The 144,179-nt window shown below is 36.2% G+C and overlaps 2 protein-coding genes across 3 annotated transcripts; one reads left to right on the top strand and one right to left on the bottom strand.

Moving 5' to 3' along the window:
- Positions 1-56,583: 56,583 nt before the first annotated feature.
- Positions 56,584-102,690, bottom strand: MOSPD2 (motile sperm domain containing 2). Of its 2 annotated transcripts, none has more exons than XM_020284933.2 (15): positions 102,579-102,690; positions 102,356-102,425; positions 84,960-85,115; positions 82,582-82,668; positions 80,681-80,835; positions 77,110-77,170; positions 74,925-74,963; positions 69,867-69,991; positions 67,093-67,269; positions 66,379-66,491; positions 64,167-64,263; positions 63,181-63,277; positions 62,683-62,812; positions 59,741-59,843; positions 56,584-57,520 (listed from the first exon to the last, which is right to left on the bottom strand). In XM_020284933.2, exons 1-15 carry the CDS (start codon positions 102,585-102,587, stop codon positions 57,479-57,481), a joined length of 1,461 nt encoding a protein of 486 aa, XP_020140522.1. In that variant the 5' UTR covers positions 102,588-102,690; the 3' UTR covers positions 56,584-57,478. The 2 variants fall into 2 exon arrangements, with proteins under 2 accessions (XP_020140522.1, XP_012640237.1); XM_012784783.3 differs by lacking the exon at positions 56,584-57,520 and adding an exon at positions 57,708-59,154 and having other exon boundaries at positions 102,579-102,680.
- A 286-nt stretch (positions 102,691-102,976) lies between these two features.
- Positions 102,977-133,662, top strand: FANCB (FA complementation group B). Its single transcript, XM_012784785.3, has 9 exons — positions 102,977-103,131; positions 110,803-111,823; positions 116,096-116,248; positions 116,998-117,090; positions 122,139-122,267; positions 125,965-126,131; positions 130,153-130,583; positions 130,711-130,948; positions 131,455-133,662. The coding sequence occupies exons 2-9, from the start codon at positions 110,873-110,875 to the stop codon at positions 131,864-131,866; spliced, it is 2,574 nt and encodes an 857-aa protein (XP_012640239.1). The 5' UTR covers positions 102,977-103,131; positions 110,803-110,872; the 3' UTR covers positions 131,867-133,662.
- The last annotated feature ends 10,517 nt before the right edge of the window (positions 133,663-144,179 follow it).

The raw sequence follows: 144,179 nt of genomic DNA, 5'->3' as shown, positions 1-144,179 counted from the left end.
GTCAAAGAGAACCATTTCCCTTACCAGCCAATCATGGTTTTTCTCAGCTTTGCAGTTCAAGGGAGTATCACAGCCTCACTCCAGAGTTCTGGAATATTCATGGTGGTAATCTTGCTTCTGGATAGTTCCTAGTTGGGATTCTGTGGGTGGGAGGACTGAAGTCAGGTAACTCCTACTCTGCCATTTTGCTGACTTGACTCTTTGGAAATCATTTTTAAAGCAATATTTCATTATCTTCTAGCTTATAGTAATGCTGTTAAGAAGTCTGAAATTATTTCAATTTCTGATTTTTTGTATGTGACTTGCTCATTCTCTATCTTTCTGTCTCTCTCTCTCTCTCTCTCTCTCTCTCTCTCTGTCTCTCATTTTGTATATAGAATATTTTTTATACCCAGGTTCCTGAATTTCTTAGTGAAGAGTACTAGCTTGAGTTTAGTTTTATCTATTTTCCTAATTTTTTGTTTTTTTGAGACAGAGTCTCACTCTGTTGCTTGGGCTAGAGTGCTGTGTTGTTAGCCTAGCTCACAGCAACCTCAAACTCCTGGGCTCAAGTGATCCTCCTGCAGAGTACCTGGGACTACTGGCATGCGCCACCATGCCCAGCTAATTTTTTCTATATATTTTTAGTTGTCCAGCTAATTTCTTTTTATTTTTTTAGTAGAGATGGCGTCTTGCTTTTGCTCAGCCTGGTCTTGAACTCCTGAGTTTAAATGATCCACCCACCTCAGCCTCCCAGAGTGCCAGGATTATGGGTGTGAGCCACCACGCTCGGCCTGTCCTATTTTCTATTTTCTTTATGAGCTTTTTTCCAATGTGGAAACATATATCTTTTAATTACAAATATTTTATCAAATTATTTCTTTAATGATGTTGCCTTTCTGTTCTTTTCTCTCTTTTTGAAGTTCCTATTATTTGTATTTTGTATCTACTGTACTGGTCCTTTAATTTTCTTTACTCTCTTATTTTTCTACCTCTCTTTAAAATTACTTCTTGGACATGTCCTTTAAATCTCTCTCTCAATGCAACTTTTGAGGTTTTCATTTATGCTATTTTTTTAATTTTTAAAAGATATACTTATCTTCTGAATGTTCCCTTTTTATAATATCATATTCTTCTTTTATACTTGTAATATCTCCTCTGATTATATTAATGATAGATGTTTGAGGTTTGTAAAAATTGTCTTATCCCTGCATAGTCACTGTAACTTTTCACGTGCTTTTTTTCTGGTAGGTTGTTTTTGGTATCAGTATTGTATATTAGATGCTTTCCTCAGATGCCTGGTAATTATTTTTTTAATGACAATCTAGATATCTAGATAATGCCTAGCAATTCTCAATGTCTGCTCATATTTAAGAATGTGGGATTAAATATGTAATTAGAAGCTCTGGCAAATCAGAGTCCCTCATCCCTCTGGATGAATTACTAATTCAGGGATAAGCATATTGTCCCAGGCCAGGTTAGTCAGAATCCTCCTTAGATGATTGGGAAAACTACTGCTTATTTTTGGGATTATGAATCTGGCAGACCATAGGTCTTGACTTTCTGGTGTCATATTAGCCTACATATATTGATAGTTTTCAAGTGATTGAAAGACAAACAATGTAGATGACATCACTTAATTTCTCCCATAACTTCAGCTACTGTATCTACTGTTTTTTTTTTTTTTTTCTGGTTAAATTATTTTGAGCTGGGTACTTATGACTTTCAACTGAAAGTTTTTTTGACAGATAAAACATTTTCATGATGTTTCTCTGCCTGCCTGAAAATAATGTAATTTATGCCTCCTACAAATGCAAAAGGTCATCAACTATTCATCACTTCACTTCAGCTTTCCCATAATGTCTCATATACCCTGTGAGTGCCAGTGTGTCATCCAGTGTCCAATATAGCAACAGTGAGAATGTATGGTATGGGAACAGACACAAAAATATCATCTGTAAGTAACAGTGATGATAAATTCACATTTTCTCTGAGGGCCATCTCCTCTCCCTCAAAGATCTCATTCAGTTCTGGGCTATTTCAATGGTGAGAAATTGTGCCAAATATTGTTCTCCAATTTCTTATTCTTTACTCTTACTGATTTCTTCTTGATAATGTATGTATTGATGCCCCTTTCTTAGAGTTTTTCCATACTTGGTTTGTTTGTGATAACAGTGTGAATGAACATCCTTTATTCATAATGTCCGTATCTCCCAGATGCAACTATTCTTGATCTTGAGCATTTTTACATAACAACTTTAAAACTCATATTTCTTACATGATTTCCAGTTACTCTTTTAGCAGGTGGGAAATAACTTCTCAATTTAAAAGGCATGTCTATTATTTAGCAAATTCTGGTTTAGATTCCTCTAAGAGAAATGAGAATTTAGAATATCATAATGATGTTCATTTTTTTCCTTGAGCCATGTCTGAATGTAAAATACTCTTTAGCTGTTCAGTGCTTCTAAAGATAGCTCTCTTTCATAAACTTCACATTCCTACAAAAGCAGGTTGCTTTGGAAAGCAGTTGAGAGTCTGTGTCTCACACTGCTGTATCCCACAGAGCCTGATGTATTTTCTATGTCCATAAAAAGGGGCTGCAGAATAATGACTAATTTTACTTGGAAACAGTTTGCCCATCAAAAATACTTGTAGGGATTTGTGTAATCCATATGCCTGATGTTGAAAACATTGTCAAAATAGTGTTTATCATATTTATTAGTCAGCTTCATCACACATGAGCCTTTGGGCATGCTTACAAAATCCTAAGGCTAGAGAAAAAAGAGGCCGTCATTCACTGAGGTGCACACTCTAAATGTTGTAAAAGCAAGAAATATGTTCTTATCTCAGGGCCAAGAGTTGCTTATAGGGCCAGAATTTTAAAAGAAGGAACGGAGCATCGCCAAAAAGAGGGAAAACATCTGGAGGCCCCAAAGAGAAGAACCAGGCATCCTTCAAATATCACCTCCTGATGGCTAAGACCCCAAGAGGACTTTTTAAAATCCTTGACTACCTTCTCTCCCATCCCCCTCTTTTTTTTTTCCTATGGGATCTCTCATCCCATCCCTTTTCTTTTTACCTTTTACCACATTTTCCATTTTGAAAATTTCTATTATTTACACACTCTTTCAAAACGCAGCTCTATGGCTGAACAAGTTCTGATTTTTTTTCTATGGCTGAACAGGTTCTGATTTTTTTTTCCTTGAGCCTGGTCTGATTTTAAAGTATCTGTTAGCTTTTAGTCATTTAATCTGGAGGCAAGCACAGTATGCATCCTAATTTAAGGACAACTTGCTAGTATCACTGTAGGGAAACAGATAAGAGTGATACATGGGCACATACACAGATTTGGTAATTGAGACAGATCCCAGTTTAAGTGTTTCCATTACCTCTTCTGTAAAGATTCTGGGAAGTACCTCCCTCTACCCCCAACATATCCAGAAAGTATAACAACAATAAGGCATTTTTTTAAAAACCCACACTTTCCTCTTTCTTTAGGTAGTGGAAAGATTGTTGTAGAGTAAAATCTATAAAGCAATGTGAAATTTATTATCTTTAGGAAATGAAATGTCCATGTAGTCTGGTTATGCAAAAAAAACCAGATTAATCGATATCAATGTCATTGTCCTTATTTTTCCTAATGGCCCAAAGGCAGAGGGGTTTCTGGTTACATGATCATAAGGCTGCAACTCTAAGAATATGTTTTCTCTGAAGTGACAGTGTGGTAAGTAATAAAAAGTGATAGCCTTAGCATCAAGAGTCAGTGCTTTTAGATTTGTAAAATATAGAGGGTTAGATTAGATCATTCTAAGGTCTTTTCCAGCTGTAACATTTTATGTTGTATATCATCATGGCTATATCCTCTTAGAAGCACTTCACGTTCTCTCCTATTGTTCTTTTTCTTTCTGAAAGAAAAGATCCTTATTTTGTGAAAGATCTTTGTGAAACCCTCACGTTATAAAATGTGATAGGTTCATCCCCTTCAATCTCTGTATTATACCTCTCTCCTAAGGAAAGTAGGAAGGTTAAATCAACTATAGCCTGTAATTCTAAGCTGCCTTGGCTTAATATTCTTACACGGGGTTAAGAACCAAGAAAAGCTATACAGATACTCTCTCATCTTGTTTTTCCAAGAGGATTTTATTCTTGACCTTCAAGAGTTGAAATAACAATAAAATGCTAAGAATTTTGTGGAAACTGTTTTGCTACACCACAAACAGTTTTCCTCAGCATAGAGCTTTCATCAGAGCAACTTCCAATGTAATGGTGAGAATCTTCAGAGAAAAGCACTTTGACTTTCACTCTGGGACAGGGTATGAGGAGACATGAGCTGGATTTATGCTTCAATATTATTAGATAAGCCTCTACCAGACATTTCTTTCTTGAGATTAAAACTATCCCAACACAGACACTTGAGTTTTATTCATCTCTGAAATCACTTCTATAACCAGTTTATTGAGAAGAAGGGTATAAATATAACTAAATTTATTTTTTCTCCAATCACTATTTTCAATCATGTGCTGTCATATCTCCCTTCCCTGGTGAACACTGAATCACTTAATGGATATCTTGAAAGATGCCATTACATTCTGGTGGCTTTCAGTTACTGCATGACAAGCCAGGTTAAAGCTTTATCTCAGACTTGATTTGTAGTTCATCTCTTCACTGCCCCCAAAACAAGCTTAAGCTGGGACAACTTAAGATAGGGGGGAGAAGCTTAGTCAGCTCTGAGACATGTTTCTTTTTTCATTCCACTAAAGAACTAACTACAGAGAGAGTCAGTGAAGAGGGTTTAGGGAAAGAGACTAGTGCCTCCTTACTTAAAGTGGCTACTCTTGTCCTCTTTGGCTATCATAGTGTCACTGGCTAACACTGATTGATGATACTCCTATGGCAGACATTCAAAGAAGCCAAATCCTGGCTTTCTGGTGGAGTGGATGTTTGAGGGTATGAGATCTTGGGGACGGAAGACCTCAGGCAATCTTTCTGCTGCCAATGACCCCAAAGAGGCTGAAAATTTCAGCTTTGGCCCCTTCTAACCTCCCCTCAGCTCCTACAGCTTCTTGTTCTTGGAGTTACCTAGACAGATGGGCAGCCATCTTGGGTATCATGTCAACGGGATGGATCAAATCCATTTGCTCTCTTAGTATGGTTCCCCAGAATCAGACTCTTAGATAAGAAATGCCAGAAAAGGAGTAGGGAAGTGAGACAGGGAAGGGAAGACAGCCAGTAAAGAGTACATTAGCAAGCAAGTTACCCTTAGGGAAGCTGGACTTCAATTCACTGGGAAACTGTGGGAGCCAGTATAGAATGTGAGCCTCAGAGTCATCCTGCCCAAGGGGTAAGGGAACTGAGTATTATAGCAATCTCTGTCAGTCGTTGATTGAGGATTACTCTCAGGGATATAAATTTCCCAGCATTTCTGACCTGCATCAGCATGAGCAGGGGGTCTCAAATGGCCATAAAAAGCTCATTTTCAAAGAAACACAGGTGATGGAATTTGGAAGTCCTTTTCGTGGAGTCATCTTCAATCTGACACTCATAGGCCTACAATTTCCAGGGTCACTCTGTTTCAGGCTGTAGATCTGCAGGGTGGCTGGAGCATCTCTGTAACACATGCCTTACGCCCCAGCTCAGGGGCAGTGGCTATGTGGCCACATTCTACTTATGACAAGTATTAGAGACTCCCAGAGGGGTGGGAGGAAGCACTCTAGATTTCTTAGGGCCTAGCCTTTGAACTCACTCCCTGTCACTCTTGTGTACTCTTCCATGGCCAGGTTCAACATAAATAGTGAGATGAGAAGAATACTATTTCTCCTATAGAAAATAGAGGAAGGGGTGGGGAGGTGAATATTTGCTGACAATAATCTAATCTACCACACATGGTCTCTGAGCATGGAAAATATTTAAGAGTCCCAAAATGAGTAGTAACTAATATCCATACAGAACAAAAAATGGCTATTGCATCTGGTGATTAAAGATGTCATTGATTTTCTTTAAGAATACATTTTTACCAGAACAAAGTAGACCAAAATAAGATTTTAGGTAATTAGAAAATTTTAAATAATATTAATTTATTAATAATGAACAAATAATTCTTATATAATATTTCATATAATATAATAAGTCATATATTAGTTGTAATAAAATATTTGAAAGTAACAACTGCCAGGCACAGTGGTGCATGCCTGTAATCCTAGCACTCTGGGAGGCTGAGGTAGGAGGATTGCTTGAGCCCAGAAGTTTGAGGCTTCATTGAGCTATGATGATGCCACTCTGCTCTACCCAAGGTGACAAAGTGAGACACTGTCTCAATAAATTAATAAATAAATAAAATTTTAAAAATTAATTTAATTTAAAAATAGCAACTGAAACAGCTGGTGTATGCAACTCTAAGAATTTAGCAGAGAGAAAAATGAAAAGATTGGATAAGAGCCAGAAGAGAAAGTCAGGGAATATCACAGGAAAGTCATGTTAACCTTTCATAGAAGAAAATGAAAAACATTATAAAGACAAAAAGAGAATGATTAACTGTAAAAGCAAATTTCCCAAGAAGATGAGAATTTATTCTGGCAAAGAGACTTCTGAAGCCAAAAATAAGAGAATGCCAAATGTGACAATCAAAGTCAATGAAATACATTTCTGAGGCCTCTTTGACAAAGTTCCAAACTAATTATTCATTAAGATAGTGACATTTAGTAAGTGCTCCTTGTGTGCCAGGCACTGTGCTAAGTGCCATGAGATGCCCTATCTCTTTAGCCGCCTATTATAATGGGGGAACTTGTCCCCAGCTACACCGCTGCTGTGCGTAGGGAGTCAAGACTCAAACCTACACCTTAGACCCCATGATGTTCCCAGCATGTTAAGAATCAGGAGTCTACCATTCTCCATTAAAAAGCATGAGGGATTCATGGAGAAAAGACTTATTGCAGGGCTCTAGAGCAGGAAAGACAGGATGAGACAAGATGAGACTTGAACATCCTGTAGTGGCAAAAAGCAAGGAAGTACTCAAAAAACAAAAACAAAAGATAAGGGTATGTCAAAGGGACACAGGAGCCAACCTGAATATGCTCACAATGGACAAAACTGGAAAATTTTGAACAAAAAATAAAGTAGCACTGGATTATAACCCAAAGTATAAAGTAACTTCTCACCCCAGTGTGGGCTAGGTTTAATGACTCATTCTAATGAATAGAGCACAGAGAGGGGAAAGTAGTAACTTCACAGTGGAGAAAACCTGGCAGACAGCACCTTATCCAAGTTATCAAGATTAATATTACCAGTGATAAGTCATGTGGATATTATGTATCCACTGATGTGATATGACGAGAATGGTACTTCACCTCTGTGGTTTTCTTCCTCCAAAATCCTTATCTCCAGTCCAAATCATGAGAAAATATCAGACAAACCCAAACTGAGGAATGTTCTACACAATACCTGACCAGTAGTCTTTAAAACTGTCAAGAGCAAAAAAAGTCTGAGAAAATGTCATCGACCAGAAAGCCTATGAGAGATGATGACTGAATGCAATATGATATACTGGATGGCATCGTGCAACACAAAAAGGGCATTAGTGGAAAAACTGGTGAAATCCAAAGAAAGTTTAGTCAATAGCAAAAGCAGTGAAGAGTGTGGACAACCTGAGGAAAAATGAACTATGGGTGGATAATAGTGTGTTATTGTTTATTATTCTTCATGACAACAGTAACAACACTTTGATGGAGTATTTTATCCTTCTCCAAACCCTTTCCCATATGTCACAGTGCCCCAAGAGGTAAATAGCACACATTTTATTATCCTCATTTTACCATATCATTGAACATTTACAGTCTGCTGAGCACAGTCCTAAATAGATTAGATATACTATCATATAACTCAAATTATCTTTACAACAACTTTGTGGGGTAGTTACTATTTTTATCTTGATTCTCCAGAGGAGGATACTGAGGCATAGAGAGGCTATTTAACTTACCAAGTCAACATAGATAGTACGTGGAGGAGCCTGACTATGAGCAGAGGTGGTTGGCTTCAAGTCTTGCCCATGGCCTTTAAGCTACACTGCCTCAGGTCTTTGGGTTCAGAGAGGCTGAGTGGCTCAAAGTCACAAAGTTTGGTTGGTTCTGGATGGTTCAGAACTGAGACTAGATCTGAGGTCTCCTGGTTCTCAGTCCAGTGCTTTCCCCTGTTTCCAGGTACTACCACATGCACTTTTTTTCCCCACTTCTCCAAAGCACAGTGAAATTCAAATTTTCAGAAGCCAATCTGATTTTTAAAAGTAGTACTGAATTATATCCCAAAATATAAAATAATAAGCATGCATCCATGCTGATATAAAAAGATTGAATAAATAAATAAATGAGAAAGAAATACTTCGAATTTCACTCTACCTAAACAACTCAAAAACAGCTAAGATGACTCAATGACGTATGTTTGTGATCCCAGCCTGAAAGCTGAATAGAGAAAAGAACTTTGTCACTGGTTCAGTTTTCCAACAGGATTCTGATCTTAATGAATTGTGTCAGAGGCTGATGACAATTCAAAATTTCTTCTGCTTTATGGATATTGTCTTGGAAGTTCTTGACTTTTTTAAATTCTTGAGGTTTAACTTTGTTTATGCTTACTTTATATTTCATATCTTTTGGCACCCTTTGGAGTTTTACTTTAGTATATGTTCGCTGTAAAACATCAATTGGGTATTGGGTGGGGGGGAGGGGGAGGGGGAGGGGGCGGGTATATACATACATAATGAGTGAGATGTTCACTGTCTGGGGGATGGTCATGCTTGAAGCTCAGACTTGTGGGGGGAGGGGGGACAAAGGCATTATTTGAAACTTTAAAATTTGTACCCCCATAATATGCTGAAATAAAAAAATTAAATATACATATTTATAGTCATTAAAAAAACAATAGTTGAGGAAAAGGTTACAGTTGTTATTTACATGGAATTTGGAAACTATGGACCCTTCATTTAACCAAGTTTTCTTGATCCCAACTAGCATAAATAATTAAGACTTGACAGCAGGTTGGATACATGGTCCATTCCCCCAGGAACTTATGATCTAAAAATAAACATATCCGAAGATAGTTAAAAAAAGAGAGAGAGAGAGAGAGAAGAATGACTTTCACGACTTTTAGGCTTTGGGGATGCTTTTATAATTTTTTCAAACCTTAAAACTCTCTTTCCTAGCATAGTGTTCAGCTTGAATCTGAAGAAAAGAGAATAATAACTGTGGTAATATTTTTTTAAAAAACATGTCACTATCTTAGGGTTTTTGGAATTTTCATGGAAAGTGGATTGAAAACTCTCAATTAACAGAATCACCACTTGAATTCATGATTCAATTGTGCTGTGGTTCAAAAACAATACAACTGAGAAAATGTATTTCCAAATTTAGCAGCAATTGTAGCAACACACAACATTTGTAAAGGGCATTTTCATTTCCAAAGACCTCTTATTCATGTTTTCTTCCCAGACTCTTATGAAAACCAGTGAGATTGCTATTATTGTTAATGTTTTATAAGTAAGGAAACTGAAGTTAGACTGAAGTTTGCTTAGCTAGTTGTGGGATGAGCTGGGATACCATCATTCTGTGTTACAAAAGGAGAGGATTATAGAGTGATGTCACCAAAATGGCGGAGTAGAAGCAAGCTGGCTTCGCTTCCCCCAGCACAAAGCCGAAAACAAATACACAGCATCAGGATTATCCCAGAACTCAAATATGAGGGTGAGACAGTTCCTGGGGTTACAGAGAAATTTTAAAAACATTCTGTGCAGACAGTAAGAGACTCAGACTCTTACATCTGTGACACACTCCCTCCAATCTGCCAGGCACCAAGTGTACAGAAAATTCCCTCCCCACATATACACATACACACACACTCATGGTACACAACCAGTTTCTGCACTGTCTTGAGTTCCATGGTAGAAGACCTGTCCCCGCCTCAACCCACAGGAGAGAGAGGATTACAGTGAGACAAAATCCTGCTAATATATCAATAATCACTGCTTTGATTTATAATATAATACATATTAATTGATTCTTCTTAGATATGCCACCTCTGTCAAAATGACAACAAAACACATTCAATAGTTTAGTATGACAATAGAAGATGAAACAAGATGAAGACCAATAGTGGCCATTTCTTATTTCTACTCACGTTTCAGAAGCAGGAAGAAAAAAAAAATCATTATAAGGCACAAGTCTACTATAATGTAATGAGATAATAGATTAAATCTCTCAAGGATACTTTTTTTTAAAAGAAAGATTCCAGTGCCCTAAAAAGTACCTCACATAAAAATTGGCATTCAGTCATTTTATTTTTAAAAAACAGAGAAGTAAGTGATATAATGTGTGTGGAGGAAGTGAATTTGGACTCAGATTCCAGCCTTTGGGACTTAGTAGTTGAGATGTTTAATTGGGATGATAAAATTTTTACAAAGCTGGCCAGGTACAGTGGTTCACGCTTATAATCTAGGAAGATCATTTGATCTTTGATACCAGCTTGGGCAACATAGTGAGACCCCATCTTTATGAAAATAAAATAAAATAAATTTTACAAAGCTGTTGAATTAAAAATGAGAAAATTTATGTGCCTTGTATAATATACTATCTGGTACTCAATAATCATTATATTGTTGTTTATATTATTATTACCTGAATGTCCAGTTCCCTGGTTTAGAGAATCTACAGATTCTCTAAACCTTCTTTTCCCTGGAGTAGAAAATGTCAACCTTGAGGTTTGTTCTTTCTTCATACTTGCTGTCATCCAATGCTTTCAGAATTAATGTACCAAAGAATTACTTGTTTAATGATCATAAAACCAATTTGTAGGCTATTTACTTGGAAATGAATTCCATGGAGGGGAAAACATCAGGCAATAGGGAAGGAGGAGAATTTCCTCTACAAATGTTATTAAGGAAGTGTTACAAGTATTGAACCAGCAGGTACTTCAGATGAAGAAGTACATGTCTTTCAAATAACGACGAGAGCCATGTGAAGCAGAACGGTGGAGACAAGTCCAATTTGTTAAACAGTCTTAAGATGTATAGGTATGAGTAAGACTTCAAACATATTCAGCCTCTGCCTTCACACATGAAAGGAGTTTTATTCCAGTAACCATAGTTACTTTATGTATCACAAAGATACTCATATAGTGAAAGAGATGAGTGAAAAGTAAAGTTAAAACCTATTGATATATAATGCAGAGACTGATAACATAATGAAATTTCCTTTTACTTTGAAGATTTAGATCTGCATGGACACTAATCCAATGATTTCTGTATATATATTTTACCTGTATCAGGACTATACTTTGACCAGGTAGATAGTAATGTCTTATAATCTAAAATTACAAAGCTTCTCATAATGAAAGTATACTGACTAATGGTAGGATAATGGGAATAATTGGGGGAGTAGGGATGTGATAATAAGAGAGAAAAATTAATTAAGCATAGCATATAAATATTAAGAAACAATACAAATCCCAATGTTTATGAGGAGGACATACAATTATAATGAAAAATAAAACACAAAATACAGGAGGTCCTCCCCAGCATAAAGAAATAAGTGAGTACAAAAAGATGAATTGTGTTACTGCATGATTAATGAATCATTCAGTGCAAGCCTGTGCAGCTAGCTGGCTAGGGGTTTCAGAGGTCTGTCTATGGGATGGATCTAAACCCATTCGTGTCCTTGTTATGGTTTAATATCACCTGGTTATACCAGAGCAGTTGTCTGCTTTGGTTTAAATATTGATGGGAATGATTCTGGGCTCCGTAAATGATTCTGAGAATCTTTCTGTTAGATGGTGCCCTGTTTTTCAATCCAATTTAGGAAAATTGACCTAAGAAAACACTCAGATCAGAAGGACATATCTTCTACCTCTGCTTTCCAAGGTAGGGTTCCCTCCCATTTTTGTAGAAGATAAGAATTTTAGAAAGGCCTTTAAAATTAGCTAAAACTCTCACTAATATTTCTTAGTCAGTTAACTCTCCTACTCTCCACAATGTCTATTTTTCTTAGTCAGTTAACTCTCCTACTCTCCACAATGTCTATTTTTTAAGAATTATTGAACTAAAGCATTTACATAGTAAGAAGGCAAAGAGTATAGGAAAGTTTACAAAGATAAAGAATGATCTCTTACTTCACACCATACTACCATCTAGTGCTTCCTGATGGGGCTCTTTAATTGTTTCTGTTTTTAGCTCTTCTAGAAAGGATCTTTACAATTCTAAATAATATTCTTGACTTCTCAAATTTAGATGATTTTTATGTACATCTTCTATGAAATATGTGAATTAGCTTATTATCAGTATATTATACTATCCCCCCCTATTTCCCATATTCTACATCCAATGTTGGATAGTTACATTATTAATCTAAGTTTTTTCTCTTGGTTACTTTTGTAACTTCAAATAATGTATTTATATTTCTCGTCTTATTCTATTAGGAATAAGAGACTCTTTAGTTTAAATTTCAACCTTTATTTAAGATAACAATATTATATTCCTGAAAAGAGGAAGACCAACAACAGAAAACAAGTATAAGCCAGCATAAAACAAATAGAAATATGATAGATTTAATCCCAAACATTAAAATAATCACATTAAATGTAAATGGTCTAAACATTGCAATTAAAAAACAGAAATTGTCAGATCAAATAAAAAAATCAAGACCCAGCTATATAGTGCCTACAAGAAAGTCACTTTAATTTTAAAAACTATTTTCTCAGGTTTATTAAGGTATAACTGACAAATAAGAATTGTATATATGTGAGGTATACACTGTGATGATTTGACGGTGAAATAATTACCACAAATTAATTAACCCATAGATCACCTCACATAGTTACCAGTGTGCATGTGTGTATGGGTGTGGGAAGGGGGGTAATGAGGACACTTAAGTTCTACTCTCTTAGTAAATTTCAAGTATACACTACAACATTATTATCTATAGTCACTATGCTATACGTTAGATGCCCAGAACTTATTCATCTTATAACTAAGTTTGTACCTTTTGACCAACATCTTCTCATTTCTGCCCCTCTCCTGCCCCTGGCAACTACTGATCTACTCTCTTTTTCTATGAGTTAAACTTTTTTAGACCTCATACCTATCAGGATGACTATTATCAAAAAGATAAGAGCTAACAAGTGTTGGTCAGAATGTGGAAAAAAAGGAACTCTTTGTACACTGTTGGTGAGAATGGAAATTGGTGCAGCCATTATGAAAAACAGTATGGAGATTCCTCAAAATTTTAAAAATAGAATTATCATATCATCCAGAAACTCACTTTAAATATAAAAAAATGAAAAGATTAAAAGTACCTGTAGAAGGATGAAAAAAGATATATCATAACAATACTAATCAAAAGAAATCTGGAGTGGCTATATTAATATCAGACAAAGTAGATTTCAAAGAAATCTGAAATATATTACTAGGGATATAGAGGCCAGTTTTGTAATGATGAGGTAATAAATTAATCAAGAGGATATCACAGCTCTACATGACTATAGATCTAAAACAGAGCTTCAGATACATGAAGCAAAAATTGATAGAACTCCAAGAAGAAATAAACATCCATAATTATAGTCAGAGACTTCAATATATCTTTCTCCATAATAGATAGAACAAGAAGACAAAAAACCCACAAGGATATAGAAGATATAACCTAATCAACCAACTAGACCTCATTGACATTTAAAGAACAAACCACTGAACAATAGCAACAAGTGCACATAGAACATTTACCAAAATAGATCATATTCTGGGTCATAAAACATGCATTAATAAATTTAAAAGGATTACAATTGTACAAAGTATGTTATCTGACCACAATGGAATTAAATGAGAAATAAGTAAAGAAAGATATCCAGAAAAATCCCCAAATACTTGGAAACTAAATGTATTAAATTGGTAGAGCTGCTGTAACAAAGTACCGTAGAATGGGTGGCTTAAACAACAGATATTTATTGCTTCATAGTTCTGGAGGCTAGAAGTCCAAAATCAAGGTGTCAACTGGCTTGGTTCCTTCTGAGGGCTGTGAGGGAGAATCTGTCTTCTGAGTCTCTCCTAGCTTTTGGTGGTTTGCCAGTAATCTTTTGCATTCCTTGGTTTATGGAAGCATAACTTCAAGCTTTACATGGAATTCTCCTTGTGTGTATGAGTCTCTGTGTCTGAATTTGCCCTTTTTATAAGGACACCAGTCATAGTGAAATACTGCCCATTCTAATGACCTCATCTTACTGTGATCATCTGCAAAGACCCTATTTCCACATAAGGTCACATTCACAGGTTCTGGGGATTAGAATTTCAACATATTTTGGGAGCTATATAAATTAACCCATAATACTCAATAACACACTTCTAAATAAACCGTAAGTCAAAGAAGAAATCATAAAGAAAGTATTTGGAAATGAATGAAAATGAAAACACAAAATACCCAAATTTGTGGGATGTGCTAAAGCAATACATGCAAATTTTTAGCACCAAGCATTTATATTGGAAAAGAAGAAAGGTCTCAGCTTCTACCTTAAGAAACTAGAAAAAGGGCTGGGCAAGGTGGCTCACGCCTCTAATTCTAGCACTCTGGGAGGCCGACGTGGGAGGGTCACTTGAGCTCAGGAGTTTGAGACCAACCTGAGGAATAGTGAGACCCCATCTCTACTAAAAGTACAAAAATTAGCCAGATGTCTTGGCATGCACCTGTATTGTCCCAGCTACTCAGGAGGCTGAAGCAGGAGGATCTCTTGAGCCCAGGAGTTGGAGGTTGCAGAGAGCTATTATGATACTACTACACTCTAGACTGGGCTAACAGAATGAGATTTTGTCTCCAAGAAAAAAAAAGGAAGCTGAAACCCTGAAACCCCCTCATCACCCCCCCTGTCTAAAACATAAAAAAAAAGAAAACAGAATAAATGAGATAATAAAAATGAGAACACAATGAAATATACAATAGAAAACAGAAAAGCCAAAAGCTTGTTACTTGAGAAGATCAATAACACTGATTAACCTCTAGCCAGACTAATCAGGAAAAAAAAAGAGAAGACATAAATTACCGATATCAGGAATGAAAAGTGACATCACATAGTCTACAGAGATTAAAAGGATAATAAGGGAATATTATGAACAACTTTATACTGATAAATTCTTCTATAACTTAAATGAAATGGACAAACCCCTTGAAAAATGCAAACTTACAAAGCCCACTGAAGAAGAGTTAGGTATCCTCAATAGCCATATAGCTGCACTATATCTATTACAGAAATTAATTTTTTTAAATCTTAAACCTGCCAAATTTTTATTCCTTTATAGTTATCCCATTGTGGTTGTTTTATTTTTCCTCTCTCTTTCTAGAGAGTCTTCCAGAGTCCCTTCTTTATTCTTTGTCATGGACAATTTTGTTTTTCCTTCTAACCATCTATTTCTCATTCTTTACCTTTTGAACAATCTCCTATTTCCATTGGAGATACATTGGTTTAAGAAATATTTACTTTCCTCCAAGACCCATGGATCAGACATGAATTAGGACAAGCCAGTCAGAACCTTCCATCTTTCTGGCCATGGTTCATGGGTGGGTGCCTCACCTATGCCTGTCCAATCTCAGTGAAAGTCAGGACTTTCTGGAAACTCTGAAACACAAACCCTTTTTCCCATAGACTCTGTAGTATGCAAATGTGAAACCAGGAACTTCTGATACGATTTTGCCACTGTGGGGAGAGCCTGTCTGGGAAGAATGCTGACTCCCGAAGAAAGCATAACGTTTAGTCAGGTAAGCTCTCTATCTCTACCACAAACTCAGCAGATAGTTTTCCTTTAATTTCAAAGAAGAAATAGAAATTATTCAATGGGAACTTAATTGACTGCCCATCACAAAATTTACAAACCAAATTTACAATGGCAAAATGTCTCTTCCTCTCTAAGCCCCAGGTCTCTCCTGTGCTCAAAATTCCAGACCTCTCTTCATTAGCATTCAAACTTACTTAAACTCTGCCCAGTTAAAAATGCCTCGCTCTGTCTGATTTTTGCATCCAACTGTTGCTCGATTTTCTCCTCTCCCTTCTCATCCAAATTTCTCAAAAGAATGCTCAATACTTACCATTTCTATCTCTTCACTTTTCTCTCACATTTCACATTCTGACTCAAACATCTTCCGTATGATTAAAGTTGCTTTTACCGCCCAGATCATTGGTGACCTCCATGTTGCTAAATCCAAGGGACTTCTCAGACGTCTGACAACATTTCACCACCTACATTTGACGCTATTGTCCTCTCTCTTGAAATACTCTCTTTGTTTTATGTACACTATACCTCTTTGGTCACTCTTTAAGCCCCTCTCCTTTTAATCAACTTTTAAATGTTAGAACTCTTCAGAGACTGGCCCTGAGACCTCTTCTTAGTCCTTACTCTTTCTAGATGACCTCACCAACTGTCATGTTTTTTTTGTTGTTTTTTTTTTATCTGTGTGTCAATAGCTTCAAACTGGTCCTCTCTCCTGAACTCTAGATAAATGTATTGTTTCACAGGTATATTAAACTAATTGTATCTAAACTTGAACTCATCATTTTCTCTTCCTAAATCTGCTTCTCTTTTAGTGTTTCCTGTGTTAGCAGATGTCCTCTATAATCTTTCCTAGTGCTAAAGGCGGAAAACCCAAGAGTCATAATTTGATAACTCCCTTGCCCCTCATCAAGTCCTGTCATAGGAGTGAGAGAATGAAAGAATCATACCATAGGACGTTGTGAAATGAGAGAGGGACTTCAGAATCCAAAATTTTAAAAGTTACGTTTTAAAAAGTGACAAGGAAAACAGAAGGCTTAAAGTAGATAGGGAAGTGAAGGTCACTGGGTTGAGATGGTTAAGACAACTATGAGATTAACATGTAGGAAGTTTCTACATCTTTTTAGGAAAGAAATAAACCCTTAACCATCTGCATATATTTAATCAAATAATAGACATGAGTTTTTCTTAACATTTCCTTGGTGCTGAATGTGTTGCCAGGGGTTAGTGGACATATATTTCTTTTCTTTCTTTCTTTCTTTCTTTCTTTCTTTCTTTCTTTCTTTCTTTCTTTCTTTCTTTCTTTCTTTCTTTCTTTCTTTCTTTCTTTCTTTCTATTTTAGCGTATTATGGGGGTACAAGTGTTAAGGTTACATATATTGCCCATGCCCCCCTCCCCCCTCGAGTAAGAGCTTCAAGCATGTCCATCCCCCAAACGTTGCACATCTTACTCGTTGTGGTTGTATATACCCATCCCCTCCTCCCCCCTCCCACCCTGGACATATATTTCTAAATGATTTCCAGCAACACACAGAGAAATCCTGAGATAAATAGTGACATTCTTTACTGTTTAGTATTAAACTGCATACCTTCTTTTTCCAATTAGGAGAAAGTGATTTTTTTCTCCTAACCTTGCCCTTTGAAGGTAAAACTAATTTAAAGCTCTGGTCTCTTAGCAACCATAGCTGATTCACACACTTAGTGTGGATAGTAGATGTGCTTTTCTGAAAAGATTTGAAGTTACTATCTAAGCTTCCCAGAGCATGCTTTTAAAATGTACTTAAGCAGCATATAATAAGCTATTTTAACAGAGATAAGAGTACTCTCATCTCAGTCGTCATACCCTATTCATAGTCTTTATGATAATTAAATCTGTTCCAAGTTTCTTGACCACCCACTCTTACCTAGCTGCAGCAGTAAAACACATATTTACTTGCTTTAATTCAGATATTGGTATTCTAATTTACTCTTCTATGCCATTCACAATAAAGTTTTAGTAAATTGTGTTTCATTATAGCACTGTGTTCTTCTAGCCACTATACTAGTTCACGCACAATTACATTCTAACTACGGGCTTACTCCCTTGTTCAGGACTCAACTTCTAAACTTCTTAACTCAAGAGTCACCACCTTCACTAAAAATGTCTTGTCATACTCAAGTTTATAAATTACAGTAGTAAAGGAAGCTGTCAAAAGTGGCACAGTAAGCTGTTTTCAGGAAATTTAGTTTTGGCCAAGTGTTTTTTGTTGTTGTGGCTTTTCTCCCTTTTTACAGGCCAGAAATACAAATTCATGTAATTGCTTTCAACATACATCAGTGAGAGGAAGGTCAAAAGTTCTCAAGTTTCATTTTTGTGTTTACCCCGTAGGCTCTAACACTTAGGGACTTTCAAAATGATTGAATTTGATTTCTTTTATTTTCCTCCAAATAACAAATATTATAAGTGCTTGGTCAGTAGTTTAAGGAAATTATTAATAATAGAAATATCTTACAGTGATGTGGAAAAAGCACAAAGTACTGGAGAGAAAAGTCAAGCAATTTTTCAAACAAGCTTGAGGATAGAACTCAAAACTGAGAAGGAAATTCATTAGCAAATAAAGTTCTTCCCAAATGTTAGAGGCTTCTAGGACCATTTGTACCTATTGGCTTTATTCAGTCACCTACTTTTCTGTTACTTTCATATTTAACTAGAGCATTTTCTAATTATACTCCTTGTTGATAACTCTAAATAAAAGGCATGAAACTCCCTTAGTCTACTTTTGTTCAATTTGGCTCACCTGATTTAAATTATGAGCTATCTCTTTCACAGGCCCAGGTACACCATAGGCACTTTCTATGGTTTGGATGTTTGACCCTCCAAACTTCATGTTGAAATTTGATCCCCAATGTTGGAGATGGGGCCTAATGGGAGGTTTGGGGGTCCTGGGGGTGCATCCCTCATAAATAGATTAATGCCCTCCCTCAGGGGTCAGTGAATTTTTACTCTTTAGTTCCCAAGAGAGCTGGTTGTTGAAAAAGAGCCTGACATCTCCCTACCCCCTCTTGCTTCCTTTCTAGCCATGTGATCTCTGCACACTCCAGCTTCCCTTCACCTTCTTCCATGAGTGGAAGCAGCGTGAGGCCCTCACCAGATACTAATGCCCAATCTTGAACTTTCCAACCATGAAAACCATGAGCTATATACACCTTTTTCTTTATAAATTACCCAGCCTCAGGTATTCCTGTATAGCAACGCAAAATGGACTACTAAGACAGTACTCATTAAATATTTATGGCATAAATGAACTCATCTTTCTGAAATACCAGTGAGATAAGTTTCTGTAATGTATCATCTTGTGAGACAACATACAAAATGGTCATAAAACATAAATACATAGTTAACAAATCATTGAAAAACACTCACATGTCTTCCCTCCATGTCAAAACCTAGAATGACATCTGACCCCTAGAAGTCCTCCACCTGTCTCTTCCTGATTATAATCCCAAATTACCCCTGGTCTTCCATATTGCCAATAATTGTTTAATGTGGCCTGTTTTTGAACAGGCCACATTTGAACAGTCCTATGTTTCAATAGGACCATACAGTATTAACCTAGCCTCTTTAGCTCAGTATTTTGTGTTTAAGACTTACCCATGTTGTTGTATGGAGATGTCATCCATTCATTTCTACCTCAATAGTATATTATGGTATGGACCTACCTCCATTTGTTTATCAGTTCTACTTTTGGGTTGCTCCTATTTGGAGCTTCTACTAACAATGCTATTGTGAACATTGTAGAACATGGTTCCTGATGCATGTAAACATGCATTTCTGTGTGTTATAGAGACCAGAAAAAGGAATTGCTAGGTCATAGATTATACACATTTTTAGCTTACTGTCAGACATTATTGTAAAGTGATTTTACAGTGTGTACTCTCATCAACAATGCATGAGAGTTCTCATTGCTCCACATCCTTGTTAATAATTGGCAATGCCATATATTTTTAAAATTTACCATTTTATACATGTATATTATCAGATATTTTATTTTTTGCCACTCTGATGGGCATGTGGTAACATCCCATTATAGTTTTAATTTGCATTTTCCTAGTTACCAATGAGATTGAACATATTTCTACATATTATTTCCTCTGTTGAGATGTACCTGCTTGGGTAGTTTTCCCATTTTTCCCTTGCATTTTCTATCTTTTTCTTATTAATTTGCAAGACATCTTTATATAGTCAATAGGAAGGTTGATTTTAATTACCTAATTCACCCTCACCAGAAGCTGGAAGCACTAATGTACAAATATTTATCTGTATATACTTTATGGTCTCAATTTCCTTGGTGGTTCATAGTAACCTGTAAAATTGAAAAAGATTAAAGTAATTCACCAAAACCTATTTAATCTTGAACACACCTGTTATTTTAATTTCTATGCAGTTCTATTGTCAACATTTTCTCTCTCATTTTCATTACTTGTGATAAGTTTACCTAGCAACCATTTTAGCACTTGGAAATCTCTATCAATCAATTCATCTCATCTTTCCCAAGTACAGGGACAAGTTAAATTATATTTTTCTACAAAGCCAAGTTTACAATATGTGTAGTATTAAGTTAAAAGAGAGACTGTACTCTAAAGTGATTAGCACATAAGAACTCAATAATATTAGTCATTAGACTCTATTTTAAAAAGAACATTAATATTACTTTCCTGAATCCTGATTCCTTAAATGTAATCTATGTGCCTTGTTAGAGTTCTAGGAACCAGAACTTTGATTAACCAGAATATTTTATTTCATCTAAAATATTGCATAACTATATTCTCCTTAAAAGCCTATAAAAGAAAAATCCTTAGTCTTTTATATTTGACTCATAAAAATCCATTTTCATATATCTTCAACTATCCTTTATCTTTGCAAACATTCTTTCTATTTTTCCTCTTTTGGACCCCTATCAAAAGAGGAAGCATTATCTGAAAACAATATCAGTCCCCTTGAGCTGCAGTCCCCACCCCCTGGGCGGCAGGCCAGTACCAGTCCACCGCCTGTTAGGAACCAGCCACACATTACCACCACCTGAGCTCTGCCCCATCCCCCCCCATCCCTGGAAAAATTGTCTTCCATGAAACTGGTCCCTGGTGCCAGAAATGTTGGGGGCTGCTGGTAGAGGACTTGGTTTAATATGGAACCTGCCTCTGGTGGACGTAACAAATTGCAAAAGGATAGTCACACAAATGAAAACATAACTCAAATCTCAATAAGTTATAAATCTATTATTTTGCAACTTATTGATCTGAAACTTATAAGACAAAAAAAAAAAACGTTTTCAGTAGTTAGCTGTAGAAGGCAATTTCTGGCAACTATCCTTAAAGATAAAGAATTCTAATAAAAAAGAGTATTTCTTCTGATCCTCTTGGAGGGTTTCTGTTTGCTTTAGAATACATTTGGAATATACTGGGACCAAGGGCTCCTATCATTGATGCCTCAGTGGCATCATTTGAAACTGTCCTGGAGAATGCTTATAGACTCCAGAAACTCCTTCTTTAGCAGTTAGGTCCTAGGTTGCCCTCTTAAAAAGTTTACAAAATATAAATGCTCAGTGCTTCAATAGACACCATTGGTCTTACAGCAGTATAGGATCCTTTCATCACAAATGGTCTTTAAAATCAAACGTTCACCATTCTCAATGTGAAGACCGGGAAGGCTAACATTTGAAGTGCTTTAGTAACTTTTTTTAACTTACTATTTTAGCTCTAAGGCATCAGAATTTTTATTTCTTTTTCCTTTCAGAGAACACATTTTATAATGGATTTAAATATTATGTGCTCATACAAATTCAGCATAAAATGTATTCAGAAAATGTGCAGAGACTCTTTGAAAAGTATAGAGTTTGATGGGATTCATTCATCAACCATATGGAACTGAATGCTAGCAGTATATTATATATATTTCCAGCTGCAACTGGAATATATGTACTATGACTGTATTGGGCCAAACTCTAATAGGACAAAGGCAATCTATTTAATAATTTACTGAACTAAAAGTGAGAAAATATCTATGCTGAATTTACATTACTATTCTAAGTTTAGATATGGTAAGTTTTTTTATCATGAAAAGAAAATGTAATGACCCAAAAACATTCTACTGATAGCATTTATGAAATACCAAATGAACTTCGTAATGGAATATTGCAATTATTAATTTAAGTGAGAGAGTTTCAAAACAACAAAACACAACAAAAATTAAATGTTTCATGGTAAATTAACTCACCTAAAACACAATTAAAGGCAGATATCAAAGTCTTCTTTTTTTGTTTTTTTATAAGTTTTTTTTTTTTTTTTTTTTTTTTTTTTCAGACAGAGTTTCACTTTGTTGCCTGGACTGGAGTACCGTGGAATCAGCCTAGCTCACAGCAACCTCAAACTCCTGGGCTCAAGTGATCCTCCTGCCTCAGCCTCCCGAGTAGCTGGTACTACAGGCATGTGCCACCATGCCCCGCTAATTTTTTCTATATATTTTTAGTTGGCCAATTAATTTCTTTCTATATTTTAGTAGAGACAGGGTCTCGCTCTTGCTCAGGCTGGTTTTGAACTCCTGACCTTGAGCGATCCTCCCACCTCAGCCTCCCAGAGTGCTAGGATTACAGGCGTGAGCCACTGTGCTGGGCTTCAAAGTCTCTTTTACTAAATAGCAGAGAAAAACTGCCTATAAACCCTGCCTGGAAGTGTCCATATCTTCAAAAAATACAAGAGAAATTTTTCACGAGACACAAATATAACGACTAAGCACTGTTAAGAGACAAACCGAGGCATAATAAAATTTTGAAGAGTTTATTTGAGCAAACAGTGATTTATGAAATTCACTTTCTGGTGAATCTGGAGGCAGCTCCAAACCAGAAGTGCTTTGGGGGCTCTGCTGCAGGAATGCAAGGAGAGGGTTTTATACGATGAACAAGAAAGTAAAGCAAAGACAATATTTGATTGGCTATAGTTATAGAGTTGCCTTATTTTTCTCTACCGCTGAAAAGTCCCTTGTTAGATAAGTTAGGTGGTGACTTCTGATTGGTTAGCCTTAAGTTTCATTTTTCTTTAATATAGACATTTATAAAAAATAGTCCAAGTTAAGTTTTACTTATGCTTGCAAATCAAGCAAGATTAAGGTCACTTAAGATGTCTAGCTGGCTTCGTCTGCTCAGGGATTCCTCAGGTCTGGTCACCATTTTAATTTACTTTAATAGAGTGTACACTTTCAGAGTTAAATTGCTCGGTTCTGATTTCAGTTTCTCTGTTTGATAGGATAGATCTTCAGGCAAATTATGGGCTTCTGGTCTTTATTTATTTCAAAAAATATATTTGAAATATAGCAGAGGTACATAAAATAATATTAAAACACCATATACTTGTTTCTCAAAATAAACATGTTAAAGTTTGTACGTATTTTAAAAGATAAAACCATGGAGATATGAAAGTTGAAATAAAATTATGCTATACAAATATGCTTTTGGAAGGCTATACTTAAAACAACTCAAGGCCGGGCACAGTGGCTCACACCTGTAATCCTAACACTCTGGGAGGCTGAGGTGGGAGGATCGCTCAAGGTCAGGAGTTCATAACCAGCCTGAGCAAGAGCGAGACCCTGTCTCTACTAAAAAAAAAATAGTAAGAAATTAATTGGCCAACTGAAAATATATAGAAAAAATTAGCCAGGCATGGTGGCACATGCCTGTAGTCCCAGCTACTCAGGAGGCTGAGGCAGAAGGATTGCTTGAGCCCAGGAGTTTGAGTTTGCTGTGAGCTAGGCTGACACCATGGCACTCTAGCCCGGGCAACAAAGTAAGACTCTGTCTCAAAAAAAAAAAAAAAAAGCAACTCAAGAATTTGAGTTTGGCACTGGTTGGCTTTTGGGCTAACAGGTCCCAGCTTGCTATGAAGAAATAAGCAACATAAGGGCCAATATACAGGAGCCATATTTGGCTCATTTGTATAACAGTGAGTCAAAATAAAACTGTACCTTTTTCCTTCTTTGTTCATAGCCTCAAACACTTTCCCAAAGTGGTTATTTTCCACATGAAGCCCTTTGATGGCTAAGAACAGGGACTTTTGATTCAATCTGCCTGAGTCCACTTCCAGGCTGTATTCCAGCATTTTCTAGCTGTGGGAACTTGGGCAGAGTATATAAACAGCTTACATATCAATTTTCTTATTGGAAAAATGCAAATAATAATAGTGACCTTATGGTTTTGATGTAAGAAATAAGTAAAAGTGGCCAGGCATGGTGGCTCACACCTATAATCCGAGCACTCTGGGAGGCCAAGACGGGATGATTGCTTGAGGCCAGGAGTTTGAGACCAACCTGAGCAAAGAGCAAAACTGCTGTCTATATAATAAATACATACATAAATAAAATTTAAAAAAAAACAAATAAATAAAAGAATGAATGCAATATATTGGCACAGTGTCAAAAATATAGTAAGCACTCAATAAAATCTAACCATTATTATTATTTCTGCAAATATTTAAGTTCAGCCATATAAAGCTGCCATTTTTACTTGTCAATAATGATCAAATATCAGGACTTATAGTTCAACCCACTGCACACCATGAAAACGCCTCTGATCTTGGGACCTGGTGGTTTATCCACCAAAGCTTTGAGTAAATGAACTGGAAGCCAGTGCTTGCTTTCCTAACCTTAGCTACATTTAGAATTCTTTGAACCTAAAAGCATTTATCATCTTGCACTACGTCTTCTATGACTGCAAGGAAGGCTCTTCTCTGCCAAATTGTCCCTGTGAGAATCTGGGCTTTTGCTGCTGTCACCAAAGGGTGTGCAAACTACAGATATCGGCCAAATTGGCTGTCACCTGTTTTTGCAAATAAAGCTATACTGGAACACAGCTATGCTTCTGGGAAAACACTGTTTCTCTACACTCACACAATACTTCTGACACCAAATATGTGGGGTTTTTTCCACACTAAATAAAATTCTACAACTCTCTGGATACCAGCTAGATGTCCTACAATTGAACTCAATTCTGACACTATCTAACTGGAGTTAGTGTCAAACAACTTAAGGGCTCAGTCCAACAAGACTGCCCCCAAACTTCTGACCGACCAGTGATAAATCAGGGGTTTCCACAACCTAATCCTCGGGTTTGATAATTTGCGAAGATGGCTCACAGAACTCAGGAAAACACTTTTCTTAATGTTTACCAGTTTAGTATAAAGGACACAACTCAGGAACAGTCAAATGGAAGAGATGCAGAAGGCAAGGTGCGAGGCAGGTAGGATGTGGAGCTTTTGCGTTCTGTTTGGGTGCCCCAATGTCCCAGCTCTTTGATGTGTTCACCAACCCTGACATTTACCAAATCTTATTGTTCAAAGTTTTTATAGAGCTTAATCACTAGCCCTTCCCCACCTTCCTGGAGGTCAGTAGTTGGAGGTAAAAGTTCCTATTCTCTAATCACTTGGTCTTTCTGGTGACCAGCCCCATCCTGAGACTACCTAGGGGGCCCAGGCTTGTCACCTCATTAGCATAAACTCTAGTGTGATCAAAAGGGGATCTTTAGGAATAACAAAAGACACTCCTATTACTCAAGAAATTCCAAAGGTTTTATGAGCTCTGTGACAGGAACTGGGAACAAAGACCAAATCTATTTTTGATTATACCACAACGCTCATTAATTCATGTGTTATCTGTAGCTGCTTCTTGACTACAGCAGCAGAGTCAAGTAGCTGCAACAGAAACAGTGTGGTTCATAAAGCCCAAAATATTTATTGCCTGGCCCTCTACAGCCAAAGCTTGCTGACCCCTGTTCTAGACTCTAGGTCTGCAAAATAGAGTACACACCTCTCAAGATGTTCCATTGTAGTAGGGGAAAAAATCCAAACTTTTATTTGGGGTGATTTTTCTCTCTACAAAAAGGAAAAAATAGGATTTTCTAGCATGTCCTATATGGGCTCACACTGGCCCCCTCATTGCCTCCACCTGTCCTGTCCATGAAACATCTGGAGAGAGCACTGGGATCCCAGAATGAGGAGGAATGGACAGTGGCACCTCCACTTTCATTTTCTTGCTGTCAGTGTATGGTGACAGAATGGCCTTTATAAATGCCTGTTCAGTTATGTCTGTGGGTTGTATTATCTAGTAGTAACCGATGTAAACCTCCCAAATGGATGAGTGACTTTGAAAGATACCAATAAACAATAATATTAATAAGCTAATACGAATAATGCAAACACCAGAGAGAAAATAGGATCTGTATTAGTTACATGAGGAATGAAAACCAATCAAATCTGATGAAAAATCAGCTAAGTGAAATTCAGAATTACCAAGAAGATTATTTGAAATAAGGGTTTTCATGCGGTGTGATTAAGAGTGGAACTCATTAAGTATCTTTCATATTTAAGATATTAGGAAATGAAATTATGAAGCATCCTAATTAACAAGGCATTTAAAATCTATTTTACTTCATTTGTTTCCTATTAATTTGCAAATTTACCTTCATTTATAATATATGTACTATATTAAACTGTAGTATATGCATATAATTTAAAAATAAATATATAACCAACCATATAACAGCAGGTAGATACTCAAATTTTCTTTTATATTCCACTCAACCAGTACACAATAAATCAAAATTGGGCACCATTAGTCTAGGCTTCTGTATGCTGAAGCTTCTTTTGCAATGCCTGTATTTCACAGGGAAAGGATGGAAGCACAAGTTTCTGTGGGATTTAATGGCATGAAGTTCCTAATGGTATTATCGAGAGTTGTTTTGGTAAAAGTGGTGTTGGAAAGCAAGTAAATGATGAAAAATATTGCAGTCAAAAGTTCAGTTTAAAGGGAGAGGGAAGGGGGGCAGTTTATGTGGGTGGGAGTGAGATAGAAATGGAGTCAAAGGGGTTTTTTTTTTTTTCCCTTTTTCCAGATGAGAGAGACTTGATCATGATTAAAGACCAATAAAAAGGTCCCTTACATAAAAATGAGCTGTGTTCTAATGTCAACACCATCTTATTCACATGTTGCAACACTGGCCCTCTTTTTTTTTTTTTTTTTGAGACAGAGTCTCGCTTTGTTGCCCAGGCTAGAGTGAGTGCCGTGGCGTCAGCCTAGCTCACAGCAACCTCAAACTCCTGGGCTCAAGCAATCCTTCTGCCTCAGCCTCCCGAGTAGCTGGGACTACAGGCATGCGCCACCATGCCCGGCTAATTTTTTCTATATTTATTAGATGGCCAATTAATTTCTTTGTATTTATAGTAGAGACGGGGTCTCGCTCTTACTCAGGCTGGTTTCAAACTCCTGACCTCGGGCAATCCGCCTGCCTCAGCCTCCCAGAGTGCTAGGATTACAGGCGTGAGCTACCGCGCCCAGCCTACACTGACCCTCTTAAAATGGTGAGATTAACTTCATCTGGTCCCTATGTATGACAGAATAAATGAGTTGAAATAGTTAATAGCACATGCTCTCTAATAAATGCATACATATTTACACATATTTTACTTGCAATTTCTCTCTCTTCATAGCTTGAATCCATTCACTGTCCAACAAATATTTATTGAGTATGTATTATGTGCCAGACTCAGATGCTGGGGATACAAAGGTCAACAAGATCGACAAGACCCCAGTGTACATTCTTGTGGAGAAAACAGATTGTAACCAGGTTAAAATAAATAATATAATTTTAGATAGGACAATAAGCAGGGTAAAAATATAGACAGGTTGCGACAACAGAGGTGGGAGCCTTTGACAAGGGGTGGTCTAGGAAGGCCTTTCTGTGAGTCTATGGAATCGGAGAACGGAATTATAAGAACGAAGAAGGCAGCCATGGAAAGGTCTGGGAGGAGAGCATTCCAGGGTGAAGGACCATAAAGCACAAGTCTGATGCAGGAAAAATCTTGGCAGAGATTTTAGGATTGGCCCCAAAAAAGTGAATGAAGGAATAAGGGAAAGACCTGAAGTTGGGGAAGTGGATGGTGGCCCAATATGTGATTTGCCATGTGGGCCCTGATAAGAGATTTAATATACATGATATGGGAAGTCATTGGAAGGTTTCAGGCAAGAAGAATGACATAATTTTACCTGGATTTTGTTATGAACCTTGCTCAACTTTTGCCAGTAACATCTTTCCCACTTCAACTTGAATAAAGGACCAACTTTGTTCCAAGGGTCCAGATGTCTATCATAACAGATTTTCCATGGGATTGGCGTCCTGCTTTGGTTACCCTTGGTGACCAATGTGTGCCACCTTGGAAAGAGGAATTAGGATGTGTGATTCTATCATGACGTCTGCCTGTTGCCAACATCCACTGAAAGCAGATAATTGAAGCAGATAATTGAAGGGTGACATGAGCCACAGGGAACTGCTTTAGTGGCACTTTGCATCTGATTAAGTCAGGAGAAGCACCCCTGGCAGTACCAAGATATCCATCACCTGCTCCCTTGTTGATGCATGAGGGAGAGAGAAGGACCTCTAAGAAGGGAGTTAAGCATGACATTTAATTCAACTTGATATTGTATCTGACGCCCCACGAGGTTGAATCAGCTACAAAAGAGATGTCTGAGAATCCCGGCCACATAGTAAGCATTTCTTAACAAGCTGACATCTCACCGAAAGACACATAAACCGGTGGAGTAGATTTGGAACTATGGGCTTCTGGCTTGGAATATGTCAGAACATTTGTAATTATCCCTTCCTCTCCAACCTAGTTCTGTTTTATTCATTTTGCATAAAAGTTTGCCCCTCACTTTGGATTTAAATCTGTGCATGAAAAGGATGCCTCAGAGCTGGCTTCTGACATTATTGTGTGGCTTTTACAAGGCAAAAGCTCATACTCCTTGTAATTAAATTTCTATAGAAAAATTACTGGACCCAGAAATTATGGAATGGCTCTTGGAATATCAACAGAATGCAGTGAGGATATGTGACCTGTATCAAAAGTTCAGCCTAAGAATGCAGATGGTGCTTCTAATCTCAATGTTTCTGATTCTCTACACCAGGGGTCCGCAAACTTTTTAAACAGGGGTCCAGTTCACTGTCCCTCAGACCATTGGAGAGTGCGCACTGTGGGCCCGGGACCAGTCAGCTGCTTAGCAGGACAGGCAGCGGCGGCAAAAACACCCGGCGGGCCAGATGAATGTCCTCGGCGGGTGGCATGTGGCCCGCGGGCCATAGTTTGAGGACGCCTGCTACATAATGCAAAAGGGGATTCTTCTGAAACTAGTCTCAGACATAGATATGTGTTTAATAGTGGAATTATTCAGTTTAGTAGCTGCTGCAGTCGGAATGTGCCCCTCCAAAATGCATATGTTGAAATTTAATCACCAATGTAATAGTATTAAAGAGGTGGTGTCTTCAGAAGGTGATTAAGTCATTAAGACAGAGCCCTCATGAATGGTATTAGGACCTTGTAAAACAGGTGCAGGGGAGCTGTTCTACCATTCTACCATGGTAAGATGCAGCAAGAAGGCAGTGTCTATCAGAAATAGGTCCTCACCAGATACAAAGTCTGCTGGCACCTTGATCTTGGACTTTCCAGCCTTAGAACTTCGAGCAATAAATTTCTATTTATAAATTACCCAGTCTAAGGTATTTTGTTATAACAACAGTACAGATTAAGATAGTGAGTAACAGGGAATGCAGTGGGCAAGGGAAATGCTGGAGGGACAATCCTCTGCAGACTGCTCAATATCTCTTACTCTGTGTGTTGTGAAAGATGATGGTTGGCAGTTCACAAATACCGTTTTTTGAGACAGTTCTGTGTTCAACCACAAGATTTCTTAAGGTTTACCAGCCTGTTCAGTTTATTTTCAAGAATTGTTTCTCTTCTTTCCTGAAAGAGAACATTTCTTCAGTTCTAATCATCCTGACAATAGTCCTGGAAAAATGAGTTGTTAATATACACTGCTGGGCTGCCAAGAAAGAAAGTAATCTACAAAGGTCAAGGGGAAGGGGAAGTGGGAATGTCAGCAATTCAGGAGGGTTCATCTGGTGTTCACCATAAAGGTATCTGATGACTCTCAAGTTCTGTTTCAGAGGCTGCATGGGGTCAGAGGAATAGAAAATAATGCTTAGGGAACACAGAGGTGAAAACCTTAATAGGAGAACCTTCCATAAAGCCAGGACCCTGAAGAGCTACACCCTTATGGTTAGGGTGAACAAAAAATAACCTCATAATGCAGAGACGACAGCTCAGAAACTTGCCTGCTTCTGCCTTTTCCCTGGATAGAAGGAGAGAAGGGAACCAGGCATATTGGTACTATGGAATACTATACAGCAGAGAAAATAGATACACTACAGCTACAAGCACCAACCTGTAGATTTTGTAAAATCTCACAAATCTAACACTCATGAAAAAATAACAAGTTATAGAAGAACACATGTAGTATGATTCCATTCATGTAGAGTTATACAACACCAGTCACATTGGGTTAAGGGCCCGCTCTAGTATGACTTCATATTAACTAATTATGTCTATGATGACCATATTCACAAATGGGTCACATTCTGGAGTACTGGGAGTTAGGACTTCAACGTATCTTTTTGGGAGACACAATTCAACCCATAATAGCATAGGACAGTCCACCACAGCAAAGAATTAGCCCATCTAAAATGTCAATAGTGCTACTATTGAGAAACCCTGGAGTAAAGCAATAAAGAAATCAATGGAATTATTAACACATAATTCTGAATACTTTCAGGGGGTGGAGGTATAGAGAAAAATGACACTGGGAAAAGGCACAGAGTACTTGAAAAATCCTAGAATGTTCTCTATCTTTAGCTTAGTGGTATGGATATGCACTTTATTATCCTGAAATATTTTGCCTGTATTGTTAAATATTTTTAAGATAATAAAATTCAAAAATTATGAGGATACAATGAAGTTATAAGAGTAGAGAAATAGGCATGGAAGAAATTGAGCCTTTTTAATGAATTCATCTATTCATTCATTTATTTTAGGTTCACATGAGGTTATGTTTGAATGTGTTATTTGGGTTTCAGCCAGGAGTAATGGTAAAAAAAAAAAGTCCATATAGTAATATGCAGGTGTAAGCTACATGAGGGCTGCTTCTTATAATCGTGCCACAGGTTTTCAGGATTCCCCAGCTGTTGGGAATCCCTGATCCTGCCAGATCACTGCTCTATTCACCTGTAGTTTAATTCCTGAGAAAAGAGGTGACAAACTACAGACACATGCATACCTTTCACTAGTGGGCTCCTCTCCCAGACCCTGAAGTAGCACAGTACAATGGATAAGAGCATGAGATCTGGAGGTAGAGTGCTGGGTTTGTGTCTTGTCTCTGTCACTTGCAGAGTGGTCAAGTTGATCTGTCTAGGCCTGTTTTTGCCATTGTAAAATGAGGATATTAATAGTACTTACTAGAATTGTTCTGAAGAATAAATGAGATACTGTAAAATTTTGTGAAAGTAGTGGCATATGTTGAACACTTAATAGTGTTAGTTATCCTTCCCCTCCTCCTCCTCATCTTCATCATAATCATTATCATTATTATGCCTTCTTTGTCTCCTCCTTTGATGAGGTTACTTGGGCAATGTATGAACCTGTCTTTTCATCCTTCTTATTCTTAAAACCAAGACGAGAAGCATACCCTAGCGACCAGTTCCTCTTTGCTCCTTAATTGGCTCCCAGAATCTCTTCTCTTAGTAGAAGAATTCTCCCAAGCCCCATGGCAATGTTCAAGCAGCATAGAGATATATATAGAGAGAAAGCTGATGAAGAAGAGAATGTCTTTATCTTCTCCAACAAACACCTTGCTCTCCAGGATGGGATGCTGCACACCGTGTGTCCTTAATGATTCATGGTTCTCTTCACATACCCCAAAGGTCTGCTTCTCCATGGAGGGTGGAGTTGTAATGATTGGGAGGTATATTAGTTAAAATCTGGCTAGCTGCTGTAACAAATAAAAAAATGTGAAATGGCTCAAACACAAAAGAAGTGTATTTCTCCATCAAGTAAAGTCAAAGATGGGTGCTCCTAATTGGCAGGAAGCTTCCCTTCCAACTTGTGGCTCTGTCATCTTCAACACATGAACTCCAAGTTGCTGAGCTCATTGCATCAAGTTGGCACAGAGGAAAGTGTTTGGAAGATCATACAAGAGATTTTTATGGACCAAGTCTGCATGTGACACATGTCTTTTCTACTCACATTCCATTGGCTAAAATATAGTCACACGACCACACCTAACAGCAAAGGAGGCTGGGATAGGTAGACTAGGTAGAAAGACGATGATGGGATTTGGTGAACAGCTAGCTTGGGACGGAACAGGGGGGATGTTATTGAATAACATATGCCCAATGCAAATCACACATTTTACAGAATTGCAGTGGTAGAGTGCTATGTTTTTTTTTTTTTTTGAGACAGAGTCTCGCTCTGTTGCCCAGGCTAGAGTGAGTGCCGTGGCGTCAGCCTAGCTCACAGCAACCTCAAACTCCTGGGCTGGAGTGATCCTTCTGCCTCAGCCTCCCGGGTAGCTGGGACTACAGGCATGCGCCACCATGCCCGGCTAATTTTTTATATATATATCAGTTGGCCCATTAATTTCTTTGTATTTATAGTAGAGACGGGGTCTCGCTCTTGCTCAGGCTGGTTTTGAACTCCTGACCTTGAGCAATCCGCCCGCCTCAGCCTCCCAAGAGCTAGGATTACAGGCGTGAGCCACAGCGCCCGGCCGAGTGCTATGTTTTGAATGTGTACCCCAAATTTCATGTGTTGGAAACATAATTCTCAAATTCATATGTTGATAGTATTTGGAGGTGGGGAATTTGGGAAGTAATTAGGATTAGATAAAGTCATCACAGTGGGGCCCCCATGATGGGACAGGTGGCTTTATAAGAAGAGGAAGAAAGACCTGAGCTGACATGTTCTTGCCTTATTGCTATGTGTTGCCCTCTGCCATATTATGACGCAGCCAGAAGACCATCACAAGATGCCAGCTATAGTTTAAATGCATCTGCTCCAAAATTCAGGTGTTGCCAATGTGATAGTATTAAGAGGTGGAGTCTTTAAGAGGTGATTAGGCCATGAGGGCTCCTCCTTCGTGAATGGGATTAAGGCCCTGATAAATGAGGCTTCATGGAGCATTTATGTCTTGCCCTTCCACCTTCCACCATGTGAAGATGTAGCAAGAAGGCCCTCACGAGACAACAAATGCTGGTGCCTGGATCTTGGACTTCCTACCCTCCAAAACTGTGAGAAATAAATTTATTTTCTTTATAAATTACCCACTCTGTGGGATTCTCATATAGCAACAGAAAATAGATTAGACATGGAAGGAGGGGGAATGCCTGCTTACTTGGAAAATCACTTGGAAGGCTTAGCCTAATGCACACTGTGTGGAAGGATGTCCTGTCTCCTGAAAACTGATTTCACTGCACTAAGGGTAAACATAGGATTTCTGAGGGGTTCATCAAACTTAACAGTCTATCCAGAGGGGTACAATATGCTATTCTAAGAAACTCTGAATCATTTCATGGAGTGAGGCTACCTAAGATAAATTAAGATTTCAGCTGTTTCTGGAGCTTCATTAACTCCTCACCAGGGACAAGATATTAACACTATCGATGGGGACCGAATAACAGACATTCTCCTGACATTTTCTGGTGCTCGTTAAGACTATAGTCAAGCAAAAGTGGGCGAGGTCTCAGCAGTGGGAGGGCTTTGCATCCACTGTGGCACGACTTCGCCAGTTATGTTAGCTGCTTTTCTTACACTTGAGACACTTTGCAGCATCAGCACCATCTGGGAGCTCGTTAGACATACGAAATCTGAGGCCCTACCCTAGACCTACTGAATCAGAATCTGTATTTTAGCATGATCTTCAGGGAAATCCTATGCAATTTAAACCTTCAGAATTGCTTCTGTGGAACGCTGGTTCTTAAACTTGGCTGCACATTGGAATCACCTGGAAAGTTTCAAAAATGCCAGTGTTTGGGTCGTCCTCAGGAGATTCTGTTGTAATTGGTCTGGGCTATGGCCTGGGCACTGGAATTTATAAAGCTCCCCAGCTGGTGCTATTTTGCAATTAAGTTTGAGAACCAGTGCTGTAAAAGGTTTACTCTTTCTCATCGAAGTTTCTTGGTCATTGCAGGCACTTGTTTAAAGGACTCTTACAGTGTGTGTTTGATATCTAATCCAACAGTCCAGTTCCATTCACCTTAAACTAAGAAAGACTAGTGGTATTTGTGGATGATGTCACAGCTGCGAGCTATGTTCTTGCAAAAGGACAGGGCTGGTGAATAATGCCTGTATGTTTCCCCTAAAGACCACTACAGGTACACCACCCTCTCCCTCTGGCACAGGCTTGGATAGGAAAAGGGAGTTTCAAATGAATTTTTTTTTCCCTCTCCTGTGCATAGTTTTCTCAGAACACATAATCGATATTATGGTCCAATTTGGAAACAATTGCACATTTCAGTTTTGAATTCTGCATAGAAATAGATTACTGACATTTTTTCATCTCATAAAATATTCTAATAATGCTAAACGAATACTCCTTTTTAAAATTTTCATACTCTTCCCCAATCCCATCATATGTTTAATAAACAATGAAAACATCAACCTGGTTGCTCATGGCTGCCCAAGTAAAAATGAAAAATGTACAGGAAGATAGCCATTGGTGTTGAAAACTTTGCCTGAATTTATTCTTATGTTGTGTTGCTCTGTGTTGTTTTTATTCACTGTAAACTAGCTGAGTCTAGAGCAGTGGTTTATCTGTGGACCCTGAGCCAGCATCATTATCCTGAGAACTTTCTAGAATTGCAAATTTTGTCCCACCCCAGGTGTTTTAATAAGTTCTCCAGGTGATTCTGATATACATTCAAGTTTGAGAAATGCTGGCCTAGGTGTTAACGGCTCAGGGGAGAAAATCACACCAAATTCTGTCCCCTTCTGTCTGTGTGACTTTGGGCAAGTTTGTTAACCTTTGTGAGCCTCAGTTTCCTCATCTGTAAAGTAACAATAATAGTAGCCTTTACTCTGTGGAGTTGCTGTGATATTTACATGCGATATTGAAAGGAAAGTAATTTGTGGACATACAATGTCCAATGAATGTTAGCCATCATTATTTGCTATTATTCATTTGTGTATTCCTTTATTTCATAGTTTTCTATTAAGCAGATTCCACATGTCAGTAGAATTGTCTTAGGTACCACAGATCCAAAGTGGGACAAGGCCTCCTACTCACCCCCAAGGAGTTCATGATCTAGTGGAAGTGTCAGACAGGAAAAGCAGAGAGTTCCTAAATTGGGTAAATAAGTACTTGGATGGCTTTCTCTTTGGGGAGCCAAGCATGAGTGAGGAAGGGCAGGGGGAGAAATAAAGGGTCTGTCTACATGGTGTGCATGGTGGTAAAGAACACAACTTAGAGTCTGAGTCTGGAAGCAGGAAGTCCAATACCAGCTCAGCCCTACCTGGCTGTGAGTCTCAAGGGCATTTCATCTATCTCTGGGCATTGGGTTCTTAACTACAAAATGAGAGCATGGTCTAAGATAATTTCTGATATTCCTCCTGCCACGGACACCTGTAGGGGAGGGAAAGATCACTTCCCTCTACCCTTCTATGTTCCTTGGCTTGGCTACACATTGAATTGACATAAAACAGATGAACAGGAGAAAAGCTATATTTAATTATGTATGTATGTTTTGTGGGAGAACCACAAAAATGAGACTCAATGAAAGCCAGATGACTGAAGCTTATATAGCATCCTGAGCTACAGAAAGAGAGGCTTGATACTTCATGGGGTTGGTGGGGACAATTTATGGGAGGGTGAGAAGAGGAAATATATAATAAATAAATATTGTCTTGTTATACACCTAAGAGTATCAGGTGATAAAAGTTGTCTCTGAAGCAGCTTTCTTCCTGAGACATATTTTTTACTAATGAAAATTTATAGATGTAAATTTCTTTTACAAAAGGGGAAACTTTTCAGAGCTACCCTTGTGGCTGCAGTTTCTCAAAATAACCAGCCAGTAATCAATAGGCCAAAGAGAAATATTTTGGGGTGGTGTGTCCTGAGCTTTAATGTACCTCCTAAGAGTTAAAAGATACAAAATGTGGGAGGGAGGAGGGGATGGGTGTATACTTACATAATGAGTGTGATGCACACCACTGGGAGGATGGACGCTCTAGCTCTAGAAGCTCTGATTTGGTGGGGGAGGGGAGGTTGGCAAGGGCAATATATGTAACCTTGACAATATTTGTACCCCCATAATATGATGAAATAAATAAAAGATGCGAAACAAAGGAACCAAGCAGATGTTATAACCAGTTAAAAGAAAAACTTAAAAAAAATCAGACATGTATATAGATCAAAAAATCAAACTGAATGTACAAATGGAGGCCATTGTATAATAAAGAATTTGACTAACCTTTGCCTCCACCAGTTCTTTGGAAGCAGCTTCTAAACCCTTGAAGTTTCCCAAATAAGTGTCTCCATAACTTATGGTGGGCCCTTGGATTTGTGCTAGAGAGGCCTGGGTTTGTGATAGAGAGAGATCTCAGGATTGGGGCTGATCATGGTGGAAAGAACAATGGAAAGAACAATTAGAAGGTTGAGGCTTTCAGCCAGACGATATAAGCCTGACCTCCAGGGAGGGAAGAGTGGATGGTTGCTGAATTCAGTCATGTACTCAAGGGTTCAGTCAATTATTCCTATGTAATGAAACCCCAGCAAAAGCTCTGGACACCAGCATCCAGTGGGCTTCCTGGTGAACACAACAATGTGCTTGGAGAGTGCACCCTGATTCCAAGGAGAGAGGACATGGAAGGATCCTCCTAGCCCTCACACTACGCATGTCTCCATTTGGCTGGTCTTGATTTGTGTCCTTTATGATAAAATTGCAATCATAAGTCTAGTGCTTTCCTGAGATCTGTGAGTCATTCTGGACAATTATTGAACCTAAGAGTGTAATGGGAATCCCTGAATTTGTAGCCAGTTGATCAGAAGTGCAGGTGGCTGAGGACTATCAAATTTGTAGCGGTATCTGTAGTGAGGGCAGTCTTGTTGGGAGCTATGCCCTTAACCTGTGGAGTGTGCACTAACTCCAGGTGGTTAGCGTCAGAATTGTATTACAATATTGTAGATACAAAACTAGCTTTTTCCGCAGCGGGGAAGGAAATTGATTGAACCTCCAAGGGCCAAATTCGAATATCTACAGACAACAAATATTTCACTACTGGTTATCTACAGCTTATAAAATTATAAAATAGCTTTTAAAGAATCAGAAGGAGATATTGGGGCAGGGTGAGTCATAGACAATGCATAGTTTCCCATTGAAGCACCAATTTTTCTTTAGATAATTTTTTACATACTTTCTTTACATAAAGAAGTAGAATTTGACAGATCATTAAATCCATCTTGCTGCATCTAGGAGAGTCTATCTAAAAGCAGTCTTGGCTGACCAATAAATAATGGTCAAGTCCCAAATTTAAATCTTCAGAGAAGATGAACTCCTCCACTGGCATCGTATTTCAACATCACAAACTTTCCAACTAGGAAATTCTTTCAGATGTGTAACTCAGCACAACCCCGTGTACCCTGGAGACATTAATAATCATGAAATTAGTAAATAACTAAAACCCTCCTTATTCCCTCAAGGCTGGTCTGTCTTCCATATAAAAGATGAGCATCTCATCCACAAAGTAACATTCCTTCATCTTCCCAGTTTCTACCCACTCACTGTGCTTTCTGCATTTTGGGTTTGATATTTCCCTTTATGCCCCCAAGTACATTTATACATTGTTGTTCTCGTTTTGCAGTCAGCTGCTGCTTTGTATGTGAAACCAGAAGTTCCTGTCAGTCATGTCATGGGCATCCAAAGCCAGCCTCTTCCATGTGACTCCAAATCCCGTGTTAACTTGACTTGCTGAGGATCCAAATGTCTACCAAATAAAACCAAAAAAACTTGGGTACTCCAGAGTCATGTGTAAATCATCCTTTAAAAAAAACAAAAACTTATAAGTGATCCTCGGAGTAGTGTTTGTCAGAGTGTGGTCCCTGTACCATCAGCATCTCTTGGGAACTTGTTGGAGAGGCAAATTCTCAGGCTCCACCCCAGACCTGTAGTACCAGAAACACTGGAGGGGTGTGTTTTAACAGGCCATCCAGGTGATTCTGATGCATGCTTTAGTGTGAGAATTATTTAAATTTGTAATTTTACTGGAATTTGAAACAAATGATAGGGAAAAGCAGCGTGCATGATGCAATGCAATGCCTTCTTGTCTCTGTTTCTGGTCATGACCTGGATACACAGTAGGTAGAATATACTCAGCTTTTAAGCTGAACCTAACAGTCATTCTGCTCCCTGATATAGTAACCTCTCTACCCTGGGACAGAATGCCTCTTATGTAGGAAAAGAGCAATATAGAGCCAATAGGAATCTTAGAAATGCCAATGTTCATCCAAACCCTCATTTATATTTTGACTCCACATCCTCATCTGCATGTGGAAAGAGCTTCCAGTGAACTCAGCTGGCAAAACTACCACAGTGTCTCCCAGACATTTAAATGTTTGCTTCTAGAATGCTCAGCCCAAGAAAATCAGAGGCAAAATGCTTTCGATCCACTTGTTTGCCTGCTTTTAGCCACAGTTGGGAGGGCCCCTGCTACATACTGTTCCTTGCTATTTAGCGACCCACTCCTCTTGCCTTTGTGACTCATCTTCTGGCACCCTTCCCTTTCAGCGAGGTTGGACGTTTAGTCACAGTGTAAAGCATATGATTCTCTTACAACATTTATTTAAACTTCTTTTCTCTTCCAAATCTCCCTAAAGATTGCTGCTGGGGGTGTGACTCCTCTCAGATGCTCATCTTGAAACTGAAAGTGCCCTCTGAATGGGGATGGGGAGAATATTTTAATTGGGAAAATATCTTCCACTCTCATGGAATCAGGAAATGAATGCAGGTAGATATGTTCAAAATGAGGCTGTGTAATTATGCACATCTGATGAAAATGACAGCCTGCAGGTGGCATACCGCTTTGGAGGTGTGATCACAAATACCGGCTCCCTCAGGAGATGAGGTAGAAGCAGTTAGTACTTAAATTAGTTTATCTTTAATTTGCATTTGATGTTGGCCCACCAGGAGGTAGAGTTGATGAGTTGAGAGTTACTGTTTTGCAGAAGAGCTATTATACTTACCATTCAGCACATGTGTAGACTTAGTATGTTCATGAACTCTGCATAGTTCACACAGGAAATTCTGAGGCACTGTAGGGGTCTTAGCTGTGGGAGGAGGGTGATTTAGGATACGGTGTTCCCAGTAATGACACATCTACAAATGTTCTCTGTTGTACTTGCAAACACTTCACCGTGTTGTAGCGAATCCTTAGCTTAAACATAAGACATTCTATGAGCCTACTTCTTACCTTGTTGACTGTTTTTGTTGGGATCTTTTAGCACAAAAGCCAATTTCATATCACTAAAATATCACTTTGGCCAGTGGTTTTCAAACTTAGCTGAACATTAGACTCACTAGAGACTTAAAATATTCAATGCCCAGGTTGTATTCTAGACCAATTACATCAGACTGTCTGGGAGTGGGGCCCAGGCACTGGCATTTTAAAAAGATCTCCCAGAGATTCTAATGTGTAGCAAAATTTGGGAACAATTGACTTGGGTATAAGGGCAGAGGGTACTTTCACTCCATCCTCTAATTTGAGTCTATGCAAATGAATTAACAGGAGAAAAGGCATTTGAATTTATCATGTACACAAGGTCATCTCAGGAAAATGATAACCCAATGAGCTTCAGAAGCTTATATATCTTTATGGGGGAGAGGAAAGTGGAAGATGTAGGCAATTTTAGAAGAGGAGTAAATATTTTTAGGGGAGATGAATGGGCACACATGATAGCCTGGGACAAAAGTTCCTCTGGGCTTTGGGTGTGATGTGAACTCTGGTCTTCCTTCTGGAAGTTAATCTTCCCTATTTGAGATTATAGGGAAGGGGGCTCAAGAGAATTGCATTCCTTCTGGAGGAACTCAGAAAAGGGAATTTCTGAGAAAGTCTCTCCTTGTGCTTTGGGAGAAACAGAAGGGAAAGAGACCTTGGTTCTAAGACCACTTCTTTAGTTCAAAGTGCTCAGCATGTCAAAGTACCGTACTTTGGAATATCATTTTCTGAGCCTCAACATGGGCAGTTACATGCCGGTTAGATAGGTGGTTGGGGAAGGTCTTGTGGGGTCAAGGTAGACAAATGCATTTGTAAGGGAAAGGGGATTTATGCTGTGCACTAGTAACAAGGCTAAGTGAAAATGATTTCCCAGCCTTACAAATTAATGAAGTAGTCATAGAAATTGGAGAGACCAAACAGGACCCTCCCAAACCTAAATTCTCCTACCTATTAAAGCATTCGATCTTAAAGCCTGCTAAATATTGAAGTGCAAGAACACAGCTGATATCTCTGTTGAAGATAATGGAGGATGAAAGCTAAACCTAGTGTTTTCGATCTTGACTGTACATTAGAAGTATTGGGGGAGCTTTAAAAATCCCTATGACCTGGCCACACTCCAGAACAATTAAATCAGAATCATTAGATGTCAGATATCAGGATATTGAACATCTCCCCAGGATAATTCCAACTTGAAGGCAGGGTTGGAAGCCAGTGACCTAAAACTACTGTCCCCTAAATCTTGCATATTTAGAATGCTCTAGGAAGATTTTTTAAAAATCCTGATGCCCAGGCCACACTACACACCAATGAAATAATCTCTAGGTATCAATGTTTTATGAACTTTCCAGGTGAGTTCAATGTGTAGACAAATTTGAAAACGAGTAGTCTGGAAGGTTAAAGGGGAAGTTAATAGGGAAGAAAAGAGGACACAGAGAGGCAGCACTAATAATTTCATCTACCTGGTCAATTTGCCCAAGTCATCGTCTTTCCAGTGAATAGGCATAGCTGGATCTCTGGCTAGACGTCATGTGGGAACATAAAACATCCTGAGAATAAGCTGCATTTATTCTCTTATTTGGGAATTGAGTGAAAAGATAACCCTCAATCAGAAAACCCCAAGTCAGCATTTTATGTCACCTGGCTTCAGCCTCTATTTTATAAATTCCTATTAAGCTTATACTGTTCATCCCAGGAGAATTATTCTTAACCTTGGCTGCTGCACATTAAAATCACACGGGGAGATTTTTAAGCTCTCACTACCCAGGCCACATTCCAAACCATTTAAATCAGTCTGGCAGTATGGAAGGGGTTGGATGGGGTAGTGTTAATACTTTTTAAGATTGAAATTTGTATTGAGATAATTATAGATTTGCATGTAGTGGTTTTAATTTGCATTTTTTAATGGCTAATGATGTTGAACATCTTGTGCTTATTTGCCATCTGTACATTCTCTTCAGTTAAATATACGTTCATGTCTTTTGCCCATATTCTAAGTAGATTATTCCTATTTGTACTGTTGTATTTGAGAGTTGTCTAGATCTTCTCAATACTTTGTCAGATATGGGGTTTGCAAATATGTTCTCCCAGGCTGTAGCCTGTATTTTCACCCTTTTCATATGGACCTTCCTGGAGCAAAAGGTTTTAATTTTGATGAAGTCCAATTTACCAATTTTTCCTTTTATGGAGCGAGATTTTAGTAGACAGTCTTAGAACTTGTCTGTCTAGCCCTAGATCCTGAGGCTCTTCCTCTGTGTTTTCCTATGAAAGTTTTATAGTTTTATCTTTTACATTTAGATCTACCCATTTTGAGTTAATTTTTATATAAGATGTAGGGTTTAGGTCTAGGAGGTCTCTCTCTCTTTGCCTGTGGATGTTCAATTGCCAGTAATTTTTAAAAGCTCTCTAGGGTGATTTCAATGTGTAGGAAAGGCTGAGAACCAGTGGCTGGTGACTGAAACTAGAAATTTGAACTCTAAGGTCTTTTAATGAGCATCACAATAAGATTAAAAGAAAACAACAGAAATATGTGCTTTTAGAGAAACACTGTCTAGTATAAATATAAAGCAAGTCACATATATAATTTTAAATTTTCTAATGGCCTCATTAAAAAATAAAAAGGTGAATTTTAATATATTTAACCCAGTATATCCAAAATCATTTTAACTTATGATCAATATACAAATTATTATGGGACATTTTATATCCTTTTTTCTGGACCATGTCTTCAAAGTCCAGTGTGTATTTTACATTTACAGGACATCTCAATTCAGACTCACTATATTTCAAGTGCTTAATAGCCATATGTGGTTAGTGTCTACTCAATTGGACGGTACAGTTTTAGACAAAGACTATTTTGTTCCCCATCACCTTTCTTTGCATGTTTGCTGGCTTTATATTAAATTCTTACACTGTTTCTACTTGGCACAAATGTAGGACTACTCACTCCAAATAATATAGGCTGTATTTAGAAAACCTTGCTTCTGCTTACAGCAGGATGAAACAATTCTCCTCTAGACAAATACATTCATGGTGGAATGTGGTGCCATAAATATTTATGTTGGGCTGACAGTGATGGGCCCACAGCCTTGGAGCCATGATGTTTTCCCCCATGCTTTGATTCTTATCTCATTTTCCCCTCAACTAAAGTTATTAAATTCACATGAGTTTGCACAGTGTTCTAAATTCATGAGAACCCTGTTTATAGATGAAACTGTGCAGCAGTGAGGGTGGGACAAGGTAAATCTTACATGTCATCATTTAAACTGTCTAAGGACCAAAGAGCTGAACAGAATTGATTTCCATTTCACAAATGAAAGCATGGCAGTTTAAATAAATGTACCCATAGCCATATAGCATCGACTAGAGCAGAGTTTCTCAACCTTAGCACTATTGACATTTGGGATTTTTTATTTTAATTTTATTCTTTGTTGTGGGAGGCTGTCCTGTGCCCTGTAGAATGTTTAGTATCATCTGTGGTCTCCAATAACCACATTCCCACCCCAGGGATGACACCAAAAATGTCTTCAGACGTTGCCAAATGTCCCCTGTGGGTAAAAAATTATCCCCAGTTGAGAACCACTGGACCATAACAAAATAAATTTCTGATGCATGTAAGGAGGTTTTGTTCCTTTGTTTTTTGTTTACTACTTTTTTTTTGTGGCCAAATTTTAAATTTTACATGACTAACTATTTATTTAATATTATGGAATGTTATACTCTCCAACTTGTTTTCCTCATTAGGGGGAAATTATGTTTTCTAAAAGTGCCTGTGAGATTCTTAAGTCATTGATAAAATGGCACCCTTAGTTTCAGGCCACGGTGCTATGAATGACTTGAGATACAGAAATAGGACAGATTCTTATCTTTCATATCAGATTTTTCTTCTGAAACAGTCCTCTGTTCTCTGCTTAATAAATTCCTGTTCATCCTGTAAGGCCAGCTCAAATGTTTCCCCATTTATGAAGACATTGCTAATTTCTCAAGGCAGAAAAATGGCACCTTTGTCAGAATTCTTCTTGATTTTTGTGGAAGCTCCTTTAAGAGCATCTATTCATTATTATAGTCATCCTTGCATAATGAATGAATGCATACATTACAGGAAGAGGGATTTGAGGCATAGTGAACTTTGATTAAACCAGGAAGCATGTTTTATATACACAGAGACAATGGACACAGAAAAACTAACCAGTAAGTGGAGGCATGCTTGGAACATGGCCAAGAAGCTCTCCAAATAAGTGAAAAAATTAAGAGGATTGACAGCATCCCTAATGGGAACCAAAGACCAAAGTAATTACAAAAAATGGTCATCAATGCTGCTCATAACTTTAAGTAAACTGGAATCGATGTGGTAAACTCATCTGCTTCTGTGATCAGTGACTTTCAAAATGTATGAGCCAACACTCACGCTGAATATCCTTTACAGTCAAGAATCTATGAATGAAAAGTTATGTTGATGCTGAAATACTCATTTACACAAAACATGACACTACTGTCACTGGATTAAAATTTCATAGTTTTACTTTATCTCACTGTATATCAGGAAGATGTCTAAACTTTAAGTGGGTCTGTGTGACTAAGCCAGAATCTTTGGAAGAAGCAAAAATTGATTTGCTTCTACCTGTGATAAAGAACAGGATCCCAAACAACCCAAATTTTGCTCTCTTAGCACCAAGGTCAAATTCAATCTAAGAAGAAATATTCAGCTCAGTTCTCCAATTTTAAAAAACTTAAGAATTTTAGATACTAACAAGCTTCCTGATCTCCAGGAAGATTCTGAGTCAGGAGGCCTGGGGTCGGGGAGCAGAATCTTCCTGGAAATCAGGAAGCTTGTTAAAAAAGCCCTGATATAGTTCTGACATGAGTAGGCCAATGACCTACCCATGTCTTGGAGACATAATGAGCTCCAATCCAATTGGTTCTCAACCGGAGTGGAGAGGGGCTGGGAAATGTGGGTATTTTGGCACAAATATCCAGGGATATTTGGCAATGTCTGGAGAGTTTTGGTTGTGACAACCAGGGAAGGGGGTACTACTGGCTTCTAGTGGCCAGAGGCCAGCGGTGCTGCTAAACATCTTGCAATGCTCAGAACATTGGTTTAGGAACTCTGGGCTAGCCCACTGGTTCTGAACTTTGGTTATACATGGGAGTTACCTGGGGAGCTTTAAAAAATTCTTCTCACCCTCAAAGAATCAAATTAGTCTATCGTGGAACATAGGCTTCTGGGCTTTTAAAACTCCCAAAATGATTTTTAATGTGCAACCAGGTTTGGAAATCACAAATATAGGCCAGTGGTTCTCAAACCTGACCATGTGTCAGAATCACCAGGATACTTTTTAAAAGCACAGATTGCAGAGCCCCATCCTTAGAACATAGGTAGGTCTCAGATAGGATCTGAGAATCTGAATTTCTATAAGTTTCCAGGTGACACCGATAGTGCTGGTTTAGAGAACACAATTTGAGGCTGTCTTGTGAGGCATTGGAAAGTAACTCCCTTTATTTGGTCTTGTCTGATCTGCCATTTTGATTTGGGGACTCCTAAACTAGAAATAGCATTGATGACATCAGGAAGAAGACTCTGCCAAAATGAAGAAAAAGGATCAGGTCATTGAATGAAAACCAACTGAAATTAAATGAATTCTAGTAGCAATGTGAATGCAAATAAGCATAAACAACAATAGATAAATCACTTCATATTTTTGTTTAGCAAAACTGATTAGAGCCTGTTTACATGTGTTTGAAAAGTCATTTTCCAAGAAGCTTGAACAGCAACTTCAAGTTCAGCAGGAAAAGAGTTTTAATTTAGTTCTGTTAGAGATGGTTGCCAGAAGGGTCAACAGAAAAGTTTTTGTAATGGGAACATCTCAGCATTGCTTTCAATTCCATGCTAACACATGTTCTAAATACAAGTCTAAGAAACCAAAAAACTAGCTGTCAGAAAAACTGATGATAGAGGAAGAGAGTCATGAGACTCTCCTGAAGCAAAATAATCATACTGTGCTTCTCTTTTTGTTCTGCCATGAGAAAACCAAGGGTGTCAGGAGGAAGAAAAACTTTTAACCAAAGAAGAGGAGCAGCAGAAGGCTTTTATCAGACCTGAGTGTGTGACTTTTCTGTTTGTGGTTCTGATGGGAAGAAGCAGTTTATTAGCTAAGAAGAGCCAAAAATAATAAATGAAGAAAGAAAAAAAGAAAAAGAGCAATCTTAGGCCCTAAACTGGCTTAAGATTCTGAGTTTAGATAAATCTTTAGATCACGGTTTCTCAACCTCAGCACTGTTGACATTTGAGGCTGGAACATTCTTTGTGGTGGGGCTGTGCTGTGCATTGTAGGATGTTTAGCAGCATCCCTGGCCTCTACTTGGTAGGCAGCACTCCCCTTCTTATCTATGATAATCAAAAATGTCTCCAGACATTTCCAAATGTCTTCTAGGGGACAAAATCCTCCTTGACTGAGAATCATTGCTTTAGATGGTCTGATCTAGATGGGATGATTTAGAGCAGTGCTTCCCAAATTATCAGTAGGAAAAACCAGTTTTTAAAAAAATTTTCCAATCCATTGTGCACCTATATATCTTTAAAACACAACAAAAATTACTTAATAAAGTAACAAAAGGACATAAAATGCAAACCAATCTTTTATCATTAGATTCAAATGAAATTACTCTGTAAAATTGACAAAAATGCATCCAAACACTCTAAATTTCTGTACTTAACTCATGTGGACAAGCAATGAACAGTGGAATGGCTCAGTCTTCGGTAGCACTTAGTGGTTTTGTTGGCAACCTCTCTTTAATTTTTAAAAGGAGTAAATGACTTTGGAAAATCATGTTAATTTATAGCTGTTATGCTTAGGAAAGTTGGCTATGAAGACTCCAGCTGAGATACCGCATTTGGCTTGCAGATAGTGCATCCAGTTCTTTGAGTCACTAATTAATTCATTCAACACGTATCTGTTCAACAACTCACTGAGTAGCAGACATTGGGCTGGGCCCTGGGGATCTAAGGATCAGTTAGACAGAAATTCCACCTACCAGGGAGGGTAGTGCCATCCAGAAAACCTTCCTGGAAGAAGTGATACCCCAGCTGAGACCCAAGGAATGAGTAACAATCCAGGGGGCAAAGCAGAGAGCAGACAGTGGGTGTTATGTGGAGGATGGTCAGCAGATTAGTCATCACCTCTCCAGGGAACTGAAAGTAAAACATGGCTAAATCTGAGAGTGGGAGTAGAAGAGGTGTGAGATGAGACTGTAGAAAATAATGTAGGGGCCAAATCGTGTCTTATCAGCCCTTGCTATGCCAGGTATGGTGCCAAGGACCAGAAACATTAGCATCACTTGGGAGTTTTTTGGAAATGCAGAATCTCAGGTCCTGCCACAGACCAACTGAATCAGAAACTGCATTTTAACAAGAGCCCTAGGGGATCTATAGGCTCAGGGAGCAGCAAGGCAGTATTGTTGTACCACGTAAAACAACTCTTCTTTCCCTGTCTGCCTTTCAGTGACATTTTTTTGGACCTAATAATCTAGAAGTCCTGCCCTTGTCTCCCATCCTGGGGATACTTAGTAGCTAGCCCTAGCTTAGGGAATCCTTTTTTCATAGAAAGAAAATAAAAGGAGACAAGTTAGTAGTATTATGGTTTACCTAAAGGAGCGAAACAAGAAATCGAGTGATTTCACAGTTCCAGCAAAATAAAATACATTTAATTAGCACCAAAATTAAACATACTCAATAAGTAAAGGCGATTGCCAGGAAAGAGCTTGGGTAGTATTTTCTGTTTCCAAGGACTAGCCTATACAGTAGGATGTAAATGTATCTGTTCAGGTGTAACAAATATTGTAAGTGGTACCTGTTCAGGTGTCTCTGCTCTGGAGAGTCTCAAAATATTAAATAATTGGTCCCTAAAATAAGCTGTGTTTTGCTCATGTATTTTGAACATTGAACAAATCTGCTTATTTTCAGTGGAGCATTAAACATCTGAATTCATTTTGCAAAGCTGTCAAAGTGGTTTTTGAAATGAGAATAAACCTAGAGCCATTTATTACTAGTGATCACACTCATAGTTTTAACAACTGGACCCCACCAATTAGAGGTCAGAGCACAACCTACAGTTTTTACTGCACTAGATTAATCCTGCACAGTGATGTGCTGCTGCCAGTGTGAATGTGGGTTAATCATTAATGTCTTAAGATGGTGCAGGAATGTGTTATGAATCAATTAGTGTTCCAAGCTATTTGCCCTAAGGCAGATTTGCATTTTCATTTATTCAATAAGCATTTATTGAGTGCCTAACCTCTTTCAGATGCTATTTACAGTATATGTTTTGTTAGACTGAAGTGAGCTATTTTCCACACGAACCTCTTAGAAATTTGTTTCTTCTGTTCTTTCCATTCTGATGAGCCCATCCTCTGAATGGTACACTTCATCAGCTAGCTCCCAGCATGACACATCTATGCTAGTGGGAAGGAAAGGGTTAACAGCTGGGCTGCAATCCAGTCTTTCCTTCCCTGGGAGAAATCACCTGGTCAAATCTTCTTGTGAATTTGCTAACTGAACTTTCTGATGGTATTTGCTAATGGGGAGTCCTTATCTATGGAATGTTTTTGTTGGGATATACCAGGTATGTCTACTTATGATAAACATACCTAAAATCTATGAATTTCTGGGGCATGGCCAGCTGGAAAATGTCATCCTTTAATTATCAGGGTATACAATTAAGATGTTTCATGGAAAAAAAAATAGCTGCTTTTATGAAAATTATTCCTGCCCCCTGCCTCTGCCCCCTTGCAACACTTAGAGATCTCATATGTTAAATCTGGGCCAGGATCATTTCACCCTACAGCTGTGATTCCCTAAGGACAGAGGGCACGCCTTGTTCTTCTTTGTAACACTGTCCACCATAATACACAACACCTAGAAATCACTCGATAAATGTTTAATTTGTTTTAAAGAATATCCACACATAATATGGCCTACTTATAAATGGCCATAAACTATTTGGCTAGCAAAATCCACAAAAGATCATAACAAACAACTTCTAACCACAACTGTTTCAGCCAAGGGAATGTTTAATAGTTGAATAAAAATGAGAAGGCCCTTAGGAAAAAACTTTTGAGTAAGAGGTGAGAGTCCTTTTGATGAGTGTTTTTCAAACTTTAGCATGTGTGCTACCTGGAGATTTTGTGAACATGTAGATTCTGATTCAGGAGATCTGGGGTCAGCCCTGAGATTCATCTTTTCTAACATTTCTAAAGGCTTGTTACATGGTCTAGGCACTATGGGATAGCATGACCTACTTGTTTGTTAGAAATGTAGAATCTTCAGCCTCATTTCCAGACCTTCTTAATCAGATTCTGGCTCCTTTTTCAATGATTCCTTTGAACACACTCCTTGAAAATGTCCAAGGACTCCTTATTGATCTCTCTCTAAGGTTACGTGGCCCTGCTTAAGAAGTGATCTTTTCTTTGATGCCTATATATCTCCAGTATAATTGATTGGCTTTTCCAAGCTTATTGCTAAGGGGCAACAAGGCAAATTTCTATTCCTCTTACTTTTCTGAAACCATAAAACTTTAAACTTTTGGTCCATTTGACTCAAGCCATGTTTGTTTAGGGACTGCCTGGCAAACAGTCTAATACTATTATGCATGCTGTTTACTGGAGGGCAGAAAAATACAATATTGAATAATGAGTCCCGTGGTCAAAAAAAGCAATGTGGAAATTTCACCTATAATCAAGTCAAAGAACATTACATTCAACAGGTAGCAGACGGATGTGCCCAGGGTAAATAAAATGTGTTTATGTGTAGGAAGTTCTTGAACCTTTAATAAAAATGTACGTTGATTTTTAAGTCATGAAATGGAAAGGTTAATGAGTACAATTAGCCAAAAATCAGTGCCCCCAAACCATTGAAATTCAAAGATGTAAGTAAAGAATAAAATAGTACTGGAGTGAAGGTGAAAAACTCAGCAGTTTGTCTTCAAAGGAACATCAAGACAGAAAAGAGTTAAAAAGGAAATGCCATTAACGTACAGAGAGGGGCAGGCTGAGATGAAAGGATTATGTGCAGTTAAATCTAAGTCTCCCAATGCTCAGAAAATACTATTAACAAGTATTATCTACATACTTACATTTAGGATCTATAATGAAGTCTCCTACATTAGAATTCTCATAATGCCCCTGGGTTCTACTTGGATTTGCCCTTAGTGAATGAAAGCCAAACAAAGGCAGTGTGTTTCCTGCAGGGAATAACTGCTGAACTGCCAGGAGCTAGCGCCCCAAGCTGTGTGTGGGTTGGCTCAAGTGCTGCAGAGCAGAGCAGCCAGTAACCATGGCTGGCTTTTGCCAGGAGCTCCCATCTCAGTAAGTTTCAAACATATTTCACATATTTAACCAATCCTCAGAAAGATAACAATTGGTCCAGATAGGGATAAGAGAGAAGAGAGTCAGACAGGGGCAATCTGGCCATGACAGAACCATAAACTGCTGTAGGGGGTGAGATAGAACACTAAAATGCAAATCCACAGAAAGGTCTTCAAGATTACATGCAGCTTTCAGTTAAAATACACGTGCTGTCACATCCAATTAATTTTACAAATAGAATTAAGAAAATGAGAATATAAAGATCTGTCCTGGGCCTTAGCAGTAAATCTCCCCTCCTTTATTTACAAGCATGGTGCAATTTTAACTTTGACCATCACCTTCAGCTCTGATTTACATTTCTGTTATAGGCTGGGTTTCCAGGCACATAGGACCCCTTCAACTCTGTGTTAAAATCGTCAACATCTCTAAAGTATGTTCTCAGGATACTTAGTCCCAAAATATACTGCTTGAAAAGAGGATTCCATGGTTTTATAAATTTGGGAAATATAATATTGGAAATTTGTCATGCACATTAGTACACTAAAGATTCTGAGAAATTCTATGGGAGGGAAACTTTAATTTTGTTTAATGCAGTGTTTCTCAAAACTATGACAATGGAAACCTTTTGGCCCAGTGTAAACTGTGGAATTATTGTTCTAAGTGGCCTACTTGAGGAAATGCTAGGCCTACAGAGATAGAAAACAGCACCTGAAAAACTGCTCTAGCATGATATTAGTGGGACCATAGTTGTCCCTGCTGTGATGTGAGTAGGGTAAGAAGAGCTAGGGAAAGCTCCCTCCTCATTAAACATTTGGGTGAACCCAAACAGTGTCCTCCTCTAGTGAGTTCATGACAGAAGAAATGGTTTTGCCAGTCTTGGAAAGACAATGGCCCTAGTGATCTATAATTCCCATTAGAGCTGCAGACCAGCTATTTCAGGTTCTTTGAGAACAGCAACTGTCTCTTATACTTGCTTTTTCCCCTGCAGCACCAAGTTATATGCTTTGTGTAAAGCTGTGCTTGATGAATGTCAATTGATTGATGTACATGGGGAAAAAAGCTAGGAACAAGGGGGAAGAAGGCTAGTCTAGAACTTAAGAATAGTCTATTTTTTAAATTTTAGGAATTTTTTCTTTCATTAGCTAGGCTCTACCCATGTGGCAAGTACTGTATTTTGCTGCTGCTGGGGACTCAATGGTGAATACGATCCTACCCTCATGGAATTTATAGTCTAATGGGGAAGTGAGCCATTAATAAAAATTGTACAAATATTTAAATACAAGCTGTAATAAGTGTTATGAAGAAACATGGTGGTGTCATGGGTGTATCTAATAAGGGAATCTGACAACATACACCCTTGCGGGTAAAGGATGCCTTCTCGGAGCAAATGTTGAGCTGAGAGCCACTGCGAGGGGGTGAGTGTGGAAGGTCAGGATGGAGAATTCCAGGCACAGAATGGGACTGAACAATAAAGGTGGTGGGGGAATGAGGCCAGGAATGCAGGCAAAGGCCTGATCATTGGGAGCCTTGTAGGGCAAGTTAGGAAATTTAATCATGGGATAAAAGCCATGAAATCCACTTAAGGCTTTTTAATCATGGGAGTGATATGATCAGATGTGCATTTTCAATGGGTCCTGAATACTACTGAGTCAATATGGCCAAAGGGTTGCAGAAGATGCCCAGAGGTTGCTTGAGATTGCTGTAGGACTCCAGGTGAGAGAAGCTGCAGATTGAAGTGGCGAGAGGCGTGGCAGTGAAGAGAGAGCGTGTGGAGGAAGAGAATCAGACCGGATGTGCTCTGCAGGATGGATGGTGGGTTTCTAGCTGGTATCCATGGATGAAGAGTGGATGGGGCCACCTATTGAGATGGGGACTGGAAGACAAGGTCATGGGTAGGTTTTGACATTTTGTGATAGACACCTGGAAATGCTGAGTTTATGATGGACACATGTGTCTAGACTTAAAACAGGAGGTCTGGGTTAGAAATATACAAGGGTTAATGGCTTACTGATGGTAATTACAGCCATGGGTATAGAGGAGTTAGCCTGAGGAAAGAGAGTCCAGTTCTAAGTTTAAGATCTTAAAGAACTGGAAGAGAAAAATGAGCCAGTAAAGGAAACTAAAGGGTGTTGCTGGGAGAAGAAAAGCAGGAGTTTGTTGTCTCAGAAACCTAGTGATTGATATAGCCAAAGGCTGCTGTAAGAACTCACTTCAAATTCAGGCTGAAGCAGGCCCATTAGATGAAGCAACAAGGAGGTCATGGCTGGACCTTACAAGTACACTGTACTGTTTTGCTAGAGTGATGGACACAGACACTAGAATGGAGCAAAACGACGAGGAGAGGGATGAAAGCAAAGATGTGTTGTGAAGACACTTTCTAGAGGTTTGTCTAAGAGGAAGATCAGATTTCAATTCGGATTTTGGCCCCTAACTATGTGAGCAACTTCTCTTATATCTGGCCCTCAACTCTTAGAATGAAGAGAGTCTATTCTACTCCATGTATGTAGAATGATAAATATGAATGTTTTTCTTTCCTTCATTCTTAATTCTCCAGTGCCTCTTAAAGCAAGAGAATCTTGCTGGTGGTGATTCTAGTTTTAAAGACATATACTACATATATTTATTGGACTACATAATCCTCTCCTCCTGCCAAAATAATAAAAAGTAAACCAAATACTTTATGTGGTGTTAAAAATAAAGGTTTGGATTCAACAAGATATGGATTACTATGCCCATCTCTATTGTGGCACCTTCCTAAGGAATTTTCAAGGAAAAAAATCGAACTATACTCAATTCCACCCTAAGCACTGACTTGAGAATATAACTTCTCTGTAGGATGCACCTCCACCTTTAATGACTAAGATCTTAAGCGGTTTAAGAAATCCCAGAGCAGTAAATACTGGATTTGCAAGGAAGCTTTGCTTTTTACATCAATTTCCTTTTACCTTTCCTTTTTAGCAACTTACCAGTTCAGCCACATTTAAAAAATTAAATTTTGCTAGACTGCGTCATACTATTGTTATTGCCCCTAATAATAGCTTCCTTCCTCTCCACCCCCACTGAAAGGAAGTAGCTGGAGTCACAGAGTTAGAATATTGGAAAAGTACCAAAAACACATTTTGACTTTTAGTTTACAACTGAGAACAGTTATTTGGTATTTGACTCCAGTGGCTCAACCACATTTGCATGTTAGCAGGCGAAAGCAGTTTAGGACAAATATAACTGCAAATAGCTAAATTCTATTGAATGAATCTATATGATAGCATTACAGTGAGGGCTTGGTGCAGAAAAAGATGAGTATTGGCTTGAGAAAGACAAATGATTCACTTCTTGGTTTACCGTCTCAGATTGAGCAAGGAAGGGACAGGCATAATATTGGGAGTTTCTTGCAGTTGGAAACTTATTAAGAATACATAAATACATACATGACTTCCAAAAATGAATCAGGAAATCAGCGAGATTTTTCAATACATATGCATATATACATAGCCCCAGAACTACCTGCAAATGTGCAGGGACAGTCTAGAATAATAGAATTAAAGGCACCAGAATTTAATTCAAAGTAAATTAGACAATATAAAAACTAGAAATCATGATACAGGTTTCTGCAAGAAAAGGACTTTTTCCTTTTTTAAACAAGTTTAACCTTTATATTTAGTTTCACAGAGCATATTTATGTCTAAGAAAACCAACTTTAAAGTGAATGAATTATTCTGAAAGAAAAGGGAAGGTTAAAAAAAGCTAATTGTTTTCATTAGAATTTCATTTATAAAAGACACAATTACTGGAAGTATCCTTTGTCCTAGCAAATTAATTCATTGTGACAATCTTTCTTGAGTGCTTTTTATGATTGCATAAATGTTTAAAATAGTGGTAACATACTTTCCCTTAACAATTTATTTATAATAGTTTGAATACTTATGTGACCTGAAGCTACAAGACTAGAGAAAGCCAAGTAGGATAGAGATATCCTACTGTACCCACAACTGTCATTTTGTGCTTAACACATAAGTTCTAGTCTGTCTTTTCAGGTATGGAACATCTGTGAATTCAAAGCTGTCAATCAAACTAGGTAAGGTCAAGTTCAGTTTTCTGACCCTCCATTTCCTGGGGGACTGAATTGCATGAGTTTGCAGCTCCACCCAGCACACATCCAGTGTAATTGCTCTCCTTGAGTGTGAGGGTGGGGCTTGGGGTTGTGACTATGATGGGATATCACTCCCACAATTAGGTTATGCTATATAAGGCAGAAGGAATTTTGCAGATGTAATTAAGGTTCCAAATCAACCACCTTTGAATTAATCCCAAGGGATATTGTCCTGGGTGAGCCTGACCTAACCTGGTGAGCCCTTAAAAGGAACTGGGCCCTTCCTAAAAGATGAGATTTTAAGGGGAAGTCATGCTGTGAACTGCCTATGGAAGGGGTTGTGGAGCAGAGACCTGGGAGGGACCTTGAGGAGCTGAGAGCAGTCCCCCTTGCCAGGAAGAAATTGACAACCTCAATCCTGCAGCCACAAGGAAATGAATTCTGCAAACCACTCAGATACACCTGAAAGTGGATCTTTATCCAGTTGAGCCTTCAGGGAGGATGCAGTCACCTTTTACCTCGATTTTAGACTCCTGAGCCCCAGAGCAGAGAACTCAGCCACACTGTGCCAGACTCAACCCACAGATACTGTGAGATAATGAATTTATTTGTTTTAAGCTGGTAAGCTTACAGAAATTTGTTATATAGCAATGGAAAACTAATATATGTGCTCTGATTAAAGACAAGAATTGTTTGGGCCACTGGACTATAGTTCCTTGGACAACTAGTGGCAACATACTTTTTTTTTTTTTTTGAGACGGAGTCTTGCTCTGTTGCCTGGGTTAGAGTGCCGTGGTGCCAGCCTAGTTCACAGCAACTACAAACTCCTGGGCTCGAGCAATTCTCCTGCCTCAGCCTCCCGAGTAGCTGAGATTACAGTGCGTGATACCAAACCTGGCTATTTTTCTATCTTTAGTGGAGATGGGGTCTTGCTCAGGCTGGTCTTGAACTCCTGACCTCGGGTGATCTTCCCAGAGTGCTACGATTATAGGTGTGAGCCACTGTGCCTAGCCAACACAACCTGCTTGATGCTCTTCTACAGAGAGATGAATAAACCTCTTTGAAGGTTTATGCTGTACTTCAAAGGGCTCCATCAAAGTAAACATTACATTGACCACTACATTTAAAACCTTTCTCAAAGTCAAGTCTGTCTATAGCTTAGAACACCAAGAAACAACTTTTCCAGCCAAGGGTCTTGAGTGGCTATTCTGTCACCTGTATTTCTCAAGTACTTGATCTTCATTCTTTTCTCATATTGTTCAGGAAAGGGAAGCTCTCAGACCTACCCATCAACATTTTAAGATGTTATCCAGACATGGCAGCTCTGAGTGGTTATAACAGACAGCATTGGATTTAGGAGTTCAACTCTTGGCTCTGAAACTGACTAATCATGTTACCTTAGGAAAGAGAATTACTTCCTGGACTCCTGGTTTCCTTATCTATAAAAAATAAGATCTTATGATGTATTATTCCCAGACTACTCAAGAAAAAGGAGCATGAAAAAACTGCTGGAGTTTCAAGGAACACTCAAATTCTCCCTCTAGAAAGACTCAAAAATGTGCATAAATCTTTTACCTACAGATCAGGGGGATATTCCTTTATCTTCTTGCCAGTTAAACAGGTTATCTTCAAATATTTTAAGATGTGCAAGGGAATCTTACCCTTCATGACAGGTGACACTGTAGTGGAGAGGGAAGGTATGAGACTCTTTGAACATTACAAGGAGGTAATTTTATTCAATATAAGGACAGATTAAGATGCAGATGGTAAAAGATCTGATGTGATGATTTTATTGAGGTGCCAAGAAGGCAAGGGTAGGAATACAAAATAGGGAAAAGTTCACAGAACTTTTGGCTTTGAATAAGGTGGGGCATTCGGGAAGATGAACTCAAGTGTGGGAAGTTCTAGGGAGCTGAGATGTGAGGTGGTAGAGGTGCCATATTAGCAAAGCAAGGCTGGCTTCTATGGATGCTTTAAATGCACTATTTCTTCTCATTCTCACACCTATCCTGTGGAGTGGCACTATGATTATCACTTGGAGAGGAAACAGTCTGAAACAGGTTGACTTTCCCAAGTCTACCCAAGCAGTCTTACCTCAGAGCCCTCATTCCTAACCACCAGTGTCTCAAGTTGGAACAAATGGGAAGATTTCCAGTCTGTCCCTTTGCACCAAGAGAGGGGAACCTCTTCTTTCTTAGCTGGAGATTTTCCTGACAGGAGCTCTTTTCTCCTAGAAAATTGTGTCCCTTAGGAAAGGAGTCCATTCCCTCACAGTCCCTAGTTGGTATGGTATTTCTTGGGCAGGTTAATATTCTGTCCTTGTGGCTTTATTTTGATTTTACGAGAGGGTTTGGGCTCTTTACCCACCTGACTTTGAATCTCTACATTGTTTTCAGTGTAGAAGAGGGACCACCTATTCAATCTATTTTTATGGAGGCGTAGCTGCTATTTGGGAGCTGTGTCTTTCAGTGGAGAGAGGGGATCAGACATCAACAACCCTCAGGGCCTCTTCCATCACCATTCCGGCTGCCCTGTCGCCCCTCCCCAATGTGTGCACGTGCCTGATTTTGGGAATGGTCAGCGCCCTGCTGCTGTCTTCCTTGTGCCCGGCCAGGCAGGGCTTCCCAATAGCCTGCTTCCTGCTTGTTCCCATCAGGCTGGACAGTGTGTGGATACTAGGATTGGGGGAACCATGGGGCAATTCTGATTTCCTCCAGCAAGGGGCTCAATAATGAGCCCAAGCCTCGACAGTGGGTTCAATGCTATGTCTGGGGAAAACGGCACTGAAAAGCAGCCAAACCCAAGATGGGATGAGGAAAAACAGGACACAGTAAAGACAGGCTCACTTGACATCAGAATACATCTTTGGAAGCCTGAAGCGCTGTCCTTATAAAAATGCAAAACAGACCCAAAAGGAATTACTATGATCTTTAAAAGGTCAGAGTGAGTCTGAACATTGATTTTCTTTTAAGATGCTTTATCAATTAGAGACCAGAGGTTTTTTTCCTGATGATATTTATTTCATAAATGTAATTATTTTTCTAAAACATTAAAATAGAAAACATGTTCTTTTGATCAATTTATACAAAGAAAATACCAATATAGTAATAAAAATACTGAAAATATATGAAAAGCACCAGAACATTAGAGAAATTACACTGGCAACAATTCTAGGAATATATTTTTTTTTGTAATCGTACAATAAAGTGCTATTAAGTTCAGTCAAAATTAGTGGCAAGATATAAAAACAGTTATGGTATTATGAAATTTGAGGCTAAGTTCACCAGCAATTGCATTTTTGGGCTATTTGCAGGTCAAGCTAATGATATTTCATTAATGCTTTCATGGAAAATCTAATTTCCATTCCCAAGTGAAAACAAAAATCTAAATCTAAATTGTTGGTCCTTGGTAATTTGGTCAAGAACAGGTAATGACATGACTAAAAATAAAATTGATTAGAGTACCAAAAATCATGCAATTGTGATTAAATAAAACCAAAGGAAGACAGAATAAAATCAAGTATAAATATATATGATTAATCAAGACAAGTACAAAAGTTTAGATGCCTTTGATTTTATAGTTTTCAGTAATTCTGCTTAGTCACATTTAATAGACACACGAACATTAACAGATATGTTATTAACTTCAACTCACCAGGCATCGAGCAAGGATATTTTAGTGGGTCAACATAATTTTCATATGAAACATTAAAGGGACACCGTTAGGACAAAACATTTCCAATCTTGGCTAATTATTTCCTCATTTATTTGCTGAGGAACAAAAAACATACACAAATACTTTGGGATCAGATTATATTAAGGCCAAAAATCTACCAGGTAAGGGGAAGGAAGCCACTGTGCACACACACAGGGAGATATTGTGCACAGTACTTAGAGTGGACTGCAGTCCGTTTCACATCTGGAGGTGGCAAACTGAAACAGAAAAGTCCAAATTAAGACAAAGTAGCACACCAGTGTCCTTTTAAGGTTTTATTTCCTAGGCCAATTTTGAAGGAACTCTATTATATCATCCTTCATAACTCAATTTTGGAATCAACTTCTTCAAGATGAAAGCCAACAACTCTACACCTCAGAATAATAATAAATCTCCAAACATGGCTCAATTGAAACTCAAAATTTATTTTACAGGCAGACTTTTTCTTTCATATAAAGTAGACATACACGTGAACCAACATGGACTGAAACTGGTCACATTGATGAGAAAGGAAACTAATTTCATTAGCCTCTGCTACTGCAAGGTATATCTTTTTACGAATTTAGGAACCATACTGCATATTATTGTATCCAAGGCAGAATGTCAAGTAAGTCAATTAGTCCTGGGCTGAAGGTTTTGCAGTTCATCGTGAGTTATATTTTTCATTCTTTAAAATGGAGAGCTGACACTTGAGCTTGTATGTTTTTGTTTTATTTATTTATTTTTTACTTTTATAGATACTCCAGTCCTTTGTAAGTTTCCTTCTCACGGCTGATTTTAACAAGGAACAAATATTTGAAACCTAAATTATCCTGCTTAGCATCTTGAAAAAATAACTTCAAAAAATTTGATCTGACAGACACCTTTCACTTAGAAATGAGGGGAAGACGGAAAAACGAAGGATCAAGCCTTTATAATAAATTAGGCAAAAGGTTCAGTGTCCAGGCAGGGACAGTGGACAACAGGAAGGTACATAAAAATGACTGGAAAGGGGGACTGCTTGAAAAGACTCTCCTTCTGGGCATTACTAACCGAATTCGAAGAAAATCCAACCACACTTAGTTTTCCAAATTCTACTGAAATGAGAGTGTTCATAAAAAAGCCCGAGATTAATAAAAGGCAGGCTGTTGAGGAACACTGAGAAACAAAGGCTAAGGTGGTTTGGCATTAAATAGGTTTACATTCCAAAAGAATATTGACTATCATCTGGAAGTAATTCTCAAAATTACAAAGTTATGATTACATAAATTCCTCTACGTTTAATATACATGGTCTTCTATATACATAGTATAGAAAAGCTAGTAAGTTGGCTCAGCTATGATAATTTTGTCATAAAAAAGCAGATTACATATTTGGCTGCAAGAAAGCATGTTACTTACACTTTTCAGTTCAGCTAATGTATTTACATGATAAAACTTAAGCCTTAAAAGTATTCAAATCAAAAGGAAAAAATAAATTATATTTAAACTATTAATTTACACAATGGCTATGCCTTTACTAAATAGCTATAGTCTCCAATAATCAATTTCTCCAGCATTTCTTTATTCTAACAGTTTATTTTCAAGACATATGTGTTCCCCTCTAGGTGCTGCACATTTCCTTTTAGGAAGCCCAGATGTGCAATACTTTTAGTAGCTTGGTGGAGAAGTTTTGGGTCATTACTTTTTCCAACTAATAGATGAAGGAGCTGTGTTTTCTACCAGGTACCACTTATTTAACTCTATAGCAAGTAGAAGAAAGAGATGACAAAAGCAAGCAAGAGCACTGTTAAGGAAAGAAGCAGCTGCTGGAACCAGATACAATGCTGCACTTGGTCTTCAAGCTTCCTATTGCTTTCTAGTAAACGATTGAGCTGAAGAGGGAAAAAGGGATGAAAGATTTGTCAGTAAAAACACTCATTAATCATGGGCATGGCAAACAAGAATATTAGAAATCCAAACACTGAAGGGATTGGACCCATCTGCTCTGAAAAGCTGGGAGCTGGAAATGTAACGAGGCATTAGATTTGTTTGGTTGGTAGATGTGTCTCTGCTTACTCTCATTTTGAAAGGTCTAAATTTTTAGTTGGGAGAGGAGCAGAGCAGTCACTTCCTGGATGGGTGAAATCCTTGAGCTACTGTCAGTTACTTAGCCCTCTGTCTCTTTCAAATTTAAAAGCATTATGTGCTACTTTTACATCAAGATAAATTCTTTGATACCACCCCCACACCCAAAACACCTTATGTTTTGCTAAAAATGATTGGAGCTTTCAAAAGTTAATAAATCTCTAAAAGTAACTCGTTGCTTACCATTTTTGGTTTGGCATCTCTTCACAAAGAGAGCATTTCTTTCATGTCTATGCCAAAGGGTTTTCCTTATATCAGTGGGAAAAAATGGATTTCTAATGTTGATTAGCATTAACAACTTTGTTTTAGTTAGGAAAAAGAAAGTACACTTACTTGTAGATATATATCTTCACTGGTTTTATCTGACATGTTAAAAGCATTGTCTTTTAACGTAAGAGTGTTTGGCTTACTGTTCTCAACAGTATGGCATCTTAACCTATGAAAGTCCAAAGGAAACAACTTGTTTAAAGTGTTAATGAATTTTCTTATAAAAGTAAAATATTAAAATGAAAGAAGTTAAATACACAAAGGTCTGTGTAACAGGTGAAAGTCCTCATTCCTCTTCCCAGGTTCACCTAGGGTGGCAGCTCAGGATATATCTTCCAGCTGCTTAATGCATGTATAAAGAACACAAGAGATCACAGACACTGCTCAGTAACCCATGAGATTTCAACAAAGTTTTTTATTCAGTAGAATTCATCCAAATATCTGACAATTTGAAAGAAACCACCCTTTATAGAAAAGTTCTTGGGCCTTCAGTACACACCCACCAAGCACCCTTCCCACTTTCTGTGAGAACACAGTGATCTCCTCTCACAGGTATAGAAAAGCAAGCCATTAGGAATTGATAAAACAAAAACCAAAGAAACAAAGCAACTCATAGATAACAAAACCAAAAGAAACACCCCTCATTTTGAAGGACTGTTTCAAAGGAACTTCAAATAAATCTTCAACACCTTTTATTCTAGTTTTGTAACCTTTCAAAGTATGCTGATAACTGTGCCTTTGACCAAAAAACCCCACAGAAACTCGATAAAAGCAAAAAGTAGGCCCTCCTGTACTATAATTTGAAAAATTTAAATATTCCACATACACACCAGGCAGCCACTGACCTCCACCTGCATCCTTCCTCCGCTGAACTAAGGCTAATCTCCCACTTTAGGTCCCCGTCTTTTAGCCTCCTCAGGAATTTCACTGTCCATGATCTATCTTGTATTGTCCAGCCTCTCCCCCTCCAATGGTCCTTGCCACAGGCTTTTAAACAATGCTCAAATCTCTCCCATGAAAAACCCTTCATCAATACCACATTCCTCCTTGCAAATACTGCTGCAGATCCCTCCCAACCAGCAAAACTTCCAGTACAGTGTGACCACCTCCACTTCTTTAGCATCTGGCCTGTCTTACGTGACGCTTGAAGCCTGAAAGTGCTCTCTATAAGGTCACCAATGATTTCTGTGATGTCACCATCAACGGGCCCTGCTACCACATCCTCCTTGACCAGCATGGCAGCATCTGGTACTGGTAGTCACTTCTCCTTTGTAAAATATTCTCTTTGTTGGGCTTTGATGACAGTCCCAACAGAGCCTGCCTACTGGTTTTCCTCCTAAATCCCTCCTGGGTCTTCTTCCATTTGTTTCCCCTGGCCCACTCTTGTTCTCTTCCACTGTTACCAGCACTGCAAACAGGATGATCTTGTCAAAGGCATGTCAGATCAGGTTGCCACTGTATTGTAGGTTTTGTGATGGTGACTGAGCTCTTGCTCCGGCCCCAGCCTGCCCCTCCAACTGTGTTACCACAGATCCTCTCATTCTCTGTGTTCCAGCCACACCTGTGTTCTTTCAATCCCTGTTTTGAAGATTCCATTCAACCATGAGCAATGCCAGGTTTCCCAGCTTCTCATCTATAAAGTGGGGAAAAATACCTCCCTCTCATAGGGCTGTCTTTATGACTGAATGATTCAATAAGTGTAAAGCATCTAGAACAGTGCTGGCACACAGAAAATTCTACTTCAGTGTGAATTTGGTGTAACAGTTCCATCTGAACCTGCCCACCATCTAGTTTCTACAGAGCCTCCAGAAGAATCCTTTTAAAAAAATAAGCCAGATCACCTCATGGCTTTGCTTAGCACCAACTAATGGTTTCTCCTCTCAGATTCATAATTCATCCCTATAGCAATGATCTGGTTTCTTATATCTTTGTCCTCATCTCCCACCAAGCTTACTGGAGTTGTGACATTGACCTCCCTGCTGTTCCTCACATAGGCCTAGTACACTCTCCTTTCATTTGTTGTTCCTTCCGCCTGGAAAGACCTCTGTCCAGTTATCTATGTGGCTTACTCATTTCCTTCAGGTTCTATTCAAATGTCATCAGAGTGGCCATATTTAACTACCCTATAAAAGAAAGTTTCTCAACCTTGGCACTGTGGACATTTAGGGCTAGATCATTTTTTGGGGGGGTGGGGGCTGTCCTGTGCACTGCAGGAGGTTTAGTGGCATCCCTAGGCTCCCCCGACTAGATGCTAATAGCACCCCATGCCCCAACTAACTGTAACAACTAAAAATGTCTATAGACATTGAAAAACATCCCCTGGGGAGCAAAACTGGGAACACGCCAATAAACCATAATTCCAATTTAAAACATTAAAAATAGCCAAACAAAAGTACAGCCTTCTCTATTTTCCTTTTCTATGTATCTTTTCAAGACATTTGTCACAACCTGATATACACACATACATACATGTATATACCTACACACTCATGAGTTTTCGCCTCTTAAATAGGATGTCATAAAAATTTTTCTGTGACTAGGTTTTTTTTCTAATATATCACAGATGTCTTCCCATGTCAGAGCAGACTTATACTTTTTTGAACGGCTACAGTATTTTTTACATGGATATACTTAAATGTATCTCACTATTGCTTTAACTAGTGACTACTTAGGTTCTTTATCTCCAATTTTTCACTATTTAAACAATGCTGCAACAAACATTCTAGTACACAAGGCAAGCATTCCTACAAGGAAAAACACTGCAACGAAGAGGTCTGTTTTTGTGCTCTGGACAGATCCAGACTCTTGCACTGGCTTGTAAACAAGTTTCTGCTATCAGCAATCTCCTTGAGCAAATCTGGGTTTCATTCATCTGGTCAACCCTATAGGCTAACTGGGTACCTGGTCATGCTGGATGCTTCAACGCCTACCAGATGAGAGAAGGAAAGGCCCCTTTCTCTTTCTGATTCTTCCCACTACATTCTCGAGAGTGTGACTAAAAACCTTACCTATGCTCCATCACTTTGTTTCTGGGAACTTCTTTCCAAAACTGAGTCAATTCTGCTGGACCTGTGCCAGATGACTGTTCCATTTCTGCAGCCATTATCAGAAAACGGTCTTGGGCAGAGACTGTTAAACCTGCATTGCAAAAGGATAATTTAGTATATAAACAGGAACCTTTACAAGGGGTTGGATACATATGTGGTTTGAGGCATCATTCTGGAACACATTAAGGAGAAAAAAGAACTCCCTTAAAAAGGAAAAAGTTCTAAAAATGAATATCATTTTTGAAATTTAATTTTAATTGGTGTCAGTTTAAACAACTTTACTCATTAAAAACATTTTAATGCTGGAATAGGGCTTTAGAGACCCCTTTGAGGCTTTGACCATCTCATTTCACATATGAGAAAAGAGATGTCTAGAGTGAGGTGAGGTGCTGATACTTTGCTCAGCCCCAGGTCCCCTGCCCCCACCACACTTGCTGTGGCTACTAAGTGACAACTTACCCCCATGAGGAGACACAACTATATCAACTGATGCACCTGGGTCACAGCTGCTGTTGCTTGGCTTGACTCTGTATTTTTCTGGAGCAGTTGTTCTCACCTGTTTATAAATAGTAGTCATATAACAACCTTTATGGCTATTTGGGGGAAATGGCTTAAGAATGACTTTTTTAAAAATCAGCACTTAGTCAATGAACAAAGAGTTTACAAAGCGACATTGGTGGTTAGGTACAGAATATATTTGTCCCCACTAACAGGAGAAAACCACCTCAATCTATCTAAAAAGATACTTGTATATAAGTCTAATTGTCACTTAGCCGTCCTCAAATAAAAAAATTAATCCATCTGTTAAATATCCCGTTGGCTAATAGCCTGAATTTAATGATGCAAATTCACAAAAACAGAATGCACATTAGATTTCATGTTGCAATAGTGTGTTCAGAAATTAAAAAACAGACAAATAAGGCACATCAGGAACATCCTAGTGGTTATATCTAAATTCAACAGAAGATTTGAGAAGAATATGTACAATATGGGGGGGTGGTGGAATCAATCTTGTTAAACTTAATTAATGCGCAGTATCAGGTTAGTATCCAATATAAACCACAATCCAGAATATATCACACTTGGGGGGAAATGTACTATCAATTTTATAGTTTTACCTTTCATTGTTATTATAAATTAAATTATTCATATAATGAAGAGTGATTTTTCCTGAGTTTTTATTTACAACAAACATTAAACCCTGGGATTAATTTAGACATTAGCCTATTACTGCACATTAAAGATTTAGATACAGACCTCAGGGAAAATTTTAGATAAGCTATGCTGTTTAGTTAGAACCAGAAGGTAGTACAACATCCCTGAAAATATTGTAATAAAAACACGGTACAAGTTCAAAATCACCAATCTTTCAAGTAAAGTATGTCTAAAATCACTTCCCATGTCAAAGTCTTTCAGATAATTTATTAAATCTTTAAGATATTTACCTTAAATGCCACTATATTTTTAGTTACATTTGTCAACACTATTAAAGTTTTCTTCTCTCCAGATTCTGTACTTCCAAAATACAGTTCTTCTGCTGGGCTAGGTAGTGACAAAAACATAAGGCATTTGTAATACTCAGAATAAATGACAGTCTAATTATTAGCTTGAAGAAAAATACTTAGTTAATATCTTAAGCTCATTTATATAAAGAGATTTCACCAAAAATGACTACAGAACAATTACCTAATATAATTCTGTATTTTAATCTTGCTGATTCAACACATGCTATTTAAAAGAAATCCTATGGTTTTGCCTAAGATCAAAAACAAAACAAGGAAGAACAGAAGAGAGAATTAGAAAGATTCTGAATTAATCTTATAATCAGCACTATCTTCAGGTATATTTAAACTATTTGGAAGGTTATAGATAATAATCAAAGCAAAGAAGGTACTGCTGTTTCAACTTTACCTAATTACAAATAGATTAGAATGGGGCATATTTTTATATACACACAGAGAAGAGCATAAATTATAAAGAAAGGTTGCTAGGGGTGTATTTAAGTAACAATAATTTCTTACTATATAACGGTTTCTCTAAGTAATAGGGAAGGAGAAAAATAAGCAAATTTGGGGTGGGAACTGCACAAAGAACTTATCAAACAGCAAAACTGGCGAGGATCAAAATTTAAGTTTTACTATTATTGGCCACTGTAATGCCCATGACCTAAAATAAAAATTGAAAGACTCAAGCAAAGTTTGTGTAGTTTAATTATATTAGCCAAATTGTATCAGGTGCCTCAAAACAATGGGGAAAACAGTATTTTTTGTTTTGCATAAAAAGGTAAAGAACTTCAGATGAGTCTTTAGATAGTCCTTAATTTTGAGACACATCTTTAAATATATTCATTTTATATCAGGAATGTCTGTATATCACGGATACTTATCAACTTAGAGAACATGTATTTTTAAGGAAGAGCTCTCCCAGAATAGCTTTGCCTAGCTTTGGACAAGATGGTGAATCAGCATGATTGCTGGCTTCCTTTTAGAACCCAATCTTAAGTAAGTTACAGAAAAGACAGTAAGCTTATGGATCTCAGAATTGCTCTCAGTAGCAAGCACATAAATTGTGAGCAGCTCTAGGGAAACAGATGTTGCTTGGGTCCTTGTGCATGTGTAGGAGCAGCTCTGGGACTTTACTGGGGTGGAGGCAGGGTGGGGCAGAGCCCGAAGTGCAGCTGAGAAGCTGTGCTGCTCCAGTCTGGCTTTCTCTGTAAAGAGAGAGCTCTTCTTGTCGTACCTCTACACTTATAGGCTAGGACACAAGATTTGACAGGCCTCCAGTGAAAACATAGAACGTGTAACTTCTAAACAAGTAGAGGGAAAAATGAGAACAAGCAAACAACCACCACAAAAAACTCTAAAGGGAGGAAAATGGCAAAGGAAAACATGTAAAACAGAAAAGGTATGTGCAACATGCAGATTTCTTTCACATACACAGATGGTGAAGATAAATCCAAATATAACAGGAAACAAACCAATCTTGTCAATTAGAGAATCTCAGATTTTTAAAAAGTCTGGATGTATTGTTCATAAGAGACATATCTAAAACATAGTTACCCAGCAAGGTTTCGATGCTACATTAGATCATAAAGTTGGTGTGGCAATATAAACAGACAAAATAGATTTACCAACCAAAAGCATCATGAGTGAGAAAAGAGGTCTTTAGACAATGATGAAAGAAACAACCTTGAATCTTTTGAATCAAATAACCTAGCAACAAAAATAGAGATGTGTTGAAATTTGGTTTTAATCATAAACCTGTTTTTCTGGTTCACCTTTTGCTGTTGGAAGGTCAAATCAACAAAAGCCTACTTCAGTGTAACTTCTGGTATCCCTAAACTTGTGAAAGTCTAATAATGGTAACAGTAACATGAGAGAAATCCATGAAATTCAGATATTTATTGATAATTTATTAATATATTGTTTATTTCATTATCTGATATGAGACAGCCCTTTAAACACACTTGACAGAATAAGAAAAAAGTAGCTAAAAATATCCATTATGCCTGAATCAAGGCAAGTCTTTAGATAACCCTTAATTTTGTATTTCTGTAGTTTCAGAAAGAGTACAGAAGTTTTTCTTAATTTTGCAGCTCCCTCAAGATGATCAAGATTATGTTATAAAAGTATAGTTAATAAAATCTTCAACTATTACCTGATGTGTAGTAAGGGTCCTTTAAACACACTCAATGGTTTCTTGAAAGCTTTTATTTTTGAATCAACTTTTTCATTTTCTTCTGCTTTTGAAGTAGACTCAGTTGGGTTAGTCTAAAAACCAAAAAGAAAAAAAATGAAAGAAAAGATAAACTTAAGTTTCATACTGACAGTCGGGCAGATCATTAGGTCAAAGTAAACATTATTTTAATTCAATCCAAATTATACTCTTAACCATAGGTTTATTGTATTTAGCACATATTAACATGACCATTAACATATCTGAATTCCTACTACAAATAGGTTACTGTGGAAAATATAACATGGTCCTTTAAGAGTCTTTAAATTTGTTCTAAATTATATTTATCCCTCTATCAAGTCCCTGATTACTTGTAAAAAGGGAGACAACTAAGTGCTGTTTAACAAATAGAGAAAGTAACTAGATCAAGGTAAAGTTTTAAATTACTTTTATTTTAGACAAAAATTCCTTCCAGATGCCTTTTGCTGATTTTTATACAAAAGCATGGAATCAGCTTTTTATACACTAAAGTGGTGCTACTAGTCAGCTAGTCCCATCCTTCCTCTTACTTTTTATACACAAAGATATAGAAGGGCAGCAAGTTAAGTGAATTACCCAAAATTACATGGCCAGCTGGTGGTAGAATTAAGGCCAGACTACAGCTTTTGACTCAATTCAATTTAATTATAAAATTACCTTTTTTAGAAGAGTTGTTTGTTCTTCATTAGAAATTGTTTCCAAGGTTTCTTTACCATCACTTTCTATATCTTCTTTACTTGATGTTTCATCCTCACTGGTAATAGGCCCATTCTCACACAATGGTGTCTGGAAGTCATCATCCACTAGTGGTGGATAGCTATACTTGAAAGGATCCTAAAAGAAAAGTATTTCACATCAGCCTGCCAAGAGGTGGGTAGAGAAATAATTCTTTTAGTAGATTTAAAATTCATTACTTTGGCCAAGAAAGCAGACTTAATTAGATAGTGAAATTTAAAATGAAGCATTTCAAATCAGAAAGGAAAGGAGCAATAAGTGGTGTGAGACAGTTGGCTTGCCATCTATAGAGCATCAAGTTAGATTGTTAGCTCATTCTTTATGCCAAAAAGAATTTCAGATGGATAAAAACTTTAAATGTTTGTATTTTTTTTTTTTATAAAACATATACGCTCCAGGACAATATAGAAGAGGATTAAAAACAAAAAAAAACCTAAGTAGGTAAGACCTTTGTATACATAGCACAAAACCTAGAAGCCACAAAAATATTGATAAGAATTGAACACACTCGAATGAAACATTTCTGAGTAGCAACAAAACAAAACCTAACCAATCAACCAAGAACAACAAAAGATCCTTAAAAACTAAAAACAGAAAGGATTTTTTTTTTGTTTTAAAAAGGCCACAACTGGGAAAATATGTACCACATGCATAAAAAAAAGATAGCTTTTATTAATATATACAAATCAATAAGAAAAAGACTTAACAACTCACCAGAACAAGGGTCAAGGAATGATACAGAATTCATTGAAAAAGAACAAAGATTGCCTTTTGAATCACATATAAGTGCATATAACGTCACTTATAATAAAAGAAATGCAAGTTAAAAACCACAAAATATTTTTCACCTGAGACTGGCAAAGATCACAAAAATGAGAATATGTAGTGTTGGCAAGAAGGTGGTTCTAGTCCCACAGACTACTGGTAAATGGGCACAATCTCTTTAGAGGGAATTTGGCAACAGCTATCAAAATTAAAAACTATACCCATTGACTCACTGATTTTAATTATAAGAGTTTATCCTATATGTATATTTGCTGCACCTGTGTACCAAGAATTATTTGCAAGGATATTAATGATGGCAGAAGATTAGACAACGGTCCTTCAAAAGAAGACTGATTAAATAAATTGTTATATTCATCTACACAGTGGAATATTGTGCAATGGTTAAAAAATAAGGCAGACCTCTATGAATCAATATAGTATAACCTACACAATAAAGAATGTGAAAAAAGCACAATCAAACAGTATGTGTGGTATATGACCATTTGTGTAAAAAATTGTAATGGACAGATAACTCCAGAAGGATAGAAAATAGTGATTGCCTCTAAGGAGTGGCAGTGGGCACTGACCTGGGGAAAGAGAGGCACTTTGCACAGTCCTGTTTTACTTTTCAATCTCTGGTATTGTTTACTTTTTAAAAAAATCCTCTGTGTTACTTTTGAAGAAAACCTTAAAAATTTATGTTAAAACATAGTAGTCCTACTACCGTTTTGACTGAAATCGTGAAGAAACATACCACTAACAACAGAGAGGGAAAATAAAATAACCTTTCTATATGTAAAAACAAAAATCATTTTTATTAAATGCTATTACTTTTAAGATACAACAATTTTATGGGCAAATTATTAAAAATGACAAATCAAATAAAATCACTATGTTTAAGCACAGCATCTGAAATGAATGGTACTTGTTTTTTCTAGGTTAAAAGTTGAAATATAAAGCCTTAGAATAAAAAAGCAGCAGACTCTAAATTAAAAACATTGATTCAAGTCTTTTTAATCAAAAACACAAGGACATACCAGAATTTTTCATCTTGTTAGTCTGGTTGAATAAAATTTTGCCAGGCAGGCAGTATACAAAGTAGATTGTAAAAAGTCAAATAACTGAAATATTATCAAGTTACCCTAAAGTATACCAAGCCCAAAGGTTTTAAAGTTCATTTAAAAAAATCATTATCACAATAAGTTTCATTGTTATGTAATATTAAACATTTAACATGTACCCACATACTCCTGATTTCTTATTTGTAAGTAGTAAAAAGTTCAAAAATCTTGATAGTATTATACTTAATATATTTTTTAAATTAAAAAGACTGTTGAACAGCAAACAATTGGAAGCAAACTAAAGACACATCAAAAGGAGATTCAGTAACGTATGGTCCACCTCTAGATACTGGAATACTATGCAGCCATAAACAAGAGTACGTGAGCTTGCCACATAGAGATTTAGAATGATCTCTAAGATAATTTTTGGTGAAGAAGAAAGCATGATGCACAACAGCATATAAATATACTACCTGTTTAAAAGAGATGGGAGGGAGCAAGAATTTATACTATATTTATTTGCTTACATAGGCACTACATATCCCTGCAAATTAATATAAGAAATGTAAGCGGAGGGGAACAGGGTGGTTGGGGACAGAAGGAGGGGACACTTTCCTAAAGACTTGTTTCTGAATACTCTTCCGGATTTTCATTAGTTTAGAACCACATAAATATGTTACTTATATAAAAAATAAAAATGTAACAACTTTAAAACTTAAGTATAAAATGTCTGTAACACTACTTGCTATTTTGCAGGTATCTGTGATCTTTGTTATGAGATTGCTTTTCCTTTTTCCTTGAGGGAAGAATATAGCCTAATATGCCATTAGCCAATTACTTTATAAATGAGTTTTCAGGTATTATACTTACAGTTCCACCCATATGTGGAGGCAGGTATTCTACACTGACATAGTCCTGGACTTCATTTTTGCTTGTAAACTTCAACAAACTTACTGCTTCTGGACCAAGCCAGCTTTTCACAATTTTGAAAGCAGCTGGAAAAAAAAGTCACTTTATTAAAATTCTTTTCACTCTTTTTCTCAATTAATTTACTGTAAGTGTTAACCTGGGCCTTCTGAAATCAGTTTGGACTATAATCTGTTAATATTTATCTTTATGTGACATGATACTTAATTAACATCCTCTAATTCCTATAGGCATTTACATTGTGACTCTCCCTAATGGGTTTCAAAAGTTCAATGAAGATTCAGGAAGATTAAATTACCCTTATATATGTTAATAAACTTATCAGAGTTTTGGCCTCTGAATAAATCCATCAAAGATCTCAACTATTTAGATTTCCAGACACTGAATCAAATTACAATGTGATTCAGGAAATAATTGCACAATAGTATGGAAAGAGTCATTTACCTTACGGTTCTGATAAACTCTCAATCTGAAAAATCTTTTAAAATGGGAAGTCATAAGAGAAAGAAATAGCCCTCCTCATTATAAATGCGAGCCAGACCCAGACTTCCTTCCTAACCCTAAACTTTGCCTCTCAAGCCCTGCAGTTTATATAATTGTGAGGAACTTACAGAATCTACAAGAATAAACTGTTACCAAACACAGCTGTTTGGTAATTACAATCTTGTTCTGTCATGCCATTTCTTATTTATACTTAATTTTTAAATCTCATTTCCATTGTGAAATTCTAAGTACATTTTTTAAAGAAATTAAAAGAGGAATACTGCATTAAATTTGCAAAAGTGTCATTTAAAAAAAACGAGCAGTATGATAAACATTAAATAGTTTGGAAAAATTACATTTTTACTTTCGCTATGATTTTTTTATATAACATTTTAATTTTCATTAATCTCAATTCTAAAAGTTTGTGAGATGACACATTTGAAGCTTTGCTACTTTAATTAGATAAAGAGCTAAGTCTGGTTTTTTCATAATAGACTTTATTCAGATATAATTTACATACCATAAAATTCACCCTTTATATAATTCCATTTATGCCACCATCACCCCATCTAATCTTAGAACATTTTTATCACACCAAAAAAAACCCCCTCATCTCGTCATCTTTCCTTATTCCTCCCTTCTAGTCCTTAGCAAATATTAATACTAATCTATTTTGTCTTCATGGATTTGCTTATTTTAGACATTTTATACAAACATAATCATACATGTGGCTTTTTCTGCTGACATTCACTTAACATGTTTTCAAGGTTCACCTGTGATGTGGCATGTATCAGCACTTAATTCCTTTTCATGGCTGAATAATTTTCCATTTTATGGATACACAATATTTGTTTATCTATTTATCTGATGACCATTTGGGTTGTTTCCACTTTTTGCTATTAAGAATAAAGCTGCTATGAACGTTTATGCACAAGTTTTTGTATGGACGTAAGTTTTTACTTCTCTTGGTATATACTAAAGAGTGGAATTCTGGGTCATATGTTTAACTGCAAACTGTTTTTCAACGTTGCTGGACCATTTTACATCCTCACCAGTAAGAGGGTTCCGATTTCCTTGCCAATAACTGTTACTGATCTTTTTTTATTATGGCCACCTTAGTGGGTATGAAGTAGTATCTCACTTGGTTTAGACTTGCATTTCTCTAATGATTACTAATATTGAACATCTTTTTATGTATTTATTGTCCATTTATTTATCTTTGGAAAAAACATCTATTCAAATCTTTCACTGATTTTTAATTGGGTTACCTGTCTTTATATTGTTACATTGTAAGAATTCTTTATTTTTCTAGATGTAAGTCCCTTATCAGATATATGACTTGTAAATAATTTATTTTGTTCTGAGGTTTGTCTTTTCACCTTCTTAGTAGTGTCCTTGAAAGCACAAAAGATTTTAACTTTAATGAAATCCAATGTATCTATTTTTTTCTTTAGTTACTGTGATTTAAGTCATATCTAAGAAACCATTGCCTAGTCCAAACACAGGGATTTACTCCTATGATTTCTTCTAAGAGTTTTAGTGCTTACATTTAGGACTCCAATCCATTTTTAGTTAATTTTTATTTATGCTTTGTGGTAGGGGTCCAACTTCATTCCTTTGACTGTGGATACCCAGTTGTCCCAGCACCATTTATTAAAAAGCTTTCTTTACTGACTTGTCTTGGCACTGTTTTATGGTCAAAAAAAATCGATTGACCATAAATGTTAGGGTTTATATCTGGACTCTCAAATCTATTTCATTGCTCTATATGTCTATCTTTTTTTTTTTTTTTTTTGAGACAGAATCTCACTCTGTTGCCCTGGATAGAGTACAGTGCCACCACTGTAGCTCACTGGGGCCTAAAACTCCTGGGCTCAAGCAATCCTCCTGCCTCAGCCTCCCCGAGTAGCTGGGACTACAGGTGCGTGCCACGACGCCCGGCTAATTTTTAGTAGAAATGGGGTCTCACTCTTGCTCAGGCTGGTCTTGAACTCCTGAGCTCCAGCAATCCTCTCGCCTCGGCCTCCCAGAGTGCTAGGATTATGCGCATGAGCCACTGTGCCTGGCCTATATGTCTATCCTTATGCCATAGCTTTGTAGTAAATTTTTGACATCAGGAAGTAAACAACTTTATTGTTCTCTTTCAAGATTTTTTTTTTTTTTACTACTCTGGATTTCTTGCATTTTCTTGTGAAGTTTAGGACAAGCCTGCCCATTTCTGCACAGAAGACAGCTGGACTTTTGATAGGGACTGGATTAAATGAGTAGATCAATTTGGGAAGTATTGCTATCTTAATAACAGTTGGCCCTCCATATCCTTGGGTTCCACATCTGTGGATTCAACCCACCATGGACCAAAAACGTTAAAAAATAAGTAAAAAATAACAATGAATAAAAAATAATACAGTATAGCAATATTTACATAATCCTTCATCTCTGTAACGAAGAATTAGCTTTATCCAAAGAGTGGCCTGGCCTTTGCTCTTACCTTCTGGGAGGTAATCTTCATGCCTGATACGACTGTCTTTGTTTGTCTGGGGGCTTTGGCTCACACTGGAACAATATAATTTAGGGTAGGTCATCGTAGAAAGACCAACAATGATTTAGGGTGGGGGCTTTAGGTCCCATGGTATCAGAAGACTTCTGGGGAGACTGGAGACTAAGATCTATGTGGGCAATCAATCACATCTCTGTAATGGAGCACCAATAAAAACTCTGAACACTGAGGCTTGGGTGAGCTTCTGTGGCGATACTCCATGCACATTTGCCACACGTTCATGGTGGCAAAGTAATGTGCTCTACTTTGGTACTTCCCTGGACTATACATTTTACTCCCCTTGGCCAATTTTAATCTGAATTCTTTCTCCATAATGAACCAACCATAACTGTGAGTATAATAGCTTTCAGGGAGATTTTGGAGTCCTTCACTAGAATTATTGAACCTGAGGGAGGGTGATTTTGGGCACCTCCTGAAGTTACAGGTCATGTCAGAAGTGAGGGTGGTCTTGTGTGGACTACTGTGCTCCTTCTAACTGTGTAGTTGTTCCAAGTCTTTGCACCTTATTTGTTTGTTGAATACTTTTTATCATGAGAGGGTACTGGGTTTTGTCAAATGCTTTTTCTGTGTCTACTGAAATGATCATGTCTTTTTTTCTCCATTATATTAAGATGGTGGATTACATTGATTGATTTTCATATACTGAACTCACTGTGCATTCCTGAGAAAATCCCACTTGGTCATGGTGTATAATTCTTTTTATATGCTGCTGGTCTGCTAGTTCTTTGTAAAGGACTGTTTGTGTCTATACTCATAAGGAACACGAGTCTGTAGTTTTCTTTTCCTGTGATGTTTGGTATTAGGGTTATACCTGCCTCATAAAATTAGTTGGGAAGTATTCCCCCCTCTTCTATGTTTTGGAAGAGTTTGTGAAGGATTGGTGTTGATTCTTTTTTAAATGTTTCACAGAATTTACCAGTGAAGTCATCTGGGGTTGGGCTTTTCTTAGTGGGAAGTTTTCTGATTAATTCAATTTCCTTTGTTATATTTCTACTCTGATTCTTCTTGAACTAGTTTCAGCAATTTGTATCTTTCTAAAAATGTGTCCATTTCATCTACAGTATCTAACTTCTTGTCATACAATTGTTCATAGTATTCCCTTATAATCCTTATTTCTGCAAGGTCAATAGTGATGTCCCTTCTTTTGTTACAGATTTTAACAATTTGAGTCTGTCTTTTCTTCTTCATCATTTTAGCTAAACATCTGTCAATTGTATTGAACTTTACAAGTTTTGGTTTTGTTGATTTTTTCTATTGCTTTCTATATAACTGCCTTTTGCAAACACAAATGAGAATCCACATTCTGAAAATATTAAGTTTATAATCACTTTAAAGTTCGACAAGAATGTTTTCCAATGGCTTTTTCAAAACATTTTTAGCAAAAAATATATGACGACTGTCTTTTTGGGTCCTGTGACTACAGTTATTTGAGGTGAGTTTCAGATTGATCCCAACTTCTTCCTCAATACCTAAAGCCCATGAGAAAACCTAGACAAGTCTTATGTTCTGTGATACATCTTATCTGTGGGTGACAAACTGAGGCTTCTGGCTATAACTTTACCTGAATGGTTGAATACCTTGAGACTGTTTTTAATTTTTTTTTTTTTAAGAGACAGGTCTCACTATGTTGCCCAGGCTGACCTTGAACTCCTGGGCTCAAGTGATCCTCCTGCCTCAGCTTCCCAAGTTCCTGAGTAGCTGGGACTACAGGCCCATGCCACTGAACCTAGCAAGGCTGTTTTTAAAGACTAGCGGATGCCCCCAGATCCTGGGGATAGAATATTGGCCCCGTTTGCTTAGGAATAGCCTTTGAATATTCTAGCTTCAGTCTCTTAAGACCACATGCCAAGGACAATATAAACATTCTTATAAACTACTGTAGAAGTATGGCTAACTTGACAAAGTGAAGAAAAAAGAAAATCAGACATTTTGTTTTAAGAAAGCATAAATAATATACTCACCGTTCATTAACCAAGGCATATCAAAGATCACTATTTTTGCTGAAAGATGAAAAAAAATTCATTGAATGTGACTTAGTACCTCTATAGTAATATCACTTATACCTGGCTTAGAAAAAATTGGTCACCTGAATATAAGTACAAACTGAGTTTGTACTTATTACAAACTGAGTTTGTACTTAGTTCTAATTCAGAGAATTGTTATTAGTGCTAGAACCGAACAACTAACATCTCACATCGGTGAGGGGCCTGCCCAGGACAGCTTGGGGGAAATCAGTACTGCAATCACTGTTCTCTGGCAAACAGCTTATTCTTTTGTTCATTCCCTGCTTTTGTTGTTTGCAGAAAGGTACAAAAGAAAATAGTTAAGTGAATAAGTGGAGTCTTTGGATGTAGTATGTTATATTAGCGCTGGAAGCCACTGAACTTAAAAACATTTCCACGTCTAATTTATGTTTCAATTATAATTTTCTAGAGATTATTATATTGTTAAACCAGTCTCATAGTTGTCCCCTCCCCTTTTAATAAATCATTATGTATTAAGAAACAAAAATAATTTTTACATTTCTTAATATCATGAGCTCCAAGAAACCAATAATTCCAAAGTATGCAGAAGTATTATTTACACACTGAGTTGAAGATATTAAACAGCCATATTAACAAAGAACCAGAAACCATAAATATTTTTGAGATCCAATTCATTGTTCTATTTCAGATGAATTGTAATTTCATTCTTCTCTGAGCAGAGACCTTCCTAGAAGGGTTATACTACTGTATAAGTAAAGTACATATGAGGAACAAGGTATCTGTAAATAGGTACCCTGGTACCTAATACTCCAGTGTTCATTTGGGATATATTTAAAAAGATCTAGACTCAAATTTTAAGATACAATTATATTTCATGACAGATTCTGAATAATCAATTTAAGATTCCACAAAATTCACTGTCTGCCAAACTACATCATATAGGTAGAATATATATATTCTCTCTAGTTAACTTAAATGAATAGTATTCTAATTTATCTTTACATAGATCCATGAACTTAATAGTTCTCAAAGGATTCTTGAAAATATTGTTAAAGTAATAATATGTATACTATTTATAAGTGGCCCTTTATATACTCCATTGAATATTTCAACAAACAAGAGAATATATTATTTTCATTTTGTCCCTAAAAGAAGCAAGCTAATAATATGAAGTAGTGATTCTCTATTGACCACTGACTGGCACTGCTCAGCAAGCTTTAATGAATCAGGGTACATGCCACATACGGGAATAATTAATAAGGAACAGGAGATACTACAGGTTCTCTAAACTGGACACAATTGGTGTCCTCTTTACCTGCAAATGTTCATGAATATTCTTTTTGAAGAGATGAGGGTACAGGGCTGGGGGTGGCATTGATTTTGATATCTACCAAGCTTTTTGTCTGTTCCTTACTTCACGTTAGCAATAATAATATGAAAGCATGCCAAAGTAAGATGATTTAGGGATTTCATGCTTTACTGTCACCTGCGTCGTGAGTCTCAAAAGACCCAATTTGCTCTATTTGCCAGGAGTCTGCCCAGGTAGACCTGTGAATTCCCATTTTCTGATGTCTCTGTTGCCTCTCTTCTATCTTTTCACTTTTAACCCACTAGGGTTAAATATATTTGACTGTTGATGTGAATTGGCATGTTGATTTCCCCAAGAGGAAACCCTCATACAAATTCAACAAATAAAAAATGAGTATAAGGTTTTTTTCTTTTTTTCCAAGTATTAATGACAATTTTTAAACAGCAATTAGTAAACACTGTACTTTATGTATCAATATGGCTTATCACACAGTATACTTTGCTGATCAATACTGTTTTTCTGTTCTTGTGGAAGAAGTTCCATGTAATAAAAATTATTTTAAATAAATTCCTAAATTAAAATAGTAAAAATGGATAATTTTGGAAATAAATGTATGTTTTTATGTACATATGTGTGTGGGGGGGTGGGTTATAGGATGCTACATATACAGTTTAAATTTTCCTCTGTACCTATCAAGATACATACTTATACATCTATGAACACACTTAAAATTCTTCATCAGAAAAAAAAGTTTCAGGTATGAAATTCTATAATAATGTAAGGCTCCACAATTCTCAGACATTGTCTACAGTTTCAATATATTATATTTTTATAAAGGAGTAAGTTACTTACAGAGGTATTTAGGGTAATAAACCTTAAAGCAGTTGATGATAAAGCGTACAAAGTCCATGTCCTAAAATAAAGATTAAATCTTTAAGACTGTCCACATTAGAGAACTTTAAATTGTACATTTCTAAAGGTGATAAATTACTAAATACAAATGAGAAAAATTAAATTCTTAAAAAATAAGCTCATACATAAATATCTAGATTCCCAAGGACTAAAGTTTTAGGTCATTAAGCTATTTATAATTACCAGCCCTAAAACTAAGTTGAACAAATTAGGTGCTTAGCGATGTTTTAAAATTATTCATTTTACCTCAAACTAGTTACATACTTCAGGCTGCTAAGGCAATAGGGCATAAAACATCTAAAAGCAATGCTCCCAGAGAAATTCTAAAAATCTGAGTAACTACAAAATTACTGAAAACAAGTATACAGTTTATAACCTGACCATTTGGAATGATAATATGTATGCATAGAAATTCTGGTATATTTGCTTTTTTAGAAAAACCCAATTTTTACACCTCATATTAGCTTCAATATATTTTATTAATTTCTTTTACACAACAGTTAATCCAAACACATTGGCTTGCTGTATCTACTTCACTTCTGGCTTTTTAAATTTTATTTAGGCACCTAGAATTAGGTTTTTAGCTTACATTCAAGTGCTATTCATTGACTCCAATTTCTGGGAGACTACAAACATAGCTGTCTGGCTGCTTCTTCTGCTTTGAGCACAGCAACAGGAAATTAGGTCATCAGAGTTACTATTCATATGGGTCATTTCATTCCATGTTATTCTATGGCCACAGGCTGATTCACTAATCCTGACTGGCCATCTTATAAAGACTGCAGGATGAAAGATATAACCAGGCAAACTTAAATCCATCACAATTACTGAAATCTGGTTTATCCTAGAGATGAGAGTCTATAAAGTCATTGGTAGCCTGTGAGCTCCAGTAGCTTTAATTGCAGTAAACTGAAAGTAAGCGTCCTTATCTATTTTAAGTATTTATTATAAGATAATCTCTAGTATGTAATAATACCTTTATACCTAATCATTACACCCACTGTGCATGGAATTTCATAATTTGTAGTTCAGAGTCAAAGAAAATAGCTAAAAAGAACTAGTTAACATAAAAATTTGGTTACCTAGTTTATAATTTGTGGGCCCCCAGAAACTTTGCCTAAGTAGTCTAATATTCTTTTTTTTTTTTTTTTGAGACAGAGTCTCACTTTGTTGTCCAGGCTGGAGTGAGTGCTGTGGCATCAGCCTAGCTCACAGCAACCTCAATCCCCTGGGCTCAAGCGATCCTACTGCCTCAGCCTCCCAAGTAGCTGGGACTACAGGCATGTGCCACCATGCCCGGCTAATTTTTTTTGTATATATATTTTTAGTTGGTCAATTAATTTCTTTCTATTTTTAGTAGAGATGGGGTATCGCTCAGGCTGGTTTCGAACTCCTGACCTCAAGCCATCCGCCCACCTCGGCCTCCCAGAATGCTAGGATTAGTCTAATATTCTTGTTTCCATCATTTAATTAATTGAATATCCTTGTTCATAAAGTCTTGAGTTACTGCTAATTCAGTGGATTTGATAAGATGCCACTGGTGTATGTCCATTAGTGGGCACTATGTAAAATAGCTCCATAAAACCTGTTGCTCAGCATTCTATAAGGATGCTCTCAAGGATGTTTATTCATTATCTTGTAAAACGTCTTCCTTTTGAGGACTCATGAAAGAATTTTCTTGTCTAGTTCAAGTGTCAGGAATGGATATACTTCTCCTAAGACACTGGTTTTAAAGTAGGGCCACTGAATAATTTTAAATGATTGCATTTCTTTCAGGCAGGCAGCTGAAGCTTAGAGTCAAACTGGTAGACCAACTCTAACAGATAATTTTCTTATCTTTTTGCCTTGCAATTTTGTATACATCTTTATAAAGCTGACTTAAATCCTTTATGAATCACAAAAGGGTCATATATAAAAGTAAATTATTCAATAAGATATAAGCATTTTAAAACACTAATAATGACTTAAATTTTTACAAATTAAAGATGGTGAGATATCATATAAGCAGCTTTAAAAAATTCAGACAGCTCAAGTCAATTCCCTGCCCCTATGTTTGGCAACAGAAAACATTAACATTTTATTTTTCATGATTCTGGGTTAATAATTAGGAAACTACCATACCCAAAGGATAACAGAATCATGATTTATTTTTATAGAATATTTATCTAGGCAAGTTGATTTTTATTTGCTATATAAAATAATTTACTCTGTGATTTAAAACCTATTGACATGGAAACTAGGTTGGAAAAATCCAGGGCACTGGATTCTTAAAAAATAAAAGGAAGAAATAGAAATATTAAAAAACAATCTGTGGTCTGGCCATCCAAAACGAACTCTTGTTAACAGCTGTCTCTATCCTGTTTTTGTTTGTTTATTATAATGTCTACCTATAGTTTCCTTTTTTGGGGGGAAATATATAACCATGTCATAGTATATACACATATTACGGTATATATGAACATACACCTTTTCTCATTTCAGTAAAAGGGTACTCCCACATATTACTACAAATTCTTTTTAAACATCATGTTACATAGGTAAGCATACTCCATCAGATGTACCATAATTTACCATTTCACCACATTGCACATTTACACTTTTTCTAATTTTTCCCTATTTTAAATGACACTCAAAAAACATTTGGGCTCACGATGCTTTTTCGGTACTCAGGATTATTTCCTTAGAACAGATTTCCAGAAATTAGTTACCAGGCAAAGAGTATGAATTCTTAACATACTTTGCCAAACAGAATTCCAAGAAGATTTCAACACTGCTCTGAGTACTTCTACAAATGCCATGTGCACTGCTACTACAATCAACCACGGTTTAAATATAAGAGACAACATTTAGAATAAATGTGCCAATTGATATTAATTGCTGCTGAATGGTTTGTAGGTACCACAAAGGTCACAAGGGCTTAAAGACTGGTAGGTTTTACTCATTTTTTAAGTTTGGCAAAATCACCTGAAGAGAATGGGTTTTCAAAGTTAACCAAATCAAACAAACAGAAAACAAATCCAAACAAACAAAAATACCCAACAAAATCACAAAGTGCCACATGTGCAAACCTCATGTGAACATCTTGCAACTGCAAAACACAGTATGAACATAAAAAATTAGAGATCATACATTACCTTACTCGATATTTACTGAATGTATTACTGTGTGCCAGGCACACGGGTGGGTGCTGTAGGATATTAGCTTTGATATCAAAGTTCACTGTTATCACATCAACTGATACCCTGCCAGCCTCGACGTTCTACCTCTGCATCCTGCATATCAGACAAGGAACATTTCTAGGAAATTGACAGTTTCAATGCCAAATACTGAAACAAATTTAATTCTCTGCAAACCCTATTTCATGTTTGACTTCATTCACATTGTAAGAGTAAAAAAATAAATCCCAAATCTTAGCTCAATTTTACAGCAATGTTAGGTTGGCAGGGAGGACAGTAGAGAGGGAGGAAGCCATGATAAACAATGATTTAGAATGAATGAAAAAAATGCTTACGATGCTATTTATTCCAGTTTCTGACAGGTCAAACATCACTGTTACAGGTTTCCCATTTTCTCTCTTAGCATAACGTTCTAACCAGAATGCTATGAGCTTTTTTTTGTCCGGTATGGTTTTCTGGTCTTTTGTATGATACTTCACCCTGATCCAGACTTTAAACAGAATGAAAGATAAAAATAAGATTTATGGCATTATAATATTATTTTTTAATATATGTGTGTGTGTGTATGTATAGCCTTTCCCTTAACATTTTTTCATTTATAATTCATTTTGTTTCTCAGATTAAAAAACATTTTTTCCTTCTTTTCTTTCTTAAATTTTTTCTTCAACCCCAGCCCCCTTCCTTCTTTTAAATGAGAAATAGTTACACTTGGGAGAACCGTAAATTAAAGAGTAACAGAGAGGTAAACTATTTTTCTTTCCCTTAGGAAATAAACAAACTTAACTTGTAAGTAAAGGGGAAAAGAAAATACAGGTGAACAAACACTAAAAGTACTCTTTATTGTGCTTAACAAAAAGAGAGCCAGTAGTTCTGTAAACACTAGAAAAAATGTTCCATCCAGAGGAAGGCCACTGACAGAGGTGCTATGGAGGCACCAGTGGGTGCCTGCATGTGGGTAGAACGTGGCAAACCGTTCCAGTGGTGGCAGCTGAGATGAAACGTGATGAGTGGTGAGAGGAGAAGCTAAACAGAGCTAGGGGCTGGGCCTGAAGGACTCTGAATGAAACACTGGGGTGCTTTGATTTTCCTGTTTCAGAACACCTCTCAGCAGTAGCATAGAGGGCAGAGTGAAGGAGGCTATGATGTGGGAAGGGCCTGGGGACAAGCAGGTAGTAGTTAGGGACTGGAATGAGGAAGAGGCCAGTGAAGATGGAAAAGGGGCCCGAAGGAAGCTGTATCAGAGGAAGAGCCAATGAGTGGGCCTGAGGTGGGCAATACCGAAAGTGAGCAAGTTGGCAGAATGTGGATGTTCAGTTGTGTGTTATGCTGAAGGCAGCTGAGCCAGGTGGCATTCAGGTGCCAGTCAGGTGGGTAGCTGGGTATGTGCATGTGGCCTGGGGATTGTATAGGATCACCACTGTGTGTGGGGAGGTAGCTGAAGCTGCCAAGGTGCTTGAGATCACCCAAGGAGACTATCAGCTGGAAAAGTAAAAAAGGCAAAGAAAGGAACGAAGCCTGGGAGACATACTAAAGGGACCGGGTATAAGGGAAATAAGAAAAAAAGGTTGAAAAGGATGTGGCTGTGATAAGAGGAAAATGCAAAGAGTATTGTTGAAACGGGGCCAGATTACATGCTATAGAGAGGGCAAGCAAGATAAGTGCAGGCCTTCTGTCCAGTATGGTGCTCAAGCACACATGCCAAGTCCCATCCTTAATACAAAACCAAGCTGGATCTGGGGCAAGAGGGAGAAAGGCACAACAAGGGAGTCATCTGAACAACAGAAATGACTTACTGTTCCTCCCGTTATCACACACATTTCAGAAAAAGTCAAGGGAAGAAGATTATGAAAAAGACTCTAAAGGAAAAAAGCCCATGTAGCAAACTTTAGTGACTATCAAAAAGATTATAAAAATACTGAGTTGAATTTTAATATCACAGTCTAGTTAGAAGGAAGATAATGATGCTGAATTAAATTATTTTGGCTGTGTTATAGTATGCAACATTTGCCTTTGTTGCCTACTTTATTATAATACAAACAGTAAACACAACTACTAAGTGTCTGACACTCTGTAAAGATGGCCCTGCTGATCCTTAGATGGTCCTACTGATCCTTAATTGTAGGAGACTTCATGTGTGCTACATACGAGGAAAGTTCTGCTGCTGATTAGTTCAGTTGAAATAGATACCTACATCTCAAAATCTTGAAAAGCCAGTACAGAAATTAAAAATACTTACACAATTTGTTACCTTCTTTGTCATAACCATGGAGATAAATAAGACCCATTTCCAATAACCATCTGGGAATGGAGGATTCGTTAAGGTCTAAAAAGTGATAAACTTTGATCAGTAACTGTAATTTAGGGACCTAAAATAAAACTCACAATGTAAAGATAATGTGGTATAGTAGTTCTGGTATTTAAAAAAAGATACAAACATGTGGAAAGAATTTCTGGCAATAAAAAAATGATGTTTCCTACTAAGGAAACAAACTACATAAAGACACAGGGAAAGAAATGGATAAACTCCATTCCCCTTGACATGTCATTATTTATGTGGCTACATTTCCACATTGTGGTTGAGTTTCTTTCACACAATGACTTGTAAACAAATATTGTCACTATCACACCATTTCAAGAGAACATGCCAGTAAATATCTACATGTAGCCTCAGAATTAGTGAAAAAAAATCACTTTGGTTTCTCCAGTAAAATGGTATTTTTCTACAATGTTTGATACCCAGTAGACTCTAATATATTTTAGAACCTTGGGGAACCTTTAGCAAGAGGAACAAACAAAGGGCTTGTCCAGTTTCTGGTGAGACTGAGGACCAACAGAGCAAGGCAGCAAACACCAAGGCTTTTGTTTCATTCACCAGCAGTTCCCCAAGAACTGTCAAAAGATTTCTTTTCCCACCCCCTTATCAACTCTCTGCTATTTGCCACCAGAAACTAGCAATTCTATGTAAGAAAACAAGTATTGTTGAGTTTAAAAGTTTATTTTGTACTTAAATCATTTAGATATATTAGATTTATATTTCTTTGCTTAATTTACATAACAAATGCTTCACTATTTGTTGAAATTACTACAGCGTTAACATTTCCAATCACATTATTTCTTCTTCTCATGGATTCCTTCTGCAAATATGAAGAGTGGGAAAGTGTATACTCTAGATTTATTTGTTGACTATTTTTTATTAAGTCTTCAGACTCAAGTCACCTAGAGTTTATAATCCTCACGGACAGAAAATCCTTCTTTATACCCAATTGAAATCAGAAGTTATGCCAATTTCTTCTTGTTAAATTTTTAGGAGAGAGATAACAGGTAACCCTTCCTGTGAAAAGTTCTTCATATACCTGAAGACTATTATCAAACTCCCAGGCTGGTGTAGTAGCTCATGGCTGTAATCCTAGTGGTGGGAGGATTGCTTGAGGCCAGGAAGTTTAACCACTTCAGTACCAGTGTCGACTACAGTTGATAGCCACAGATGAAGGTGCACAGACGAGCGTCGATTTTAGCCGACAGCCGTGATATGACTTTTCTAATTTTTTCATTTATCAAAATAAAATTGTGAACATTTAAAAATAACGTAATAAAAACATATATGTATATGTTACCTATTCTGATTTACATTACAAGTAAAGCTGCCTGTAAAGTAAAACAAGCTTTCAGTGCTTTAAAGCTTTCCTCATCACACAAGAGCAAAATGGATTCCTCGTCAATGCACAGCTATTGTGCATTACATAAACTATTGTGCAGACTGTGAGTGCCGGCAGTGGGCAAGGTTTTGCAGCTGGTGAGCGCCGTACCAAAGTGGTTAAGACCAATCTGTGCAACATAGCAAGGCCCCGTCTCTACAAAAAATAGAAAAATTAGCTGAGCATGGTAGCGTGTGCCTGTAGTCCCAGCTACTCAGGAGGCTGAGGCAGGAGGATCTCTTGAGTCCAGGAGTTTGAGGTTGCAGTGAGCTATCATGATGCCACTGCTCTCTATCCTGGACAACAGAGTAAGACCCTGTCTCAAAACAAAACAAAACAAAACAAAACAAAACACTAAAAAACAAAAACTCCCCTTAAGATGTACAACTCCCATTTTTGAGAAAAATCTCAATCTAGTGGTATACCTAGAAATTAAGACGTTAAGAGAAAACTGCCACAGCTTCCTTGGGGATAACAAGAGACTTTTTTGAGATTTCCGTTTATTTAGCAATTCTATATGGAGTACCTATTAGCACAAAGAACTCTGGGAATACAGAAAGACATAGACTTGTTATTGAGAAAAACAGTATCTCCTTATCTAGAGGCCTGGTAGTGAAGTTGCTGTCTTGCTATTGTTTAATGGTACTGAACTAAAAACAGATCAGGAGTCTCTGCTGTGAGTAAAGAACACGAGTGTGATTGCTGCTCCCTAGAGATCTGATTTCCTTATGAATGATCCTAGTTATAAGACTTATTCATGAGGTGTTCCTTTGAAAGTATTATTGGGTTGCTTAAATAATTATATTCTGGTGTTTATGACTGAGTGCCAAGAATATGTGCCAATGCATGATTAAATAAATGTAAAACAGTAACATTTGTGCAGGAGATATTACAGTCAAGGTTAAATTGAACAGCTTACCATTGACAGAAATTTCTTTTCTCCACTGAAAACTTTCATCAAGCATCTTCAGTGTTTCATCTACACTATCATGTCTCCAATGTAAGTAACTTTCAACCCAGTTATCATCTTGTTGTAGCCTTTCAACATCACGTGGATCATATTTATCTGACTTATCTAAGGAAAAAACAGTAATAAATATCCAAGTCAGATTAATTCTGCAGTGAAAAATAATCACTAATGCCAAAGGAGAAGAAAGACCTGAAAGCCAAAGTTCAGCTATCTGAGGATAGACACAGGGATGTAGTTCAGATGAAAATGCAATTTAAAGGATTGATGGAATTTCTAAGTGTGAGAATACGGTTACTTAAAGAAAGCAGGTTTATTTTAAGCCACTGTAGAGGTTAAAATAAGACCATAGTCAAATATTTGGCACAATCCTCTCTAAAACTATAAACCAACACCTGGAAAGAGCAATTATGCTATCTGAACTTGAAATTCTTAACCTAATCAACGAAGAATGAAGAAATTTTATATGTAAAGAAATAACTAAGTTATACTTAAGAAGACATTTGTTAGACAAGTATCATTTAAAAAGATGAACTAAATATAAAATATAAAACTGAACATGTATGCAGCATTAGGATATTTACTATTTTTGGACTCTGTAGCCAATATTTCCAATAATTTATTGGAATAATTATTTCCAATAACGATTTCTCATCTGCCTACATACATGCTATATTCATACTAACCCCTATGCCAGATATTCCTCCTTCCTTGCCATGCTCTCACCATTTTTTTTTTGTTTGCTCTCACCATTTTTATGTAACTGGACTCACCTTGTCTCTGTACATCCAAATACTACCATTCTTCAAGACTCCTTTCAAATGCTCCCTCTTCTATAATATTTTCCCTGAGCCCAAAAGTAATTCTTTCCCTCTTGTAAAATGGTATGGGACTTGAACTAAGCTTTTCTTATGGCACTTACCACTTTTTACCTTGAATTAGAATTACTGGCATGCACATCATATCTATTCCCAAATAGATAGTAAAGGCACAGAGTCTATACATCCTAAGCATCTTCCAAAGCAGATGACAGTACTACCAATGAAAAGGCCTTCATATATTTGTTGACGGAATCTATTCCTTCTCATTTTGTTTTTCCTCAGTTAACTGATCTTCCCAGGGGCCCAAGCAAAAAATTTCAGAAAATTCCCTGGCTCCTTCATTTCCTTTTCTTTTGCATCTAGTTAGTTGCCAAGTTTTATAGATTCTATCTCCTCTCCATTTGCACTGCCTTATTGTAGGCCCTTAGAGATAATAGCTAAAAGTCTAGGAAAATATAAAGTGCATTCAGAGAATTATCTTCTTTGATTCTCAATTTCCTTGTCTTTCAGCTGTTTTATATACTCACAGTGCTGTGTGAGAATCAGATGAAAAAGTATATGTGAAAGTACTTGGAAATTTAAAGTACTATAAAATATGAGGCCATAAATCATGCATTTGTAGAGTGTTACCTTGGATATGGCTTTTAATATCTAGGCTCTATTTTTCTAATCTATAAAATGAGTGGTTCTGTGGTAGGTAAACCTTGGAAATTATTGTTTAGTTCTGCTATTTGAAAATTCAGCAGTATTCAATGCATGATTTTTCTTTCAAATAAAAATAGTGGTTTATGAAAAAGGTGACTAATTCAGCTGGCAACTCAAACATACTTAGCATGCAGAAGTGTTTTATGCATACTTCCTAATTTTGTCACAGAGAACATTAAAAGGACATGCACTCAAGGGTCACTATTTAATAAAATTTACTGCTTTATCAGGGACTTTTGGAAATAAAATTGGCTTTTAAAAAAAAACAAACAAAACTGAGTATGCTGACAATGAAGACTATAATGCCTATTAGTCTTGATTCAAGCTGAGGAGCCAAGCAGTTTTACCCACCATTGCTTCTATGTAATCAGTGTAAATGTCAACACAGTGCAAAAGGCAAATGGTATCTTAGAATTATTATGAAAATAGTTTTGATCTCACAGGTTTCTGAAAGAGTCTTGGGGATCTTCTAGGGTCCCCGGGCTACACTCTGAAAACCAATTACTTAGACCAATATTTGGCAAGTGGTAAAAACTCAGTAAATATTAGCCATGTTAAGAAGAATAAAACATTGTTGTTGTTATCATTATCATTACCACTGTTAGATCCACCACTAGGGACACCATAAACAAAAGAGTACCCATTACTAGGAAATTTAAAGCCCACTGCTCTTTGATAGCTTTCACAGATGCAGATCTTTGAAATTAGAAATCTCCATTTATATTAAGTTGATTAATTATTGTTATTAATTGACATGTACTTACATATAAAATGCTGGTTGCTGGTCATTTACTCCTAGACAAATAGAAATGAAACCAGAGAGGGGAAAAGAAAAGAGAAGATTGGAGAGGGGGACCCATGTGGGGGTTGGTAGACAGAGGTAAGAGAAAAGCAGAGGAAGAAGAGGACAGAGGAAAAGGGTATAGAGGAGAGGAGGAAGGGAGGAGAGAGAGAGTGAATGAGACAAGGAGAGAAGAGAAAGACGAGGGAGGCAAAGACAGAATGGCAGAGAGAAACAGAATAAACTGAGCATTCAGGGTAAGGAAAACATGGCCTGGGACCACAAGACCAATGACAATAATTAACTCTTCTTATGACAACACAATTTGCTGCTTTCAAACCCAGCCCTCAGACAACTGAGTCCTCAAGTGATTGGGAGTTTTCAGAAAACCAGTCCTTTGGCAAGTCCAGAAATGCTATGGTTTGAATGTGTCCCCTTCGAAATTCAGGTGTTGCCAATGTGATAGTATTAAGAGGTGGGGTCTTGAAGAGGTGATTATGCCATGAGGGCTCCTCCCTAGTTAATATGACTGCTTTCTGCCATGTGAGGACACAGCAGAAAGCCCTTCCCAGCCTCCAGATGTGAAAGAAAATGAATGTCTGTTATTTATAAGTTACCCAGTCTCAGGAATTTTGAGACAAGATGTTAACTTAGGAAGAAGTTAAAAATGTACATTCAAAAAGTATCTGAAGATACAAAAACGCATGTGTGTGCACATACATACACCTAGGACAACATTTTGAAAGACTTTACCTATCAATGACTAAAGTGTACAGATGAGGATGAGAAGGGTTTAGTTTTATCAAAGATACGTATATATATATATATATATATATATATATATATGTATACCTTCTCATAATACCTTGTCCTGATTACTTTCATCCTTTCATCTTGCAGACCACTGAAAACGATCACAAACCAATATTAATCCCACGTGGTGGACTTTTAAGCCTCACCTCTGCATTTCTTCAAAATAGCTCATTTTAGCCACTCCTTTGTTAAGAAACCTTAATGAACTATTAGCACACCTATGGTTCACTGGCCCTTTCTACTATTTATTTGTTGTTATATGAATTTTGCTCTATAAATTGGTCTCATATTTATACAAGTGTATCATCACGAAATACATTGTAAAGTCCATAATTTGGCAGAGAAAGAACAAAAGATACATGACAATGGTGATTCACCTCTAGGAACAGACAGTATTAAATGTTCCAGGGTAACTATGATTTCTCTGTCTCGGCTTTTCATCTCTCTCCATATACATGCTCACTTGCTTGTTCTCTCTCTCTCACACATGCATGCACATACACACTTAAAAAAACTGTGTGTTGCAAGATAAAGAGACTATATAGTTCTTACTTGTAAAACAGGAAATTCCATTATTAACTTTTCTTTTTCTTTCTTGTACTTCTTGGCTAGTGACATTATCAACAGGTCAGAAACTTGTTTTAAGGCTAACAAATGTGAAAAAATTTCTGGCCATATTCAAGATACAGGGTAGAGTAATAGAATCAGAAGATCCATGCTGCTATGTTCAACGGGAATGAGCAAGTCACCCTGGGTCTTATTTTCTTCTCCGTAAAATGGAGGTAAGGTCTGCTTACCCATAGTCTTAGGAAGACCAAGAACACTAAAAATTTCATAGTACACAAAATGCATTTCTATTAACATAAAGTAGAATGTTAACCATGAAAAGAATACTAAATTCTAATGTACCAAATAGTTAACCAGTTGAGAGAATCTTGAAAATACATTGTAGTTATTATAAAATGTGCCTAGATTTCAAATAAAGGTTGAAAAAAGACAAAAGTATTCTAATAATGAAAACTGGACAACAGTTATTAACTGGACATCAAAAGCAGCAAACATACAACTCTAGATTATTATAGTAGTCTAAAACATTTTAGGATCTCTTATTTCTCCGTAACTCTGAGCATGAGTCCACTAAAAATCCTGATAGGCCCTTGGGAGAGCATTGTTATCGGATGGACTGTTTCTATTGACTGCACTGTGTAAATGCCAACATTGGGCCAAAATAACAGTATCCTCTCAAGTGCATCCTCTGCTAGTTGGCTACAACCTACTCTGGATTGCTACTTACTTGTGAAACTATCTGGTAAGAATGAGAGACAGATGATTTTTTTATGATGGGTTTAAGCCACTGGCCTATAGTGGTGATTTTCAAACTTCAGCATGTATCAGAATCACCAGAAGGGCTTATTAAAACAAGGCTTACTGGGCCTCACTCCAAGAGTGTCTAATTCAGATTGGGATCCGAGAATCAGCATTTGTAACCAGTTCCTATACGATGCTGATGCTGCTGAGTCCAAGGACCACACTTTGAGAACAAACTGGTCTACTGCAGGGGTTGGCAAACTTTTTCTGTATAGGTAAATATATAAATATCTTAAGACTTGGAGGGCTACAAACATCCTCTGCTGATGATTCTTTTTTTTTGTGTGTATGTGTTTAACGACCCTTTAAAAATACAAAAAATATCCTCAGCTTGAGGGCCATACAAAAACAAGACTTTGCTGATCTCTGGTCTACTGGAGAGAGGGGAGGTGCTTTTTGTTTCAGGTACTAACCTTCAAGAGCTCCATTACTCCTAAAAAAACAAAGCTAAACTTTCAATGGTGTTTTTCAGGCCCTCATTAGTTACCAGCCAGTTATCCAGGCTTAGATGTAATGGACCATGGTCTATTCCTGCGTATTATGGACTCTGCCTCAAGGCCTCATCATGGGGGCACTATCTGGAATCTTTCACTTGGTTTCTCTTCGTCAAATGGGAGAATGAGAGGCCAGTTTCACTAAAACCAATAGTGTTCTTGAGCAATAATCAGTCATTTTGAGGGAAGAGCTCCTCAAATCACACCTTTAACAGCAAGACCCTTGTGAGGCATGGGTAAGGCCTGAGGGCAGTGGGACTGAAGCTGTTTCCTCAGCTAAGCTCCATGAGGTCAGGGACTTTGGACCTCTCCCCTAATGCTTGACACACAGTAGGTGTACACTAAATCTTTACTACTGAATAATTAGCCATGTACAGGTCTATTCCCCAGTATACGTTGCATTCTTTGAGGACCCAGAACTTCAGTAATAGATTGTCTTTTTCTTTCTCCTTTAAAAAGCTAAAAATTTATAGAACAGAAAAATAATGTTGACAACTACTTATGATGTAGCTGTGACCCAGAATTAACACATATTAATTTAATGGCTTTAGATTTTTTTTAAAATAAAGAACTAGAACGTCACTGATCAAGTTAAAGTTTCCCTTGATCTTCTCATAAAAGCCTTACATTTCTTTTGCTAGATAATTAGACAGTTTAGAGATCTTTGTGTTGCTATCATAAGGCTATGACAAGATTGACAAACCTTATACCTTGTATTTTCCTTGTCATATTGATAACTAAGTTATATAATATAGAATTATAGAAATAATAGTAGCAATCACTGCCTTTTTCCTAACTTAATGGTAATTATTCTTAAGTTTCACAATTAAACATGATATTTGTAGAAGATACATTTAGCTTTAAGTATTTTGGAATTTCATTGTGATATCTTCTTTAACCCATGAGTTATTTACCAGAAGTAAGAATTATACATATTATTGAGAAGTTCTTAATCCATGGGTTATTTAGAGGTGTGTTATTTAGTTTCCTAACATTTGATGTTTTAAAGTATTTGTTATTGTGACTTCTAATAAAGTTGCTTAATGGTGTGAGAACATGGTCTGTATGATCTAGCTTCTCTGGAATTTTCTGAGACTTCCTTTTTGACTTATTATGTGATGAATGTTTGCAAAAGTTCCAAAAGTACAAATATATATTCAAAAAGTATATATTCTGTATTAGTTGTGTATGAGAGTCTGTACACTCATACATACACAAACATATATCTATGTATCAAATTTGCTCATTGTGGTGTTAAAATCTTCTAAAATCTTTAAGGATTTCTAGTCTGCTTGTTCTGCATATTTCTGAAAGCTTTGTTAAAATCATTCAACATGTCTGTGGACTTCTTGAAGTTTCCCTTGTAATTCTAGGTGCTTTTGCTATAAGTATTTTAAAGTTACACTGTTAGGTAGTTTTTTGTGGTAAGTTCCTAATTGTTATACCTTTTTAGGGTTTCTTTTATCACTAATAGTATCCTTTTTATATGTGTGAATGTTTTTCACCTTAAATAATATTTTGTCTGATGAAAGTACTGCCTAATGAGGTAAAATTGGGGGAAAAAAGACAGAAAACAAAAAAGAAAAAAATTTTTTAAAAAAGGAAAGTACTAGGAAAAAAGGACAAATAGCAAATTTTGATGATTTAAATTTATCTCTGCTATTGCTTCATTATCTACACCTTTTTATTATTTTAGAATGCTGTTGTAATGTTTACAGTATACATTTTCAGCTAAACACAGTATAATTACAAAAATATTATACCATATCCCTTAGTGGATAAGAACTTTAAAGCAGTATACTTTCATTTTCCCTCTCCCATTCTTTGTGATATTTTCGTCATATATTTTACACCCTTGTATCTTTTAAATATCACAATACATTGTTATTTTTGTAGTTTGCAATAAAATTATCTTTTAAGGCAATTAAAGTGATATTGTTCCATAAAAAAAAAAAAAAAAAAAAAAAAAAAAAGGAAAGTACTGCCAACACAGGATTACTTTTGGTTAATACTGGTTTTGTATACCTTTTTCCATTTATTTTTCAACCCTTCTACATTAATTTATTTTAGATTAGTCTCCTGTAGGCCATACATAATTAAGATTTTTAAAATCTAATCTGACACTTAATATGTATAAATCTATTTATATTTGTAGTGACTACTAATAAAGTTCAGATTATTTCTGCGGTCATCCTGTGTTTTCTAGTTACCATGCTTTTTTCCTCCTTTCCTGCTTCTTGCTGGAGAGATGACTTTTTTTTCACTCCTCTTTTCATTCCTCCACTGGTTTTGAAATTAAGCATTTTATTTCTATCTCTCAATGGTTACCCTTATTTTAAATACACTGAAAACAACAAAATCCAAAGTTAACACCTCTATCCCCATTTTGAACAAGTCCTTGTATTGTTTTACTTCCAATTTCCCCTACTCCTTTTATTGTTTTAAACTTTCTCCCTTACTATCAACATTTAGATTTTTTCTTTACTAATTTGCTTATTCATTTCTTTGCTTTTCATTGCTGCTTGTATCCCTCTGCTTCCTCTGTGTTCTATTTACTTATTAGTGAAGTAGTCTGGTAGTTAGTTTTTTTTTTTTTAATCAGCAATGATCAATCTTTGCTTGCCTAAAACCTTTTTTTGAAAAAAAACCCTTCATTTCAAAAAAATGGTAAGTTATGTCAAACAGCCCCTTCAGAAAATTATTTTACTGCTTCCTGGCATTACTGTTACTGATAAAAAATCAAGTATCAGTCTGATTTTTTCCTTTATGGACAATCTGTCATTTCTCTCGGGCAGTCAGATTTTCTCTTTGCTGTTGGTGTTTTTGGATTTACTATGATACACCTTGAGATTAATTTCTTTATGATGCTCAGATTCCATTATACTTCTTTAATCTGAGGATTTGATATATTTTATTAACTCTGAATAGCTATCAACTATTATCTCTTCTAATAGCACTGTCTTTTTTCCCTTCTGGAAGTTCTATTGGATGTATATGGGGTTTCTCATGACTCTTCTTTTTCTTATACATTTTTATGTATTTTTTTTCCTTCAATGATTGGGTATAGAGTAAATACCTGTATAAAAACTTTAAAATTGTTTATGAATGTCTGTGTCAGTTGTGAATATATAGCAGTATGATGGGTAAAGAAAAGCTTCTGTTAAATCATGGCTCAACTAGTAAGAACAAAGTAATATCAAAAATGTTCTACATATATATAGGCCAAATCTCTATAGCCAAAAGAAAATCGGTTTAAAATAGTTTTGATTGAAATGTAGTATTTTGTTCTCTCATTTCATGTGAAATGCTGCAGAAGGAAGAAATCCTTTAGGAATTTCTGTGAACTCTACTCAATCTCCTTGAGATCTTATGAGATTAAGTTTTCAGTAATGAAACACTCTTCTATCAAAAGCCACAGATTTGGTAAACAGATCACTCTTCTGTGCAAGCTTTTCAAATGATGACTAAAAACAAATTGACATTTTAGAAATGCTAGTATTCTAGTGACACTCTTTAAAGTTGCACATCTCACTAAAAATTCAGAATGAGGGTATATAAAGAAGCGGTATCAACAACTTAAAGAGATGAGTCAGAAAAAAAATAATATCTGCCAGGCACCACTAATAAGGATTCAAAAATAATCAGGTCTACCAATTCTCTATACCAACAGAAATTTACCACTCAAGTCACCACAAGAAGTTACAATCTAATATTCTCCACACTGGAGTCTTGAAAGTTTTAGATATGTAATAAGGACAAAAACTGATGAACTCTTTTTAAAAAGTCAAATAAAAATTGTATATGTTTATGGTGTGCAACATGATGTTTTGACGTATGTATCCACTGTGGAAAGGCTAAATTAAGCTAAATAACATATGCATTATCTCACATGCTTATCATTTTTTTGTGGTGATTAACAGTTAAAATCTACTCTCGTAGCAATTTTCAAGTACACAATACATTGTTATTAACTATAGTCACCATGTTGTATGATAGATCTCTTAACTTATCCCTTTATGTGGCTGAAATTTTTTGTCCTTTGAGCAATATCTCCTTAATCTCCCCTATCCCCTGGTAACTATCATTCTACTCTCTACTTCTGTAAGTTCAACTTTTTTAGATTCTACATTAAAGTGAGATCATACAGTATTTGTCTTTCTGTTTCTGGCTTATTTCACTTAACATAATGTCCTCCAGGTTCATCCAAATTGTCACAAACGATAGGATTTCCTTCTTTCTAAAGGCTGAATAGTATTCCATTGTGTATACATACTAGATTTCCTTTATCCATTCATGTGATAAACTCAAGATCTTTTCTTCTTCATTCTGATCATGGCAACTTTAAAAAGGTTGACCTTGAGAATGTTAAAGATGGAGCAGAATTTAAGAAAATATAAGTGTCTATCTTTCTATCTTTTAAAGGCTTTCTCGCTTGGGGATAATAATAACTCACTATTTATGAAGGATAATCTGTGATCACCTACCATATGCTAGCCCAAAAGAGATCTAAGTATTACAGATGCAAAGATAAGTGAAGCCTGAGCTGTTACCTTGGGTGGTTCCTAATCTAGACACATTTGCAAACTATCCAATGGTATAGTTACATTTTAAATGTTATTTTCCTCCCACCCTTCCTTTCTAGAGAGGGTAACCAATAAGGACCATCCCTGTTATATGTTCCTTTTACCTTACAGTGGTTCCTTCCATTCACTACTGATCCTCTTATCCTTGAAATTCTCCTTTTTTTGTTGTCTGTGATACTAAAATTTCCTAATTCTCCTACTTCTCTAACTACTTTGTCTTCTTTGGCCTAATAAAATGAAGGCATTCTTCAAAGTTAATTGCTTAATTTAAAAAAAAAGGACAAAATAAAGACATTTTCGAAACTAAGAAAGTTTAGCACCAACACCCCCCACTAGGGGAAATCTAAAGGTTATACTTTAGATGAAACTATGATTCCAGATACAGGCTCTGAAACTCTAGAAAAAATGGTCAATCACAATATTAGTAAAGATGCGGTAAGTAATCAAACACTGATATATAAAACAATAATGATAAATTGGCAGGGGGTGTGATTTTTTGGAATCAGGTTAGAGCTAAACAATGAACATATCTTCCAGGGAATAGAAAAGAGGAACTATTCCTAAACTTATGAAGCCTACATAATCCTGATGTCAATCCTGTACAAGAAAAATACAAGAAAGGGAAATTACAGGCCAATTCAACAATACAGAAGCAAAATTCTTAAACTATTAAACGGAATTTAGCATTTAAAAAACCTTATCAACATAATCTACCATATTAATACATTAAAGGGAAAAAAACCAATGACAATTTCAACAGATACAATAAATGTGTGCAACAGATTAAGAAACTGAATTTAGTGAAATTAAACTATCAATCGTGATGAGAACAACACAAAACAAACAAAACATTTCAAACTAGCAAACCAGGAAAAGAAGAAAACTTCATTTTGATAAAGGATATCTACAAAGATCATACTTAGAGGTGACATGTTTGGAGCTATCTTTCTATGATCAGGGATAAGGCAAGTAGTCTTTTATCACTGCTGCTATTCAACAGTGTTCTAAAAGTTTTAGCTAATGTAGTAAAGGGAAAGCATTGAAAGATTTAAGAATTGGCAAGTGAAAAAGAAAAGTCAGTATTTCAAGGTGATGTTATTATCTACATAGAAATCCCTGATAAATTATCAGAATTAATAATAAGGCTTCTGAATTCACTATCAGTATTAAAAAACAAATGTATTTTCCATAAACCAGCAACCATCATTTAGAAAATAGATTTTAAGACATACCATTTAAATAACTATAAGAGTAAAACATGTATAGTACCTGGGAAGAAATATAACAAAAGATGGGTTAACTGTTAGAGAAAAAATTATAAATCTTCCAATAAGGAAGACTTTAGCACATAGATATATACACCAGGTTCTTGGATAAGAAGACTCAATCACAATGATGTCAACTGTCTTGACCTTCTGATTTAACATAAACTCACTCAAAATCCCAACAAAAGTTTTTTGTTTTTTTGCAGAAATACAATAAGCTGATTCTAAAATTGATATGGAAGAATTAAGGGCCAAGAAGAGCCTAAAGAAGTGATTTTCAGGGTGTGTGGTGGCTCACGCCTGTAATCCTAGCACTATGGGAGGCCGAGACAGTGGATCGCTCAAGGTCAGGAGTTTGACATCAGCCTGAGCAAGAATGAGACCCCAGCTGTACTAAAAATAGAAAGAAATTAATTGGCCAACTAAAAATATATAGAAAAAATTAGCTGAGCATGGTGGTGCATGCCTGTAGTCCTACTTACTCAGGAGGCTGAGGAAGAAGGATTGCTTGAGCCCAGGAGTTTGAAGCTGCTGTGAGCTAGGCTGACGTCATGGCACTCTAGCTGGGGCAACAGAGTGAGACTTTGTCTCAAAAAAAAAAAAAGTGATTTTTCACAGAAGCAGAAGCCAAATGGCCCATAAAGACATGAAAAAAATGCTCAATCTCACTGGTATTCAAAGAAATTAAAACCACCACAATGAGATGTCCCAACACCCTCATCAGATAGACAAAAATTTAAAAGAAATTACAGTGCCAAATTTTAGAATGTGGAAAAACAAGGGCACTCAAATACTGCTGGTTAAAATGAAAACTGATATAATCACTCTGAGAAACTGCTTGGTTTGGGTATAGTTTGTATCCACCAAGTCTCATACTGAAATTTGATCCCCAAAGTTGGAGGTGGGGGTGGATCCCTCAGGAAAGAAAGGCTCTGTGCAGTTCTTGTGGGAGTGAGGGAGTTCTCACTCTTAGTTCCCATGAGACCTAGTTGTTGAAAAGAGCCTGGCACCACCTCCTCTCTCCTTTCCTTCCTCTCACTGTGTAAATGCCTGCTCTCCTTCACCTTCTGCCAGCAGTGGAAGCTTCCTGAGGCCTCATTGGAAGCAGATACTGGCACCATGCTTCTTGTATAGCCTGTAGAACCATGAGCCAAATAAACCTCTTTTCTTTATAAATTACCCATCCTAAGATATTCTTTTATAACAACACAAAGACAGAAACAGTTCGGCAATACCTACTAAAGCTGAACAATGTGCTTATTGCACAATTTGCCCATTTCACTGTTGGGCGCAAACATTAGAGCAGCAGTTTTCAAACTTTTTGGTCTCAGGACCCCTTTTACACTCTTAAAAATAATTGAGGACCACCCAAAAGTTTTTTTGTTTGTTTGTTTATATGGGTTATATTTGTTGGCAGTTACTGTGTTAGGTATAAAAATTAAGAAAAAATTTAAACATGAGAACACACAAGCACATATTCTAAAAGCCATCAGAGCAATGACATCACATATCATGTAGCAACTGGAAAATGTTGCTGTATGCTTGTGAGAGAATGATGGTAAAAAAGAAACATGATATTTTAGTGTTTTATAAAAATTGTTTTGCCTTCCCAAACTCCTTGATATGGATGGTCTCAAGGACCCTATTTCCTGGACCAACTCTGAGAACTACTGCCCTAGAGAAATTCTTGCATGTGTGTGCCAGACATGTAAAATGTTCATAGCAGTATAGTACATGATACATAAACCTAAAAACCCCAAATTCATCAATTTGTTTATTCATTCTATGAACTACTATATAGTTATATTTGATGATATGAACAAATCTTGAGCAACAGAATTAAATCATGAAAAAATATATTCAGCTTTTATATAAAGTTCAAAAAGAGACAAAATCTAATAAAGTATTGGCGAGGAATACAGCACAGGTGGTAAAACTAATTAAAAGTAAGTGAATGAGTAAGACAAAATGCAGGAAAAGTAACTGTCTCCTGAATGACAGGGCTGAGGGTACTCAGGAAGGCTTCTAAGGTACTGGGTGGTTCTAGTTCTTCTGCTGAGTCGTGAGTCCATGGGTGTTTATTTTGTTCATGTTTTATATATTCTATACATAAACAAAATTTCAAAATTAATAACAAAACAAAACAAAAATTAAAAGACTAAAAAAAGTCACTGAGAGAAAATTAATTTAATAATAGAAGAAACCACAAAGGAATATGTAATTTTGAATATATTCAAACACTGAAAAAAAAAGTTAAAATGACATAAACAAGAAAAGCCCATACCAATGGAAAAAATATATAAACTACAAATGGAAGTAAACATATGAAAAGCAGTTTATCATTATTAGCAATCAAATGCAAACTAAAACAAAGAACCATCAATGAAGAAATAATGACACTAAATATGGGTAAAGGTGCGGTGAGACTAACACTCTCCTTTAGGCTAGCAGGAATGAGTATTGGTGCAACTGCTAGGGAAGAAGTTTAGCACATATTGTCTCGAATGTCTGAAAAATATTCTTGAAAACAATAATTTCATTTCTAAACATGAATCTTAAGGAAATTACCTGAACTACCGCACGAAAAATTGTATTAACAGACAACTGGAAAGAATTTAAGTGTCCAAAAAGGGACTATCTAAGATAAAAGAAGAAAACTACTTTTTATTTATAGAACTGAACATTAAATGGTAATATACAATGTTGCTTACCTCATAAATATGGGAAAATTAGATGATGTCAATAAAATTGTAATACACAAAATTATAGACAGAGTGGTCTTTTAAATTTGCTTTCCTATATGTATAAGAAAAAAAACAGGAAAAATGTGTCCACTATTAGTAGACGTATCTCTGGATGGTGAGCTTACGGGGATTTCTTCAGACGTTTTTGGTATGAACAAAATTCATTTAAATGAATTCATATAATTATAAAGCCAGACAACAAACCTAAAATAACATACCCCACAAACCTCTCAAGGGCTTTGGTGTTCAAGGCTCTCTACTTTATATTCCCAGTTTTTACCCACATGTGCCTACCCCACTCAGGGTTTAAGATAGTGGACTTCCTAATGCCTCCCCAACACGTCCCAAACCTTCTCACCTCAGTGCCTTAGCTCAGACTATTTGATCTATCTTGACCATCTTTCTCTATCTGACCGAGTTCTACCATCTTCTAAAGTTCACAAGAAACACCACCATTCCTATGAAGTTTTTTACCATTACCCCAACTAGATGTTCTTTCTCTTTGTCTTTGACTCTTACAGACAATATTTTAGCATTATTACTTTTAATAAAATTTGCCTTAATTTTAATAGTTATCTCGGTTTAATGCCTCCATTACATTGTAGTACTTTGGGAAGGGGCTCTATCCTTTAGCTCTTTCTTGAATACCGACACACTACTCCCAGAATTAAGCAGATAATGAGTACTAGAAGAACTGAATAAAGTACTGTCACAAGAGATTAGTCTCTTCTCTTGGGTGTAAGAAAGAGGAAGAAAGAATGGGAAATGTTTCTCATTTGAGGCTCAGCGTGGAATTTCTCACAGAAACAATGAGAAAAAAAAGTACCATAATTATGGACTTTTATTCTTTTTGCTAGCTAAAAAATCTATCCATAATTGGTAACTTAATTTCTACAGACACAATAATGTGCTTGGAATTGCCAAGAACTCACCCCCAAAAGCATTTTTGAAGTACAGTTAGTGCTTGAAATGATATACTTGAAGATAATAAATATTTTCCTTTAGGAAAAACATCAGGTTTGCTTAAGTCTGCCTTAAGCCTCTTCTGAAATGGAATATTGCTAATGAAAATAGAAAGGGTAAAAGACAAAGAAAGGAAACTGGATGTTCTAAACAACTGAGTTAATATCTAAAAGCAAACTCAAAAGGGAGAACACAGGCAAATTATAAAAGCCTTCTTACCACTTTCCAAATCTACCTTTATCTGATGCTATATTTCAGGAAACAACTGAAACTTTAAGGTGAGAAAGTCTTTAACGGTTTCTATTTTCCTTTCCCATGCAAGTTCTTAAATGAATATTTACAACTGCTGTGCAGATAACCCACACACATACCCAAGTGTGTATAACTAAAAACAAAACCCTTCCTATACTTAGCACCATATAGTGCATTTCTTTGAAATAATGCCTGTCGTTATGAGACATATTCTGAGGGCTGCTCTTTGCCAGATTTTGGTGGGGGCGGGTAGTCAGTTAGGACAGTTCTTAATACAGAATTGGACTAATCTTCCTATGTATATATTTAAGTATTGCTATATTCATTCAATTAGTGTGTACTGAGAACTGGGCTAGGTATACAGAGGTAAGACACACAAGACCTCTATGGTCAATGTCTACAGGTTGCTACAGATCCCATGTCCATACTACTGGAGGAAATGAACAATAAACAGACAAGATGATTACAGATTACAAGAAGAGCTGTAAAGGAGAGAAAAGAAACAAGACAGGGAGGCTATTTAATAAGCAGTGGGGGCCTCTCAGATACACTTAAACCTTGAACAGAAAAAAAAAAAATGGACCAAGCCATGCATATTACCTAGGAAAAAGCTTTCCAGGCAGAAAGTAGAATGGTCCAAGATGGAAAGACTCATTCTGTTTGAGGAATGCAAGCAAGGTAGTGTGGCTAGTCATGTTTTACAAACTGTGAATCATGTTTTAATTATGTCAATTTTGTGGGTTACTGTATTTTTAAAAAGAAAATAGAAAAAACATAAGTCACATGTTTTCAGAACAAGTATTCTTTAAAGAACTTTTGCTTCAGCTATGTGAGTGTGCATATGTGTACTGGGATGGAACGTATAATATGTTTTTTTTACTTTGGGCAGCGGTCAAATCTATACTAAGGAAGGAGAGTTGTAATAGATGAGGATGGAGGGGTAGGCAAGAGCCAGATCACATATGGCCTTGCATTATAGGCCCCCCCCAAAATTGGGATTTTATTCTAAGTGCAGTGGGAAGGCACTGAAGGGTTTTAAGCTGGGGAGTGACCTGATCTAATTAGACATCACGGTGTTCCTAAAAGATTACTATAGTGAAATTTGGAAGATATGAGCACCAGCCCTGGCCTAGCCACTAATACCAGGGATTTTGAGCAAATCACTTAATCTCTCTAGATCTCACTTTACTCATTTTAAAAATGAGAAGGCTGAACCAAGATCTTGTCTATTGCTAAATTTCTGCCTATATTCTGCTTCCTCCCTGGGGTATAAATAAATGACGATTGGGGAGTTACTAGCTCACTAGGTCTAATTCTGAGCTACTTCTTAAAATATTATAAACCATGTAATGATAACAGTTACATTTCTACAGAAAGCAATTTTAGAATTATCTCTTTACTGGAACCAGCTGCGATACATTATTAGAAATGAGATCTCTGGAATTGTCAAAGTGAATCAAGTGCTTTTGCAACTCTCTGGTGCAAAGTTAAGGGTGTGAAGAAAATTGGCAAGGAGTAATGAAAAGATTTACTGATCAGGTTATTTGGAACAGATTTCCTTATTCTAGGTCATCAACTGGATGTATAATCTGGGACAGTTTAAAGTTGCAAGGAACCTCTGCGGAGCACTAAAATCAAGATGTGGAAGCTTAACTCCTTTCACATCAACCAAAATGACAATGGAGGCAAAATATTCGTTGAGAGCCTACTATGTTAAGCCCATGCTAGACAGTTTGACATATACTTTCTCATTTAATCTTCCCAATCTTATTATTTGCATTCACAGATATGGCAACAGGGGCTCAGAATAGACAAGTAAGCTATTTAATGGCAATGCCAAGATTAGAATGAGTCTTAAGGTAGGCAACGTATAGATCTTTATTTAATCCCATATTTATAATATATTATCCTATATGTTTTAAAAAAATACTGTATAAGTATTAAATCATTAGTTGAGAACCTAATAACTCATGTACCTGTGATATCTGGGACACTGAATATTTGACCAATAAACCAATTCTGTACTTATTAGGTACTTTGCAAGATAGTGTGAAATGAAAAGATAATTTGTTCCAGCACTGGAGGGCCTACTCTGTAGGGAGCATGCTGGGTTGTATGAGTTTGAACCAAGCAAAAACATCCAAAGAATTTGAACACCCAGTCAAGTTCTTATCAATAGTATTATGGCAGTTTCCAGGTTCATTTTCTCAAGTGTTGCTGGTGAAAGGCCATCAGAGGAATCGTGGACTGGACACTGTCACCTATGTCGTGGGCCTAATAAGTGTCCTGCAAGTTCCATAAATGAGAGGAGATGCTAGAAACTCAATGACTTCCAACTTACATTAACCCTTTAAAGGAAGCACGGATGTACTATCTGCCCAGTTGGAACAGCGTACACTGCTTGTTATGGAATCGAAAACCTTTGAAACGTTCAGAACATCATTTTCGTGAGAGCCGAAAGGGTTCCTAACACCTCCTACAGAAACACTCATAAACACCCCAACAAAGTTGAGGATGCTTACTGCATACCTTCCTTAACCCCGAGAACGCGGTACCCACCTGTTATACACTCAGCTTCGAACCTCCGACGGGTCTCAGAGATGAGCTTGGCTTTATTCTGGGCGTGATTCTAGATGGGAGACACGATGGGACCTTAAATACTACTCTCACCACCCGGCATACCCCTCAGCCCAGCCCACTTGCACCTGGGCGCGCGGCCCCCGGGCCTCATAGGCTGTTTCCGGGTCCTGAGGGGCTCGCGGCGGTGCAGTCGGCTCCTCACCTCGGCCATGGTCACGGTCGTGGATGTGATTGCAGCTGCCGTTGCCGTCGCCCCTTCCACAGTCGCCGCCCGAGTATCTCATCACCCGCTGGTCCCGCCCAGAGGTAGAAAGGGCGGGAGGAGGAGTCGGTCGCGTGACACCGGAAGGCGGACGGAAGTTCCACCGTACTGTCCAATCGGGTGCGGCCGCCTGGTTCTGGAGGCGGGATCAGGCCACCAGCCGGGATCCCATTCGTTTCTCGTTCTGGCATCACTGCCCGACATCCCCCGCACTGCGGTCCCGCCCCCGCCAGCCCAAGATCTCTGGCGCTTCCCCCGACGAGCTCCGCCCTAGAGATCTAGCTGGCTATTCGCTTTCACAACACACCTCGCGGCCCCGCCTCCTCAGCCTCCCCCGGCAAGCTTCTCCTTGCAGGCTCCGTATGCTCCGCCTCCTATGCGCTGGACGCACCTCCAGCCCGGACTTCCCAGGATGCAGCGCGCTGGCGGGAGGTTTGGAGCAGCTAGACTCTCTAGCCGCGTGCGGGGTTCGGGACGTGGCGGCTGTGCTGAGGTAAGCTTGGGCCGGTGAGTCTTCCCTTTCCGGGCCTTCGCGGAGAGGGCGGCGGGGCTGGATCTGCTCCCCTTGTCCCGGTATTGCGAGAGAGCGAGAAGGAAGTGGGCGTCCCGGGACCTGGTTCTGTCATTCTGTGGAATGATAATTGGATTTTAAGTGGTATATTGGTGGATTATTTCGCCTGAAACTTTCTTCATCCCTTCGCACTTGGAGTATGAGATGCTTAACAAGGAAAATATCTTTGAAATTTTTAAACTCAAATAGTTACATAAAATTAAACGACGAAAAGCTTCTTTCATTTTTTTTTAACTTTTATTTATTTATTTTTATTTTAGCGTATTATGGGGATACAAGTGTTAAGGTTACGTATATTGCCCATGCCCCCCTCCCCCCTCGAGTAAGAACTTAAAGCGTGTCCATGCCCCAAACTTTGCACATCGTAACTTCTTTCATTTTATTAACGAAGGTAGTTGTTTTCCAGACGGGGCGGCTTGCCACTCAGGGGACCTTTGGCAACGTCTTGACATTTTTGGTTCTCACAACTTGGGGAAGGGGATGCTTCTGGTTTTTAGTGGGTACAGACCAGGGACGCTGCCAAACATTCTGCAATGCACAAGACACCCTGTAATGGTTATCCAGCGCAAAATGCCACGAGTGCCAAAGTTGAGAAAGGTTTAGATTTATAAGGTACTGTTTGTGAGTTAAAACATTAACTGAAAGAAAATCGTTGTGCATACAATATTGCCTTTTTTAAAAGTTGAAAGATACTGAAAACTACAAAAAAGTTGTAAGAACAGTTCCCCTATTTCCATCATCCATACTCAGCCATGGATAACATGGCATTATAACATCTTTCCCCCTAGCCCGAGAATTTTTTTGTACGTTTTTTTTTGGGGGGGGAGGGGAGAGTAAAGTTATTTTATTAAATCATGCACATCACGTGTGTTAGTGCAAATAGTTTAATTTGTACTCCAGAAATTCTATTGTACTTTATATCTTTACAAAATAGATTTAAAACAATTATTTACTTTAAAATATCTAATTCTGAAGTTAAGCATTTCAGAACAATATTTGCAATAACCTATATACAAGAGGTACTAAGTACCACTGGCATATTTATGGGAAAAAATTGAACATATTTTTAAAAAATTGTTTGAATGCATCCTTAAAAAATATTTCGGATATCACTAAAGTCCCCCTCTGGCTCCACTCCTGTACCCTGATACCAACCCTCATGTCCAGAATCCAATCCTTTGGAATTTGGCGTGAAATCTTTACAGTTTTGCTTATTTTGGACCAGACTGCCTGAGTTTGAATCCTGGCATTGTCACTTCTTATCTAAGCCTTTGAGAAGATACTGAAACTCCCTGCCTCAGTTTCCCCATCTGTAAAATGGGATAATAATAGTGCCTATGGCATAAGGATGTCGTGAGGAATAAATGAGTTAATCCAAAGTGCTTAGAATAGTACCTGGCACTATTCCTTGAGGAAAAAAAACAGCACCTGGCACTGTTCCCTGAGAAAGTACTCAAGGAATGTAGCCATTGTAGGTAAACAGAAAATATATTAAGGCTGTTTTATGTGTTCTAATTTATATAAATAATAAAATGCAGTATATATTTGTCCGCAACTTTTTTATTCCTTTTATTTTTGAAATATAGCCATGATATACATAGATCTAATTAATTCCTTTTAATTATTGTGTGATATTCCATCTATATTTATTTCTTCCTCTATTGTCATTGGAGTTTTTACCTTTTTTAATATTGCAAATAACAGCATAGTGAACATTCTAGAGCAATGTCCTTGTGCAGGGGTATTTCTCTGAGTTTGTATCTAGAAATAAAATTGCTGGATGTATGCAATACAGTTTACTATCAAATTACCTTCCAAGTCTTCTCTTTTTTAAGTATTCATAATTATCTCCTAATTGTTCTGTTTCCAGTCTCATCGTGAGTACTGTCACCAGGATCTTTATAATTCAGAAGTACAATCCTGTGATTTCTGTTTTTGAAATCTTTCAGTGGTTTATCATTGCTTATAGGAGAAGTTTAGAAGCCCTTAGTATGACATAAAAACCTTCTTTAACTTAATCTTTCCTAATTCTCTAATTTAGTAGATCACTATTCCCCACATTTGCTGACATTTCAGGGATATTAGATAATGGTGGGAAAGGGGATATCAATTCTGTATAGGCCCCCCAAAATAACTTCTATTTACATAGGGAGAAAAAAGTTTTAACAGTGACCCTATTTTGTAGCTATGTTAATTTACTTAGGTTGACAATGTCATATATGTAGGAAAAAGAACATATATCAGTATTATGTTTATAAGATTATGTTCAGTGTTATTAGGTACAGTTTTTACTTGGGCACCTTAATTTACCTTTTTTCCAAGGATACTTTCTCTTGGTCACAATTGATAGGGTTTATTATAGAATTTGGGGGGGCTTCATCTATAGATATAATATTATAATAGTCTTCTAGGATCTTTGTGAACACCCTAATAATTTGTTTAAAGAGTTCTGAAATTTATAGAACCGAAATGAATTTATTAGCACTTAAAGGGAACACCATGTTTATTGTGGGGGGGCAGTAGAGTGGATGAGGATGGCGATTTACTATATGTTAGCATATGCCTATGTATTATCATTTTTCTAGTATACACACATCTGTTTTAATTTTATGTATAAAACAGATACAGTCAACTTTGATGTATGGTAATATAGAATAGGAAAAGCTCAAATTAATTATATATATATTTTGTAAATAATATGCTTCCAAATCTCTGTTTCCCCCCTCGCCAACCAGGCTGCGACAGGAGGTAAAACTTAACTGATTTGAGTTATCCGTTTTCTTCTGCAGCCGCTGTTGTAATAGTAGTAAGTCAAAAGTCAAATAGCCAATTGGCTAGAATAGTAAACCTGGTACCCTGATAATCAGGGTTTGATTAATCAGGGGTTGCTAATATTGAATTAAGAACTTCTAAATTGAACCTTAGTTTGATATGTTTCTATCCTTAAAAATAAAAATTGCCAAGAACTTTTAAGATAGATGTAGCAAGAATACTTAATATACTCTCTTAGCAATTATAGCTCAATAAAGCTGGAAAAAAGTTAAAATTAAATTCATTTTAGTAAGTTAGATCTAACTAATGAATAGCAAACATAGTAAAACCAAAAGAAATTAAAAAGAGATATTGCATTGGTATAAAATATAACAGGTATACACATATCTGTAAATTCAGTAAGCCTTGAAATTATAGAAAGTTTGAAGAAAAATATTTTCATAAATAATTTAATACATCAATAGCATCTATTTTTTCAACTCAAAAGGTGGTATGTTTAAAATATGTTGAAAGTGTGCATGTTTTTGCAATGATATTAAAAATCAAAAATAACTTTTAACTTAGTAGTCATTTATGTTTTTAGACCCATTTGAGTCTAAGTCCCTGAGAATAAGTTTGCTTTTTGCCAGGAGATGACATAAAAAGCAGGTTGGATTAGGATTATATAACAGTTTTGAATGCCATGCTAAACTTTATAGGAATGGTTTGCAACCTTTTTTTCTGTACTATTCATAGCAGTACATGGTATTTAGCATCTATCTGTCCAGGTAGTAACTTAAGGATTCTAGGTCTATTGAGAAGGGCAGGGGAATGCAAGTTTTTAAATTAGGAGATGGACAGTGACAGGATCAAGTATGTGGTTTAGAACAGTTAACTGAGGTAGCATAAATTGATATATTGGAGAGAAGAGAGATTAAAGGAAGACTAATTAAGAAGCTTTTACCTCTATCTGAGAGATGCAGTAGTGGCAACTGAAACTGAGAGTTGGAAGATAGAGGTTTCTAACTTAGAGAACTTGGTGACGACATTAAAAGAATGGAATGTAAGGGGCCTAATTTCTGACCATTTAACAATCAGATTCTCCTTAATACTATCACACATGGGTTATTGGTGTGAGCCAGAGCATTGTGCTGATTTAACATTAGTTGTGACATTTAATATTAAAATAAAATAATAAAATCCTTACAGAGGTTATTTTTGGTTGTTTTTAATATTCAAAAAAATCTGAAAAACTCTGAGTAGGTAGTAAAAAATAATGAGTTCTTAGATTTTTACCTCAGAGTGTATAATTTTAATACTTTTCCTTTCTGGAAATCTAGGAAAGTTGACATGTCTGTGGGAAATTTGAAATACATTATTATTCATACATTTTAATGTAATATAATTTATACATTTGTTTTCTTTAAAGTAAACATGAGTTTCATAAGTAAAAGCCACACCTCTGACTTACCTGCCTATCTTCTTTACTAATGAAGCTGAAACTACTTTGTGTTACCTATTATCCCAGACCTTTGCATTAATTGCCTAACAATAAACCAGTAAGCCAGTGACTTTTTTCTGTTATTTATTTATTTTTATTGATGCATTGTAATTGCACGTATTTATGATGTACAATTTTATGTTTTGATATATATGCTGTATAATGATTAAATTGTAATATTTAATGTAGCTGTTGCCTCTTGCATTTATCATTTCTTTGCGATGAGAACATTCTGAAACTTCTAGCTATTTTATATTATAATAAACTATACCTTACTGTTAACCATCCTCACCCTACTGTGCCAAGAACGCCAGAACTTATTCCTTCTATCTTATTATAACTTTGTACCCTTTGACCAACCTCTCCCTGTCCTTCCCTCCTGTCTTCTCTCCCCAATCTCTGATAACCACGGTTCCACTCTTTGCTTCTATGACACCACCTCTTTTTTTTTTTTTAAGGTTCTACATGAGTAAGATAGTATGGTATTCATCTTTCTGTCTGGCTTATTTCACTTAACACGATGTCCTCCAGGTCTGTCCATGTGTAGCAAATGATAGGGTTTCGTTCATTTCTATGGCTGAATAATATTCCATTGTGTATATGCACCACATTTTCTTTATCCATTTATTTGTTGTTGGACACTTGAGTTGATTCCATATCTGGGCTATTGTAAATAGTGCTGCAATAAACATAGGCATGCAGATATCTCTTCAATATATTGATTCCATTTCTTTTGGATATATACTAGCAATGAGATTGCTGGATCGTATGCTAGTTCCATTTTTGATTTTTTGAAGAACCTCCCTACTGTTTTCCATAATAGCTATATTAAGTTACAACCCCATCAAACATGTGTAAGGATTCCCTTTTCTCCACATCCTCCCCAACACTTGTTATCTTTTGTGTTTTTAATAATAGCCATTCTAACTGGAGTGAGCTGGTATTTCATTGTGGTTTTGATTTGAATTTTCCTAATGATTAGTGATATTGAGGTTTTTTCATATAGCTCTTGGTTATTTGTATGTCTTTTGAGAAATGTCTAAAGTTTTTCTGCCAATATTTTAATTGGGATATTTGCTTTTGCTGCTGAGTTATTTAAGTTCTTTATATGTTCTGGATATTAAGCTCTTGTCAGATGTATAGTTTGCAAACATTTTGTCCCATTTCTTAGGTCGTCATTGTCTCTTCATTCTTGTTAATTATTTCCTATGCTATGCAAAAGCTTTTCAGACTGGTGTAATCCTATTTGTCTATTTTTGCTTTTGTTGCCTATGCTTTGAGATCTCATTTAAAAAATCCTTGCCCAGCCCAATGTTGTAAAGCATTTTTCCTATGTTTTCTTCTAGTAGTTTCATAGTTTGGGGCTTTACATTTAAGTCCTTATTCCATTTTGAGTTGATTTTTTTTTGTATATGGTGAGAGGCATTCTTCTGCATATGGATATCCAAATTTCTCAGCACCATTTATTGAAGAGACTGTCTTTTTCCCAGCATATGCTCTTGGTACCTTTCTTGAAAATTAATTGACTATAGGTGCATGGATTTATTTATGGCCTCACTATTCTATGCCATTTGCTTATGTGTCTGTTTTAATTCCCTTACCATGCTGTTTTGGTTACTATAACTTTGTAGTATGTTTTGAAGTCAGATAGTGTGATACTTCCAGCTTTGTTTAGTATTGGCTGTTCGGGGTTGTTTGTGGTTCTATATGAATTTTAGGATTGATTTTTCTACTTCTGTGAAGAATGTTATTGGTATTTTGGTAGATATTGCTTTAAATCTGTAGATTGCTTTGGGTAGTATAGCCATTTTAACAATATTCTTGCAATCTGTGAACATAGGATATCTTTCTGTTTATGTCTTCAATTTCTTTCATCAGCTTTATAGTTTTCAGTGTAGAGATCTTTCACGTCCTTGGTTAAGTTTATTCCTAGGTATGTTATTTTTTTTTGTAGCTATTGTAATAATATAATATTGATTTCTTTTTCAGATAGTTCACTATTAGCATATAGAAATGCTACTGGGTTTTGTATGTTGATTTTGTATCCTGTGGCTTTACTGAATTTGTTTATTCTAAAAATTTTTTGGTGGAATTTTTAGTGTTTTCTATATATAAGATTATGTTCTCTGCAAACAGGGATGGTTTGATTTCCACTTTTCCAATTTGGATGCCCTTTATTTCTTTCTCTTGCCTAATTGCTCTGGCTAGGGCTTCTAGTACTCAGTATATAATAGCCACTGAATAGAGAGAGCTCAACATCTTTTTTTATGTGTTCACAATAGAGTTTCTTTTTGTTCTTTGTTTTACTAATTCTCTCAAGTTGCTTTTCAGTTTGTTCAGAGTAATAAAATGCATGTCAGGACAGAGTGGTGGTTGAAAGTGTAGACTCAAGAGTCAAGAGGACCCTCTTGCAAATCTAGCACCATTTCCAATTGGTATTAACTGCGGACTAGTGTTGTAACCTTGGAAAATTTTCTTGCCTTCTTTAAAATAAGGTTTTTTTGTTTAAAAAATAGGATAATAAGGATATTTATTTTAAGAGAATAGTTGTAAGTATTAAATGAAATAATGCATGTATTGTACCTGGCATATAATAAGCATGAATGATTGATAGCTGTTATTTAATTCTTCTGTTCATTACAATAAGTTGTGTTAATCCTCAATTTTTCCTACTTTGAATAAGAATAGTGACTTCATAGATCATAAAATGCATTGTTTTCATAAAGTAAGGCTTATTTTTATTTCTCATCTGGGATATTTTAAGCTTTGTTACAGCATCTCCTATTTTTATTTCTGGGGTTTCATTTTTGTCATAGAACCTATATGAGTCCAGGGAAATAGGAGCCCAAGTGTCTGGGCTATGGGAGAAGTCTAATTCAAGAATCACCATATTTGAGGAGAAACTGAGCTCTAAGACGACTAAACCATTAACTAACTGAATTGTCATTTTAAAGAAGCTAAGGCAGGGGGTGTGAAACCACATTAGAGATGGTGGGTTTGAAACATAAGAGAGAGAAATAGAACCCTTAAGAAATTCCCTGAACCAGAAAGAATATCTGAAGTCACTTTTAATAGAGCATCTAAAGCTTTAAATACATACCATTAACACATTCACCTATCTTTTTTGATGGCTATTTGTATTCTTAGCAAACTATGTTTTTAAAAGTATCTACAGAAATAATATTTAGGATGTGTTTTTTCGATGTGTGACATTATCAAAATAGTATAAAAAGCTTAAAGATATTTAATAAAATTCGTAGTTACCTGTGTGATAGTTCTCTAACAGAAACGTGTTTTCAATTGTTCCTACTTCATGGCAGTTCTTCTCATTTCTTTTTTAGGTTTAAAAGCATCAGCTGGAACTGATTTGCATTTGAAAATTGGATGAACACAAAGACTTGATATTGTGGAATGACTAGCAAACAAGCAATGTCATCTAATGAACAAGAAAGGCCTTTGTGTTATAATGGGGAAGTCCTTGTTTTCCAGTTGTCTAAAACAAATTTTTCAGATAAAGAGCCTGCAAAAACGCCCATATTACATGTCAGAAGAATGGTATTTGACAGAGAAACAAGATCATTTGTTCAGAAGTCCACTGGATTCTTCAGCATAAAGGGAGAAAACTCTCATTTGAAAATTGTGTGTTGCAACTGTGTGTCAGATTTCAGAACTGGAATTAACCTCCCTTACATATTGATACAAGGCAGTAAAAAAAATAATGTTTTCAAATATTTACTACTATTTCTTCACAGCACCAATAAATTTGAAAAGCGTTTGAGTTTTACAGTAGGCCACAAGTTGAAGGATGGCTTAAGGGTCCTTAATGGCCCTTCAGTTTTATGGAGACATGCTGACACATTCTTCTGTTTGTCTTCCAAAACTAGCAAAGTTATTACTCTGTCAGTTAACTTTTCCTCTATTGAGTGGGTAGGGGAGATTAAAAATTTAGGTATGGTTTTATTGGGACTAAAGAAATGTTATTTATCTAAGGAAGGATGCAACCAGGAACCTTCAAAATCAGATTATGCAATTTGGGATACCAAATTTTGTATATACTATCTTGAAAGTCAAGAATTATTAAGTGATGCGTACATTATCCCTCCTATTTATAGCAGTGTGATAACTTATGTGCATGTCTGTGCAGCTGAGATTGTCAATGACCAGTTAAGAATGTCTCTGATTGCCCTTACTCGAAAGAATCAGCTGATTTCATTCCAAAATGGGACTCCTAAAAATGTGTGCCAGCTTCCATTTGGAGATCCTTATGCAGTTCAACTTATGGATTCAGGTGGAGGAAACCTCTTTTTCATTGTATCCTTTAGGTCCAGTGATGCTTGTGCTGTTTGGAAAAAGAATTTTCAGGTATGATGCCTATTTTTATAATAATTCATTTGATGGTTTTAGACCTTTTAAATATTCCTGCATTTCATAGAGTTCATCCTGGAATTTTATTATCTAAGTCAATTTTTAGTGCTATACTTAAAATCATATGTATTACATTGTTCTTTTTTGTTAAAGTTATCTGAATACTACTTGTTAATCTCATCCTCTTGGCCTAAAATGTCTTCAGTTATGTGATTTGAAGTGTTTATAAGTCAAGGCAAATCATTACTAGTCGGAAATGTCTCTTCCAAAAGTAATTTAGTATATTATACAAATTTTTACATTTTTGTGCTACTTTGGGAAAAAAAAAGCAGGTACTGCCTTATTTTATGTGCCTTGTCCACTTAATTAGGAGCTCAACAAAAATTTTTTTCATTATGTTATCAGCTTGATGTGGAATATTGATAAATATAGAAAGTTTGAAATACATTTTTAAAATGTGAATCATTATTTGTGTGTAGGGGGGGAAATGTCAAGTTGCAATTGTTTTCATCAGGCTTTGCCTTATAAATTACCTTTATGTTAATAGGGATTATATTCAATCTCTATAATACATATTCAACCTCTAATACATAAAAGACTTAAATTCTCAAAAGGAAAATAATTTGAAAGCTGTGCTATTTTAATTTGGAAGCAGTCTTTTAAAAGTACATTGTACATTTATTTGGAAATGTCTTTTTCTACTGGTTTTTCCTTTCAAGAAATGGTAGGAGGAAAACATCTGGTATACCTTATCATCATTTTTGTGACCAGTGTAATGGGAAAGACACATTTAACCTGAGTTTGAATCCCAACTAGGTCACTTACTGGTGTTACCTTACTTAAGTGATATATGTAATTTTTGTGAAATCATTTTCTTCCTATATGAAATTGGGGATCATCCTGCCTCTGAGAGGAGGGAATTAAATTAAATGACATTGTAAAGTGTTTTGCATAGAGCTTGGCACATAAAAGGGCTCAGTAAACAGTAGCTATTATGTTAGACAAGGGCTAGGGCTGTCACAGGGCAGTTACTTGCACCTCACCTACCCAAGGTTCCTCTATTCACCTAGATAAGGAAAAGCAATTCCTTGTACCTCATCAATTCAATGGAATATAACCCTCACTCTTTTGAATTGGATCCCCTGCTTGCACACTCTAAAGCTCTGCCACTAATGTGTCCCAGAGCAGGAGACTGCATCAGTCTCTGTAGGTGGGCCTGTAGCTGCTGCCTCCCTAATTTGAAATTGTGTTTTAGGGTTCTCTCTCTACAATGGACCACTATCCTTTCCACAAATGACTTGCCTAAGTGCCTACTGATTTAGCTCCTAAACTACCTCTTCAGGGATTCTGTATTTCTAAGTTGCTTTCAAATGCCCTATTTTAAAAGCCCTAGAATCACACCCTGATATCTACAAGTAAGTGCTTCTAAATTGCTTCTAACCTTGCCAATGGGCATTTTGCACTTTCTGCCTCCATCTTAGTGTTGCATTTATACTCACCATCTTAAAAAAAGGGGATATAATGTAGGGTAAAATATTTGATTACTTTAAAAACTGGAATAAAAGCTAAGAATTTAGAAATAAAGGAGGAGTGGGGATAGTCAAGTCAGAAAACCTAAGGAGAAATAACTGCATTTGAGCAATTATACTTGCACAATTCACAATTGCAAAGATGTGGAAACAACCCAAGTGCCCATCAATACATGAATGGATTAATAAAATGTGGTATATGTATACCATCGGGTACTATTCAGCTATAAGAAACAGTGGTGATATAGTACCTCTTGTATTTTCCTGGATAGAGCTGGAATCCATTCTACTAAGTGAAGTATCCCAAGAATGGAAAAATAAGCACCACATGTACTCACCAGCAAATTAGTTTCACTGATCAACACCTAAGTGCACATATAGGAATAACATTTATCAGGCATCGGGCAGATGGGAGTGGGGAGGAGGGGTGGGTATATACATACATAATACATACATAATGAGTGCAATGTGCACCATCTGGGGGATGGACACGCTTGAAGCCCGGGGATGGGGGTGGGAGGGTGCTGGCAAGGGCAACATAGGTAACCTAAACATTTGTACCCCCATAATATGCCGAAATAAAAAGGAAACCTAAGGAGAAGTAGTTGCATTTGAGTAATTATACTTAGTTTAGCTTTAAGACAAAAAAGTAAATATGGCAGGTTTCATAATTGATTGGAACATAACTATAAGAGAAAATTTTTTTCTAACATTGAATTCTGAGAGGAATTTACTGTTTGTGGTATCATGTAAGAAGTTTTAAATAATAAAATGGGTCTTTGATAGTAGTTTTGCCCCCAGACAGAAAGCAACAGAAGTAGTCTTCTGGTTGGCTATGGATCCATCCATCTATCCATCCATCCTTTGACTACCTTTTTCTAAGAAGGAATTAATAAGCCAGCTTACGAAGACAAGTATAAATTAAATAATGAAAATCAAGGTTAGTGTGTTCCCAGAGCAGCCTCTGATAAAAGCCCCAGGTATAATGTTTAAACCAGTGATAAGACTTGAAACAGAGCTGAGTCTAGAGGAATTCATGATTAGCTTTTGTCTTCTTAAGCTTGCTTTCTTCAGTAGAAATTGTCTCTGTACGTTTCAACAATCTATGTAGCAGGCATTTCAAAACTGAGGTCATTGTGAAGTATACCTGAAGTATAGATATTGGTGTGTTGTTGATAGAGGTTAATGTGTTCTAGAGCTGTGCTGTCTAATATGGAAGCCACTAACTACATGTGGTTATTCAACATTTGAAATGTGGCTAGTCTGAATTAAAATGTATTATAAATGTCCAATATAACCAGATTTCAAAGACTTAGTAAATACTAAAAGTAAAATATCTCAGTGGGTTTTTTTACTGATTACATTGACTTGAAATGACAATACTTTGAATATATATTGGGTTAAATTTTACCTTTTCTTTTTACCACTATTAGAAAATTTAAAATTATAGATGTGCCTTGTATTTGTGGCTTACCTACATTTCTATTGGATAGCACTCTTCTAGAGCTATAACTTGCAAATGTGTGTGCATGCATGCATACAGGCACAGTTCTGTGATATTTGCATGCTGAACACATTCTTGTTACTAATGTCTCTTCCCATAGTTCATTATACTCCATGATATTCATGGGAGGAAGGGAGGTTAGGGGTTTACAAATAAGCTGCTAACCTGTACAAGTGAAGAAATCACAGCTTTAGAAATTAGCCTTAAAGGGGCAAGATTGCTATTCGGTTATGTAGGTAGAAGAGCCTTACTTACATTCTTGCTTTAATGCAAGCTACCTTCCTGTATCATCTAGAATAGATGATGTATCTGTGCTTCTGGGATTCTGAGTGGGAGATTTAGCTTTTCTGCCTCAGGGAGAAGGGGGATCTTATCCTCGTGGTATTAGTTTTCCAGGGGACCGATCTGAAGGGTTTTAGCTTTGTGGACCTTTAAGAAGTTGTTTTCTGTTTTAAACTCGAAGGTCTCGTGTTCTAATATAAACTGATCAAATGTTTCCATTATGCTAGGTCAGTGCTAGGACCCATTATTAGTCACACACACACACACACACACACACACACACACACACACACACACACCCCTAGGGTTTAAGGTATTAAGTTAATCTTGACTCTGTTATAGGTTATTCAGCTTAGAGAGCTCTTGAAGTGTCCACTGGTACCTTCTGGTTACCTAATGCAACTGAATTCCTTGGGTAATTGCTCCGATCATAAATGCATACCCTCTAAGGCTTATGAGAATGAGGGCCAGCCTTAAATTAACAGTGCAAGAGAAAGAATTTTCACTGGAGTCTTACTCATGATAAACGTCAGAATTTTCAAAACATTTAGTCTTGAGAAGGGTTAGAATTTATAAATAGATTATAATAAAATTTAGATTAGTCTTGAGAAATGTTAGAATTTATAAATAGATTATAATAAAATTTAGATTAGTCTTGAGAAATGTTAGAATTTATAAATAGATTATAATAAAATTTTAATATAGAAATCAGGAACGTGACAGTCCCTAGACAAACAATAAAATATTCTAAGTACCTGGCTATTTGTAAAGTTATTATAACTCCTTATATTTTCTGATCCCTCAATATCTTTATTTTATTTTAGTTTTTACACTACCATTTTCATTACTCATTTGTAAGATTGAGGATAACAAATTATAACTACATGATACAAAAAGATTTATTTCATATCTGATTTTTTTCTTCTCTATTCTTTAATGTTCCCTTTCTTTCAGGTTGTTGCTAAATGGGAAAAACTTAGCTTTGTACTGATAGATGACTTTATTGGAACTGGAAGTGAACAAGTACTGCTACTTTTTAAGGATTCCTTGAACTCAGATTGCCTGACTTCATTTAAAATAACAAATCTTGAAAACATAAACTATTCAGTAAGTTCTGTTTACTTATTATATATTACTTTAAGAATCGTTTTTGAAAATTTAAGTGCTTAAAAGGTTTTAACCCATCATTTAAATATTTGTGATTTTTACTTTAACTTTTTGAACTTTAAAAATACGGAGATTGAATCTTTTAAATATATATACATTGAATATCCTTTCAACAAATGTTATACAAATTGACTATGCTTTTGATAAAAATTTGTAATATAGTATATCTGGTGGTCACTCAAGTGACTAATACTATGGATTAACTTTATTGTTGCTTACAAAAATTACATATTATGCCACTACACATGACAGTATTGGATTAAGGAATAAAACAAAGTAAAACTGCTTTAGTAAAAGAAGTTAAGAGTTCAAAATATCGTGAGATCTTAGGCATAAGGGAAATTATACCCCTGAAGTTTCAGATCTATACAAAAATCTCTCTGATTCTTCAGTTTTTCATTTATAAAATGAGGATAATTCTTATTTCCTCTAGTTAGGATTTTAGGATTTAGGATTTTATAAAAAGAGCTAATCCTTTATATGAGCAGTATACAAATGTTAAGTGGTAATAAGAATCTGTAATTTTTTTCTAGTTACAAGAAATGATGGGGGAAAATATATAATTTGCCTTTTATAGAATAGTGTACAACATGGAAAACTGCCCTGTGACTAGATATACTTTAATTGTATTTTGTTTTATGAATTTTCAAGTTCAAAATTTCAGTTTTAGGGTTTTTTTTATTTATTAGAGTGAACCACTGGATTGCAACAAAGATGATTTATTTGAAGACAAACAAGGGAATCGTTACTTGGTGATTTCACCTCTGGAAAGAAGATTAAAAGTTAGTATTTGCTTTTTGCTTTTGCTTTTTGATTAGTGCTATTCTAAATGAAATAAAGAACATTGAAAGAAAGGTCCTTAAAGTATAAGCAGCTTGGGGAAACAGTGGTACTTCAAAGGGTCTTTACTTTTTTGGCACCTCTATAAAAAGCATTATGGCATTACTTATAAATGTATCATCAAAAAATGATACCCTTTTGTATCAAAAGTGTATAGATGTAATAAGCCTCATGAGAGAAAATATAAGAAGCTCACTTTTGAAAACACATTCTATCTGGGATCAGTATACTATGGTATCTCTTTTAGAGTGGCAGCGAATATGATAAATCATAACACATTCCAAAGGTAAATAGTTTACCCTCAAATTTTCCAGAAGAAGCTCCCTAAGAGTTTTTGTTTTTTGCCAAATGTACCAAGGTAATGCACATTCCCTAAAATACTGAGACTATGCCAAGAAATATTAAAGGGAAACTAATGATGACCTGTGATTCTACTATTAAGGAATAACCAGTTTTAACTCTTTGGCATGTATATTCTTGCAGATTTTTAAATGAATATGCACACATTTACATGGAAATGTGATTATAAGATACATGTTCTTTTGTAAGATGCCTTTTTTGTTTATAAAAATTTTCAAATATACAGAAAATTCCAAGAATGCAGTGATTATTTTTGTATTCCCACATAGATTCAACTACTGTTACTTTTAAGAATTGTATTGACCTTATCTGTCTGTGTTTGTGTGTCTGTGTGTGTGCATTTTTGCAGAACCATTTGAAAGTTGCATATGTCATAATACTTTTTTGTATTTCTGCAGTAATCTCCTAAAAATAAGGATATTCTTCTGTGTAACCACAATACCATTATCACACTCAGAAAATTAATAATGATCCCCTGATCTTCTTTACTATCTAGTCCATATGCAAATGTATTTAGTTGTCACAAAAATATTTTGGAAGCCAGGCATGGTAGTTCGTACATAACATCCTAGCACTTTGGGAAGCTGAGGTAGGAGGATCGCTTGAGGTCAGGAGTCTAAGACTAACCTGGTCAACATAGTGAGACTTTGTCTCTGCAAAAAGTTAAAAAAAAAAAAAAAGAAATTAGCCAGGCATGGTGGCTCATGCCTGTGGTCCCAGCTACTTTGGGAGGCTGAGGGATAGGAAGGTAGCTTTAGCCTAGGAGTTTGAGGTTGCAGTAAGCTATGATGACTCCACTATACTCTGGCCTGGGCAACAGAGTGAGATCTTATCTCAAAAATATAAATAAATAAGACAAAATAAATGTTTTTTTTTTTCAGGGCTTAATCAAAGCTTACACTCACATTTGATTATATGTCTTGTTGGTCTTTATATCTGTTAATAGAATAATGCCCTCTCCCCCCTTTTTTAAATGATACTAACGAGGAGGTCAGGCCAGTCATCCCTCCTTTAGGATTTGTCTGTTTGCTTGTCGTGTCAATTAACTTTTTCTTCTATTCCTAGGGTCAGGAAACTTTTTCTGCAAAAGGCTAGATAGTACATATTTATACTTTTTAGGCCGTTTTAAAATTATTTTGCAATTATTCCAATTATTAAAGTGAATTGACTTTAATAAATGCTTATTGAACATAGATATGAATGTGAATAATAAAGCATCATATCAGATGTAGGAAGAGATTGATGGATTAAAAACTTTTGTAACTTGAACAAAGTAAAATAAATAGACAAATTATGGAAAAAGAAATTGTAACACATGACAAAGGATTGGTTTTCTTAATGGAAATGTGCATTCTTATATAGTATTGTTAGGAATGTAAAGTGTCCCAACCTTCTCAGAGGGAAACTTGTTATAGCTATCAAAATATGAATTGCACATGTCTTTTTACTCTTACAGTTTTATTTCTAGAAATTTGTTCTAAGGATGAAGTTGATTTTATAAGAATGTTTATAAATACCAATACCAATAAATACCAATACCAATGTTTATAAATACCAATATTTGTCCAAATCTAAATATCCATCATTAGGAGTATGGTAAATAAATTGTGATTTACCTAAACCGTGGAATAGTATGTAGCTGTCAAAAATAATAAGGTGCACCTTTATATTGATTTAGAAATGATGTGAAAATAGTTTAATTGATGAAAGAACTTTATGAAAGATTTAATTTATGAAGCAGAATTAACTTTTCTAATTAAAAACTTGATAGATGAATTATTTTTTAAAAACTTTTTTAAATTTTTCAAAAATCTAACAATGTAAGAATAAATTATCAAGCCAGTTTTTAAGGCTGGAACCCAGAGAAATAAGCAGAGCACTGATGCTACTTTTACTCTAAGAGCATATGTATTGAACCTAAAATGGTAGTGCCCAGGTACCTGGCAGAAGAAAAGTTAAAATCCTCTCTAGAAATACATTTATCCTAGGCTTCATATAAATCTCACAAGTAATTTTTGAAAGAAGATGAGCTGCTCACAGAATAACTAAGTACATAAAGAAACAAGGCATCATGAGTAATTATTCACAGAAAATACCCAAATAGCATTTATATCAACTAAAAACACTTTGAAATAAAAAAAAATCAACAGATGACTTTACCAGTTAACCCAAAGAGATGAAAGAGATGCAGAGCAAATTAGTGAACTGGAATATATTATTAAATAGTAAAATTATCCAGAATGTATCACAGAGATAAGGAAAATCTGAAAGGTTTTAAACAACACAGAGGGAAGGCAGGGATGAATGGAGGTGGGGATAAGAGATAGTAGACAGTCAATTTTGTTTCAGGTATCCACATGTTAACAGTACCTTTCAATGTGAATAATAAAGTTCTAAGTGCTGAAAGGCCTTTTGTAGATGAACAAGTCTACCTTCCCCCCATTTTACACATGAGGAAACAAATGGAGAGCCAGAAAGGTTAAGTGACTTGCGGAGCTAGAACTAGAGTCTATTTCACTGTTCTTTCTCCCGTGAAATTTGTTTTCCAATCAATTGTTGGAGGGGAAATGGGGAGACCAGGACCTTGGAGAAACTTCCGCACATGTACGTGAATGTTCAGAGCATCATTGTTTGTAATACTCCACAACTGGGCATAACACAAATGCCTATCAGTGGGAGAACAGAGTAGTAAATTGTGGCAGTTATACAATGTAATACTGTAATGCAATGGAAAGAACGAACTACGGCTACTAGTGACAACACAGGCAACTCTAAAACCCAGTATATAGAGAATGATTCCATTTATAAAAGGTTCAGAACCAAAACAAAAAACAGAGAATATTCCTTAGGAATTCATACACAGGTAATAAAATTATGAAGACAAATAAGGAAGTTATATTAAAAGGCCAGGGTAGTATTGCATCTACTGGAAAAAGGGACACTTGTGATTGTGTAGGGCCCCCAGGCAGCTCCTATAGTGGTACTTTTTGGCGTAGGTGGAGTTACATAGGTGTTTGACTTCAATACCAGTCTGCAAAATGTTTTTTTTGTATTGTGTGCTCTTGTGCATATAAGATAGAAGTTAAAATAAAGAACAAAAAAGCAGGATTCAGTGTCACGCAGTACAGTCTACTCCTGTATTTTGGTTTTGGGTGGGATTTTGTGTGGAAGAGAAAGAAAGCTTTCTTAACATATACATGGAAAAGCTCTGGAAAGATAAACAATCTATGGGCTGTGCAAATGGAATTGAGTGTCTAGGAAGAGAGGTGAAGTATACTTTTATGTTGTTTACATTTCTTATTGTGCTTATTTTCACAGTTTTATAATAAAACTTCACAACATAGATTATTTAATTAGTCTGTTGATTCACCATTTGGTCCTGGAGTGGAGGGTGTGGAAGAGAGGAGGGAAGAGAGAACACTGATAATTTTTGAGGATGCGTTTTCAATTTGCCCACATGGTCCTTTCTTCCCTGCCTTACCCCTCTAGCAACTCAAATGTGGCTACATACCTCTGATGGGTACATCTCCCTCCCCACCACGTTACAAATTACTAAGAAAATGAGTGATGGAATATGAATAATGTGGAGCCTGCAGAACTAGGTCAACATAAGTTTTAAAATATTAGGTAGACAGTTTACATACTTTGTGCAACAAGGTAAGATACAGAAATAATTCAGTCTTCATTCTCCAACTTCTATTCATTGATTAAAAAGAAAAAGAATTTACCTGCCTTGAAATTTAGTTTAAAAAAAGGAATCCAAAAATGGAATGCATTTTGTTTTTTAAATCTAGAAAAACATGTTTTATTAATATTAAAAGCCAGATTAATACTTAAACTGCCTCAGATATCCATCTGAAACGAAACAACTTCTATCATTTCGATGGCACAACTCTTTAAATTTTCAGTAGCAAAATATATTCTATGAATGTTTCATCCTTAGTGCTGAAATCTATTTATCTGGTGTAATAAAAGGAGGGAATTACTCTGTGCCCAGTTCATAGCGAAATTATTATTTTTATCAGTACTTTTCAGGGTTTTTTTTTTTCAGTAGAGTCAATCTTAGAAGTGAGTTTATTAGCACAAAAATAAATTTTGACAGTTCAGGAGCTATTATATGTTGTCTTAAAGATTTTACTATAAAGATTATATGAACAGAGGATTTTAAACAGTATCAAATTAAATGTGGTCTTTGTTATTCCTTATGATATCTCTGCTTATGTGGATGTTTTGTTTTTAAAGCAGAAATTACTTCAACAGCAAAAAACAATTTTTTTGTGGGGGTGGGAGTGTTGGTAAGCCTTGATTTTTATTCATATTGTTTTCGTTTTCTAGTTACTTAATAACTCAGTAGTGAAACAGATGCTAATGCATTGGCATTCTCTCAGTTTGATACATAAACTCCATATTGCAGTTGTTTGCTATGTTTTCCTTTGAAAGAGAAAAATTACATTTTTTGTACTTAGAGAATTAAAATCTATAAATAAAAGTTTTGCTCTGAGAAGTATTCTCTACTATAGAACAAAAGAATTGACAAGCTCATTTGCAGAAAGTACTTCCTGAATTAATAGCATGTCCGGTTTCATTTGAAATTGTGTCTCTGGCAACCATTTTTCTTTCTGCCTTATAGGTTGGTTTGGCTTCTGTTCGGGAATTACAACAACATCTCTTGCTTAAGGAAAAAATTGTTTCAAAATCTTGCAAAGCTTTAATAAACCTGGTTCAAGGGAAAGATGATAATACATCAAGTGCAAAACAGGTAAAATTAATCATGTGACCATTTTATCATTTTATGAATTGAAAATCTGCAAGCTATTGCAGAGTTATTTAAATAGGAATATTGTAATAGAAAATGCTGCTCAATGGATCAAGAAGAGTGGCGGAGATTATAATGGTGGACTTTTATGACATTGAAAAATATTTTATTAAAGAGCCAGTATTTTACTAATTTGCATATAGTTTTGTAGGATATTAATTGCTTAGTTATCAGGAACCTTGGGGAACAAGTCCTTTTGTTTAAAAAAGAAACTTTCTTAGTGTACATTGAATCAAAAATCCAAGTAAATTATGTATTTCCTAACTTCTTATAGAATATACTGAGTAAGATTTAACTTTGTATTGGTGCTGATATAATTTTATCATTAGTATTATAATCATTCTTTTAGTCTATGGCATTGTTCATTTCTAAGGATAGATATTTTTTCCTCTAATAAATATCCCTAAATTATTATTTTTTAGTCTTATCTGTTTTTTATAGTTTTATTCTATTTTTTCTTGTGGCTGACCATCATAAGAACTTCCTCAGATACCTTTCAGTGACTTATTGCCAGTACAGTAATGTAGAAAATTAGCAAAAACTGTTCAGACTTCATAAAAAAATAGTATTTATGCACATTGATTCCATACAGAGAAAGATACAGCATAGTTGAATGACAAATACCATGTTTCCTCGAAAATAAGACAGGGTTTTATATTTATTTTTCCTCAAGAAGACACCCTAGAGCTTATATTCAGGGGATGTGTTATTTTCCCCTCAAAGCCTCAGCTTACAGCACACACAGGATGGCTGGGACCTGACAGGGAGAGCCGACCTTGTTGGTGGGGCTGCCAGTACCTTTGCGGTCACCTCTGGGATAGTAGCTGTTAGGATGGGGCAGATGAGAAGGGCTGCTTGTCTTCTTTACCGCTCCGTGACAAAATGCACGGGTTGTGCACATGCGCTGTGTAGCCACACCCATCACTAGGTCTTATTTTCGGGGTAGGGCTTCTATTGCGCAAATGCTTAGAAATCCTGCTAGGGCTTATTTTATGGGTAGGTCTTATTTTCGGGGAAACACAGTAAATCAAGAAAAGCTGGACATAGAGAAACTTAATGTTGCATTTTATTCCCTCAAGTCACTTTACCTAGTTCTGACTTCCTTCTGGATTGACCATTCCTGTCATGGTCTGTGCCTTGTGTCTGTATTTCAGCCTTAGCCATATGAGGATTTTGGTCCAAAACATGATCCTGTTAATGTAAAAATACATATTGTATTTCTATATTACTGTTCTAATTTCCTGGGAAACCTCATGAAAGTCATTGTTAAAATTAAGTCTCCCCTTTTCCCTTTCCTACCTCCCCTCAACAATTTTGCCAGTATTAGGGGAAGGAATGTTTAGAAATTAATTTATTGAAACCACTATGTGCAGGACCTTATTTTTGGACCTTTATTTTGTTAATTTTAAAAGCAAGCCTGGAAGGCGGTGAAAATTTCCTCAGGTTTCAGATGAATAGCCTGCCTCAGAACTTACCTAAAAGTGTCAAATTCCTAGGAAAATGTTTAGTCCACTATTGTCTGAGTACCCATATCTTTTTTTCAGTAATTACCACATAGAGAGTCAGTATAGAGTAATGATTAAAGTAGAGCATGGGCTCTGGAACCAGCCTGCTTCAGTTCAAATTCCAGTGCTGCTACTTGTTAGCTATGTGACCTTGGACAAATTACTTAACTTCCTGTGCCTCATTTTCCTTATCTGTAAAATGTAAATAATACCACTACTGACCTACAATACTAAAGTTATTGTTGAAGGTTAAATGAATTGATACATGAATGGCATTTAGAACAGTACCTGGTATAAAGTAAAACACTCCATAAGTGTTGTATGTTGTTATTGCTACTACTATTACAATTTCTAATGATATTATAAATCCATATATGTGTAGAAAATGAGTGAGTATGGACTGGACTTTAAGCATAAAATTTTAACATAAGCTATTCATTAAATATGAAATGTCCGATTTTGAATCAAAAGTTTAGTTACTATATCTCATACAAGAAGCAGTACAGTTAATCAAAATTTGTGCCTAAACTGTTGACACAGTTTTGCCATCTTAAGGGTAGCCTTCTTATATAAGCAGTGAAGAGGCCTGGAGAATGAGTAGCAATGAAATAGTGAAAGGTGTTTTCCACAGCTTGTTGAGCATTGAATATTTTTCCTTGCAAGAAGTGGTCCAAATCTTGGAAGAAGTGGTAGTCAGTTGGTGCAAGGTCTGGTGAATACAGTGGATGACAGAGAGTTTCCAAGTCCATCCTCTATAGTTTGAGCAGTGTTGTTTGTGTAACATGTGGTTGAGCGTTGTCTTGCAAGAGGATTGACCTGTCTCTATTGACCAATCTCGGTTGCTTAATTGCAAGCATCCTCCTCATTTCATCCAACTGGTTGCAGTCAACATCTGCTATACTGGATTGACCAGGTTTCATGAAGCTGCAGTGGATAATACCAGCGATGGACCACCAAACAGACACCATTAGCTTTTCTTGATGAATATTCGGTTTTGGACTGTGTTTCGGCACTTCATCTTTATCCAACCATTGTGCTGAGCGCTTGTGATTGTAAAAAAAAATCTATTCTCACACGTAACAATACAGTGTAGAAATGGTTTGCCTTTATGTCATGACAGAAAAGAAAGGCAAGCTTTATGACAATTTCTCTTCTGATGCTCATTTAATTCATGTGGTACCCATCTATCCAGCTTCTTTACCTTGCCCATTTGTTTCAAATGGTCCAACATGGTTGGAATAGTTGCATCAAACCTTGCTGCTAATTCACGGGTAGGTTGAGATGGATTCACTTCCACCACAGCTTTCAGCTCATTATCCACCTTGGTCTCAGGTCACCCACATGGCTCATTTTCAAGATTAAAATCACCAGAATGGAACTTCTCAAACCATTGACATACTGTGCCTTCATTAGCCACATCTTCACAAATATTTCATTGATATCTCAAGCTGTTGACGCAGCATTGGTTCCATGATGGAACTCATATTAAAAACTAACATGAATTTTTGACTTATCCATGGTTTCACAAAAATTGCTGTAAAAAAATTGAAAGATAATTACAAGCCAAAATGTGCATTCAAAAGAATGAGGATGTACCTTCACAATAATAAAAAAAAAAAGTGTAAAGGTAAAATGTCAGAGGTATCAACTGTCAAACTTAGTACTTAAGGCAATAAGACATTCCATACTTAATAACTAATATAAGCAGTCCAAAGATAGGTTTATCAATTTCATTCATTACAGTTTTTAGGTTTATCAATTTCATTCATTACAGTTTTTAGGCTTTTGTGCAAGTCACTGATAAAATACAAATTGGATTGTTTTCAGTATAGCCGGGGTACATATTGTCAAATCTTTTTTCAAAATGGACTCCAGGTTTACTTCCTTGTTGGCTCTATGTTGGATACCCCATCTTGTTCCCAGTCATGCCATGCTTCTTGATCTGAATAAATAGTTAATTCTATGTGTTTTATAAATTTTATTTTGGTAAATTGTATATAATCCATAATAGTATAATTTATTTAAAAATCTTTAGTGCATAAGGCATGGCCACAAGCTGATTTTTTTTTTTTTTTTAGTTTTGCTATATTTGGTACATTTTTTTGTAATCAGTTACTTAAACATATTTTTGTAAGGAATGTCTCGTTCCACTTTGGGGTGAAGAAGAAAATTCTGTCCATATCTTTGATGCAAAGTTACCAGACTATTTTCAAGATTCAGAACAGCTGGTGAAAAAGATATGGTATCGTGTTATGGATGATAGCTTGGTTGTTGGAGTGAAAACCAGATCTTCTTTGAAGCTGTAAGTAAATTCTAACATGATAACACTATCTTGATGTTCCAGAACAATGCTGTCCAATAGAAATTAATGCAAGCCACACATGCAATTTTATATGTTCTAGTAGTCATATTAAAAGATTTAAATAGAAGCAGGAGAAATTAATTTTAATATGTTTTATTTAATCTAGTATATTCAAATCATCATTTTAACATGTAATCAATATAAAAATTATTAATGAGATATTTTAAATTTATATTTTCATACTGTTTGAAATTTGGTGTGTATTTTACATGCATAACACATCACAGTTCAAACTAGCTGTATTTTTAGTGGTCAGTAGTCACATGTACCTTGTGGCCACTCTCTCGGCCAGTAGAGCTCTAGAAGTATCTGTTTGACTTTAATGGGTTGAGTTAATAATATGAAGAGGATAAGGTTTATGAAATCAAAATGCTGTAGTTTCAGCGTAGCAATAATAACACACAGAACCTTCTAATCAAAACATTTAGAAGTATTGGGAACATTTAGAGACTATTGACCAAAGTGGATAGGTAAAAACTTAGTTAAATAACAAAATATCTCCCTCTGAGAGGATTTTCTCTTTGGGGTTATTGAAATCACGGATAGGGAAGTAATGTGTATGCTGTCTGTAGCCTAACAAAGAGCTTTTTTAAGTCAAAGCAGGCTAAATACAGGCATTACGATAACTATATTTGAACCACAAATATGCAAGCAGAGAGGAAGAAATGAGTTAGTGCCTTGTAATAGTCAGACAATGGCATTGTATTTGAGCAGCTTAACCCAGTAAGGAATCCAGACTAATCTAGTAGATTTGAGATATGGATTTATTCTGTTGTTTCAGTGAATTTCTAAGCTGTTTGAGCTGGTTGATTATCTGGGTTTTTCTTTTCTTTAATATGGTATGTTCTCTTAATTTTTAAAAATTAATTGTAAAACCAGTGTTTTATTCCTGAGATAATCAGGTTCATTATATCATTTTGATACATTGCTGAATTTGCTTTAACATTTGGTCAAGAATATTTACATATATGTTTATGAGTGAAATTTGCTTGAAATTTTTCTTGAACGATACTTGCCTGGTTTTAGTAGCAAGGATATACCAATTTATAAGTGAGTGAAGAGTATTTCCTTTTTACCTATTCTCTGGAGCAGTTTATATAAATGTGGAATTATCTATTCTTTGTTATTCATTTATACTCACCTGGAAAGCAGTAGAAATCTGGCATTTTCTTTGTGAGATAATTTTTAACTACTGATTCTATTTTTTAATAGTTATAGAATTATTCACATTATAATTTATTCTTCAATGCATTTTGCTTATTTTTTCTATTAATTATCACATTTATTAGCATAAGGTGTTTCTAAAATCCTCTTAGGTATTTATCAACTATATTGTTAGTAATTGTCAGTCTCTTTATTTCAAATCTTATTTTTGTTTCTTTTTTTCCTTGATTAATCTGCCAGAGATTCATCCATTTTATTAGTCTTTTCAAATAATTAAATTTTTGGTGATTTTTTAGTTGTATGTTTCCTATTTATTAATTTCTGATTTTTAAAATTGTTTTCTTTTACTTTCTGTAGATTTATTATGTTATTCGTTTTCTAACTCTTTTACCATGACATGATTAGATGCAAATTTCTTATTCTCCTTTAGGTTATTGAGCTTCCTGGCTCTGAAAATTATTTTTTTTTCCTGGCAGTTCAGAAAATTCCTGAATATTATTTCTTCAAATATTTATGCTTCCTCATTTTCTCTGGTATTTATCTCATTATGAAACTCCAGTGAGTCCTCTGTTAGACCTCATTCCATGCTCCATGTCACTTAACCTCTCTGTCGTATTTTCATATCTCTGTGCTGAATCCTAGATAATTTCTTTTGATCTATATTCTGTTCACTAATTTTATCTTCAGTTCTCTCTATTTAGCTATTTAATCCGGTCATGAGTTTCTAATTATTGTTTGCATTTATGTTAAGTTTGCATTTATGTTATGTTAAGTTTGTCAGAACTGCCTGGTCATATTTTATTGTCTTATATATTTTCCATCTTTTCTTATTTCCTTAATATACCAAACAGAATTGCTTTAAAAAATGTTTTTATATATAGAAAATTTCAAACATACAAAGAGAATAGTATGGTGATCCCATCTGCCCATCACACTGCTCTAGTAATTATCAGCTCATTGCTAATTTTGTTTCATCTATACCTCTGTGCATTCCTGACCCCCAGCTCCCAGATTATTTTGAAGCACTCAAAAGTATCATATTATTTCATCTGTAACTATTCCAGTGTATGTATCTAAAAAGTAAGAACTTCAAAAATATAATCACTCCTCAAAATTAACAGTAACTCCCCCAGTAAATGTTCAAATTTTCTACTTGTCTTTATTTTAAAATATTTTTTTCAAATCATGAGCCAAATTAATTGGACTTGACTGATATATCCAAGTGCCTTATAATCTATAGGGATATTTTGTGTGTCTTTTTTTTTCTTGGAGTGTATATTTTGAGGAAATCAGGCGGTTTACCCTATGAAGTACTATGGACTAGATTTTGCTGATTTGATCCTGTGGTATTGCCTAACATGTTTCTCTGTCTCCTGTATTTCCTCTAAATTGATAGTTAGATCTAGAAACTGTAGATAATGATAACTATCTATAGATAGTTAGATCATTATAGATAGTTGATCACTATAGAAACTATAGATAGTTAGATCAGAATAATGTGTGAATTTTTGTTAACAGAATACTTAATAGTTGCTTTCTTCCATTACAAACCTTATAAAGTTTGATCATTTTCATTTTGTGATATCAGTAGCTATTGATGATTATTGCTTAGTTCCATTGTTTAATTAGGATTTGCAACATGATGGCATTCTAATTCTATTATTGCTTCTTGATTTACTGGCTAAAATACTTCTATAAAGAGAAACTTTTCATCAATTATTTAGTTAGACCCTCAAATATAATTCATAATTTAAAATCAGAGTTTGGGCACAAAAGGTGCTCATTGCTCCTGAGTGGGTTGTTGGTCTAGGCCTTTTTAGTGGGCAGAAGCAGGAAATACATTTTTTGTTAAATTGGTTGGTTGTGGTTTTGTTTATGTTGAGATAAAGTACGGCATAAGTCCATGCTGATACTTCCAATAAAGACCAAAGACTTTAAGATTTTTACTTATTATCACCAATCTTGCATCTGTATCCTTTCTCCCTCACTGAAAATCCCAATTCTCAGTTGTACCAATATAATTACTCATTTGCTTCATTTCACAATGTATGTGCAGTATTCATAGAATAGTATACTAACAATATGATTATTACAAATTAACATTTTTAAGCTCTTTTAAAATCCTTATTATAACCCACTATATACACAGTGAAATTCCTATATTAAATAAATTTCTTGTATTCCTGCATTAAAATCCTCTCTTTGGTCATGTCACCATTCTCACCTGTTTATCAACTTTGGTAATGTTGGAATATGCTAAAATAAGCCTGTATCGTATTTGTTAATTGTTAGAAATGTAAATCTGAAAAGAATTGCTGAAGGATAAACAATATTCTTTATGAAAAAGCAGATTTAACTCAAGTCCAAACTTTAGGGGAACATAAAATGCAATTTCTAGTTTAGAGGTGTTTGCGTTCTAAATCATTATCAAAATACACTCTTAAGAAATAATAAATAATTTTTTTCTTATTTAAAAAGAGCAGAGAGAAAAACCTACCTCAAAAATAAAATCAAGGCATTATTTTATTAATACCATTCCTTTATCTTAATATTTTTCTAAAATCTAGCATATTTACAATATTTTTGCTTGCCTTTTGTAAGAGAAATGCTATCATAGGACCTTTAAAAATGTGTTTGGCTTTTACTCTTAACTCTGATACATTTTACATTTGAAATGATGTTTTCTAGGAAAGGAGAGAATAAAAAGGTTTTTATTGATGTTTGTATGGCATTTAATCATCTATTTGAGTTTAAAGAATGAGCTTTGAGACTAAACCAAACTCTGGGTTTTTTACAGGTCCCTGAATGATGTGACTTTATCATTGATAATGGATCAAGCCTGTGGCTCCAGCTTTCCACTTATTAAGTGTCAAAATAGGGTGATTACGTTGAATATGGATTCTTTCACAGAACCACACTTGATGCCACGTGAAATAGGATCCGAGGCAAAAAGGATCAAGTTGACCCTTGATAGAGAGGAAAAGAAAAGCTTTGTTTGTGAACAACCATCTAAGAAAGAATGTGTACAGATAATTACTGCTGTAACATCTCTTTCACCACTTTTAGCATTCAATAAATTTTGTTGCATTGTGCTGCTACAAATTAGGGAGAGAGAAAATGGTAACTATCCTGAAGATCATTATATTCTGTGTGGCAGAGTTTTTTTAAGTCTAGAAGATCTTTCAAGAGGGAAATACATACTGACATTTCCAATGAAGAAACCTATAGGTAATTTTTGTTGGTACTTTTAAATCATGTATTCAATTGAATTAGAAAAATTTAAGAACTCTTTATCTGATAATAGACAGAGTTTAATGACATGATAGAGCTGGTGACTTTTTTTTTTTTTTTTTAGAACACATGGAAGATCTTTTTGTACCTCTTGCGGCATTCCACAAATCTTGTTTTCAAATCACGTCACGTAGATATGCCCTGGGTTCAGTGAAGGCATCCCTCTTAGAACACATGAAATGTGAAGTCATCAAAGAATTTCCAGAAATGTGCTTTTGTAAAAGGCCAGGAAGTTTCTATGGGACACTCTTTAAGTGGAAACAAAGAACACCATTTGAAGGGATTTTAATAATTTATTCCAGGTAATGTACATCAAATTGGAATCGGTCTGCATAAGTTAGTATGTATGAGTGTGATGAATGTGTGGACCAACAGCGATCCCCACATAGAATTCTGTGCTATTAAGGAACAAGTCAGAGCCATGGCTTGGTGTAGCATGACTGGACAGATTGGTCTCCTTTAGAAACTGAAGATCTCTGTTTTAATTTTATATTTGTTTTTGGCTTTTTTTAGGACCTAGTAATTGTTTTGGGATTTCCATTTACTTCTCCGCAATGAAATTTTTAAAAATTTTATACTGATATTATTCAGCAAAAAAATTTAATTGAAAACAATCTGATTAATATTAACTGACTTGGTATAGAATACATATATTTGATTGCTGCAGTCTGAATTTTATCAATGATTTCATGCATTATTGATTCTATTCATCATTAGTGTTTATAAATGAAAATTGATTAGTATGTTGTACGTGACTGCTTTGTGCTGTGCATATTTTTGTAATATTATGTTTGGTTTTTTATTTCAGGAATCAAACAGTTTTGTTCCAGTGCCTTCATAATCTCATCACAGTTCTCCCTGTGAACTGTTTCTTGAGAAATCTAAAATTAGGAAGTGAAGATTTCCTAATTAATCATATGGCATTGTCTTTGGAGAAGGAATTGGTTACACTTGGTTCTCTTTCTTCTGCCTTAGCTAAAGTTGAAAGTAACTTTGTGCAGAGGTGTGAAGCAAGCAAAGGAAAGAGTAGTGTCATGGCTGCTTTATCAGACAGAGAGGAAGAAATTCATTGGTACAGAAAAGAACTTCAGAGAGAAAAGGAGAAAACGTTGGAAACAAACCTAAAAGTGAGTGGTGCCCTTTACAGGGAAATAACTTTGAAAGCAGCTGAGGTACAGTTAAAATCAGACCTCACTGCACAGAAACTGACCAATTTATAATTACAGTTTCAGTTTGTTATTTTAAAATGTTTTCACTGCCATAAAGTTTTGGTTCCACTTGCTATATGCCACTTTTGTAAAAATATTGAGGCTTATTATAATAGAATCTTTAGTTTTGATGCACAAAATAGTATGCCTTGTAGAGCAGCAGTTCTCAGCTAGGGCCATTTTACCTCCCTACGCTCCTTCTCCCACACCCTGCAAGGATCATTTGGCTATGTCTGGAGACATAGTTTCCAGGTTTTGGTTGTCAGAAGTTGTGGGGCCAGGGAGGGGTGAGGCAGGGGTGCTATAGCATCTAGCTGGTAGAGGAGACCAGAGATGCTGCTAAACATTCTACTATGCACAGGAAAGCCCTCCACAACAAAGAATTATCTAGCCTAAAATGTCAATAATGCAGACGTGGAGAAAACCTGTCTTAAAGTTATCACATATGTGAAGACAGAAATGACATAATAGTATTTGAGTCTAAATCTTTTTAAAAACTTAATCCTTTTCTTATATGCTGCTTAGTAAAACCTAGCATGTAAAAATCAACTTCAAATAAATAAATAAATTAAGCAAGTTGTCAGGATTCACAAGTTTCTGTAAATATCGAGCTCCTCTATAAATTTAAATGGCAGAGTATCAGGGTGAGACCATGAAAATGAAAGTTTTTGAAACCCTTGTTAATTTGAATTTTATTAGAAAGCTGTTCTGAAAGTAAGTCTATAGGAATATGAAAATCGTAGGGCATTTTTCTGAAAAACATATCTCTTTCAAAAGGCTAAGTATACCTCACAGGCCACTATTTAAAAAATTGAAAATGCTTTTAAGCCATCCAAAATTCCAACTCTAGGCAATGTTAAAATACAAAATTCTAACTAAAAGAACCTAAAGAATATGGGACCCCTTAGGGACTTAGAAATTTAAAAGTAAGTACAAATTCACTTTAGCTAAGGAAGTGATTTATCAGGGGTCCAGTGAAATACATTTCAAAGGGATAAAATTTCAATCTAGTCCCCTTTTTTTGAAAAATAAGAATTCTAGACTAATAAGAAAGTGTCAGGAGAGAGAAAAAGACACAAAAGGATATAGGCCAAAAGAAATGTTCCTGATCCTGTTTCCCCTAAATCCTGTTTCCCCAAAATCCTTAAGTGAGATGGAAGTTTCCATCAGTTGAAAGAAATAAAGATGATTATAGAAAGTGGCATCTCATGCTTGTAGCTATGAAGTGCTAATTCCCCCCATGCCTTAGAAGTGCTTATACATAATGATCTGGTGATGCAAATAGTTTTTAAAGAATATAGATTATTAGTTTCTTGTCTTGGTTTTTATGATAGTCTGTATAATATGCTACCTCCTTCTGGTAATCCATTGCAAATTGAGATAGAACTCTATAGCTCTGTCTTTATGAAGTGTCAATGGAATATATTTCAGACTTTCTACAAATGGAAATAAAATAAATTCAGGATTAATTGTGGAAATCTGGAAACAGTATGTGTTATGTGCTGTCTTTAGAAACTGCCCATGATGTGTTTGGAAAGAACAACCAAGTATAAAATATAGGAATTAAATTGTAAAATGGAAGCTATCAGAAAACCAACCAGGATTTAATCATAATAGTTTATCTGTAGGGAAGTTAGGATACTAAAAAGTAGATCTCTACTTATTTTTTTTTTTTTTTTTTTGAGACTGAGTCTCGCTTTGTTGTCCAGGCTAGAGTGAGTGCCGTGGCGTCAGCCTAGCTCACAGCAACCTCAAACTCCTGGGCTCGAGCGATCCTTCTGCCTCAGCCTCCCGAGTAGCTGGGACTACAGGCATGCGCCACCATGCCCGGCTAATTTTTTTTTTATATATATATATCAGTTGGCCAATTAATTTCTTTCTATTTATAGTAGAGATGGGGTCTCGCTCTTGCTCAGGCTGGTTTTGAACTCCTGACCTTGAGCAATCCGCCCGCCTCGGCCTCCCAAGAGCTAGGATTACAGGCGTGAGCCACCGTGCCCGGCCCTCTACTTATTTTTTATTTCTCAGTGCAACCAAAAAGTATTTATATACACCAAATAACTTCATTACAAATGAGTTTTGTACTCCAGTGTATTTTTTCTACTTACTACAAACTAGAAAAGCCAAAGTCTGAGGAAATGATATTCTCACCACTTACATGATTGAGTTCTGTTTGCATCTGCAAGCATATTCTGCTGACTACTACCCTGCTCACAAATCTGAGGCCTCAAAAACACAGTCCTTCCAAATCCACACTGTCCAAAACAGTTCTCTCAAACCCACATTACTGAATTAAAAGTTTTGTTTAGGAACAAAGCTAAGGGGATGCATGAAAACACCTAGATCCTATACCCTTGTTGCAAATTAAAAAACAACAGACCCTTTAAGAATTCTAATACACAGGTGAATCTCTTATTGTCCTGATAGCATCTCTATTTATACCATATAGAATTGACTACTCAGTTTTTCCCAGTCTTAGGAAAAGATTTAATTAGCTTATATTTCTACCTGCTCTCTCCAATAGAAGCAAAAAATTCAGCTATCTGGGTTAGTCAACTGTGTAAAGCTTTGTTTTCTCCTTTTTTTATTGCCTAAAACTTGGAAAATATTGAGAGGAATCCTTTTTCTTCCTTATCCTCTAAGTTGCAAAAACATTACTTTCCATGCTAAGAATTTGAGAGTGAAAGCTCTTTCTTAGATAACCCCATCTGAAGAATTTTAGGATTTTACTACAAAAAAAAAAGAGTAGGACAGTGGAAAGAATGCTGACACATAAACAATATACTTAATTCTTTAAGGGTTTATTTTGTTTTATATTTTGGGGTTTTCTATATCTGTTGCTTGAATTGCTTACTGCCTCAACAAAATAGCCCTGTCCTGTAAAACCCTACTGTGGTGAGTATCCTTGTAATGCTAATGATCAGGTCATTCTCTAGGACCTTATTTCAATAATCCTGTCTTGCCTTTTTATTCGGTAAGGTGCCAGATCCTAATGTTCATAAGGGCAGTAAATCAGACACCTACCATGCTCTTGCTGTTTAGGTTTTTTGTTTGTTCGTTTTTTTTTTTTTTTTTTTTTTTTTACTGTGCTACACTTCTGAGTAGATACTATGCTGGACAAAAGTACCTGTGTGCATAACTGTGGGTCAACATCATGGCCGTGGGTTCAGCCAGAAAGTTTCTTTAGCATTTTTAACTTTAATTATCCATTTCCCCACAGCAATAGCCACTTACTCCAAAGTATAAGTGGTGTTATGGCCAGTAAAGCATGCTATTAGTAATGAGTCGAAACATTTAGCAATAGATTACCAGGCCAATCAGGAGTAAGAGAGAAGTATGATGCACTCTATTGATTACCTCTTCCACATCTTTGCCTCTTTTTTTCAAACTGGAATGCTCATTTTGTTCAGGAAACTTCCTTTTCCATAGTTCATGTGATTGGGGAGGTGGACCCCATCCCCAGTTCCAGAGGTTACTCCTGACTAATCTAAGCCAGTTAGTGTAAGACATTTCTCTGGCCGCTGTTACTGGTCTAGGGTGGGCACAAGACCTAAATTGGGCCTAATCACACTGAGGCATAGGACTTGGTTCTTTGGTGAGGAAAAGACTATATGTCCTGCTGGAAGTAGGTGGCCCTTATTTTAAAATTAACAGTTATCTCACAATCACAAGGAAATTAAGGCTTAGAATAAATGTGACACTGTGGATTGCAAAATTTTTTTGATCGTTGTGCCCCTGAATCAAATCTAAATCCCGCCCTTTCCTTGGATTGCTGATTACTTAAGAAAAAAATTCCTTGTTACATAAATCAAGGTTTCTATTACTTGCAGCTGAAATTATTTCTAACTTCTAAAAATGGAAAAAAGAATCCCAGAGAACAAACCACATGGAGTCCCAGAACAGAAAGAATTTGCTAGTGAAGAAACAGGATGCTTGTACCTCTAAAAGAATAATAACGAACTACCCACCCTCCTGCCCCATATGCACATTTTATTTCTGAGCAGTGGCTCAAGTTTTTCCTTTTTTTTTTGAGTTTACAATTCAAATTAGTACATACTTGATAGTAGTATATACCTGAAAATAGAAACTTTATTATTCTTTTCTCTTTTTCTTAGCTTCCCTGTGGCATTACACTAGACCAGTTGATCTTTTATGTCTTCCTCTTTGGAGGAGGAGATGTATATCAGATCATTTAACTTATTTCTCATTATTTCCTATTTTAGAATATAAAGTTATAAAAATGTAAGTCGTATCTGTCTAGTGCATTTCTTAGATATCTGAATTCAGACTGTCAATTCTCATTTCTTCTGACAACTGTTCTTGTATTTTTAGCTATATCCTCTCCAGTAGAACAGAAGAAGAAATCTTTATCAATTTTTATTGTTGTAGGAGTCTTTGTGCTAGAAAAAACTGATTTGATGTTATGAGACTCTTCTGGAAATAGAGTAGTATTCGTATATCAGAAGAGATGCACAGTGTTATTAACTTAAGTGCTAGTAGCCTTTTCAGAGAAAACCAATATGTGCTAGAACATGAGTGGTTTCTTCTTAATATGTACTAGGGAATGAAAGATAACCCTTTCTAACTTCATCAAAAAACAAGTTGATGGTAATTTTTAGTTTGTTTTTTGTGAGCCTGATAAGATGTTTCAAGGTTTAGAATGACTGAGTAACTTTGGTTATGTCAAGTGTAATAATAAAATCCTCTTATGATTTATCCAAACAGGAAATTAGTATGTTCAACACTTGAAAGATTCTTGTAAAAAGTAGTAAAAACATTGGAGGAGATAGAGTCTGAAGGGAGCCAGGATCAAATGTGTTCTTAATAGTCCGCACAATCTTCAGAAAAACTGAACGTGTAATACATATTGTTAGGCCCAGGAAGGGCAGGTAGGGCTTTGTGTGTAGATTAGTCAGGTGTTTCTTAAAGCCAGTGCCACCTGGAAGGGGAAATAACAGGAAATATAGATAGTAAGAAAAAGAATCATCCACAATAAGAAGAAAAAGTATTGAAGAAAACTATAACCCACACTTCCATACCAATTTTTAATTATGTGGCACGCTAAGTAATTTCAATAGTGAACATTTATTGATTATAGTGTGCCAGACATTGATCTGAATGCCCATTAACTCATATCTTTTCAACTCTATAAAACTGTGCTTCTCAGGATAGTAACCACTAGTCATGTAATTAATTTACATTTAAATCAGTTAAAATAGAATAAAGTTATTTAGTTCCTTAGTTGCTCTAGCCACATATCCTGTGTTTAATAGTCATATGGGGCTAAGTGGCTACCATTTGGTCAGTAAAGAGTAGAACATTTCCATTGTCATAGAAAGTTCTATTGGGCAATGTTGCTCTAAGATGTGTACTATTAACTAACTCTTGTTTACAGATAAAGAAACTGAGACCCAGAAAAGTTAAATAATATATCCAAGGTCATATAGTTAATAAGGAACAGAGCCAATTAATAAGGAACAGAGCCAAGATTCAAATCCTCCAGTCTAGCTATAGAACCTTTGCTCTTTCACCCCTATGCTATTCTGCTTATAAAGTTAGTTTGTAATAAAACACTGCCATTTCCTGACAGTTTTATATTAACAAGATGCATTTATTGTTAAAAGGGGGGTTTATAAGAAATACACAATTCCATAAAAGTATAAATCTGCTAATATAATTGAAACATCAGGGAAAATGTAGGTTATGTCATCCTAAATCCTGTAATGGGCAGGTAGGTTCTTAGAGTTTCTTGGTGGCCCCAGCTGAGTTTTTTATCTCTTCACTACTTCCCTCCAACTATGTCTATATACTGTGTGTCTGTTCCCTATTTCCTCTCAGTTGTCTTTGTTAGAACTAACATCACTCTCCAGAATTATGTCACTACCATTGCTAGTTCATATTTTGGGGATTTTTAAAAAATGAAAAGTGTCAGTTCTCTAGCCCTAAAGTAGCTTCTTTTCAAGACATGTCAAGGTCTTGAGAGTCTTCGGAGTTTTTGTTGATGGCTGGCGGTCACCACAGTAGAGGGCTTGGAATTCCAGGCAAAGATGTGAGCTGTCTAGTCTGGAAAATTTACGTCTTTACTCTGGATGAATACTGCATCATTTGAGAAGAAAGGGAGGTAGAATTATGTTTTCTATTTGTACCCAGTGCCTATTTTAATCTTTCCAAATGATACATCTATAGAAAACGTTTCATTTCTTACAAAATATCAATGGTGTATGAAGTGAAAGGGGATATGGAGATCCTTTATTCAGTTATGTGTCTATTGAGGTTTCACTGAATACATCGTTGTGCACATCTAGATGCTGGAGATAATAAAGATAAACTTAAGACTCTTTTCGTGGCTTTCACGAAGTCTTAATGGGAGACACAGTGGCACAGAGTTGTATGCTACACTGAGGTAATTAATTAATACAAATTTTACTGGGGTTCCATGGGGATGCCCTTATAGGACACTATATCTAGTAGGGATACTAAGAGCAGTCATTCTTAATTTGGGGCAAGAGGCCCTATTGGGGATCTGATAAAAGCTAAGGATATTCATGTTGGAGGTAGTTGTGATATTAAAGTGGTATTATAATGGTGTTTTACCTCATGATTTAGAGAAAATCCCAGAGAGAAATATATACACAAGGAAGTTCTAACCAAAGCACTTTAAACAGCAAAAAAAGATCCAGAATATTTAAATCATTGACTTTGAAGTATTTCTTTTCGTTTTTCCTTTTATTTCATTATATTATGGGGGTACAAATATTATTAGGGTTACATATATTGCCCCTGCTCCCCCCCCCTCGCCGCCGTGCCTGAGCTTTAAGAGTGTCCAACCCCCAGGTGGTGCGCACCGCACCTATTATGTAAGTATGCACCCTTCCCCTCCTCCCCCCTCCCACCTGCCTCCCACCTGATAAAAGTGGTTTTTTTGACATTTTGGTTACATTATATATCTTTGCCTCTCCTTAAGAAGGGTTAGAGGTATTCCCTCCCCCACCCCCAATGCTCACCTCATCCCTAGGATGTGGGTCCCCCCCCTGCCCTGACGAATCCCTGGTGAATACTACCACCATTTGAGCACCATAGTTTAAATCAGTCAGTACCAATTTAATGGCTAGTAGATGTGGAGCCCATTTTCCTGATCTTGTGTCGCCTCACTTTGGATAATGGGTTTAAGCTTAATCCAGGATAGCATAAACGGTGCTAGCTCACTGTCGTTTCTTAGAATTGAATAATATTCCATTGTGAGCATATACCAAATTTTAATTACCCACTCCTGAATTGACGGGCACTTGGGTTGTTTCCATGACCTTACAATAGTGAATTGTGCTGCCATAAACATGGTACATCGGGTGTAGATGTCTTTATAATAGAATGTCTTAGGCTCTTTTGGGTAGATGCCCAGCAATGCAATTGCTGGGTCGAATGATCTTTCTATTTCTAGCTGTTTGAAGTATCTCCAAATTCTTTTCCACAAAGGTTGTACTAATTTGCAGTCCCACCAGCAGTGTAAGAGTGTTCCTGTCTCTCCACATCCTCGCCAGCATTTGTTGTTTTGGGATTTTTTGATACAGGCCATTCTCACTGGGGTTAGGTGGTATCTCATTGTGGTTTTGATTTGCATTTCTCTGATGATTAGAGGTGTTGAGCATTTTTTTATATGTTTGCAGGCCATTATTCTGTCTTCTTTGGAGAAGTTTCTGTTCATTTCTGTTGCCCATTACTTGATGGAGTTGTTTGATTTTTTTCTTGTCCACCCTGAATGCGCCCGATCTTGTCTGAAGTATTTCTTGATGGAAAAATTGGTTTTATTATATTGGTGAACCCATAAAATAATTATATTCAAAACCCTTTTAGAAATACATTTTTTTCAAAAAATTAAAATGACATATACATGTATATTAAAGCAAATATTTTTTTTAAATTGATTACATGAATTATTTTGCCTTATTCGTCGTGGTTAAAAAATTAACATCAAATTTACCACCTTAAACATTTTTTATCATACAGTTCAATAGTGTTAAGTATATTCACATTGTTGTGCGCACATCTCTAGAACTTTTTCATCTTACAAAATTGAAACTCTACCCATTAAACATTAATTCCCTCTCCATCCACCAGCTCTTGGTAACCACTTTTCTACTTTCTATGATTTTGACTACTTTAGATATTGCATATGAGTGGAATCATACAGTATTTGTCCTTTTGTGCCTGGTTTATTTTACTTAACATGATGTCCTTGAGGTTCATTCATGTTGTAGCATGTAACTCTTTTTAAAGCTGCCATAGTATTCCATTGTATGTATATACCACATTTTCTTTATCTGTTTATCTGTAGATAGACATTTAAGTTGCTTCCACTTCTTGGCTATTGTGTATAATGCTGCAGTAAACATGGGTGTGCAAGTAATCTCTTTGAGATCTTTCCTTCAGTTCTTTTGGATATATTCCCAGAAGTGAGATTGCTGGATCATATGATAATTCTATTTTTAATTTTTTGAGAAAACACTATAGTGCTTTTTATGATGACTACACCATTTTACATTCCTACCAACAGCCACAAGGGTCCCAATTTCCCTGTATCCTCCCCAACACTTGTTATTATCTGTTCTTTTGATAGTGGCCATCCTCATGGGTGGGAGGTGATGAATTATTTTGCCTTTGAGAGACCCTTTTGAGTTTCCAATTCAGTCAGTTTTCTTTTTCTTCATCAGCAGTTCTTAAAGTGTCATCCTAAAAGGAACAGCATCAGCAACATCTGGAAACTTGTTAGAAACAAAAATTTTGTGGCCCTCCCCCAAACCTGCTAAATCAAAAACTGGGAGTGAGGCCTGGTAATCTGTGTTTTAACAAGCCCTCCAGGTGATTCTGATGCATACACAAGTTTGAGAACTGCTGCTCTACACTAATGCTTCTCAGGCACGTCACCTAAGGGTTTCTTAAAATGTCTTTCTGATCTTAAGCCTCACTGAAAAAATTCTGATCCATTTGGCCTAGGTTCTGCCTTGGACATTGGAATCAGTTTAAACGTTCCCTAGGTGATTCTGATGTACATCCAGGGTTAAGAGCCACTGCTTTACATAAGCAGCAAATCAGCTTGACCATTTCAGGGAGCACAGCTTCACAGATTTTTCTTTGGCAATGGCATCTTTGTTTTGACAATGTAATGTGCCAGTGCTTCACAAACTTTAACATACATACATATCACCTGGGGATCTTGTTGAAATCTACATTGTAATTCAGCAGGTGTAGGTTGGGGCCTGAGACTGCATTTCTGACAGGGTCACAGTTGATGCTGACACTGCTGTACTTAAATGACATGGCTGATTTCCCCTTTAAGACATTTGCCATGTTTTGGAGCTGAATGAGTAGGAGGCTAAAGCTGAAAACTTGGAAGGTCAGAACTATCTCTGTTAACTTCCTGGGCTGAGGAGATGTGTATCCTTCAGGATCTAGGAACAGGAGCATACTGGAAATAGATTGAGTCTTACTAAACTTACAATATATCCCTGATCAAGCACAATTTCTAATTGAATTGAGTTGATTAGCCACTCACTGTTATTGCCTAATGAAACAAAAGGAAAATCTTTGGTGAAAGTTAAAATCATCTGGAACTTTTATGGTTCTTCTATTAATATATATACTGTCTGGTACACAGTGTAATACTTTCTAGATAGGCAAAGAGGAAAGACTGAATGGCTGTTAAGAGAAAAAATGGATGCAGATCCACAGATGTGGCAGATAAATGAAGTTAGCAGATAACACTAAAATAATATATTAAGTCAAAATAGAGGAAAAAGACAAAAGATGAAAGTTTGGAAATTTAAAACAGTTGGAACCTAAACAGTAGTCAAGTAGGAAGTTCAGAACTGAAAAATGCAATATCTGAAATTAAAAGTGAATAAGTTTATCAGGAGAGGGGACATCACAGAGTCCAGAATTAGTGAACTGGGATATGGGCCAATATAAAATAAACTGAAGCACAGAGAGGAAAAACAAAATGAGGAAAGGATCAGCATATATTAAATAATAAACATGTGGAACATACATGCAGTTGAAATCCCAGAGAAAAAGAAGAAAGAAGATGAGTGAAAAGCAATATTTGAAAAGATAAGAGCTGGGAATTTGTTCAAAACTGATGAAAGACATCAACCCAGAGATTCAAGTTCAGAAAATCTCAAGTAGGCATAAAAAAAGGAAACCACACTTGTGCACATCATTGAAAAATTGCTAATAAAGTCATTGAAAACATCTTAAAGTGGTGAAAGAAAGACACATTATCTTCAAAGGAGTTACAACATAACTGACATCTGATGTCAGAAACAAAACCAGAAAGCAATGGAATTACATCTTTAAACTGCTTATAAAAAATAGCCTAGAATTCTATATCTAGCAAAAATATGCTTCAAAAAGGAAAATGAGATAAAGACATTTTCAGACAAATACTAAAGGAATTCTTTTCCAGCAGGCTTTCTCTAAAAGAAATATTAAAATAATACTGGGTGAAACATGGAAATGCAGGGGGAAATGAACACGTGAAAAGGTAACAGTGTGCATATATAAATGAACAATTCTGTACAAAACAATTGTCATGTCTTGAGTTTAAGCTATTTTTGGAACTAATGCATGACAATACTGACAAATGCGTTTTAAGAGTTACTAAGTTCTACAAGTATCAGGAAAATGAAAAAATATTTGTATTTTACGATGTAACAAGACAAAAATGTGTTTTGTAATATGTAAGTCAAACACTAAAATGTAATAGGAACTTCTATGATTTCGCACTCCTAAGTAGTTACTCAAAATAAATGAAAAAATATTTCCACAGAAACACTTGTACATCAGTTTTTGTGATTTATTTATAATAGCTCCTGAAGAAAATGACCTAAATGTCCCTTAATAGCAGAATAAATTGTGTTTTTATATCCCTACCATGGAATACTACTCAAATAAAAAGGAACAATAACATGGATTAATCTCATAAACATGATGTGTGAAAAAATCATAATAGAGTAAATACCTTATGAAATTAATATATGTTTGGGGGGGTGTTAACTGGAAAGGGGCATGGAAACTTTCTGGAATGATAGAAATGTTCTATATCTTGATTGGGGTGATGGTTATCTAAGTGTATACTTTGTACATGTATACTTACTAAGTTTATGAAATTTGTCAAAAATTATCAAACTATACGTTTAAGGTCTGCATTTTAGTTTTAGTAAATTTACCTTAAAAATTATTAACAAAATATCAATGTAAGGAAAATGTAGCAAATGTTTTATTAATCAAAAAGAAGGCAAGTAAAGAGGAAAGAGGGAACATAAACTAGATGGACCAGATAGAAAACAAATAATAAGATGGTAGATATAAGTTCAACTATATCAGTAATTACATTAAATGTAAAGAGACTGAATATTCCAGATACAAGAAAAAAGTCAGTTTTATTTGTGTATTTCTTAGTTTAGGTCTGTCTGTACTGTATATGAAAGACACACTTTAAATAGTAAGATACAGAAAGGTAAAAAGTAAAAGTGTGGACAAAAATATACCCTACAAACATTAACCCAAAGCAAGCTAGCAGAGTGATATTAATCTGCAAACAGTAAAAGTAGAATCAAGCTGAGTGTGGTGGCACGTGCCTATACTCCCAGCTACTCCAGAGGCTGAGGTAGGAGGGTCACTTGAGCCCAGGAGTTCAAGTCTAGCCTGGGTGACTCTTGGGTCGAGAGACCCTCTTGTCTTAAAAAAAAAAAAAAAAGAAGAATCATTTTTCAGGCTACATGTTGTCTAGAAACTACTGAATATACCCAGATATAAAGTTAACACCAAATACAGTGTTCCTCATTTTCACAATAAAAAATCACCATGGTTCAGATTAGTGAGAGAGAATTCTTTTCAGGTAAAAAGAGTAGGCAACACTTTTCAGAGTCATTAGAGGGAAGCAAATCTAGAAATAAAGTTATAGGGATTTTTCTACAGTTTGTAGAACCAGGAGAAAGTTATTTCCTGCAACCATACTCCTTGGTTCAGGAGGCTTCAGATTTAAAATTAGGGCTAGAACCCTGTGTATTATTTGCAATGAGTAGCAAGTCTTATGCTAAAGTTTACCATTTTGTGAACTCCGCATCTTGTGGGTTTAATTACTTTCAGCTAACCATGTACATTATTCTTATAAAGTATAAGAACACTTTTTAGAAAACAGCCAGGGTTCAAATCTGGGTTCTATCACTTAATAACGTTAGGCTAGTTACTTGACCCTATTGGCCTCAGTTTCTGTCAGGAGTTCAACTGAGCTGCCAGGTGTCAGAGTAGCCGATTAAGGCAAACCAAA

The sequence above is a fragment of the Microcebus murinus genome, chromosome X (genome assembly GCF_040939455.1).
Source record: "Microcebus murinus isolate Inina chromosome X, M.murinus_Inina_mat1.0, whole genome shotgun sequence".
In the NCBI taxonomy this organism is placed as follows: Eukaryota; Metazoa; Chordata; class Mammalia; order Primates; family Cheirogaleidae; genus Microcebus; species Microcebus murinus.
The sequence above is the reverse complement of the archived record's forward strand: the minus strand, read 5'-3'. Positions and strand labels throughout refer to the sequence as shown.

Bases quoted from the DNA above. Each gene is read 5' to 3' on its own strand.
- FANCB (XM_012784785.3), top strand. From the start codon at position 110,873: ATGACTAGCAAACAAGCAATGTCATCTAATGAACAAGAAAGGCCTTTG. The intron at 111,824-116,095 runs GTATGATGCCTA...CCTTTCTTTCAG, and splicing joins TTTGGAAAAAGAATTTTCAG to GTTGTTGCTAAATGGGAAAA. The intron at 130,949-131,454 runs GTAATGTACATC...TTTTTATTTCAG, and splicing joins ATTTTAATAATTTATTCCAG to GAATCAAACAGTTTTGTTCC.
- MOSPD2 (XM_012784783.3), bottom strand. The intron at 82,669-84,959 runs GTAAGCTGTTCA...ATCACTTTTTAG, and splicing joins AAAAGAAATTTCTGTCAATG to ACCTTAACGAATCCTCCATT. The intron at 63,278-64,166 runs GTAAATATCTTA...ATTTATAAACAG, and splicing joins AAAATATAGTGGCATTTAAG to GTGAGAACAACTGCTCCAGA.